This window comes from Erpetoichthys calabaricus, chromosome 7, assembly GCF_900747795.2.
Source record: "Erpetoichthys calabaricus chromosome 7, fErpCal1.3, whole genome shotgun sequence".
Taxonomy (NCBI): Eukaryota; Metazoa; Chordata; class Cladistia; order Polypteriformes; family Polypteridae; genus Erpetoichthys; species Erpetoichthys calabaricus.
This window is the reverse complement of record NC_041400.2, coordinates 23903023-24047201: the sequence shown is the minus strand read 5'-3', so window position 1 is coordinate 24047201 and position 144179 is coordinate 23903023. Positions and strand designations below refer to the sequence as shown.

At 40.7% G+C, this 144179-nt stretch overlaps 3 protein-coding genes across 8 annotated transcripts in view; 1 reads left to right on the top strand and 2 right to left on the bottom strand.

Moving 5' to 3' along the window:
• Window positions 1–4989, bottom strand: part of oaz1b (ornithine decarboxylase antizyme 1b) — a 42975-nt gene extending 37986 nt beyond the window's left edge. The window contains 1 exon segment of the mRNA XM_028804978.1: window positions 4732–4989. Within this exon segment, the coding sequence (XP_028660811.1) occupies window positions 4732–4853 (122 nt within the window). The 5' untranslated portion in view covers window positions 4854–4989.
• Window positions 4933–43973, top strand: mboat4 (membrane bound O-acyltransferase domain containing 4). 3 transcript variants are annotated; one of them, XM_051930202.1, is made up of 3 exons: window positions 4933–5031; window positions 40581–40805; window positions 42822–43973. In XM_051930202.1, the coding sequence occupies exons 2-3, from the start codon at window positions 40627–40629 to the stop codon at window positions 43777–43779; spliced, it is 1137 nt and encodes a 378-aa protein (XP_051786162.1). In that variant the 5' UTR covers window positions 4933–5031; window positions 40581–40626; the 3' UTR covers window positions 43780–43973. The 3 variants fall into 3 exon arrangements, with proteins under 3 accessions (XP_051786162.1, XP_028660353.2, XP_051786161.1); XM_028804520.2 differs by having other exon boundaries at window positions 4957–5042; XM_051930201.1 differs by lacking the exon at window positions 4933–5031 and having other exon boundaries at window positions 40388–40805.
• A 12088-nt stretch (window positions 43974–56061) lies between these two features.
• Window positions 56062–140138, bottom strand: LOC114654424 (inactive tyrosine-protein kinase PRAG1-like). 4 transcript variants are annotated; one of them, XM_028804980.2, is made up of 6 exons: window positions 139940–140138; window positions 111603–112008; window positions 106439–108120; window positions 72914–73071; window positions 66550–67289; window positions 56062–57770 (listed from the first exon to the last, which is right to left on the bottom strand). In XM_028804980.2, exons 2-6 carry the CDS (start codon window positions 111888–111890, stop codon window positions 56676–56678), a joined length of 3963 nt encoding a protein of 1320 aa, XP_028660813.2. In that variant the 5' UTR covers window positions 111891–112008; window positions 139940–140138; the 3' UTR covers window positions 56062–56675. The 4 variants fall into 4 exon arrangements, with proteins under 4 accessions (XP_028660813.2, XP_028660812.2, XP_028660814.2 ...); XM_028804979.2 differs by having other exon boundaries at window positions 111603–112005; XM_028804981.2 differs by lacking the exon at window positions 139940–140138 and adding an exon at window positions 139604–139875.
• Window positions 140139–144179: the final 4041 nt, after the last annotated feature.

Sequence of the window (144179 nt, the reverse complement as noted above, 5' to 3'; positions counted from 1 at the left end):
TCACTTGCAGTGATACGTAACAAAGTTCAGCAAGACTTTATGTGTTGTTGCTTAAACTTTTCAGAAGTCATCATACATTTCAATACATTTTATTATGGCTCTGTTCATCCCAGTCAGAATGGAATCATCTTGAGTCAAATGGAGGATAGAAATTGAACACTCCAAAGACTTTTACCTCCAGCTAAACAAACAAAAGTATTTTTTTTTAGTTAACCTCTTTCTTGACTCACTCCTGGTATACCTGCCTGTTTTTATTCATCCACTTTACATGTAAAAACAATATGCACAAATATATTGTTTAGAACACCTTAAGAATATTTCAGAGTTTCATGTTTTTATATTAGCTACAGGTGACTTTCTTCAAACTTTACTTTCAAGATCAAATTTCTTTTTAATCTGAAAAATGGATTTATTTTTATTGCTTTAAATTTATTATTTTTGTCCCACTTTTTACACATTGTGTCTAGTAGGGAACCACGTTCAGTGGTAGGAAATGTACAGTGGAAGGGCAGTTCTACTTAAAGTAACACCACAAACCGACAGTGACTGCAAAATAAACAACAGCAAAAAAACAATCACAACATAAGTAATAATGTTATATTTGGGTTGTGTTAAATCACTGGTCTACAAAAAATATTTTTTGTTTGCTTCTGTGAACTTCAGAGCAGCTGTTTATTAAGTTTTTTACACTGATTTCATATATGAAATCGGAATTAAGGTAGCACATCAGGTTTTTGAAATGCACATCATTGACGTTTTGACACTTTTGAATATCAATATAATATATCAACACAATATCTGAAGTTTGGACTATGTCCCACCAAAATTGTTTTGATGTGTTTATACTGAAAACAAACCAGAAGACAATACCAGAGACATGTTAAAGTATATTGATGTCAATTTACCTCAATATAAAAGTGAGGTCAGCATGCCCAAAAATGTTGGAAGCACTCGCTTTTGCGCTTGTACTGCACATCCGTCTCTCTTTGCAAGGACCAACAGTAGTCACCCATCATGCTCGGAGTGAATTTTTCCCAATATCAGTTTTCCATCACCTTTATATCTTGATGAAATCTTTCCCCGTGCTCATCTCTGACATCGCTTAGATTTGGTGGAAAAAAGTCGAGATGAGAGTGTAAAAAAATGCGTCTTCAGTGACATTCTGGCTCCCGTAAGCTAATACACTTTCAGCTTATTCTCCACAAGCTCAGTAAAATTCTCTGCTCTGTGCTTGTCAAGAAAATTCTGGAGAACCTGCACGAATGAGGGTGCTGATTCAGTTGGCTTCAGTTTCCTTTTGAACTCATCGTCAAGCAGCAGTTCACGGATTTCAGAGCCAACAAAAACACCTTCCTTAATTTTGGCTTCACTCTTCTCGAGACCAAACTTATTTCTTAAATGCTGAAATGCATCGTGTTTACTGTCCAGTCACCCTAGTTGTCCAAGACCTGGAACATCATAACTAAAAAATGGGACGTGATGGACAAAAACGTTTTTCAGATTTGGAGTCAGCAAGTGAAATTTGTTAAAGTACAAGTGTAAGAATCCCAGTAGCAAAATACTTGTTGACCAGTGAATCGCTCAGCATGCAGTATACATTTGACTCTACCAAGAGATCTCAAAAAAATATCAACAGGGCACATGTTGCTGTAACGGTCAGAATGCTCACTCTACCTTCTCTGTTAGCGGCGGTACTCTCTGTACCCTGGCTGAACTTTGGAGGTTGTGGACAGCCCTGATTAAAAAGCCTCAGGGTTAAGCAGGTCAGTGGTCGTGGCGCTCCAGTGTGTCTGGGATTGAGCAACTGAGTGCATTCTTATTGCAATTCTTATGTTTAACTCTTTAAGATAATATTGTTTTGGTACAATTGACCAATTCATGTCCAACTATGACCTTCACACACTAGAAATCTTTTGAAACAAAGAACTTTCTGGGCATTTCCCTTGGCAGAGTTAAGAAATTCGATCTGATATGACACAATCATGAAAGCAAACAGCAAGAATGTCTACTAAAAATAACAAGCAATGTTACATTAGAAGTAGAAATATATATTGTATATGAAAGAACAATGTTTCATAAGCAGTTTATTTATCAGAGTCAAAGCCTATTAAAAACACAGGCCAGAGTGACGATTTGATGAACAAAACATTAGAACAATGTAAACGAGAAGAGGCCATTCAGCCCAACAAAGCTCGCCAGTCTTAATTTTTCCAAACTTGAAAGTCCCTAAAGTCTTACTGTCTACCACACTACTTGGTAGCTTATTCCAAAAGTGGCATTCTGGTTGTATTCTTTATTAGATCTGAAAACTCGACTACAAAATTTCAGTTATATGCTCCAAACTGCAACACGGAATCTTATTTCAGCATATTGCAACCCACATTACTAATTCAAGTATTTTGTTTCTATTTTTTTTTTTTTTTTTTTCTAATTTATATCAGATTACATGTTGAAAGTGGCAAGATCACACAAAATTAACGTGAGCATGATACATTTCATAAAGTAAATAAACACCATAGTTTAAAATTACCATGAACTAGCTGTTATCACCACTTTTTCAAAAAGCTTTAACACATTGGTTGTCTGTTATACTATGGTTTCATTAAATAACAAATTAAAAGGACATTACAATGAAGTGCCCTTCTATACTGAAGAAAAGAAAGAAAGTTCATGCTATGGGCTTCATGTGTCATCTGATTTCGAGTACGTGCACCTGCACTCCTGTTCACATTGTCAAAAACAGGTCAACCCATACCATAAAGTGGATTGTCTCTAATTCCAACCAACCCTTTTCCAATCTTGATAGGCCTATTGCACACACAAACAGTGATACGCACGTGAGCATATCAGTTGACTGACCATGAAACCAGACTAGAAAGTTATGACTTGTCTGTTATAGTCTAGTCCAGTGCTTCTCAAACTATTTTCTTTCAAGGTCCTCTAAGCAAAAACAAAGATCCTCGTAGTCTTCTTTCCCACCCAATAAATTAAAGGAGAGCAAAAATAATAAACTGTTTGGGAGAAGCAATCAGCCTTGGGTCCTCTTATCTAAAAACATCTGAGCAGCTCCATAATAAAATCAATTTATTAATGAAAAGTATTTTCACAAAAATAAATAAACTGAAATAACTACTTCCATATAAAAATATGTGTGTGATGGGTTAGCCTGAATATATTTTACAAGATCAATATTTGCTTTACCCCCCTCCTAGTGTAAAACGAATCCTATCTGAATAGGGCTTTAAACACAGCGCTTCACTTTTGCACTTGAGACTAAGCTCGGCTTTTAGCAAACTGAAAAACTAAAGGGCACTTTCCTCCACAAAAAAAGTGAAGGAACCACAGGGAAGAAAAAGGAGGACACATCTAAGGCGGGGGATTAAAGGGTAGCTTGTTCTAGTCTTCTCGGAAGGTCCTCATATCCCTCAAGACTGTATCTTTTACCTCTGAATTTTCACATCAAACAACTTATTCGTGAAACACTGGTCCAGTTTATTAGACAGCTGTTTACGCTGCTAAATCCCCCTTTTTTTTTTTTTTTTTTTTTTTAAACAAAGCTGCACTATAGTCCAGCTTCACTGCCCATTTTCTAATGCACAGAATGAGTTTGTAGTGTCTGGTTTTCCAAGAAAGAAATGACTAGCTGGATTGCAGAGCTTTCTGAACAACGGTTTGTCATTTAAAAACATGATTTTGCTTTATTCACAAGGAAAAATGCAACTACTCAATTTTAACAAATCATAATATGGTAAATACCATATTTGTAGATATTAATTATAAAACGTAAGCTTGGTAACTTGTGTATTAGAAAACTTCAGATACGTAAAAATGTCAAAACAAACGAGCTTCATGGACTCAATCGTCTCCTCACGTTAATCAAATTTTTTATGTTCTAAAAGCTTTCTAACGAGTATATCCAAGCATCAGGCCCACCTACCTACAAGCTTCCGTAAGCCAATGTATTTCGTCAAGCCACGACTTTTTAAGGATTAGTTATTAACTGAAACAACCACCACTCTTATTGTACTTCATCAAATCCAAATTTATTTTTGTTTCGACGCCTTATCGATAGTTTTCGTGCGTATTACTAGCGTTTGTTTTGTTTGTTTTTTTTTATTTTTTCTCACAGGATACTCTGAATGATGACAAAAAGCCCAAAGGATCTCCGGCCCACTGCGGACTCCCTGGCAGTAAAGCTGATGTTTCTCAGATCAAACTGCCGCAAAGAGCGGAAGCCCGACCGCGGCTTGTGACGTCACCCGACCTGACGTCACAGAGGTGCAGGCCTCGACACAAAGCCGCGGCGAGCAGGGCCCTCAAATGTGAAGCGCTGCCTTCTGCAAGTACGACAGAAGAGCGGGCACAGCCTGGAGGTTTAACCGCTACCCACAAAAGCGCACACACTTAACGGGTCACCAGTAAAACACATTGCAATATTTATTATAAGAAACCCAGGTCAATATGAGCTTATTGTGGCCGTCTCATCCGGATGTTTTCTTAATATAAAGGAAGACTGCGACTGTGCATAATTTACACAAATAATAATAATAAGTAAAATTCCAATCAGTATTTCATTAAAGTATTATTGGTCTATAAATCAAACTAACACAATATGTATTACGATCAGAAAAAAAACTTTGGGTACAGTTAAACTTTAAAGGATATGTGTTATATTTATATATATATATATAGCTACGGTGAAAAAAAAATCCACCCGCCCCCACAACTTACTTGTCCAACATGTCATGGATACTACTACTTAAAGCAGCCATGGTGCACGGTTGTTGTTTTCCTTCTTTCTCTCGGGCAAAACAGTGACTATTCAGGATGCGCTGGAGGTTGGATTTTACCATCCGGCCTCGGTGCGGTGACAGCCAAGCGGGTTGACTCGGCAGAGCGACGATCGGCTTGGGAATGCAGCAGCAGTAACAACAGTTCAGAACGATACGTGGGTCTCAAAACACTGAGCTGTCGGAGGAGAAAAACAAGCAATTTAACCGCTTCAGAGCCTTACTGCCGCTAGGGGCGCAGGTGAGCATCAGGTAATGGAAAATTACTGTGCGTGAGAGGCCGCTTGATGACAGTTGAATATTTAAAGCGTATGCACTGTATATATAGAGATCCAATTAGGGATATTATAAAACCTTACAACCGTACGCGGCTGATCATTTATATACGTGAAGAAGAAAAAATAGAGCACAAGCACCGCCTTATTTCTTAATCCTAGGAACCTCTGGGAATAATATTCAGCGGCACCGAAACTGCATGATATGCATTCTCTTTTGACTGCAAGGTGCGAAATACGCCACCCCCCTAATTAAACCTGCGGACTCCTGAAAGCCTCCATAAGAAAATGTTTAAGGTTTTGCTGTTATAAATAACTCAGTGCCCACACCCTTAAAAATAAAGGCTCCGAAGTGGCTCTTTATTGCGATTCTTCAAGGGAACCATCCACATAAAGGATATAGAAAGGACCTTTATATATTTACTGTATATCTGTAACAGGTTCTGTAGTAAATAGCCATGAACAAATGATAACAGGTTTGTGACATATCAGTGTGTTCCTGATTTTAAAAGGACTCGTGCTGTATACAGTAACACAGGCTAAGTTCAGGTTTTCTTGATCTGTTACCATCTTGCATGCCAGCAGCTATATCACCTGCACTTCAGAACAGGTCAGCCACCTGAAACTAAGCATGTTTGGGTCCAGCCAGTACTTGGGCAGGAGACTGTGTAGGAAAAGCTTGGATTGCTGCTGGGGAAGATGTTGATGAGGCCACCAGGAGGTGCTTACCTGTGGTCTGTGTGAGGATCCCAATGCCACTGTGCTGCAAAAATCTTGTGCTGCCGCTCAGAGGTGACTTCGTAGTTACAAAAGATCCCTGGGCATGTTTCGAAAGAGTGGGGTGTTTCATGATGTCCTGGCTGTAGTCTAGCTCCCTAATTATCCCTTGCACCTAATTATATAACTATCCCTCTCTCTCTCACCCCTTCACCACCTAATACTAATACTGTGTGGTGAGCATATTGGGGCAAGGATGGCTGCTGTTACATCATCCAAGTAGATACTACATATTGGTGGTGGTTAAGTTGGCTCTACACTGTATATGTAAAGAATTTTGAGTAGGTTAGAAAAGTGCTATATAAATTTAATTAACTATAATTAATTGACCTACTGTACATCAAACATTTCTTTTTTGTCAACATATTATTAACTATTTCAATGGCCAAAGAACCAGTTTTATATGTAAAGAGACCTTCTCAGAATGAAATAGTTGTTTATCAAATCTACTAGGAACAACACAACATAATAAAGTACCATTTTTGAACCATTCTTTTTAAGAGTGTACTCCTGAGTTTGTGAGAAATGTGGTTGCTAACCTTCTTATTCAGGGCAGGGTCACGAGGCAGCTGGAGCCTATCCCAGAAAGCATCAGGAACAAGGCAGGAGCAACCATCCAATGGTAGTCTGTGCTTTTAACTGACTGACTAATAATAAATAATTCTTTGCATTTATATAGCGCTTTCTCACTACTCAAAGCACTTAGCAATTGTAGGTTAAGGGCCTTGTTCAAGGGCCCAACAGAGCAGAATCCCTTTTAGCATTTTACAGGATTCAAACTGGCAACCTTCTGATTGGCAGTGCAGATCCCTAGCCTCAGAGCCACCACTCCACCTAGAGTTGCACTGAGGCAAAGTTATGTTAATGAGGGTTCATTATCTGCACTAAAACAAAGATAAGGACACAAAATCATCTGTTTGTAAATTGTAGATTTAATTTTGAAGATTAAGCAAAATGAAATAGTCCCAAACAAAGACATTTGAATTGAATGTTCTGCTTCTGTGCAAGTGTGGTGCTCATAAGTGCTTTTGTTTAAACATAATGTACCCATGAAAAATGCAAATAGTCTATTTAAGATATTCATATCTAAATAATAACAATGTTTAGGTAATTATATAGTCCTCAGTGCCATAGTAATCTTTCAGTGTTCACCCAATGAGACTCTCCAGTTGCCATGGGGTATATTTTGCACACTTACTCCAAGCATTCCCCAATTAGAAGCTCATAATGGAGTAATAGACTGCATGTATAATGCTATTTATGTTGCAACAGTGTTTGATGTGTATTATACACCAAGTATAAAGGGTCTTTTTATCTTTACCATATTGGTCATTTGTGTGTCCTGTGGGAGTGTAGGCTGGGGACAGTGTCTAGCGGTTGACAAAGTGTGGCACATGCTAAGACCCTTATTACGGTGTATAAAATATCTGTCCATCCATACTTTCCACCATTCTCTAACCTGTTTAATACCTTTTGGGATTGCAGGAAGACACTTCCCATACTGACTGCCTTGAGGTAAGACAGGAATCGACCTTACATAGGGAGCCAGAATATTTTACTGGATACTCACACACACACACACACACACACACACACACACACACACACACACACACACACACACACACACACACAGTGACTCACCTTTGGCTCCATTGCAATGTAGGAGCCTTTCACCTGTTGTTCTAGTATGGGCTTCAGCTTACAATTATGCAATGCGATATTAAGTTAAAAACTGCAATAATAGGATATATATTTAAAAAATATTTCAGGATTCATTAAGGTTGATTATGTTTAAACATGAAACATTTACAGCCCAAATCATCAATAGAAATCAAGTTATAATCATCCTCCTCTCTGTCCATTTTCTCATCCTGCTTAATTCCTAACTAGGGGTTACAAGAAGGCAGAGACTATTTCAAGGTATTATAATTGATTATAAAAAATCATAAGTGTTTTATGACAAAGCGGTTACAAAAAAGGATTACTTATAATAAACATTTTACATTTATTAACATAAAACAGTTTTAAATATTCCCAGTAGGAACCTGGGAAGTTTAAATGATTACCTGAAGATTACTCACTGAGCCAATGGTGAGAATTGGACCTTCAGCTTTGTGTGCTTTACAGTGACCACCACTACAGCCACTGGTGCACACAGCTTAATATAACATTAAGATATTCTCAATATTAGCCATCACACACATGAAAGTAAAACATATTATACATTCAGTCTTGATCAGTGTATTCATTTTAATCCATCCATCCATCCATTTTCCAACCCGCTGAATCCGAACACAGGGTCACGGGGGTCTGCTGGAGCCAATCCCAGCCAACACAGGGCACAAGGCAGGAACCAATCCCGGGCAGGGTGCCAACCCACCGCAGGACACACACAAACACACCCACACACCAAGCACACACTAGGGCCAATTTAGAATCGCCAATCCACCTAACCTGCATGTCTTTGGACTGTGGGAGGAAACCGGAGCACCCGGAGGAAACCCACGCAGACACGGGGAGAACATGCAAACTCCACGCAGGGAGGACCCGGGAAGCGAACCCAGGTCCTCAGATCTCTCAACTGCGAGGCAGCAGTGCTACCCACTGCGCCACCGTGCCAAAAGAGATTCTGTATCACAGTGTCTGTAAATTATATTCATCATTAAGATGAATTCTTGGTTATGCCCATTTCTTGATGAGAACTGTTCTGTAATGCCAAACAAAAACTAGTGTTTTTTTTAAAAAGGACAACAAACTTATATTTTAAATCCAATGTTTAACTCAGTATAATTTGTTAATCTAGCTATTGATGACTGCAGTTTACTGTAACATCTGCAACTTTATAAAAAAGTCCAGGAATATGCAGTCACTGAAACTGAACAGATGGATATTTAATAGTACAAAAAAAATAAAGTCACTAGCCTGATGAGAGAGGAAGTCTCTTGTATTTCTCTAACAAAAAGAGGAAACATTTGTTTGCTTTCACTATGAATTACTGCTTAACAGAAAAGTATTGGGAAAATGAATAATAATCAGAGGAAACAAAGCAAAGTACATTCACACCTACTGTACCAAGGGAGCGGTGAATTTGGTGATTTCCCAGTTCTTTGCAAAGTCAGGGGCAGAACAGAAGAGGACGGAGGAAATGGGATGAGGAGGAATTATTACATAATTACCCCAATAGTACATCCGGCTCCCTGGAGGAAATTAGCATCTGGGAACCTGAGCAATAAAGACATTCAAGTTATTTTAAAAATAAGAAATCCCCTGATCCTATCGACAGGTTCCGGGGGGATAAGAGAAACGTCTGATGTAGAACAGAGAGATCATTGCATTACGTGCTCCCAAGACAACCATAAGATTACTGAATGCAAAGTCAATAGCTACTGGACTTTTCCCATGAGTAGGATAAGCCATCTCAGTGCAATGTTTCTAAAATTGTTTTGATTGAATATGTAATATAATTTATAAAGCAATATGACATTCATAAACACACTTAATCCAGTTAAGTTCTGAGGGCCAAAGACTATACGTGCCACTGAAACCAATTCTCCTCACACACATATCTGAATCGGGACAGTTTAGTTTGAGGACACCCGAGTACCTGAAGAATATCGTGCACAAGCACAGGAAGAACATGCGGACTCCACACAAACAGGGGGTTCAAGCCCAGGAAGATGGACCCATAAGGCAGTATTGCTAACAGTGGCACCACCATGTTGCTCTAATTTGTGAAATGCTAACTATCAAAGATATTCTATTAAAGAAGATTATCATTTTTTTATTAATTAAGTATAGGCTACAGTGAAAATTGATAGTTTTTTTTTTATTATTGCAGTCCTCAAATGAAGCCACAACCTCAGCAGTCTGTATTTATAAAGTAAACACAAATGCTATTCCTGTTTAAAATGGAATATCTTTCATCAGGCTCACATTTAAAAGCACACATTTTATACACACGCACATTCAGTATTTATAGGGAATTCTTCCTCTTCAAGGCAACAATCATCTCGATCAGCATTCAATGTTGACACAACAGACTATATAAATGTGGACATGCAGGTCATTACTGAAGACCCAGAGTCTATAGAAAAGGTGAAGCTCAATAGAAAGAGGTTTTAATAACGTGTTACTGGCTTGAATATCTTTGCAAATAATTTATTCAAAATGCACTTTGAGCTTCATCCACTACTGTTATATCAGTTAGCTGCTCTTCCATTCTCTTTGGTTTTTAATTGCATCTGTCAGTTTCAAATGGTCTCCCAGACTTTAAGGTATGTTTTTTGTATTTGTGTGTTGTTAATGCCTTTATAAATATTACCTTAAAATAGACATTTTTTTTATCTTTAACCAGAATGTCTAAAATTTAAGGGATAGGACCAAGATGGAGAAGTTAACCTCCAGAGAGAAGGACTTAAAAGGGTGAAAAAGCTGAAATATCAACAATAACAGAAGATGGAGTGCTAAATCTAGAAATAAACTGTAGAATGCAATCTGGTTAGAATAATTGGTATTAGGTATTAGGAGTCTTTGGTGGGTTGGCACCCTGCCCGGGATTGGTTCCTACCTTGTGCCCTGTGTTGGCTGGGATTGGCTCCAGCAGACCCCCGTGACCCTGTGTTCGGATTCAGCAGGTTGGAAAATGAATGGATGGAGGTATTAGGAGTGTTATATAACCTAAACATTAGTGCAAGAGAGAAGGGTAAAGTGCATAAAACAGTGTTCAGGACAGCATTGTTGTATGGATCAGAAACCTGGGCAGTTAAAAAGATGCATAAAAGGAAAATGGATGTTACAGAAATGAGAATGTTGAGGTGCATGTGTGGATTAACAAAGACTGATAAGATCGGAAACGAGTGAATCAGAGGTACAGTTAAAGGTGCAGAAATGTCTCAGAAAATACAAGAAAGAAGGTTAAAGTGGCATAGGCATATAGGGAGAAGAGAGGAAAACAAAGTGGGGAGGAGAATCATGGATATGACGAAAGGATGACCAAATCGAACGTGGTTGGACTGTGTGAACTGGGACCTCAGGGAGAAGGGGATATCAGGCAAGGAAGTGGGCAACAGATGAGAGTAGAGGAGGCTGCTGCACTGTAGTGACTCCAAATGAAAAGCTTTAGAAGAAGAAGAAAAATGTTTAAGAGATAAAACACATGTTTCTCCTTTCGAGTACAGTATATGAATTGTGTGAATATATTATTGTCATATAGTATCTTGTTATTTTAATATCTAATATTAAACAATAATGTGTATTTATGTATTTATATAAATATACAGTGTATGTGGGTTTTGCAGTGGCACACAGTCTGAGGACAATGGGATTGAGTCCTGGTGGGGCGGTCACAGTCTGTGTTCTCATTGTGGTAAAACATTTCTCTCAGAGTACTTGAGTTTCCAAAAAAATGTTCAGACTCCGTTAATTGGTGAGTCTCATTTAGCTTGGTGTGCTTGTGATTGTGCCCCATGACATACCACCAACCTAACCAGGGTCACCCTAAAGTTGGATTAAGCAGGATCACAGAAAGAAAGATGAATAAGATTGTCGTAACTCAATATATTCTTCCATTTATTATCATTTTATTTGTACATTTAACATAAACTTTTACTGTGGCTATTGTATATATACAGTAATGTGAATTCTATCTGGATAAGTGGATTTAGAAAATGGATGGATGGATGATATATAATGATGTTCTGTATTTATCCATTTTCTAACCCCACTTGTTCCATTCCAGTGTGTGTATAGACCAGTGCTTTAAACCTTAAAACATTTTTTACCTCCAAGTCCGCTGTCTTCTTTGTAAAACTTGTTTTTTTCCAACTGCTTTTTTGGATAGTGTTTTATGGAATTCAAAACTCTTTTTTCATAAATAGTTTTTTTTTATTTCTCCTGCACAGGTTAATCACTTAAGTTTTCATGTAATAATACGACTAAAAGTGGACATGTACCACCAGGTGCCATAGGGTGGGCAGGCATCACTCCACTCAGCTTAGAGCTGCTACTGTCCCATAGGCTCGTCACCTGCAGGGTATTTAATTTTTAACAATTCTTCTTCATTTACTACTAAAGCAAACTGCACAGTATAGTAGCTAATGGGATCTGTCAATGTCAGTTTTATGTAAATATTATTCTTTGCTCCATTTATTGTTATCTTCTGGTGAATTTGAAAGACAGAAAGTGGACATTCAGGAAACATCTGCTACTTAGATTTACCATGTTGATGTTTTGGAACCAGAATTATGTCTCTAAATATTAAATGAATGATTTTCTTTATCAGAAATATTTCAATCTGGAGAGTATATGAATACGTCATTATTTTCCAGTACAATAGCCTGGCTGACTGTACTGCAGATGAGCAGCTTTACTCTCTCACGATAGTTAGGTGCTGTGATTAGCTAAGGCACACCAGTTTAATGACTGCTGCCATTAAAAGCAAGATTATTGAATGTCACACTTTTTTTGCACTGCATATTGTTCATTGTTTTCTGCTGTTGAATGTTGTTTTGTGTTTCTACATACTAATAATATGGGTCGATTATGTGATTTTAATTTTCCTTTTTATCAGTTACTTGCAGATAAAGCATAAATAAGAATTTCAAAGTGTTGATTAAATATGGAAAATAAAGCCTGAGCCTGTGAAGCACACGTCACTAATGTGCTGTGCCTGGAAACACTCTGTGGCACTTTAGTGTAAAATGTGCAGACAACAGCACAGTGAAAATAGCCACGCTAGGAAACTAAAGTGATATACACTACAACAAGTGCAATTCTGAGGACAGACATGTACAGAACACACATTATCCCTTTAGTAAACGAAGTAACTAATATTACATTTGACAAACAAGAGGAGTCCATTCAGTCTGCCAGGCTTGTTTGTTTAGCCAATAGCTACACGGTCCCAATATCTCATCCAGAGATTTCCTAAAGGTTCTCAAGGTATCCGCTTCAACTGTCCATCCATTTATCAAACCTACTTTATCCTGAGTAGGGCCACGAGGAAGCTGGAGCCCATCCCAGCAAGCACGGGGCACAATCCACCTAGCCTGCATGTCCTTGTACTGTAGGAAGAAACTGGAGCTCCTGGAGGAAACCCACGTGGCCACAGAGAGAACATGCAAACTCCATACTGGGAGAACTTGTGATCCTGGTTTCCTTATTATATGGTAGCAGTGCTAACCCTGCAGCCACCATGATGCCCCTGCTTCAACTAGTGTAAGATTTCCAGAGGCAAATTCTCTTTTTGCTGATTAATTATTGTTGATTAATTATGAAGGAGATTCTTGATGGTCAAGTAAAGTATTAACAGTTGCCAGACTGTAATGTTCGCCTCTCACTTCATGTACTGAGGCTACTTACCATATACATGCTGTCTAATATGCCACAAATGGCTGGCCTGCAACACTTTTCAAATAAAGGGCTACTGTAGTGGGAACGTCATAAATTCATGGCAGTTTCTTACACTATAAAAGTGTTTATATATATGCTGATATATGTGCACTTTGGCATTCACATGACATTCCGTTGGTATTTAGAGGCCTAATTCCCTACATCATCACACCACCAACATCCTCAGCTGTTGATAGTGTATATGTCAGGGTGGATTCACAGATTAATACAGTTTACACCAAACTCTGACCTACCATCTACAGTACATGTTGCAACACAAATCGAGTTTCTCCAAAACAAGTGACATTTTTCCAATTTTCATTCATCCAATTTAGGTGATCAAATGTGCACTGTAGTCCCATCTTCCTGTTGCTAACTCACAGAGGTGGAATCCATCATTGTTTTCTGATGCTATAGCTGATCCATTTGAAGATGTGCCACACTGTACGTTCCAAGAGTTCCTTCTTCACAACGCTGTTGTAATCAGCTCTTACATGAGTATTTATGGCCCTTCTGTTAGCTTGACTCAGTCTGGCTGTTGTAAACTCATGTCTCTTATTGACAGTGTGTCTTTGCCAACAGGACTGCCACTCACTGGACGCTTTTGTTTCGCTTCATTCTATGTAAACTCTACAGACTGTAGTGCATGAAAATCTCAGGAGGGCAGCTGTTTCTAAGATGCTGGAATCACCACATCTGGCACCCACAATTATACCATGGCAAATATCACTGAGATCACACATCTGATATTTGGTTGAACAACAATTAAATCTCTTGAGCATGAGTTGCAGCCCATGATTGCCTGTTTGGAGAAACAGACTGTTTCTATTAACAAGCACGTGGACCTAATAAAGTGGCTAATAAGTGTGTGCATTCCATTTGGTGTTCCTGCTAAATCCAGTTCAAAGCTTATTAGATTCACAGCATTGATAATTCTCTAGAGAACAACACCCTCTCACGTGATACACTCTGGCTCACCCACACTTGCTCTCACAGGGCCAGTTTGAAGTCATCAATTAGCTTAATATGCATATTCTTGGGATATGGGAGGAATGACAAAGTAGGTACATTGGGAACATACCTCCACCATGAAACCCAAAAAAAGGAGAGCAAACTTACCTATACAAAAAGGCCAGTCCTGCCTCAAATCTGGTCTGATCCTACTGGATAGGCCTTGCTCCCGGGCAGCCTCGCCTCCTCCTCAAATGGCAGGTATTCCTGCCTGCACAGGCCCAGAATTGGGGCTCTGGGTTTTAAATAATAAGAGTCTAAAAATTCTCACAAAAATGAATTGGAAAACCTCTAATCCAAACAAAGCAAAGCAAGTTCTTCATAATGTAACTTTTGGACTGTGTGCAAGGAGCCATGAAAATAGTTGGGGCAACAGCCAGGCTACAGCTATTTAATGGTAGGCATGTTACCAAAAACAAAAACAACAAAAAAGGCAATTTGGTATGCCAGGCACAAGGATTAGGCATATTGAGCCACAAAGTAACACTACTTAGTGGAAGCTTAATCTCCATTGCCTGATGGTTGTAGAATGTGCCGTCCTCCTTCAGGGACCGTGAATTTTTATTGGGTCCTGACCGTAAGAGCATGCTTGATGCTGAAGGCATCGGCTAGGCTTGTTCCTTGGGCTGCCTCCCAGAACTACAGGTGAGAAGGAAGACAGTGTTAGCGGCAGCGTTCCAGGGTGGTACCACTTACCTTGATAGAGCCAGGAAGGTGATGCCCAGGCGCACATACATGACAACATTCATTCAAAAGAATTTAAAAAGTGTAACAAAGAAAATAAAAATAAGCAAAACTAGACATCAGCCAAAAACTACCTTAAAGCCAATGCAGGAGTCTAAATCCAGAGAATTGAAAAAACAAAGCTACGATATCCAGTACTGTTTTTATGTTGAAGTTGTTAAATACTGAAAAGCTTCAGCTTATGTGCTTAGTCTGTGAGAATTCGATATTAAATATATACTAGGGGGCTTCGCTCGCCAACCCCGTGTTTGGTTTTCCGGATACACACTTTGAAGATTTTTTTTTCTTTGAATTGTTGCTATTTTATTAGAACTTCTGTAAAAACAATATTTGTAATCTTGTGAGTCCCAATATGCTGAATCTTTTTAATGAGGTCAGGATAAGTTTCTCTGTTTGGAATTTCAGCACAGACAAAATGATCTACATCATCAGCAGTTAATATATTTTTTTTTACAAAGTAACAAAGTAAGTACAGTTCTGCATTGGACTCCTGTCTGTAAAGTTGTGCTATTTTCCTCTCACAGTTCCAAAAGTACATGGGCTTACCAAGGTGATACCCCAGCTTTTGTCTAGGTTTTTGTACAAGGGCTAGACAGAACGTTTTTGACTCCTGGGGTAAATGTAGCTTTTTAAATAAGCAGACAGATACATATATATACACTAACAAAGTAACCAATAAATGCATGTGCGGTAAACTCCGTTTTTGAAATTCTCAAGATTCTTTATTTGTCACATGCATAGTTATAAAGGACAACACGCAGTGAAATGCATCCTGATCCGCTTATCAAAAACTGTGCAAAGTTAGAAGAATATCAGTTAGATTAACAAGAAGTCATAGATTGAAAGATAACAGTATAGTAGAACATAATAAATAAGTAAAATTATGTGAATAAAGTAGAATTAAGTGTTAAGGTGCAATAGTGTAGTAATTATTGTGCAAAACCAAAGTTAGACTGGTGCATAGTTAAATGTTTGTTTGCGCTACTGCGAACTTTACTTTCTTTTTTTATATTTTCTAATTTTCCTACTTTCATATCCTTTAACTTTCTCCACATGTGTATAGCGCCGTTTTTTTTGTTTTTTGTTTTTTTTAGCCTTTCTAATTTCACTGGTTTCATAGTCTCTAACCTGCTCTGCATGTGTTTAGCGTCAACGTTTGTAAACGTCTTTATGAAGTTCTACTTTCTTTTATTCATTGTCTTTTAATTCTGAGCCGGATTGGACGTGCATTTTTTTCAATTCCACTTGTTCTGGGCTGATTATTACTTTCATTATTTTCTGAATTTGCACCTCGATTATTCTTTTTTGCTCTTTTTTTCTGTCCAACGCATGTGAGTCTCTTTTCTCCGCACCCGATTGGATGTGCTTTTTTTTCCATTCCACTTGTTCTGGGCTGATCATCACGTTCCTTATTTTCTAAATTTGCACCTAGATTATTGTTTTTCTTTTTAGCATTTTTTTCTCTCCATCGCTTTTGGGTCTCTGTTCTCCACGCTTTTCTTTCTTCTTTGTTTAATCGTCGACGTTTCATTTCTACCCTATTCATTTCATTTCTACTGTATTGCCCTTATACACTTTATATGCACTGAGAGCCCTGGAGCTGTGTGTGCTGCGTGACTGCCTTTACACTACTGATTTGTTTTTTTTGATATTGCTTGTAAGTAGGGTGTGTCTAGCAAGACTCTCGTTCTGTGTTCCCGTGAGACACACTGTGGCAGGTCTCTTTCGTCTCACGGGTCTTTAAATTATGTTCTGAGAAGATCACGTATCATAGACTATCAGGACAGGGGACAGGATTTCTTTTTATAATAAAGAGATATATATATATATTAGTGGGCGGCACGGTGGCGCAGTGGGTAGCGCTGCTGCCTCGCAGTTGGGAGATCTGGGGACCTGGGTTCGATTCCCGGGTCCTCCCTGCGTGGAGTTTGCATGTTCTCCCCGTGTCTGCGTGGGTTTCCTCCGGGCGCTCCGGTTTCCTCCCACAGTCCAAAGACATGCAGGTTAGGTGGATTGGTGATTCTAAATTGGCCCTAGTGTGTGCTTGGTGTGTGGGTGTGTTTGTGTGTGTCCTGCGGTGGGTTGGCACCCTGCCCAGGATTGTTTCCTGCCTTGTGCCCTGTGTTGGCTGGGATTGGCTCCAGCAGACCCCCGTGACCCTGTGTTCGGATTCAGCGGGTTGGAAAATGGATGGATGGATGGATATATATATTAAATATATTTTTCCTAGACAAATATCATTCCTTAAAATAGTTTTTTAATGTGGAGAACTATATGGGATGTATTATATTTGCCAAGGAAGCTGCGTTAAAAAGTTTTTTATTTTGACATTGTCCCATTGACTTGTACAACATGAGTTTGCTAGAGATGTTTCCTCGAATGTCATGAGTAGAACTGTCATTCATGTTGCAGTATAAAAATATCGACACCTTGAATGAAGCGATGTCCAACTTTGAGAGTGTTCTCCTGTATCAGTTCTGGTTTAGAAATCTGTGGATCTCACTACTTTGATTTGTTTCCTCCCTTTGGTTTTGGGCGCTGTTTGTTATCCTACAGTTTGTTGCTTACCCTTACTTCTTCTCGCCTTACTCCGCGTACCTTGTGGTGTAATAACTGCTACTTTCTATTTCCTGGTCATTTTCATTGAAAACCTGCACTCTGTTGTTCTAAGTCAGTATAACTACATTGAAACAATAACAATGAAAATCATAAAATTACCAAAATAAAATGCCAAAACAAAACCAAAGACAGAATTAATAGCAAAGTAATCAAAATTTTATATAGACAACAGCACAACTAAATAAACAAGAAATAAACTTGAGCCAAGGCAACAGCCATGGCTGTACCAAAACACAACTAAACAGTGACTCGGTTTGATGTTAGCCTCAGAAGCCTTGAGCTATGAGACACCACGGTGCAATAAATATTTTTTAGATGAATAAAATACTCTGTCTAGCTTGGTTTGAATTACTAAGCACTTGATGTTCTCACAGAAAATGAGTAGGAATAAAAGGTCTTCTGTACATTTCTTGCTTGTCTTCGCTACACATGAGGTTTATGTGTGCGTGCGCCTGCCAAGCTGGACTCGCAAGGAGCAGCCTCAACTCATCGGCCACTACTTTCATCACATCAGCGACTGTTTTCTGGGACAGCTGCTACTGTTCATCGTTGTCCCTTTGTACCTTTAAATTGCCTCCACTGCTTCACGTTTTGTAGTGGGGGAAGGGACTTGAGAGATTAGAGCCCCTTATATATTGTGTTAAGCCCCTGATCTTTTCATCGGTTTTGTGTATACTCTTGTGCCTAAATATCAGCAAATTCAAACTCCGCATTCTTTACAAGATATCTGAAATCCCTAGACCAACACAACCAAACACCCCTGCATTCCACAAAAGAATATTAAAACCCCCAGGGTTCCCCACCCCACTTTTTACAACATCTTATGTATGTCAACAGATTTTAAACCAGGCCCTTCTATATACATATAATAACTCACTGGACATGCTGGGCTAAGAAGTTATGCAAAATTTAAAACACATAGCTAGGAGGAACAAGCTGGCAACAAGAGGGCTTAGATGCTGATACATCAAATCCAAGAAAAGCTCCTGCTTTCTACAGGTCACACACTCACAAGGTATTACACAGTGGGGACTCAACCATGGTGCCGTATCAACAGCTTTATACCTATCACCCCAAATTAAAAATAACTAATTAAACTATTTACAACACATAAAATCAGTACCACATCTTCATTTCAGGGCTGATGTGCTTCCTGTAGTGATTGGATACTAAGTTTAATTGTAAAGAATGAGATTGTCTGGAGATTCCATTAGACAATGAGTGATAAAAAGCCAAGTCTAGATTGGCCAAAAATGCAGATGCAGGGAATTTTAAAAAAAGTCTGCACCATCCTTATGTTTGCAGAGCATATTAAGTCTTATTATAAAAATAGCCTTGATTTTGTTAACTACACAAAAAGCCAGATTATAAGAATCAAGCTAAAAAAAAGAAATCCTTGTACATATACTGTAATTATGTCAGGCTTGCCCTCCACAGCTTTCATAAGTGGCTGCTGTTCACTGCTCCAGAATAAAGATTGCACAAACTGCACTATTCTTTCTCTTAAGACTCTAATTATTACATTCATCCACCTAACATACCTAAATATATCAAAAGTAAAATATAGCAAGACCATATGAAATAAAAAGCAAGGCAAAGGTCTGATCCTTGATGCCACTGCCATGCTCAGATGCCCCTGTGTCTGACTGACTGCTTTATTACAAGTGCTTATATCAATCTACTATCTGCAACATAAGAGGGCATTGCAACCTTGTGGTGTCTCTCCACAATGGGAACAATGCCAAGGGTGCCACAGATATTAACACAGTGCATTTATGAAACTCCTAAGACAGAGAACGAGAGAGATTAGTATAATGAGAGGACAAATGGAAAGACTTATCAAAACCTAATGGGCCACTGAACCTATCTGCATCCAGAAGGGTGGCTCATCCGCGTGCCCACCTCCAAAGTACTCCCCTTTTCAGCTCCCTGTCTTTGATGTAATATGAAGCAGTTTTAAACTCCTCCTGAGGTACCTCCTGGGCATGTTACCCATCTTTCCTTTCCACCATAGATGTGTCTGTAGTGGCCCCTAATTGCCCTGCACCTGCAAACCCATAGGAGCTCTTAAATGATGGACTCACCAAGGCGACTTAGCCACTGCCTTTTTCTTTGCGGCCCATTGACAGCTCTCCATCACCTCTGGTTCTCTCTAGAGTACAAAGTCATGAACCTCCGGTATCTGCTGAGCTTCCTGCCCTCTAGTGACTCCTGCAAGGCCGCATTCTCCCTGTCTGTTCTTTTAGTGTCTCTGCCTGTTGCACTTCCTGGCCGTCATGAAAGAGTCTGCTGCTCCGTTACTCTTCTCACCCTGCCATGCAAAGTTGCTGTCTGTCAGTTAGCATTGTTTTTTCTTGTAGGGGATTATTTCAGGTCTTCCTTCTGCTCTGAGCTTTCATTGTGTTGCTTTTAGTCCCCTTAAGTTATACTTTACTGTAGTATGGAAAGTAGCGTCCGGTTTGGTGGACTCAGGATTGGGTCACTGCTTTTTGCAGATGATGTTGTCCTGTTTGCTTCATCAGGCCGTGATCTTCAGCTCTCTCTGGATCGGTTTGCAGCTGAGTGTGAAGCGGCTGGGATGGGAATCAGCACCTCCAAATCCGAGACCATGGTCCTCAGCCGGAAAAGGGTGGAGTGCCCTCTCAGGGTTGGGAGCGAGATCCTGCCCCAAGTGGAGGAGTTCAAGTATCTCGGGGTCTTGTTCACGAGTGAGGGAAGAATGCAGCGTGAGATCGACAGGCAGATCGGTGCGGCGTCCGCAGTAATGCGGGCTCTGCATCGGTCTGTCGTGGTGAAAAAGGAGCTGAGCCGCAAGGCAAAGCTCTCAATTTACCAGTCGATCTACGTTCCTACCCTCACCTATGGTCATGAGCTATGGGTAGTGACCGAAAGAACGAGATCGCGAATACAAGCGGCTGAAATGGGTTTCCTCTGCAGGGTGTCTGGGCTTTCCCTTAAAGATAGGGTGAGAAGCTCAATCATCCGGGAGGGGCTCAGAGTAGAGCCGCTGCTCCTCCGCATCGAGAGGAGTCAGATGAGGTGGCTCGGGCATCTGATCAGGATGCCTCCTGGATGCCTCCCTGGTGAGGTGTTCCGGGCACGTCTAACCGGGAGGAGGCCCCGGGGAAGACCCAGGACACGCTGGAGGGACTATGTCTCTCGGCTGGCCTGGGAACGCCTCGGGATTTTCCCGGAAGAGCTAGAAGAAGTGGCCGGGGAGAGGGAAGTCTGGGCATCTCTGCTCAAGCTGCTGCCCCCGCGACCCGACCTCGGATAAGCGGAAGAGGATGGATGGATGGATGGATGGAAAGTAGCGTAAAAACACTCTGGCACAGAAGCAAATTTTAAACTGGACAGAAGTTCCCATCAGTACCATTTGTGTCCTCTGGGCTTAATGCTCAATGAATGGTAAGCTCTGTCTTATCACTGGCTGGAGGGATTAAATTGAATTCTGTTTTCGAAAACTGATTGCTTGTTTGAATATATTAAATACAGAAATATAAGGTCACCATTTCTCTACAGCGATAATCATCCCATTCTTTTAATTCATGTGCATCTCTGTGAAAACAGATTGCTTGCTGAGTTCAAAAGTGCCATTTAGTGGATTTTTCTCTAAAAATAAATAAAAACTTTTTTTAATGTGTCATCTCTTGCTCATATTTATTGTTGAGAATGTTAGATGGCAGCCCTCTGGATTGCAGTGGCACCCACAGGGCATCATGGAACTTGGAGTTCTTGGACAGCCCTGTTGTGTGCTGTGGGTGCTGCCAGGGGGTACTGTAGAGATGGGGGGTGCCTACTTCTTGGGGCTTCTGCCTCACCTGGAAGTGCTTCTGCACCATGTGTACTGAGGACCGGAAGTAAATCCGGGTAGAAGTTGAAAGGAGCTGCCTGCCTCACATGGATGAGCCAGAGTCGGGTGGAAGGTGGACAAAGCTTGCATGGAGGAGTGGAGGAGGCAGAGAAAGAGAGAAGACAGAGTTGCTGGGTGCTTTACTGTGCTTATTGTATATACTTGTGGCTGCTGTGGCAAGAAATGCTTGTGAAGAGTTTCCCACAAGTGAAGACTCTTTGTGCTTTGAACTTTGTCTCTGTGCCAGCGTGTGTTAGGTGCTGGGGAGCTGGAGTGTCCCCTGGTGTCCACACCATTTTCACCCTTTTTCTTCTGGGTGTAAAATCTCTTCCAGTTATCCAAAACAGTGGAGAAGTTGAAAAACAAGAGCTTTTGTATTCATCCATCCATCCATCCATTTTCCAACCCGCTGAATCCGAACACAGGGTCACGGGGGTCTGCTGGAGCCAATCCCAGCCAACACAAGGCACAAGGCAGGAATCAATCCCGGGCAGGGTGCCAACCCACCGCAGGACACACACAAACACACCCACACACCAAGCACACACTAGGGCCAATTTAGAATCGCCAATCCACCTAACCAGCATGTCTTTGAATTGTGGGAGGAAACCGGAGCGCCCGGAGGAAACCCACGCAGACACGGGGAGAACATGCAAACTCCACGCAGGGAGGACCCGGGAAGTGAACCCGGGTCTCCAGGTCACCCAACTGCGAGGCAGCAGCGCTACCCACTGTGCCACCGTGCCGCCCCTTTTGTATTCATCTGCATTCAAATTCAAAACATAACAACCTTCCCTGATTTTTCATAGCTTTCTGACACAGCACATGGAAGAAAATGGATGAAAGCCACGAAAAGAGACAAAGGAACCAATTTTGTTATATTCTGCAGCACTATGTACAGTATATTTGTATTTGGCACTTCAAGTCTGATTAACAGATACAGTTTCCTTGTTACGTTAAGATCAGTGGTGTAGGTAGGGGTGGGGGGAGGGGGCAGTCGTTTTTGGGGGTTACATTATTGGCCAAAAGGCTCAGCACAATTCGTGTGTAAGCAGCAGGGTTTGGAAAAATATCACTCATGAATGAAAAAAGTAAAATTCTCTGATTTTTATCCACAAAAGCTTCAAAAATAATTTTCAGACTGTCCTTCTGTGACGGCATCAAACACAGCAGTTGAAATTTGTGAGCCAATAACAAAAATAAACATAAACATTACACCGATAATAATTTCTAAGAAGATAAGCAACTAATTTACAATTTATGATTTTGTTTCGTCATCAATCCACATGCGTTCTTGCTCTGCGCAGAAAACATCCCCACCTCTCACTTGTACACTACACTGGTTCTGGTTTTCTTCAGCGTAATTATATTAAACTAATAATTAGGACACCGCTTATCAGTGCATCTATACCATATTCTTGTCTAGTTGATGCTTATAAATAATTATATGTGAAAAATGATTGCTGTTTCTCTATATATGAATAAATCTATGCAAAAACTATCTTAATTTTCCATCATTTTAATTTTCTATTTAAATAGGTTAACATATTCAGATATGTTGGAGGGAGGCAAATTGAAGCAACGCCCGCCCCGAGTGGCACGAACTCGAGCTACGCCACTGCTGTGTTGAGACATTTCAGTTGGTATTCTGTAGACCTGGCAGTCAACGTTCGGTAGGGCGAATGCTCATCTCGTAGTTCATTTGTTGACAGTCTGCACCAATGAAAAACAGCACAGCTGAGCACGACTACGTAACGGCACCTGCGCTTTATCAGTATGCACAACTTAATGTAACTGCTGTGTGATTAAATTATTATTTATTTCTGATTAACAATATGACCTTTAAGTTTAAATCCACATTTTATGCAATATGTTTATGTATTTCATGGAAGAAACTTAATAACTCATAACAACAAACATGAAAAAACATTTAAAAACAGCAACAACAAAAACAATATGGAGACAAATGATCACTAAATAATACAGTTAATGTATAGGATTACAGCTAATTTACTTTATTTATTCCATATTAAAAATTACCAATAGCAGTCAAAACAGAGGGAACTAATGTAAAATATAAAAAACAGGTTCACTGAAATTGTTAGCATAATCAAAAGACCAATCCCCCCAGAGCGACTTTTTACTGATGCCATTGTGTTGTGTAGCACCAGAAAAGAGGAAAAGGAGAGGAAGTGAGAAGAGCTTTGGAAGACAGGACTAAAGAAAAACAGGAAGGAGAACATATGAGGTTTGATGATGATCAGGACTCAGAAGTTAGCTTGCAGTGAGAGCTACTGAGAAGAGGGGATAAGGTTAAATATTAGGATCCATGCTAGCTCAAGATGAAAAATTAAATGCAGAGATAACGCACAGAGTGCAATGTGGATGAAACAACTGGAAGAAGGTGTCAGGAGTATTGTGTGATTGAAGAACTAGGGTGGAGGTCAAAGATCAGGTTTTTAAGACAGTGGTAAGACCATCAATGATGTATTGAGCTGAGTTATGGGCAGTAAAGGGAGTGCAGGATCAGAAGTTAGATGTGGCAGAAATGAGAAGATGTGTGGAGTTACACAAAAGAACAGAATAAGAAATGAGACAATCAGAGGCACAGCAAAAGTAAGAGGGACATCTAAGAAAGTACACAAAAGTAGAATGAAGTGGTATGGACATGTGATGAGGAGAGACAAGGAATGTGTGGGCAAAAGAGTGAAGGGAATGGAAGTACAGGAGAAGAGAAAGTGAGGGAGGCCAAAGCAGAGGTGGGTGGATAAAGTTAAAGAAGATCTGAAGGAAGAGGGTCCTACTGGTGAGGAGGTGCAGGACTGAGCTGCATGGAGAAGTCTGATCAGTTACATCGACCCGACATACAAGTGGATGAAGAAGAAGAATAAGGCTGAAATTGTTGATCATACTGGCATAAAAGGAGTCACAAACCTATGTTGGTATTCCTCCATGAAGAATGTAAATCTTTTGTCCACGTTTGCTGCTTTCATTGTGAGGTAGTTTTTAACAATTCTTTTTATATCACTAATATCAATGTTTGGAGGTGATAGGAAAGAGACTGAATAAACGTGATAAGTAGGTCTACCCATCGATGTGTCACTTCCAAATTGTGTGAAAAATGTGAACTGGGAGGATTGAAAGAGAGTCACAATTTAACTTTGTGGTAGTACCAGTGCACTGTTGAGATGCCACCTTTCAGGGCTGTCCCTTTTTATGGTGTCCCGATTGGCCGGCTCTGGTGTGTCACGCTCGGGGCTGGGTGCCCTCATTGAGCGTCTTCTCAGACCTGATGTGGAAAGAGAACATCGTGTTAACAATAGCGCCCCCTCTCACCCTAGAGCAGTATTGCTTACCTCAGTCTAGCCTGGAAGATATTGTCCCCCGTCGCACATGTGTGACAGTGAGTGTCTTATCATAGATGTGTTTTATATAAACTCACCATGTGTAGCAGGGCTCAAGTATTAAATATGTTACAGACTGACATCACACTTCCACTCACAATGCAGATAAATCTGTCAGGTTAAAGACATTTGATGGACCAGAGGCCACAGAGACTGCTAGGTCACCACTGGTGAGGTGACGTATTGAAATATCAAAACTGGACTTTATTTAGAAGACTGATTGTAAAAGCGAGAGAGCCGAGAGCCTGCACTGAGTTCTGCCCCGCATGCTGTTAGCTGTGACTGTTGTTTGTCGAACTGTGCGCCCCCTTTGTCTTGTCATTTATTAACACACCTCTTAGTCACGTCCCACACTCACAGTGGTGTTATAAATGCCCATAAAGCTTGCGTAAAGCATGTAGGTCCCAATGTGAACATTTAAATTGAATGCACCCCCTTTATCTCTTGTTTCAGTCACGTTCAAAACGTATCGTTAAGGTATGTAAACCCCCTGGGTCTGGTTAGTCTGAAAATCTCTTGTCACGATCCGACCCTGGAAATCACTTGCCTTGTAAGTGTCTTATATCATTAAGCTTTATTGTTTAGTGGGTACTGTCTGCTACAGTATGTACTGTTTTGTAAATCAATACTTCTTATTTATTCTCTTTGGTTGTACACCTATAAATACTTGCATGTTACCTTTGTGTATACTTCAGTTTACAATGAGGTGCGTCCAGTAAAATCCTTGAAGAAGGCTCACCCTTGTCGCTTTATGTGGATGTGCCAAGTTGTATAAGCTCTGTGCGACCGCGCTGCACAACGGGCAGAAGACGCCATGTTATATGCATGTTGCAGTGGGATTCAGGAGGCTTGCTTGCTGATCAGAGCCGGGGAAGTCCACCGTTAATGAAGCTGGGTAATTATTCAGGCCCTCTCCGTGTGAGCACAACGTTAAAAGGAGCGCAGTGAGACCCTGATCTGATGTAAAGCAAAATACGCCGGCAGTTTAACTTTTCTGTTACAATGTGGGTCATAAAATCAATTTTTATTTTTGTAGTGACTTTCACAGTAAGCAGTTCAGAACAACAACAGGTCAGGGCACTGGGGAAAAATAAGGCAGACTAAGACAAAATGGGAAAACATGAACTTCATTATGCAATCGGGTTAATCTTTCCTTTTCATTGCACCTTTCACCTCGAGGTCTGTCACAAAAGCATTTCAAAGTATCACCCAGAGAGCACATCAAGAATTGCAAAGATTGAAAATGAAAACTGTCGGACATCACCGTGGCACAGTGGTTAGCACTGCAGCCAGGGTGCGAATGCCAAGTGTTGGCACCATCTGTGTGCAGTCTGCATGTTCTGCCCGGGTCCCTGTGAGTTTTCCTGTAACACAGATGGGTGTGTTGGGTAAGTTGGTGATCCTTAACTGGTCCTATTAGATTTGTGCTCAAGGGGGCCCTACCATAGACTCATCACCCCAGTTTTGATTCCTGAAGTTGCTGGGACTCCCTATGACCCTAAAGTGAATTAGACTGTTATGTGGAATTGTTTCATTCATTCATTTTTCTCATAGTAGCGCTGCTGCCTCAAAGTTAGGAGACCTTGTGGTGTTATGGGTCCACAGCTCCTTTAGCAAAGGCCAGTTTGTTTAAAATAAATAATCACTGCGCTCGCGGCTTAGCGAGGGGGCGTGTTGGCTGTAGTGAGCTGCAGGGCGATCTGCGGTGTGGGCATTTCTCACCTAAGTGCACAGGTGAGAGACCACCCACATCCGTGATTGTGCCTGTGGCTAATGGGCTGCAGCTGCCATGTCCCTCGGCATAAAGGGAAGCGCGAGCCGGTTAGGAGAGGAAGGAACGGAACGGGAACGGGAATGGGAATGGGAACGGGAATGGAGGTGGAGTGAGAGTGAGAGTGTGTGCGCGCGCCGGTGCGAGCAAGCGAGAGAGTGAGTGTGTGTGAGAGAGAGTGTGCGTGTGTGCGTGCGTGCGTGCGCATGCTCGCATGGGAGAAAGCAGGCAGCTGGGAAGAGAGCCCACGAGGGGAGTGTTTGGTCGACACTCAGTGGGGTTGAGAAAGTGGTCGCTCCAGCTGAGCGATTTAGGAGCTGGAGTGACCAGTGGAGGAATCGACTTGGCCGTTGATAGGAGCGGGAGTCGAGGAGGCTTTGGACTGGTTTAGCCTCAGCGTGAGCACCTTGGCCGCTGGGGAATTGACCAAAGTCTCGGTCCGGTTGGGAGCCCGACGTAGCCAAGTATCGGAGGGCTACCAGACCTGAGTGAAAGGCAGCTGTTCCTGCAGGTGGGCGACTCTCCTGTCGAGTAGCCCAGACGGGAGTAGCAGGGGAGCCGCCAGGGTAATAAAGGACGCCAGGCTTAGTGTTTTTAAAGGATTGTGTCCTGTGACATTTTACGGCGTTGTTTTTAGAGGATTTTTCTATTTATTGGTTTTTAACTTCCACATTTCTTTTTATGGATTATTTATTGACTTTTGATTTATTTATTGGAACTTTGAATGCACTGCACTTGATTTGGACACAGTTTTGATTGTTTTAATAAAAGCACTGTTTGCACATTTATACATCATCCCCTTGCTCAAATGTTATTGCCTCACTGTCTAGCTCATCTCAGTAACATTATCGACGGTGTAGGGTTCAAGGGCTCCCTAACAGAAGATGGGAGCATGGAGCCGAGCCCGCATCGTCACAGACCTGGGTTCTCTTCCCGGGTCCTCCCTGCGTGGAGTTTGCATGTCCTTCCCGTGTCTGCGTGGGTTTCCTCCCACAGTCCAAAGACATGCAGGTTAGGTGCATTGGCGATTCTAAATTGTCCCTACTGTGTGCTTGGTGTGTGTGTGCCCTGCGGTTGCCTGGCGCCCTGCCCGGGGTTTGTTTCCTGCCTTGCGCCCTGTGTTGACTGGGATTGGCTCCAGCAGACCCCCATGACCCTGTAGTTAGGATATAGCGGGTTGGATAATGGATGGATGGATTTTTCTCATACAGGGTCATGGTGGTCAGAGTTTGGCCATATTGGACTCAAGACAGGAGCAGGGTGGCAGTCAGTTGCAGGGCATATTCATGTACACACGCACACTAATTCATACAGCACTGGACTCGTCTGTAGCGGCCGTTTGAACGAATCTGCACAACTTTGGCATGCGAGAGGAATCTGGGGCTTCTGAACAGAAGCCACAGGCACAAGGAGAGCATGGAAACTCAACCCAGACAGTGACGGGGCAGAAATTGAGAAGAGGACTCTGGAGCTTTTGAGAAGGATCAGCACAAATCGTAGTGTGGACTGACAGACTTAGTACAGTTCAGTCATGCGTTGTGTAAAATTCTCTGTAAATAGAGAAGAGGCTTGAGCCATCATTACAAATGAAATTCCTTCATGGATGTCCTTTATTTACACCAGCAGGTGGAGTCCCATATGCTCTTGTTAATGCAACATAGCAGATTGGAGAAATCTAACAGAATAGCTTCCTGTATCCGTTAGGTTCATTAACAAAAAAATGACTACAAAGTATTTTAATTACACCAGACAACATACAGCTAGAAAGTCCTTGTCATGTCTCGGCCAGGGTTCTTCCTCTGGTTGGGGTTCAAATTCGTGTTTTATGTCTCATTTGTTCATTTTTGATACCCTTTGCTGTGGCACTTCAGATGTGGTCAGGCGCATCTTATTTGCTTTAATTATCCTTAAGTTGTGCTTTAAACTTGATTGGAGTCCAGATGTGGCAAACTGAATTGACTGGACATTGTGCAGAAAGGCACCCACCTGTGTATGTGAGGTCCCACAATTCACACTCCATGTCAGGATAAAAACCAAGCCATAAAGTCCTAGGAACTTTCTGTAGACCTCTCTGATCAAATTGTGGAGAGGCATGGATCAGGGCAAGGGGATACAACCATTTCTAAATCTTTTTGAGTGTTCCCAAGAGGCACAGTGGCATCAATAATTGTGAAATAGAAGATGTTTGGAACCACCAGGACTCTTCTTAGAGTTAGCCATCTGACTAAACTGAAGGGCCATGGTCAGAACCCAATGGTCATTCTATCAGAGCTTGAGAAGTCCCCTGCTGAGTCAGAAGAACCCGTCAAAAAGAAAAGCATCTCGGCAGCATTCCATCAATCAGGTGTTTATGGCAGAGTGGTGAGACGGGAGCACCTGTTGAATACAGTAAATGGCCTATAAAGGAATCCGAGAGCATGAGGAAAAACATCCTCTGGTCCAAGGAGACCAAAGTTAAACTGCCTAATGCCATCCCTACGGTAAAGCATGGTGGTGGAGTCACGCTATGGGATGCTGGGACAGAGAGACTGGTCAGAATTGAAGGAACGATGAATGCCACCAAATACAGAGAATTCCTTAAATAAAACCTGCTCCAGAGTGCATACAACCTCAGACTGGGGTGACTGGTTCATCTTCTAGTATGACAATGACCCAAAGAATACAGCCAAGATAACACTGGAGTGGCTTTGGGACAAGTGGCTGACTGCCCTTGAGTGGCCAGCCAAAGCCCAGACTTACACATCTGTGGAGAGACCTGACGATGGCAGATCACAAACACTCCCATCGATTCTAATGGACCTTGAGAGGACCTGCCAGGACAAATGGGGTAAGCTGCCCAAATCCTGGCGTGCAAAGCTTGTGAAGGCTTACCTGAGGAGACCTGAAGCTGTATTTGCTGCTAAAGGGGCTTCTGTGAAGTATCGATTTAAGGGTCTGGATACTTATAAGAAATTTCAGTTTTTGATTTTGAACAAATTTGCAAACCTTTTTGAAAACAAGTTTTCACTTTGTTATTATGGGTTATTGAGTGTAGATTGATGGGCAAAAATGGCAAATGCATCCATGAAAAATTAAATCTACAGCACATTAAATTGTGTAGAAAGTAAACACTTTCTGAATCCATTGTAGGTCTATAATTCTTGAGCTTCTCTTAAAGCTGAACTTTCCCCTTGGGTCAAATCAGCTACTACTATCTGTCCATCATCTATATATCTAAAAGTCAATGTGTGTGTGTGTGTGTGTGTGTGTGTGTGTGTGTGTGTGAATGTTCTAGCATCACTTCCGAATGGCTGGAGCAATTTTCATGAAACTTGGTACTCATGTTTCTCATTGATCAACTAAAAATACTGTAGGGGGAAATCAACCCTAAGCCACCCCCTTCTGGGTAGGGTGGGGGGTGATCTTGCGATCTTGTATGCATGTTATGATCCAGTTGACACTCGGAACGCCCACCAGAGGGCGACTGCCAGCATTTCTTTATGTCTGAGCCCCACTGCGCCCCTGTTGCTCTTGAAACTAAATAGAGTTGGCCAGTTCTGAGCGTCAAGTGGATGATAACATACATACAAGACCGCAAGACAAGCACATTATTGAGGCTTCATTGTTTATTAATTTATTTTTATTTTTAAAGTTGTGTTTTTTGTTAAATTTTATTATGTTTTTCTCAAACAATTAAAAAACAAAACTTTGTTTGCCTCCTGGGCAATACTGGGTGTTTCAGTTAGTATTATTATGAGAATGGGAGATTAGTTAAAAGAGCCCTCTCAGCACAAGCCCTCCTATTTACTTTCCTCTGACAGAGCGCCCCCTACAGGACAACAGCAAGATGTGCTTCATTGGCCTCAGAATTGCAAGTGTGGCTCACAGTCCATGACCTGCAATGGCGCCACCCGCTGGCAGAGTGCTTGTTCAGTTCATTTCAGTTTATTTCCGTGTGATGCTGTTCACTGAGTGCAGACTCAGAGTGCTGTAATAAGTTTAGAGGTAAAGTTTACAAAATAAATAATGTTTGGGCATAAAATTGCAGAATTGGTTAAACAGGCACTAAAACTATTTAGAGTACAGGTAACCCTAACTGGATCCTTACAAGACATGTCTGTTAATGTTATTTTGGAGATATGGCCAGATGACAAGCAACATCTCTGGAGAAAATAAAGTTCCAGGGGGTCCACAGTCAGTTACAAAGCAGAGCGACAGCCAGAGTTAAACCCAGTCAGAGTCCTGGAGACCCCGGCCAAGTGGCTGCCCACTCCCTTCTGGGCATTCTACCACAATACAGATGTGGGTGCTGTTCAGTTTAATAAAACAACAAACTCTTTTCATCCTGGGATTCCGTGCCTCCCAAATATTGCTGGTGTCTTTGTCACAGGTGGGCAGTACAGCAGCGGCGCCAAGTGTCACAGCAGGGGTCAGAGAAGAGCAGAGGAGGGTTGGTAACGGTTTATAAATTTTGTGTTACTGATGTTTTTGTACAAATGGCTAACAAATGGAGATGCAGTATGCGCAGATACTCAGCAGTTCTAGTCAGGGTGTGCTGACTAAAGTCTTGAGTCTTCATCCTGAAGACCGAAGGGGCATCGCATACACAAGCAGGCAGATCATTACGCTGTTTTGAGCTCCATAACTAAAAGCTCATCTTCCCAGTGTTATTTTATTATTCCTTGGAATCTTTAATCGCCCATCTTCTTCAGATCTGAATGTGTGCTCTCATTTGTATCTATTGTATGTAATAAAACCCTACTGTCTGCGTGTGTGTGCTTTGTTTATCACTCTGAGCGATCTGATTGGTCAGTTTGGCTTTGGTGATGCGTTCAACACAGGAGGTGCTGGGAAAGAGAGGTTGAGACACATGAGGAGAAGTAAAGATGTAGGAGGAACGCTGAAAGTCACCTGCAGAGACGGGAAGTGTTAGCAAGAATCACAGTGGGTAACGGGGACCCTTCTACTGTTGGTGGTAGTTTAAAACTGGACAGAAGGTGAGCAAGGCACCCCAAAATGAAAGAGTCTGAGAAGCAGGCTACATGGGAAATGTGCCCGAGAGACCGTGGAGCGTGGGGCAAGAGATGGTCACACGCATAAGGATACCGAGGAAAGGCATATGAGGAATGCTGAAGGAACACACCGAGAAAGAGATATCCTTCCATTATCTAATCTGGTTTATCCCGAGCAGGGTTGTGGAGGTGCTGGAGCCTATCCCAGCAAGCAGAGGGCACAAGGCAGGAATAACACCTTCACAGGGCACTAGTCCATCACAGAGAGAACGCACACACACATCACCAGAAAATTTAGGACCACTCGTCCACCTCACCGGCATATCTTTGGACTGTGGGAAGAAACCGGAACACCCGGAGGAAACTCACACAAACATCTGAAGAGTGTGTAAACTCCACTCAGGATGGACCTGCAACACAAATCCTGACCTCCTTACTACGAGACATCAGTGGTGCCACCCACAAGAGATATCAAATGTTTTCACATTTACTCTATTCTCTGACCTTGACATGCACCTTCTTGTTTCGGTCGCCAGTCCATCACAGCGCACATTCACAGAGTCGCTCAGAGTCTTTGGCATGTTGTTGTTGGTAAGGTGGAGTACGCAGAGCAGATCCTACATGGACATGGGTGACAACGTGCAAACACCACAGAGGCCGTCGGCAGGCGAGTCTTGTGTGCCCCCCACTGTGCCACTCACTCTCGCACTGCAGCTCCCACGTTCTTTCTTTTTCCTTCCTTCTGTTTTTCTTTTACTGTTCAAAGTGCCAGTGGTGGGCAGCCGGAGATTCACAGCCCAGCTGCACATCCGGAAGCAACACTGCGCAGTTTGCCAAGAGTCCCTCTTGCCTGTCCCAGTGCCCCACTTTGCCAGCAGGAATAAAAATCAAGAAGCAGCTGTTTGTGAAATCCATCAAACGGAAGGCCTGACTGGGCTTGTAGAGCTCGACACTTGAAGCCCACCGGGGTTTCTAATGTCAGTCAGACGGCTGCTCCCCCAGCCTCTAAAACGACTGACCCCAGGAATGTGCAGATGTCAGCTCTTGTCTCCCACGCTCTCGTCTACGGTCACCGTCCGCACTTTCAAAGCCATGCCAAATGTGGCAGTGCGGCCTCCCCGATGGACCATCTTCTGTGCTGCAGAGCTCAGGGATACGTGAGGCCTCCACGGGCCCACTGCAGAAACGCCAGCGGGGGGCCTGCAGTGAATGACACATTTGGTGGGACGGGCACTTCAACCCATGTGCAGCAGTGCCAGGCAGATGAGAAGCGTCTCCGAGGCGCCTTTCCTCCTGCCGTACTCCTTCAGACACCCCCAACAAGCCCTGAACAAGCTGTGAGGGGTCTGTGGAAAAGGAAACGCTCCCCTGTTGGCATTATGTCTGAATGAGAAGAAAACGTAATAACAAAAACGTGAATGAGACTGGCACAGGGGTCATTGGTGGCCTCACAGCTCCAGGGCTCAGAATTCACATCCAGACCTGCCACTGCCCGTGTGGCCTCTGCTTCCAGTTTTTCTGTCACATCCTAAAGATGTGCTGCGGTGGTTCACAGGCAGAAGCCTTCATTGTTACAGTAAATGCCATTCTCAGGCTGGATTTATTGTGTCATGGGAAAGCAACCCCAAGTTTCACAGGATCTGTCAGAATCAAAGCTCAGAACGACCCCGATATCGAGCTTCTACAAACTTTGCATACCTGGATTTGGCCGCTTTATCCCATTCTTCCTGGCAGATCCTCTCCATCTCCATTAGATTGGAATGGGAAGCTTCTGCCATCTTCAGATGTTTCCAGAGATGTTCTATGGGGTTTAAGTCGGGGCTTTGGCTGCACCACTCAGGTCACTCCAGTGTCGTCCCGGCTGGATGCTTTGGGTCGTTTGTTGTGCTGAGAGGTGAACCGTCGCCCCACTCCGAGCTCACGTCTCCTTTTCTCCAAAATAACATTAACAGACATGTCTTGTAAGGATCCATTTACGGTTACCTGTACTCTAAACAGTTTTAGTGCCCGTTTAACCAAATCTGCAATTTTATGTGTGTACATTATTTATTTTGTAGAACTTGTCATTTGTACTTTACCTCTAAAGTTGTGCAGCGTCACACAGGAATAAACTGAAATGAACTGAACAAGCACTCTGCCAGCGGGTGGCGCCATTGCAGGTCATGGACTGTGAGCCACACTTGCAATTCTGAGGCCAATGAAGCACATCTTGCTGTTGTCCTGTAGGGGGCGCTCTGTCAGAGGAAAGTAAATAGGAGGGCTTGTGCTGAGAGGGCTCTCTTAACTAATCTCCCATTCTCATAACAAAGTGATGGACGGACGGTAGAAGCTGATTTGACCCAAGGGGAAAGTTCAGCTTTTCGAGAAGCTCAAGAATTATAGACATACAGTAGATTCAGAAAGTGTTTACTGTCTACATACTTTAATAAGCTGTACATTTAATTTTACAGGAATGCATCTGCCATTTTTGCCCATCAATCTACACTCAGTAACCCATAATAACAAATGAAAACATATTTTTAGAAAGATTTTTTCAAAATCGAAAACTGAAATCTCTTATAAGTATCCAGACCCTTAATTCGGTACTTTGTAGAAGCCCCTTTGACAGCAAATACAGCTTCAGGTCTCTCTCAGGGAAGCCTCCACAAGCTTTGCACGCCTGGATTTGGGCAGCTTACCCCATTACCCCAGGGTCTGTAAACTGCCATCTCCAGGTCTCTCCACAGATGTTCTCCGGGCTTTGGCTGTGCCACTCAAGTCACTCCAGTGTCGTCCCTGCTGGATGCTTTGGGTCATTTGTCGCCCCACTCTAAGCTCACGTGTATTCTGAAGCAGGTTTTCTTCATGGACCCCTCGGTATTTAGCTGCATTCATCCTTCTCTCAACTCTGAAAAGCCTGCATGTCGCTGAGAAGCACCCCCATAGGGTCGTGTGTCACCACCATGCTTCACTGTATGGACATCATTAGGCCGGTGATGAGCCGTGCTTGGTCTTCAGCAGACATGGTGCTTGGAGTTCTGCCCAGAGAGTTTATTTTTGTCTCATCAGGCCAGGGAATCTTCTTCCGAGTGCTTTAAATTCCGTCCTATGCCTTTCACTCAAGAGTGACTGCCATCTATTTGCTTTTCCATAAACAGCTGAACGATGGAGCGCTGCTGAGATGGTCTTCCTTCCGGTAGGTTCTACTATCTCAGCAGAGGAGTTCTGAAGCTCTGTTAGAGCAACCGTTGGGTTCTCGGTCACCTCCCTGACTAAGGCCCTCCTTTCCTGGTTATTCAGCTCATCTGGACGTCCAACTCTAGTCCTGCTGGTTCCAAACTTCTTTTGTTTCACAATGTTGGAGGCCATTGTGCTCCTGGGGATGCCCAAACCTTCAGAGATGGTTTTATGGCAGCCTTGTCCTGATCGACATCTCACCACAACACGATCACAGAGGTCTACAGGGAGCTGCTTGGGCTTCATGGCTTGGTTTTTGTCCTGACATGCAGTGTGAATGGAGGGACCTTCAATACGCAGGAGTGTGCCTTCCTAAATGCTGTCCAGTTATTTCAGTTGGCCACAGGTGGACTCCTGTCAAGTTCTAGAAACATCTCAAGGAGAATTAAAGCAAACAGGAGGCACCTGAGCACAATCTGGAGGGCCACAGCAAAGGGTCCGACTACTTCTAGGAAGGAGAGACCTCAGTTTTTAGCTTTGAATAAACCTTTCAGGAGGTGAGACTTCACTTTGTCGTTATGGGCTGTTCAGTGTAGATTGATGGGCAAAAATGGTAAATGTGTCCATTTAAAGTGAAACGTGCAACACAACAAAGTCTGCGGGAAGTGAAGGGGTCCGAGTGCTCTGAATGTAAACAGTCCTGCATCTGTCGCCGTGAGACTGACGGCCGGCGTGTGTTATATGAGGCACATCCAGATCGGCTGTAAAAATCATTAAACTCAGAATTGTCTTTACTTGTAAATAACATCAAATGTAAAAATGAGGGTCAGTTGCTTTGATTAGGGCCATGTAGCAGCAGTACTCACTGCAAAAGGCGCTATATAACAATAAAGCTGTGAAAGTTGTATTGGATGAATATTAATTAAGCAAAAATAAAATAAAATCCTTGTGTCCTGCCAGGCTTTAGTGCCCACCTTGTGCCCGGTGCCAGGATAGGCCTTGGTAAACAGAGCCAGGCAGTGAATGGAAGTCATGTGCTTTTCTTGTGGGGGGCTTTTCAAGCCCCTTGTCCTAGCACTGACTGTGAAAGGCGCTATATAAAACAAGATTAGCTATGGTGGGCTGCTAAAGGTTGATTGGCAAGTGTGAGTGAGTGTGACTGTGCCCTGCAAAAGACTGGCACCCAGTCCAAGATTGGACCCTACCCTGCTGCCTGACTTGGATAAGTGGGTTTCATGGTGATCTGAATATCAGAGTATAATGAAATAAAAGAAGAAGGTGGGGGCAGTTACTGTAAATTACAGTGTAAACTCAGTTTCTTTAAATACTTTTGTGCAATGCTGTTCATTATGAAAGGCACTATATAGGCACAGATTTAAGTGTCTATAACTTAAAATCCGTCCAAAGAGACTGCATTGAGTTGCCCCCTTCCCAGTCCTGGACCCCGTGTCCTCTGGTGCTCGTGTTTAAAGGTTTACAATCCAGATGGACTGAGTACAAGTGAACGAAGCATTGACCCCCCGATTACTTCCTGCCTCAGCCCAGTGTCACTAGGGTATATTCCGGCACCCTGTGAGCCCTTTATGGCTTCTCTTTGTACAGGAAATTGTGACCCCACTTGAGATTAAAGGCACGGTGCGGAGTGCTGTGCGCCTGTTTGGCCAGCAGGTGTCACCAGTGAGTTTGTCGCGGCTTGAAGAGCCTCCTCTGGCCGCCGCTCGCGTCTGAAAAAGACAACGACAGGAGAGTCGTGACGTAACAGCAGGTGGCAGAAAAACACCAAGAAACACCAGGAGGGAGCAGAGGGAAGGACTTACCTGTGCGGAGGACACACTCGCGTTTGGGGGCTCAGCGGTTAGTGCGACCACCTCACAGCTCCAGAGCCCTGAATGAGAACCTCCGGGTATTCATCGTGTCTCTGGGGATTTTCCATCCATTATTACTAATAAACATAGGATAAAAAGAGGAAAAAATGAAACGCAATCTTCATGTTTGCACTGAAATTTGAAGGCACACTGCGGACATGAAACATAAACTACGGAGGAAAAAGCGAAAAACCAAACCGTGAAATTAGAGAAAAACAACAGAAAGGTGTGAATACAAACAACAGGCGCCGCGGGGGGCTTCAGTACCTTCTAACAGTCGTGTCGTGTCGCGCACATCGAGCGTATTAGCAAATAATAATAATACATTTTATTTATATAGCGCCTTTCCCATGCTCATAAAGAAACAGCAGGTGTCTGTAACATTGGACACAGAGGTTTCCTGAATAGCACATTAAAACAGACAGATACAAGACATACGGTACAAAGTCATTAAATAGGATAAAAGACAATAAACCAGAGTAAAATACTAAATTCAATACTAAAAGAAAGCCTAGCAAATCACATCATTTATGATATAACACACACACACACACACTAATCATTCTGAGTATCTGGACAGAGAGGAAGACTGAAAGAGGAGGCAGAATGTCAGGTGAAGTTAAAAGCCTTTCTGAACAGATGAGTTTTCAGTTGGAGTCGCTGATCTCATTAATTTAGGGAGGTCATTCCAAAGTCTGGGCGCTATACAGCTGAAGGCCCCGTCACCCACAGAGTGCAGGTCAGTGTGGGGCACAACAAGATGGCCAGAATCAGAGGACCTTAGTGGGCAAACAGGACCAGAGTGATGGAGAAGGTCACCTATGTAGTCTGCTGAGAGGCCATTTAAAACTTTGGATGTTAATAATAGAAATTTATATTCAATTCTGTAAGACACAGGGAGCCTCGAAGCAGGATGGGTGTGATGTAGATAGATAGATAGATAGATAGATAGATAGATAGATAGATAGATAGATAGATAGATAGATAGATAGATACTTTATTAATCCCAGGGGGAAATTCACATACTCCAGCAGCAAAAAAATATTAAATTAAAGAGTAATAAAAAATGCAGGTAAAAAACAGACAATAACTTGAATAATGCTCAACGTTTACCCCCTCTGGTGGAATTGAAGAGTCGCATAGTTTGGGGGAGGAATGATCTTCTCAGTCTTTCAGTGGAGCAGGACAGTGACAGCAGTCTGTCGCTGAAACTGCTCCTCTGTCTGGAGATGACACTGTTTAATGGATGTAGTGGATTCTCCATAATTGATAGGAGCCTGCTGAGTGCCCGTTGCTCTGCTACGGATGTCAGACCGTCCAGCTCCATGCCAACAATAGAGCCTGCCTTCCTCACCAGTTTGTCCAGGCGTGAGGCATCCTTCTTCTTAATGCTGCCTCCCCAGCACACCACTGCGTAGAAGAGGGCACTCGCCACAACCGTCTGATAGAACATCTGCAGCATCTTACTGCAGATGTTGAAGGATGCCAGTCTTCTAAGGAAGTACAGGCGGCTCTGTCCTTTCTTGCACAGAGAATCAGTATTGGCAGTCCAGTCCAATTTATCGTCCATCTGCACTCCCAGGTATTTATAGGTCTGCACCCTCTGTACACAGTCACCTCTGATGATCACGGGGTCCATGAGAGGCCTGGGTCTCCTAAAATCCACCACCAGTTCCTTGGTTTTGCTGGTGTTCAGTTGTAGGTGGTTTGAGTCGCACCATTTAACAAAGTCCTTGATTAGGTCCCTGTACTCCTCCTCCTGCCCACTCCTGATGCAGCCCACGATATCAGTGTCGTCAGCAAACTTTTGCACGTGGCAGGACTCCGAGTTGTATTGGAAGTCCGATGTATATAGGCTGAATAGGACCGGAGAAAGTACAGTCCCCTGCGGCGCTCCTGTGTTGCTGACCACAATGTCAGATCTGCAATTCCCGAGACGCACATACTGAGGTCTGTTTGTAAGATAGTCCACGATCCATGCCACTAGGTATGAATCTACTCCCATCTCTGTCAGCTTGTCCCTAAGGAGCAGAGGTTGGATGGTGCTGAAGGCGCTAGAGAAGTCTAGAAACATAATTCTTACAGCGCCACTACCTTTTTCCAAGTGGGAAAGGGATCGATGTAGCATATAGATGATGGCATCTTCCGCTCCCACCTTCTCCTGGTATGCGAACTGCAGAGGGTCGAGGGCATGTTGGACCTGTGGCCTCAGGTGATGAAGCAGCAGCCGCTCCATGGTCTTCATCACATGTGATGTTAGAGCGACAGGCCGGAAGTCATTCAGCTCACCAGGACGTGATACCTTTGGGACTGGGGTGATGCAAGATGTTTTCCAAAGCCTCGGGACTTTCCCCTGTTCCAGGCTCAGGTTGAAGATGCGCTGTAGAGAACCCCCTAGCTCTGATGCACAGACCTTCAGCAGTCGTGGCGATACTCCATTTGGACCTGTGCTCACTCTTGGGGGTCCGTGTAAGGACTCTGTGAACCAACTGCAGCTGTGATATAAAATTTGATTCGCACGTGCAGCGGCCGTCCAACATGTTACAGTTGCTTTCTTACAGTGCCTATCGAAACTATTCACCCCCTTGGAAGTTTTCACATTTTAACATTGAATCAAAGTGAATTAAATTTGGCTTCTCTGATCAAATGAAAAAGACTTTTTAATGTCAAAATGGAAGCAGATCTCTGCAAAGTGGTCTAAATGAACTACAAATCTAAAATGCAAAATCATTGATCACGTAAGTATTCACCGCCTTTAATACGACGCCCCTAAATCATCAGTGGTGTTAGAAGCCACAGAATCGGGTCGATGGAGGTCATCTGTCGGGGGGTTTCAGTTAATTGTTGTAAGAATGCACCTGAATGTGGAAGGCCCAGGCCTATCCGGTGACCTGAGATGAAGACTGGACTCCTTCAGTGCTGTGTCTCTCCGGAAAATCCTTGAGTACCGCTGGTTTCACTTTGTGTTGCTCATGGAGTCCCGAATGAGGCACATTACCTGCATTGAGAGGGAGTGTCAGTTATGGCACTACGGCGCGTTTCCCCCGAGGGTGATCCGGCTCACAGGACCCTCATTGTTGAGGACCCGAGTGGCTGGACCAGGCCATGGGGTTGCCCACATAACACCTGGCAGCAACAGATTGAAGGTCATTTCCGGAGGGTGGCACTGGACCGCGTGTCTGCCCTGGGGGTTACTGTCCGGGACCCCGAGCTGTTTCATCATGTGGTGGGTGTGACAACGTGTTGTACCAGTGCATGCTCCCCACCCTGACCTGACCTGACTGTGATTTTGCTCTTCTCCACACATCTCCATGGCTTTCCCCTCACAGTCCAATTACAAGCACGTGAGGTGAATTAGGGACGGCGGGTTGGCCCGTGTGTGTGTTTGGTGTGTTTGCCCTGCATTGGACTGGCATCCTGTTCAGGTTTGTTCCTGCCTTGTGCCTGATGCTAGCTGGGGTAGCCCACTCAACCCCGAGTGACCCTGGACTGGATCAAGCAGGTTAGAAATGGCCTGACATTCATCAGTTTGACTCTGAGATTCAGATTTGTTTTTCTTTTTGCATGATTTGGATATTTTTTACATGATATTTTGTGTCTCAGTTGTTGTCCTGAACGCCCAGTCATGAGCTACAAGATGCCAAGGGTATGAAATGAGCAGAGTCTGAAGGCACAGGGCATCACACGGGGGTCTCATTCCACCAAGGACCCACAGGATGTATTACATTTTGGTGGGAGAGGAGAGGAGTTTCTACTGGAGGTTGGACTGGCAGGTAAGGGGAACTTAACGCCACCTAAAGCTCAGATGATGAAGTGATGTTGTAAATTCCAGCGTGAAGACCGGGACAGAAGGACGCTTGGGCTGTAATGTCTCCTTTTCAAGCCCTAGGCCTCGATCTGCCAGCTCCTCATGAAACTCTCTGTCTTTGCAGGCACCTCACACTGCTGCTGGGTGGGCTGCTGCTGGCGGTGGTCACCATGGGCCCCTACTGCCCCCTGATTCTCCTCCCAGCGCTGTCCTTTGTGCTGATGCTGAAGCTGGTCAGCCCGCCATGCCTTCACACCTGGGTATTCCTTGTCCAGATGAGTTGGCAGACAGCCTGGCATCTGTTTCTTCAGTATAAAGAATACAAGCTTCGAGAAGCTCCAGATGCCAGGTAACGGATTCTCTGCTTTAACAAAAATGTACTGTTTTTTTTTTTTTATATTTGGATGACCCCCTTTCTCCAAGGCGACTTACAAGTCCAGGATTTGTCACGGCCGTTCACATCCCGTCTTTACAGTTGGAGCCCAGAAGGTCACATGACTGACTTAAGGCCACACAATCAAAGGTGGCAGCCAAACCGGCAAATGTCTTGGTGACTACAGCACCCTGCCTCTTACACGATCAGGGGGCACACACACACACACACACATCCTCTGAAGGCCCGAGGAGAAGTGAGGAGTCCCCCATTGATATTTTTCAATTAAAAGGGGCAGCAAGTGAGTAGCCGAGCCTTCCTAAACACGCCAAGTGCCTGGCGGTGAACATGGAGGCACCGCAACTCCCACCTGTGTGGACCAAATCAGCCGCTCAGCCTCCATGTTGTGGCTGAAGGGGTGTGAGCAGTGGTGAGGGTCTTTCAAAGCATGGCTACCATTATGGTACAGCTGGAGTCAGGGTCTTCGATCAAGTTTAGCTTTTGTTATTATTTAGTTTTTTACACATTATGTTATTAATTTTACTTTTCCTTTTGTGTTGTTGTTGTATTGTTTGTGTTATGGCTGTTGTTGATGTTGCATGGTTTAATTATGTTGTTATTGTGTGTCTTGTTAAGTTTTTAGCATTATTGCTTGTTATCTGCCCTGCCTCCTGTATGTCGAGCCTAAGGGCCACATAATTAGGCAGCTGGCCCAATGATGAGGAGCGTTCAGCGGCTTCTGGGTTGGTTGTGGTTAGTTCTCCATTTTTCTTGTATAAATTTGGATTTTCTGGTTTTGTCGCCTCTTATTCTGCCTAAGCATGAAGGAATGGAGATTTTAGTTCAATTTTAGAGGGACTGGAAGGTAATTTAAAAGTATTTGAGATTCGAGGCTAATTCAAATACCACAAAATCCTTTGTGTCTTTCGTCAAAACACAAATCGCAGCCCGGAATGGTCAGCGTAGTAACTATGGCAGAGGAACAAAATAAAGTGAACTCGCTACGAAGCGCACACTACATGAAGCAGAGATCCTCCAGAGTGACCGATGTAACACGTCACTCTGCCCAAGCTAACTACCACAAAGACGAGAAAGACATGAATATTAACATCTTGAAATACAAATCGGAATAATATTTACCAAGCCTGATATAAAGGAACAAAAAACCTACAGAAATTAAAGAGCAAAAACTAATTAAAGATTCCGAGTACAGCAGCTGGCTTTCTGTCCAGCGATTTCCCTCCGGTTTGTTTGCCTGTTTTTGCCGTTCTTCCTGTCCTACCCTTGGCGTTTTTTTTTGGCTACTAAATTATTTCATCCTGAACTACTTTCTTTGGGTTTTGTGGACGTGAAGTTTCACGGTTTTCCTCTCCTTCATCCTTTGTGACCTCCTAATTATTTTTAAACATTCATCAGCCTCGGCCTCATTTCTGCGCCCACCGTTTGAGTAGTGGTTAGGTGGCCCAGGGTGAGGCCAAATCAAGAGCCCAGACCTAAATTAAGGGCAGGACTGGCCTTTTGTGTTGGCTTTCAGAGGCCTACTCTCCTTTTAGTGCTTTGTGTGGGAGGAATTCACAACCCCAGCTGCCTGATGGTGGCTTCAAAGGACACACTGAGGTTTCCATTTTGTATTTAGCAGTACATCACTGAAGTATTGGCAATGCACATCACTCTCGATGATTGAGTGTTAGGACAGCGAGCCAAAGATGTGACCTCACTGAGACATCCTGGGGTGACGTCCGATGGCCTTTTCCACCTCCACTGATATGACGAGTTGAACAAAGGCGCCCGTCCCTGCACTATACGCGCAGACGTCACAGGGCACAAGTTGTTGTGGGGTCATATAGGGGCTCAGCCCTATTAAGTGCCTGGTGTTTCTGTAGACTTGTGAATTATTAGCATCTCATTTGCATGTACAGTATGTCCTTGTGATGGTGTTGGTGTTTGATGGCCCCGTTTTAAAGGCTGACCAAGTGATTTGTGACTTTTCAGGCTGCTCATTGCGATGTCTTCGCTGATGCTTCTCACACAGCGTGTGACGTCCGTCTCGATGGATGTTCAGGATGGCCAGGTGACACTCAGGGGTTTAGCAGAAAGCGGCTCCCACCTACAGAAAGCCCGCTCCTTGTTGCCATTCCTCAGCTACACCCTCTACTTTCCCGCCCTCCTCGGTGGACCCCTGTGCTCCTTCAGGACCTTCAAGTCATCGGTGGAGATGAGCGGACAGAGACACCCCATTGCCTTGTGGCACGTGTGTCGAAAATGCTTTTTGTTTCTGTCACTAGAGTGCCTAAAGGCACTGCTTGGCATCAGGATAGGCTACGACTTCTTCGACATCACACACCACGGCGGACTGCAAGGCGTCGTCTCCATTTGGGGCCTTTCACTGCTCTATAAGATGAGCTACTATTCTCACTGGGTCCTCAGTGAGGCCATCAATATTGCAGCTGGCTTGGGTTTTGGAGGCTGTAGTGCCAATGGCAGTCCACTTTGGAATGACCTCTGGGATGCTGACATTTGGACTTTGGAGACGACCAATATGGTATCTCAGTTTGCACGTTCATGGAACAAGACCACAGCAGACTGGCTCAGAAGGCTGGTGTTTCAGAAGATCAACAGGTACAGGCTACTGGCCACCTTTGGCTTTTCAGCATGGTGGCATGGGCTTCACCTTGGCCAGATTGTTGGGTTCCTGTGCTGGGCCGCCACAGTGGAGGCAGACTACCGCATTCACGCATTTCTACGCCCTTACGTCCGGGGTGGCGCCGTACGATGGCTCTACCAAATGATCACATGGGCCCAGACGCAACTGGTGGTGGCCTTTGTCATCATGACTGTTGAGCTGAGGAAGCCCTCTGCTGTTCGGCTAGTCTGGGGCTCCCCCATCTCGCTCTTTCCACTTCTCTACTGCCTCCTGCTTTTTGTCCTACCCAAGAAAAAACAAAACTAATCCGAGTCGCGGCGACCAAAGGGGGAGAATCGGAAGGGAAGGACGGCCATGGAATTCGAACAGCGCCACACATGAAAGCCTCATCTTTGATTTAAACGTGTCCCCCTTATTATGACAGCAGTGATGGATACATGTAGGTAAAAATTAGTTTATCAATTGATCAAATAACTTAATTAAATCATTCATTAGTCACATTTATTGAATTATTGACTGATTTATTCCCTCATGCATTCATTCATTTTTCATTTATTTGCTGATGAACGAAACCTTCCATCTTCAAAATGTTTTTCTGCCAATTTTTGGGCAAAGCCCACCCAACCTTCTGTCCTTCGCAGGCCTGTTCAAGAAAGGAACAGTGGCGCCATCTGCTGGGCGAGAAGTGCATTGCTAAAGCTACTCTTATGAGGAAGAGGAAGAAGAAGAACAACTGTGCTATCTGCTGGGCGAGAAGTGTGGGAAAGCGTGCATGTACCGAAAAGAACTCCAGCGGCGATCCAAACACAGGAGGCGCTTCACGACGATGAACACCGAGAGGGGAGTCTGAAGATGGAGCCGTAGAGTGGCTGGCTAATATTATGGCTCATCGGTAAGCCTCACGTAACTCCATGACACAGAATGCATGAAGGACAACCACAGACAAACGAGGAGATCGTCAGACACTCACGACTTCGGCCCATGCGCTACACTTACATCAGTGTTTGATCGAAGACCTCTTCTTATGGACGTTAGATCAATGAGGCGGCATCGGTATTTTTATTTTTTATACTGAAAACAAACGAATGTGTGGCCAAAATAGAAACGTTCAGCTTGCTCTATCTGAAGCACCTTTATTTGAACACTGAAGGTCTGCATGTGCCCTAATACAATACACCACCACCCTCTCAAACCCACTTAGTCCCGGTCAGTGTCATGGGGCCAAATCCTTTCCAAGTGCTGGACGAGACACCAAGACCATCACAGAGCCCACTGACACTCGCAGACAGGGTCACACGCAAGTCTTCAGTGATGTGACACCAAAACCAGAAGACACCACAGGCTAGATCTGGGAGGCCGTATCCTCTCCACAGAACAGGCTCCTAAAACAAAATGACAAACATAAGAAAAAGCACATGGGGGATTTGGATTGGGGGCGTGCAAACATCTCTGGTGCAGACACAAAAAGAAAACTCACTCTGTAAAGCCAGTTTAGTTTCTTATGCTGGCCCCAGGTGACCCTGCCTGGCACACCCCAGTTCCAGAAAAAAAACCAAAGTGACAGAAGCCCAAGAGAACAAGTGGCAAGACTCTTCTGACTGTAAGACCAGGATGAAGAGTAAGAAGATGGTAGGTGCCCTGCAAGACTAACCCGATGGATACTGAAGACTCAGAAGTGCAGTTTCCGCAGAGGCCACTAGATGCCACTGTTAACCAGCAGATCGGGAGCTGGGCAAGACCCCTGGTGACTCTCACTCCAGTTTGTGGTGTGCTGTAACTCTACAAGTATCTGGGTGGACTGTTAGGTTAGTAATTACTAGAGAAGAACACAGGAGTGTCCGACTTGTGATAGTGAAAGTCAGCAATGTGAAAGGCTGAGGACCCCAGGGACCGACCTGGCAGAACTCCAGAGCAGCGTGTCACCAATCCCTGCCATACACGCACAGTCACTTTGGGGTGTCAGGTGAGCGCACACTCAGCTGCACTCCTGAAACCTACAGACTCCTGGACCATCTGTCAAAAATTCAAAGGGCCAACTTCTGTAAAGTGTTAACAGCAGCACTACCATGAGGCGCAGTCCTAGAAACACGAGAACGCTTTTCAGCAAAAGACGATGAGGGCTCTGCCAGGATAAATGAAATAACAGATGGGGCCAAACCTTTGAGGAGAACGTGTTCAAAGTGTGCAGATTCACAACAAGCTCAAGTCTCCAGCCAATACAACACTGGAGTGACGTCAGAACAAGGTGCTCAGTGACTACGAGTGACTTGACCAAGAGCCAGAATTGAATTCCAATGGAATCCGGTGCAACGTGATGTTCTCCTTCTGGCTTGGCCGAGTTTTTACAAAATTTGCCCGCACCAAAACCTGGTGATTACCTACCTTAAGCCGGTCTTACATTAGGCAGCCTTTAGTCATGGGGCCTGTCGGACTTACCGACAGCAGTTGCCGATCTCACCCACCATGTCACATTTTCTGAATGTGCCTCGACCTTCTACCACAGTCATGCTCTCCCCTTTTTGTGACAGCCCATAGCGTGCTGCCCGATGGAGCTGGCGCTATAAGAAGGCTTAATGGGTATGGAGAGCCATAATCTTGACCCTTCGCTTTTTGTTTTCCCCATTCTGTGGTGGTACATAAAACACGACACATCAGACCGACGAGCTTCTCTTCTATTCGTGAGGTCCAAGATACCTGCAGTCCTCATTCCTTATGTCTTGTACTGCAGTGTTGCTGGGTGCATCACACTAGATGACTGTCTGACCTTCATGGGAGCCCACCACCGACTGCCTCGGACTCACTAGGATTATGTAAATGAGGGCTGGAAAAGTCACGTCATGTGACAAGGCCTTAAGAGACAACTGTGAGACGCCTGCACACTCAAACTCTCATCCATTCTGCCTCATTAACTGGGGAAAAAGCTCAAGGCTTTGACTCTGGATGCCCCACAATCTCCTGAACCATGGACTACCTGACCAACAGGGACTGTGTATCAGAAATGGTGGTGTACAGTACTGGAGTACCTCAGGGAGCTGTCCTGTCACCCTTCCTGTATTCACCCTCAACCCAAGACTTCTAGCACAATACCAGCGCTAGCCATCCAAAACATTTCAGCTGACTCCTCCATCATAAACTGCATTAATAACGGAGACAAGTCAGAGTAGATGAAGGCTGTACTTGTCTCGTAGTGTCGGGACAACAACCTGCAACTCAACATCAGCAAGACGGAAGAGCTGGTGGTGGACATCCGGTGTACCAAGAAGCCTCTGACACCATTCAGGGAGAGGACGTGGAAGTGGTGCAGAGCTACAAGTACCTGGGGGTTCACATGAACAACAAGCTGGACTGCTCTGACAACACTGTGGTGCTGGACAAGAAGGCCCAGAGCAGACTGGACTGGCGGAGGAGACTCGGGTGTTTTAATGTGTGCAGCAAGTTGCTGGAAATGTTCTACCAGTCCATAGTAGCCACTGTGGTGTTCATCACTGCAGCAACTTGAGCTGAAAAGAAGCACAAAACCTGAACAAACGTATCAGGACAGTCTGCTCCATTATAAAACAAACCCTGGACATACTGGAAGCTGTGCTGGTAAAGAGGAAGATGACAAAATTAGGTGCCATCATGAAAAATCCTCTCCAGAAGGCACTCTCTCTTTCTGAGCACTTTTAGCCACAGGCTCACTCCACCACGGTGGGCTAAGAAGTGCTTCTGGGGTTTTTTTCTACCCACTGCTATCAGGCAATTCGACGCTTCCTCCTGATGTACTCAAAGTTTACTTTGAAATATCTGCACAATATACACATATTTATCTTTATTTGTTTATTTATCTGTCTATTGATGGATTGTATTGGCTGTGCTGTAAAGTCTCTATCTTCTTCTTCTTCTGGCTGCTCCCGTTAGGGGTTGCCACAGCGGATCATCTTCTTCCATATCTTCCTGTCCTCTCCATCTTGTTCTGTTACACCCATCACCAGCATGTCCTCTCTCATCACATCCATAAACCTTCTCTTAGGTCTTCCAATTTTCCTCTTGCCTGGCAGCTGTATCTTTAGCATCCTTCTCCCAATATACTCAGCATCTCTCCTCTGCATATGTCCAAACCAACGCAATCTCGCCTCTCTGACTTTGTCTCCCAAAGGTCCAACCTGAGCTGACCCTCTAATGTCCTCATTTCTAATCCTGTCCATCCTCGTCACACCCAATGCAAATCTTAGCATCTTTAACTCTGTCACCTCCAGCTCTGTCTCCTGCTTTCTGGTCAGTGCCACCGTTTCCAACCCATATAACATAGCTGGTCTCACTACCATCTTGTAGACCTTCCCTTTCACTCTTGCTGATACCCGTCGGTCACAAATCACTCCTGACACTCTTCTCCACCCATTCCACCCTGTCTGCACTCTCTTCTTCACCTCTCTTTCTTCCACAATCCCCATTACTCTGTTCTGTTGATCCCAAGTTCCTGTTTTTTAAATATTTTTGTTGCTGTATTCATCTAAATTTCCACTCTGGATTAATAAAGTTTAACTAATGGATGAAGGAGGAGATGATGACACACATGAACGTCCCATCGTGTTGTAAAACTTTTCAAACCTGACTTCTGATCCGGCTGTTATCTCGGTTTAATTCATCGTATTAACAATACAAGCAGTGGCTTTGGCCTTCGCTGTCGTGTGCTCGTGAATGGCCTGGCCCTGCTGGCTGAACCAAAGTCCACTCCAGACAATCCACATCAAGAAATCATAAATGGGGGCAGTGATGACCTAAAAAGAAGGTGGAAATGCAGCCAACGGGGTGACAAATCGGGGTTGAGAGGAGACATGAGAGGTGAAGTTGACAGGAATTGTTGAACGTTGTGAGTTTTTCTCACTTTTCTTAGTTCAAGCACACATGAACACCGTCCCAAGTTTTATAGCTAATAAGCCGGCACACATTTTCGAGTTTTTATCGCCGGCTGAAATCACACAGGAGAACACTTGGAAGACAAACAGGATGGAGTAATCAAACGGAGGGACAGCAATTCAGAAAGAATTTACAGGAGATAAGAAAGACAAAGCAGATTACACAACCTGCTGCTGTCTAATCCAGCGGCCGATAAACGAGAGGAAGGCGGCCGCCAGTCGCAGCTCAGTGGGCACACCTGAAGCGGAGGGGCCCTGTGGCACCAGTGTGGAGCCTATCTAATGCCACGTGTTCATGTGCTGGGGGCTCCTTCCCAACTTGGGTGTGGTTGGGGGCTTTTTTCTTTTCCAAGTGTAGTGAAGAGCTGCAGTTCACGTGGAAACACATCGTGCGCCCATCACGTTCTTTAAACACGGCCTGCCCTCAGATGTCTGCACATGCCGAAGTTGGGGCCGTGCGTGGAGATCGATTTCCCCTTTGGTGCAGTCAGCCTGCAAATGACAGAAGAGGGCAGGGTGACATCACAGCTTGGCACCCTCATCTAAGAGAATCCTGACCGGGCGCTTCCTCTGGTGCTGACGTCAAATGTCTATGAGGCATGGCCAGATGTTACTGCCTTAAAGGCCCATCGGCACGATCAACTCGAACAACTGCTAAAAGCTTCTATTTCTTTCAGTGGCTTTAAATTATTTGTGTTTACTCAAAAGAAGACGTCCACATTTACTCCTTGACTCCATAGCTCCTCAAAGGCAGATGCTACTGGACGCCATACCTGGAGGGTACAATCGCTCAGACTTGAGCTCATGGATTCTGCCCACCTGGGCACATTTGGATCGCGGCAAGGAAGTTAAAAAAGCATTGGACACGGACGAGGAGCTCATGGGCTTGTGGCTCCCACCGTCACTAAACTCTCTTCACCTCCAAAGACTCCTGAATGACGGTCACTCAAAGGGTTACCCCACCCGCCAAATATGTCATTCACCCCACTACAGGTTGTTGTGATTGGTGAGACAAATGTCTAATTATGTTTACATGGAGCATTTGGATAGAATTGGAGCTTGGGGGGGTACCAGCGCTGGACCACAGCAAACAACATCAAAACGGCCCTGAAAAAGTCTGACCACGTGAAGCCATCCAGTCACGTGCTCACAACACAAATTTATCACGAAAATACACTTAAATAAACCAGTTATAGAAAGCACTGACATGAACGAGAACGGAGTGTGCTCAAACGGCAAAGAGCACTTGAACTGAAGACCACCTCACCGCCTCATCTTCACTGGCTAGCACTGCACCTCCCGTGATATCCGCACAATGAGAGACGAATACAAATAAAGATTAAAAGCGAGTCAAACTTTACCTGGGGCGCAGTGGTAGCGCTGCTGGGTTTGCTTCCCGGGTCCTCCCTGAATGGAGTTGGCATGTTCTCCCCGTGTCAGCGTGGGTTTCCTCCCACAGACCAAAGACATGCAGGTTAGGTGCATTGGCGATCCTAAATTGTCCCTAGTGTGTGCCCTGCGGTGGGCTGGCTGGGATTGGCTCCAGCAGACCCCCGTGACCCTGTGTTAGGATATAGCGGCTTGGACAATGACTGACTGACGTTAGCTGGAGGAGTCGTGCCTCGGACTTGTGGGTACCCGAGACGCCTCAACAACCCACAGACCGTTGTCAACTAATCCTGAGGTGGCCCAGTGCTGGCTCACCGCTGTGAATGTAAATGCGACGATGGGAGACGGGACTTCAATTCAAATCCTCGCTGCTCACGTCATGATGTGTTCTCTGAAGGGGGAGTCAATTTAACAAAATGTTAGGACAAATCACGCGTGTTTGGGATGTTGTGAGCATACGACTGGATGACTTGACACGTGGATTGTGCGACATGAGTAACATCAGGTTCTTTCTCCCCACCTTGGATGATTTGATATTGTCTACTGTTGTTCAGCGTTGCTCACCACGCACACCCATCATGTCAGAAACGTTGTGTTCTGCAAGAAATCATAAATAGTTTTCTTAGCCACCTATACAAAGCACATGGTTTGTAACATATTCAAATTAAGATATGTTTAGGGATAGGGAGGGAACTACAGGACAGACAACAACAGGAATTGAAAGGCACTAAATAATACTTGTGGGACTATATGATAAGAGAAATGAAAGGCAATATATAATAGACAGGATCTGAAAGGCACCATATAATAAGAGAGCTGAACAAATAAATATAAAAGACACAGTAAGAAGTGTTATAGACGGACAGGCAGGGTCTGGGAGGGGGGCATTGGTGTCCTGCTGGCATTAGGAAGAGACAACAAAAATGAACAGAGACTTACCAGGTGTGCCTGAGCTTTTTGAAGGTTTTGGCTGCAGTGAAGATGTGGTCCACCAGGTGGCAGCACAGTCCTGCACCAGCACCCCACTTGACAAGTTCCATGAGCCCCGTTCATCCCAAATGTGTCCCTTAGGAGTGGCTTCTAACGATAACCCAGGGTTCTGAAGAGCTGGGAGGTGACAAAGGTAAAACGTGTGCAGCCGGGCACGCGTGAGGGGATTATTAAGAGTGCGCCATCTTGAGGTGCAACCATAGTCTGGTGGTTGGAGGCCTGACAATTTACTGCTAAGTGGATGCCCTGAGACATTTCACATTCATAATGGTTTTGATGTCATAAAACAAAGAACAGGTTAAGTGAATTCAGCTCTGGTCCCACGCACTTAAATCTGTTCTAGTTCAGGATAGCGTACAGCTTGGCACCCATAATATACCACGGCAGCAGCTTGGTGCCCTGCATGTGGTACTGTCCCACTGTGCTTACAGTTTTCTCGCTCACACCCTCACGTCCTTTGTCTCTGTTGCTGTCTTGTCCGGCTCTGGTTTTAGGTGCAAGAGTTACAGCTTTAATTTGAAGGATAGAAGTGCGTGTGCCTGACAGCCGAGGACATGCTTCAGCAGCGCTGAAAGGGAGGGACAGGTGGCAGTGGCAGTCATAGGAAAGACGGCTCATTAGAGGGAAGGATGTGACACATTAGAATGTGCAGGGGGCAAAGATGACACATCCTGTGTGACAAAAGCAATGCAAGCGTCAAAGAAAGGCCGGCAACCCCGACCCTCCTTTAAAAAGGGATCACTGCAGCGATGTGTCACTTTTGGACACTTTCCCCAGTCACACAACCAGTGGGACGGCTCCTGCTCAGTCATTTTCAACCTCCAACTGCTCTGCACTGTGGTGGCCAACAGTAATTAGTTAGTCCTTTTTTATTTTGTGAAGTGTCTTGATGTCAGGTCTTTTGTGTAGTGCAAAAAAAAAAGGCCGGACAGTTGACACACAAGAGAAAGGAAAAGAAATCTTTACAGTCGTACCTAACAGCGTTTGGGAGGACAAAAGAAGGAACGGCTCAAACTTGGCCACACGGCCTACTGGCAGGGGCAGTAACGAGGTCTGGACCTACTCGTGAAAACCTCCACAAGGGGCATCCTGGGAATAACCGTGGGGTGGATAACCATAAGGATGGGGTTTTGGGATGCCTGTGGGCCACAGAGTGACAGGCCTGATTTGACTGGTGAGGTTAAAGCGCTGGGCTTTAAAGGAACACTCCACTCCACTCCACCTCATCAAGTTTGTAGTGATGGACAAGAAAAAGGTTTAATCTGACATTCTCGTGCAGAATGGAGACAAAATTTCTGACAAAATAGAATTCTGTAGTGACCAACGTTGGACAACAGCAAACATTGTCAAAAATCACGAAAGCAAATCTTCTGTTACTTGTGTCTCATGTCAAGTCACTCAGTCATAAGCTCACAATGTCCGACGCACACGGATTTTTAATAAAATACTGTTAAATAAACCACTCGTGTATGAAAACTGAACTCACTCAGATGTGAATGAGCATTTGAACGCCTCCCGTCACAAACACACACAATGTTACTAAAATACAAGTAGAAGACGCGGACCGCCGGTCCTCCAAAAAAGGGAATGGAGAACAATTGGATGGACACAAGGCCTTAAAATGGGTAGGAGTGAGGTGGTCTTCTTTGGAATAAATGACTGAATCCGTTTGTGGTGATGTTTGACCGTTGTTTGTACTGAACTTGGCAGTGATACCATTTGACGTTAGAATGTTGTCAGTCTTATGTAAACTCGTGTCAGAAGAACACATTTATCTTGTTAAACTTGTCTGCTCTTCTGTCTGTGGTTTTTGTTTTTCCATCTTTTTGAAGTTGTGTAATAAACACTCAGGCGTAAGGATCGATAGCATCAAAGAAATCTCGCAGTTTTCAAAATCAATGGGGAGAGATGTCTTTACATTCAGGCCTCGAAGTCTTTGTCTAAGCATCTATAATGTAAAGACTGGTGCAGGCTGGACGTTGGCCTTTGCAGGGCTGTAGCCCACCAATACCGGGTGTCCATAAAGTCAGTGTGCAGTTTAAAACAGTATATGTGATAGAAAGAATTCGTAAAAAGGATTAGAAAGCTTGATGTATCTAGTTGTTTTTTTTTTGTCTTTAGAAGTTTTATTTTTGCCGTATTTGGGGAACTGGAAATCCACGAGTCTGTTGAACATGAAAGAGATTCTCCCAAAGTTATTGTGTGGTGTGCTTTGGGAAAAGTCATAGGAACATTCTTTTTGAAGGGCGTGTTGTTAATGGTGATAGCTTTTTAGAAATGCTGCAAAATGACTTTAATCCTTAACTTGAACAATTAGGACTGATAGAGAATACAGAGTTTCAACAAGATGGGGCTCCTTGTCACTTTGCTTTGCATGTTAGACTGTTTCTACATGAGAATTTCCCTAACAGATGGATTGGAAGAGATGGACCATTTTTTTCTCGGCCTCCACATTTGTCAGATTTGACTCCTTTTGATTTCTTTTTATGGGGACTTGTGAAAACGAAATGTTTATTCAACCAAACCTCGATCTTTAGAAGACTTGCAAGCCACGATAACTGATGTGATTGCTGGTATTACTGAAAATCAGTTTGAAAATGTTTTCCGAGAACTGCAGAATCGTATTACCCTTTGTATTAGTAATGATGGTGGACATGTTGAAAATTAACAAGAACAAGAAAAAACGTGTTTCTTCTTTCTAATCCTTTTTGCAGATCCTTTCTATCACATATACTTACAAAGTTACAACTATTTTAAATTACACACCGACTGTATGGACACCCTGTATAATGATAATCTTGATTACGAGTTATGAACTCACAGGCACTGTGACCTGGAGGGATTGTCAACAGAGGCTCTCATGGATGCAAAAGATAAGGCGCTGTAGATACGGCGTGTGTGTTGTAAATAACGGCGTCTTGAACTTTTGTGGAAGTTATAAAGTCTTTCAGTAGTTAAGAAGTGCTCAGCAAATGTACAAAGTACTGCGTGTTTAAGTCGCACAGGTGTGCACAGCCACACGGCCATGAGAAGGAACTGAAGCCACTTCACAGAATTAGATGCCGATCAAGACCAAGACGAAGGGCCAGCGGTGTGCGAGTGTTTGCACGACAGACAGACGACCCTTAGCATTTCATATACAGTGCTGCCTTGGATTGCGAGCATAATTCGTTCCGGAAACGTGCTTGTAATCCAAAGCACTCGTATATCAAAGCGAATTTCCCCATAAGAAATAATGGAAACTCAGATGATTCGTTCCACACCCCAAAACTATTCATATAAAAATGATTAATACAAAATATAAAGTAAAAACACCTAAAACAAATTAACCTGCACTTTATCTTTGAAAGGAATCGTGACTGGCGTGAGTGAGATGAGAGAGAGGAGGGTTATTGTGCAGGACGACATTCACTCTAACTAACGGAACCATGGCTATCTGTTGGCTCACTGGAATCTTCCTCTTCTTTTGCGACTTTAACAAGGAGCCTATCCAATGACAGTGTCACTACACTTGGACACAAAATTAAAAAAATGCTTTACGCACTGTAAGGTTTCTAAATACTTTTGCGACTCCACCCAACGGGACGACACACAGAAGAGCGTCCCGAAGCAACCACAGACTTCCAGTGCTATAGCAGTTTGCCGTAAAAGCGAATCCGAAAAGATTGCGGTCAAGCTATAAGGGCCTGCCGTTGATGGGTGATGCAAGGAACATTATAAATGCGCAGGGCACAGTATTACTTGGCCACTAACCTGGGCATGACCCTGCCTGCCTGCTGTCTGTGTATAGGAGAGCGGCAGGTGCCGCTACAATAAATAACCGTGCTGTTCCTGTTTCAAGCTGAATAAAGCTGGTGTCGCTAAAGTACTGAGACTCAGCTTCATGTTTTGGGGAGCAAGACAGGGACTCACACGTCACAGCACACACACGTGGTCACAATGCTATAGTAAACAGTATACGCTCGTACGGATGTTGACTATATGAGTGAGGTACACCAACTGAGACCGAGAGTGGGAGATGATTACCCACAATACCGCAGTGAGAGATAGAAGAACCATCAGCTCAGTTGTGATCACGTGACATGTATATGTACTACTCGTATTGCAAGACCTCGCTCATTTATCAAGTTAAAATTTCTTAAAAATTTTAGCTTGTCTTGCAAAACACTCGCAATCCAAGGTTCCACTGTATGCTGTACAGTAAACAGAATTGTTAAATATGTCATTTCAAGAAACCTTTCTAGTGAACTAAAACGAAATGCACTCAGATGCTAACATTGTGCTTCATGTTGTACTGACAGTACAAAGATAACTGAGAGGAGACACGAACATCTAAAGAAAGTGTACGTGTAAACACGAGCAGGAAGAGTATCTGCCTCAGACTTGTGCAAATCCGAGATGCTTTAAGAAGCAGAGTGCCATTAAATAATCCTGAGCTGCTCCAGTTGTGGCTCGACGCCATGAATATAACTGGGTCTACGGTTCAAACGTTCATTTACATCTGAGTGTGATACACTTTTGTTCATGAGCGTGTTTTCCAGAAGTGTATTTAAAAAAACATTTTACTAAAAATATGTGTGTTTGGAAAGCTGTAAAGATGCATCTGGACGACTTGTCGTGTGGATTAGTTTCATGTATTGTGACATTTTTTTCATAGACGTTTTGATATCATTTGCTGTTGTCTGGCTGTGGTTACCATAGACTTCTGTTCTGTCAGAAATGTGTTAGTTGCATTCTGCTTAAAAACATGAACTTTTTTTTGGCAGAAATAGGGTAATTAAGACATAGAAGAAATGTTTTTGGGTGGACTATTCGTTTAAGGCCTGAGACTGGCGGCTTAATCTTAAGCATTGGCTCAATTGTGCCATCTTGCACTTGACTTAGGAAACGACTGAATTCAGAAGTGTCATTAAAGAATCAGGCTCGATGTTTCAGTCGCTACGGTGTGACACACAAAAACAAGCTGCAGCTGAACACTGCGGCTCATATGGCACCAAGCAAACGCTTCATCCTCGTCACAACCAGATTATTAAAATATCTCACTTGTGGTGTTGTTTTTAAAAAGTCACATTGAGATGGTGTTTAGCACAATAGCTGATCAGAAGAAATGCTGAGACAGAACAAAAGCAGAGGTCACTCAGATTTTGCAGGCATTTCCTTTTTTGCCCCCCCCCCCCCACTCCCCCACTCCCCCAAATTAAAGAGGAAGCTGGGATATCCTGGTCTTCCACGGAATGCAGTGGAGGGCCGGTATCCTGGATGGGATATCACATCCTATGATCACGTGCAATGACACAAGAGTGACACGGAAAGTTATTTACATTTTATTGGTGGTCCAAAATGAAATCTGCACAACTTAAATTAATATTTAACACGTACTAATAAAGAAAATATACAAAACACAATACCCGCTCCTCCCCACCATGACTGAAGGTCTAAACAGCGCCATTCATTTTCCCTGTTCCAAGATACTGGGATGTACATCCTAAACCCCACTGTTGCACTGGTGAACTCCCAGCAGCAGTACTTCTTGAGAAGGGAAACCAAAGGGGACGCATCGCTGTGTGCTGTTCAAGGCCTATTTACAAGTACACAAGCTTAATATTGCAATCGGTTAGATTATCGTCCCTTATACAAAGGGACAGGACCCAGTTATGAAAAAAGATCATTTTAGTTTTATTTTTGGCATAACACAGAAAGAGAAAAAATCATTAATAAAGTAAGTCATAATTTAAGGACGCAGCAGTACTTGCCAAACGTCCACACCTGTGTATTAGAACAGTGATCTGTAGGCACATGTATGTATTAAGAACTTTAAGAACAAAGTTACAACTAAATAAAAAAAAAAAGTTATTTACCAAGAGACAAGCATCAAGATTCCAGCTCCTGTTGTTTATGCCCCTGCAAGTTGGGCCCACAAAGTATCTACTCTGAGAAATGCAGCAGTTCAGCAGTGCGGCAAAGAGACGCTGGGTTAGCAACAGCAAAGTATTGGCAGCACAGCCAATCTTCAAGTTCGACGCTCTGCTCGGGCTCCAGAGACTTTTCAGCAAACTTCATCATGAGGAGTGCCCGCTTGACGTCCAGCCAGTTGTGAAGTCCTTCAGCTAGGACGTGATCGTTGTGCCGCTGCTCCCACTGCTGCTCCAGAAGATCTTTACGGGGCCCCCACAGCAAACTCTGGAGGATCCTCTTGGCCTCCTGGATGTGGATGCGTTTGATAGGGTCAGGTTCTAAGAGTAGATGAGCCAGCTGCTGAAGTCCTGCTGAATATATGGAGGCATCAGGAATTTCTGGAAGGTCCTTGCAGGAATATTCCTGCTCTTTTAGTTTAGGGCTGACCTCAAAAGGATTTGGCTGGTGTAAAAGCTCATAGATCAAAATACCTGCCTGAAACTCATCAAATTTCTTGTACTGGGAAGCAGAGACTATTTCAGGGGCCAATCGGGCTTGATCCTTTTTATACTTGGGGTCCAAAGTAGTACTGGCGGTCCTCTGCTTGGCTTTGGCAAAGTTGCTGATTACCAGCCTGGGCAGCTGTCTCTGAGCTTTGCTCTCAGAAGAAGAACGTTTACTATGATGAACAAGCAACAGGTTCTCGAGGCAGAGATCCCGGTGGATAACACCATGCTCTTTCAAGTACTCAAGGCCATTGCAAAGCTGCAGCAAAAGGAAGCACACCCACCGTTCATACCACTCGGGCTGATCCCTGTGGTAGGTTGCCCACTCCTTAACAAAGTCTGCGGTGGTCTGATATGGCACCTCCCGAGTTATAACTACTACACGCTCACTATCCGTCTGATTTGAAGTGCCCAAGTCCCTGCTTCTAGGGGCCTCCTGCTCATGTTGAGAGTTGCAGATCAATCCAGCAGCCTCACCAGGAGGCAGCATACTCAATGGGACACAGGCAATGAAGTGCCCACAGTCCTGCTGCACGTTAAAGTGAGGAGGTAGATTCTGTTGCACCTCCAGACCGTAGAAATGACTTTGCTTGGACTCTGGATTGCGATTCTTGCAAATCTGAAAAAGTGAATTACATAAAAGAGTTAAAGACATCTTGGACCTGAAGGAAGCACATAAAACTGAACTTTTAAATTTCTCAAAAGCAAATGTTCGACTGCTTAGGCAAATTAGTGGTGTGCCTCAAGGAAGAGACACCGACTAGAATCACTGGATGAATGAACCACACAATAAACCTCTGAATTCTGTCACATCATTGGCATTCTCAAGTTGTTCTGCTTTGGATTTGGACATGCCATGCGAGTTCGACTTGTGTAACTGGATGTCCTCGGGCAACAAGATCAACAACTGTACTCATCAAGTTTGACATAACCTCCGACTAGAAGTCGTGTAATATGACATTAAGAAGCTGTCAGACAGCTGACGTTTTATCTGAATATATTTATATTGAAATTATGGCTCACATACTGAATAACAAATATACACAGTTACACGTATTGAATTGCATACAATTACAGTTTATTAGTTTGACAGCAGATGCGCACTCATGATTTTTATTTTTCCTAAATGGTGATTCATTTACGGCCAAGTTTCTCCTTCGATCAGTCCTTCCAGCTTTAATATGGTACAAACTCCTATGTGTGTCAAAATATGAGATTTTGCTATACACTGAAGTTTTGTTACCAATCAAAAAAACTGAAAATAAGAAAATACATCTAAACCAGCACAGGTACAGGTCCAAAGAACAAGTATAACATATGTACTCTGTCATAAAGCTGGTAGTATTAGAGAAAAAAAATCTACTTTACATTCCATTTTGCGTGCAAATAATCATGCATAAAATAAATGATTTTTTCTTTATTATTGTTGTCATTCTACCAAACAGGGTCTACAAGAACACAGCTATCAAAAGAGCAGAACGGCAGAAGATTTTGTCTGAGCCCCGAGCTGAATGTGACTAAAAATCCATGGAATGACTTGAACAGTGCAGGGCAGCAACAGTCCGAGGACACAAGTCAATATAAAGTGTGCTGCAATGGCACACGCCAGCCGAAGCGGAATCAAGAAAAGGATTAACGAGAAAGGTGTGTCACACCTCGCCATGTCACTCTTTTTAGCTGGAATTGAAAATTCTTAACGTTTTTGACTCGTTTGTCATTTAACATTACAAGTTATAATATGCAAATAGGGCAATAAAATAATGTGTCTTGAATTCAGGCAGTTAGGCCAAAAATGTTTAAATAATAACATTTTGAAAGGGTGTGTATTGTAGCATTGCATTTATTACATGCCAACATGGATACTAGCTTGTGGCACTCATATTGCTATAGAAATGCACACAGTTAATTCTGATTTCATAAATTAAAATTAGTTTGAAACATAAATAGACTGTGAACCAACTGGGGCTTTTTCTGGAACCTGCTTCAGGTCTTTTAATAAGTGTTGTTGCTGAAATGTGTAGTCTAAAATAATTAGCAGCCAGACATGTTTCTAGTCCAGTCGGTGCTAATTCTGTTCCCAAACTAGTCAGTGTTAAATCCCATTTTGCCATGACTCTGCAGAATTGCTTTCTTTAATGGTGCATCCAAAAAAACAAATGTTCCAGACTGGAGATACTGTATCTTACAAAAACACGCTTAGCTAATCGACACACCAAAGCTCATAAAAATCAAAGCCCTGGGAAGGAAACAGAGATTTGCAGGAATGACGCAGAAAAAAGGAACTTTTCAAAGCAAGTTTGTGTCGAATTTTTTTTTTTGACTGTAAGTCTTATGATAACTAGAAAATGTGAATATATATCTTATTTGATGTTTTAATTTACTGGCAAATTTAATTAATGTATTGATTAACTGATTAACTCCCCAGTGTTTTGGCACTATAACCCTAAACTCCTTAGCAAATTTTCAGCCATTTAAAAAAAACATTTTGATTTATAAATGTAAAATTTGATTATATACAGTATTGATAATATGATGATAAGCCACAATGTTATAACAACAGGTTGATGCTATAGAACAAGCTGTATCACTTACAGTCTGACAGTTTTAATCATTTTTCTACCATTCATTACATAGACCAAATGCTAAAAGTGCACCTTTGGAAGAAAGAAAGAAAGGACGAAAGAAAGAAAGAAAGAAAGAAAGAAAGAAAGAAAGAAAGAAAGAAAGAAAGAAAGAAGCAGTACAACTAGCATAAATAGTGTGACTAGACGGCGGTATATTATGAGGCTAGTCTACTAACATAGTAAAGGCCGGTATGACGGCCGGCTGGGTTATGACAGCAGAAAGGTATAGAGGCCTTTTGGGAATTTGCCTGTATAGTGATGGACTGCAAGATTTCCAGCATAGTGTAGTATAACAGTAGCATAGCACAGCTTCTATGCGTATGCTGTTACTCAGTCCAGCAGGGACTTGGCACCGTAGATACAGTAGGTGTGACCCTATACTGGGCTTTGGGTACATACCGCTATGTGTGGTTGTCCCGAACACTGGCTTTCTGGTTTCAAAGGGTTAATGTGATTGACTGGGGAAAGGGCAAAACAAAGCGAATCAAGACCACAATAGGGCTTTTTGTATAAAATGTAATGAGAGCTCTTAATAGCACATCTATAGTCTCTAAAGTCCCTAAATGCAATAAAAAGGACACAGAACCTATTAACACTCGCACACACACACATACAAAATAAAGCTTAAAAGTGAAGTATCCCTCTATATAAATCATTGACATTTTTCTTCTAAACTTCGATAACAGCATCTGTATGACAGAAAAATTTCAAAACTACAAGAAATCAAATGTTATGCTCTATAAACGATAAGACATTTTTCTTACAACATTCTTGAAGGGAACCAACTCTTGGCCAAGGAAGGAAGGAAAATATATTAAGATATTTAGGCTACACCTTTAATTTTGTTGAGGGTTATTTTAGCAGCGTTGGGAACATGGCAGGAACTAACCCTGAGAGGAGGCATTGGTCATTCAATCATAGCACTTACTCTGGCCAATGTAGAATTGATAGTAAACCTAACTTGTGTGTGTTTTATGAAGTGGGAAGACAAAAAAAAACATAATAAACCAGAGATAAACCTACATAGAAATGAGGAAAGTGTACAAACTCCAGGCAAACAGCAACTGGGCCAGGACACAAATCAGAAAAATCCAATCTTCTATAGCTGTAAGGCACTCGAGTTAACATCAACACTACCAGGTCTCTTTAATGATGATCACGGACTCAATAATGTAGCACACGTTTACTCCGCTATATACACTTCTACATGTGTTTGAAGCCTGCATTTTAAATTTTACACAAGATTACAGGCTGAATTTTTAACTTTGCTTGTATTTCATTTCTTCACTTTTCAGGGATCATCAACATTGAGTTATACCTCAGTTAATCTCTTAACACAAATGTTTCATCATTCATGTAATTGTGTAAGAGCTCTGGCAGATATGGTCACGTCTGATTATGTACATGTGCTAGACAAGGCAGTAACAAATGAAACATCCTCATAAGCAATTGACATGGTGTCACATTGTACATTGATAATGCAGTACAGTAATCCCTCACTATATCGTGCTTCGCCTTTCGCGGCTTCACTCCATCGCGGATTTTATATGTAAGCATATTTAAATATATATCGCGGATTTTTCACTGCTTCGCGGGTTTCTGCGGACAATGGGTCTTTTAATTTCTGGTACATGCTTCCTCAGTTGGTTTGCCCAGTTGATTTCATACAAGGGACGCTATTGGCAGATGGCTGAGAAGCTACCCAACTTACTTTTCTCTTTCTCTTGCGCTGACTTTCTCTGATCCTGACGTAGGGGGATTGAGCAGGGGGGCTGTTCGCACACCTAGACGATACGGACGCTTGTCTAAAAATGCTGAAAGATTATCTTCACGTTGCTATCTTTTGTAGCTGCTTCCTGAAACGACATGCTGCACGGTGCTTCTCATACTTAAAAGCTCGAAGGGCACGTATTGATTTTTGATTGAAAAACAAACTCTGTCTCTCTCTCTCTCTCTTTGTCTGCTCCTGACAGAGGGGGTGTGAGCTGCCACCTTCAACAGCTTTGTGCCGCGGTGCTTCGCATACTTAAAAGCCAAACAGCCCTATTGATTTGTTTGCTTCTCTATCTCAGTGACAGTCACTGCTCCTGACACGCACTCCTTTGAAGAGGAAGATATGTTTGCATTCTTTTAATTGTGAGACGGAACTGTCATCTCTGTCTTGTCATGGAGCACAGTTTAAACTTTTGAAAAAGAGACAAATGTTTGTTTGCAGTGTTTGAATAACGTTCCTGTCTCTCTACAACCTCCTGTGTTTCTGCGCAAATCTGTGACCCAAGCATGACAATATAAAAATAACCATATAAACATATGGTTTCTACTTTGCGGATTTTCTTATTTCGCGGGTGGCTCTGGAACGCAACCTCCGCGATGGAGGAGGGATTACTGTATATTAGTGAAATGTCAATGAAGATGGCTACAAACCTCCAATAAGTGTTTTTGTAGCTCTAACGGCAGCATGCTGTGGGCCGTCATAACAGCAGAGAATGTGTTAACTGGGAAAAGTGTTTGGCAAATTGTGCCTCATGTGTCACTTGCCTGAATGTTATTTGAAAAACTCTTTCATGGTTATGGTAACAACTTTATCACTGTAAAACAAACAAACAAACAAACAAAAACAATATAATGTATGTGTTGATGAGTATCTTGGATAAATCGTTAATTAAGATGTTGTACTAATCTCAGCCTTTTCTCTTTATTGAAACAATCATCTTTTGAAATTATACATTTCTGACAATAATCTGTGTGCTGCTCAAAGATAAGCTGTATGCCAGACAGAATTAAATTGATCACAGCTTTAGGTCGTCAGTGATGGACATGTGTTTTAACATTCAAGTTACTTTTGTGTTTCATCACATTTCTTTACAAAGCCTCACAATGAACAGACTGCTTGGCCACTGATACCTTCAGTTGTATATAATTTGACATGTACTGATTAAGAGAGTGATCAGGCAGGCATATGGCAACACAGATAAAAGTGTCAGTTAAATGAAATAAAACTGTACAACTGGCACAACGCAACAGCAGTTTTGAGAGAAAATGAAATTAAGAGATGGCACGGAGAAGTCAGAATTCACACAGCGCTCATAATCAGGAAGACAATAATTAAATAACAGAGCTCAGGATGTGAAGCCAAAATAGTGGTCAGAGAACTGAGCAGTAAAAAAAGGGCACACATAACAAGAGCCAAGAAATACAAGATGTATATCACATACAGAGGACAGGGGAAAAAACAAAACAAAACCAGTACTGTAAATTCAAAAACAAAATGAAATGACAGAAGGGCTTTTCCTTTACAAGTCCAAATCTTGGATGATTTCGTACACATGGCATTTGCCTTTTAAAATGTCATGTGAGTGACACCTCGGGATACCGCCTTTCCAATCACATTGAACAAAAAATAGAAACAAGGCAAAAGATGGATATAACCACTACATTCCTTGGCCTTGGAAACACCAAAAAACAGCACTAAAATAATTTTTAGACTCCTCGAACTAGTCTGAAAAAAATTCAACTTAAAAGCCATATCATTACAATGACATTCTCCAACCAGCTTAATCTAATTCAAGATCACACAACTTTATCCTGGCAGCTCTGGATGCAATAATGAAAATGCCAGTCGACCTAACCAGCATGTCTTTGAGATGATGGAGGAGAACCCACAGAGAAACAGGGACAAAGAATATGAACCCCCCCCCCCAAGAAAAAGACAGGGCACCGGATTTCAACATAGGGTTATAGACCTGCAAGGAAGCAGTGTTATCTACTGTTAACAACAAAATTAATACTGTACATATAAAACTTATTTTATATATTTTCAACTTTTCACTTCATGTCAGTGTTGCTAAATGCAAATGTGTGTTCTTGTCATTGCAGAAATTACATTTGGATCTTACCAAGCACACATTTAACAGGGCAACTGTTCCATCAAGATAAAAATGTATACTAGTTAAACAATTACTACTATGTCTACTAACATGTCATAAGCAAATATCAATTTATGTGACTTTTAGTTATGGAGCATATCAGACTTGCCGACTGCAGTTGTTGAACTCATTGCAAGACCATGTCAATTTAAATGAATGAAAATCGATGGCCATGTCTAATTTACTGACTGTGTTATGACCTTCCAGCACAGTTGTGATCACCCTGTTGCTGTGCAAAGGGTTAACAACTATGGCGAGATCAGCCATGGTATAAAAAACATGAGACACAAGTTTCTCTTCTGTCTGAGAGGTCCACAACACCTCTCAAAAAACACATTAGGAAACAATGTGTGTGTGAATTAGGAACACGTGTTTCTAATTCGTCATTGCTGCATTATATGGCTTGTACTTCCAGATGAGCATTCATTGGTTGTCCACTCTCATGCACACAAGGCCCACCCCTATAACTAAATACAAAATAGATTTTGTCAGAGTGAGTTGTTCACTACATAGTTGGAGTAAGTCACTGGGCATGTCACATTATGTGATTGACTTCATGAGAGTATGCCATCAACTAGTCCGACTCACTAAGATTATGTGAACGAAGGCTATGAATGAAAATCACCTGGAACAGTCACATAAAGTGAGAAGGCCTTTATCTGCTTCAGTGCCACGCAATATACACAACAGGACATACAGAAATCTCTATGACAGTTGAGATTTTGATGCCACATAGAATAGTTCTGTCCCTCCTCATGACTACTTCATGTTCAGAAAGGCACTACAGTAGTTGGATTTGACATTCAAGAATTATGTCAGGACCTTTTCCTTTACTGACTGGATATACCTTGCCTAAAGTGGGCACACACACCAGACACCCTATAAAGAACCTGCAACAATGTAGTTTGAGACTGCAAAGATTAAAGACCACAGATCTGCTACAGAAATCTTGCCTCAGAAGTGGCGGCTTAAGCCGGAGTTACATTAATTTCTAGTCATAGGGGATGTCAAAATTGACAACTGCAGTTGTTGATCTTGTTGCCTGAGGACATAAGATTCTATGACTAGGACTCACTGGGAATAATAGATTTGATGACTCTGTGATCACTTCCTAGCACAAGTTTTCACATTTACAAAATATTTTGAGCTCACCCCTTTTTCTAACAGCCAATGATATGCTGTCTGATAGAGCCGGTGTCGTATGAATGCTTTACAGGTACAACACATTTATCTGAAATTTCTGCCCCTTTAATCTCTTTTATATTTTGCCATAGCTTGTAAAACTTGTGGCATCAACCACATGAGTCTTTCTTCTGTTTGTGAGTTCCAAAACATCCAAGTTTGAGATTCCTCGAACCTTCACTATATGCATTGTACTTCTGGCTGAATGCTTATCGTTTCTCTTATGAACAGACACAAACTCGCCCCTGCAGTTTACAGCAAAATCAAATCACAGACTGGCTGAACTGAGTGGCTGGAGATATCAGCCACCATGTACACCAGTTATGTGCACGCGCTGCGTCTGCTCCCAACTTTCTAAGATTACGCAGATGAAGTCTACAACGGAAAAACCCTAAAAACCGTGTAGTGTGACAGGGCTGTAAGAAGTTGGCATTAGCACCCTCTGTGGAAATAAAAGCAGGAGAAGCCAGAATAAGACTGGATAAGCAGCTCGAGCCATGTGGGCAGAGTACTACAGGGTGTCCTTATGAAATTTTTCATATAAAAGTCTATTCAAAGCCTCAGAAAATAACATACTCATGGTGTTTGTGAGTTTGCTGACTATGCCTGGTGTTTACAATGTACTGTATGTATGTGTTTGTGAATCTTCAGTTACAAAAATCAGGTGTATGTGTCATTTCTTCTAAGGGTTAATATACAGTACAGCAAGCAACATCTTACAAAAGTTGTGAATCTGGGACGAACAAACTACCCAGTTCTTCTTTATGATAAACATATTATATGTTTGGTCCTTGAAAACATTTAAGATTTTACTGTAGAACACCCAAATGAATTGAAGTGTGAATACCAAGCAGCCTTAAAAATGAATTATTCATCTTTTAAAATGAATATAAATAGCCAGAAGGGGTGTTAAAAAGAAACTGCAGTTCCATCCAACATTTCTGACAGGTATGTACTTTATCTCCCTACTTGGATTATGGGTTATAAAGTAAGTGAATAAAATGTGTAGTGCATTCTTCACTTCTTAGAAAACAAGAGTTAAAAATGACTGTCAAAAGGTAAATGTGCTCTGAATGACAAGCGTTAAAATAGATGACATTTTGCTATGCCTAGCGTGCATCACATTAAGCATTCATTAACCAGGAATTAGAGGCCAGAATGGAAACAGATTCTAATTAAAACCTGTATCAAAGGAGTTGTAAGTTTTAACAACATATTTTATTCCTCAGACAAAATATACAGCAACATAAACACAGACAAAAACTAGAAGCGCTGAGTCAGGGTGTAACCTGAACATGGAATCCCAGGTGAGGGATTGAAGTCACAAGAAGATAAGCGTGTGTTCTTCGACCTGCCCTTGCAGCCTCAGAGTGAACTTATCTGTAGATCTCGACATTTCACAAGGCAGATGAGTCCAGACAGGCAGCAGGAGACTCCACACTCCTGACAGAGAACCCTAACACTTATACAGAATTACACCTGAGCTTTCAGCTGCAGAGCTGAATGCCTGATTTGGCACAAATTGGGAGAGGTGCTGCACATATAGGAAAAATATACCACAGATAAACACATGTGCCCTCATGTCACTTTGAACAGTTAGTTACTCACTCTCTAAGAAAGGTATGGATACTCCAAAGCTTTAGTAAATGCCAGCAACAAAACCTACCTTGACAGCATAGTCATTCTTGGGATCCTTGGCACAGCTGGCAGAGTAATAAACAGAGTCACCTGCAATGCAGCAGGGTTTGTTACACGTCAACTTAAACAGCGACCAACTGCTTTCATCAAAGCGAAGGGGATTCTTCTGGCCACGGGTAAAGCGTTCTTCACATTTGAGAGCCAGACGTCGCAGAGATTCTGCATACAAGCTGCCCAGCTTCGCGTAAACTCCTTCCCTGCTATCTATATTACTTAGGAGGGTGTGGAGTTGTAAGTGGGAACCACTGCTTGGGGTGCTCAGTTGAGGTGAAGAGGAGAATGAGCCACCGCTTTTGGCCCCCAGACCCAGCCTAGCCTTTCTTCTTCCAGTCACTTCATCCATGGTCTGAGAGCGCAGTGGATGAGTAGCAGTGGGGTGGCACCTTTCAAGGGACTCGTTTGAGGAGAATATGTTCCGCTGATCCACTGGACTGGAAGGGGTGCTTAGCTGCAGTTTTTCCGTAGTACACATGTTGCTTTCTGAGCTGCTCAAGTTCAAATGGGGACTACTTCTATTATGGATAACCCTTCGGTCTCTGGCACCGTCTGGAGCTGATATTGTTCTGTTTATCATCTTCTTCTCAGGGAGAGGTGGTGGCAGTAAGGATTGAGTATAATCTGCAACTGAGGCATCATACTGAGATGCCAGTGGGGAGGCACCCTTTATGAAGAGAGGTGGACTTGGTGAACGTGTGTGTTCCTGGTGTCCTATAAATGAAAAACAAAGAAAAAACCTTTGAACATGCATTTTCTTTGAAATGAGAACAAAACCAGTTTGGCCCTCAGCTCCCTTCTCTTTGAAAATATCCTGAATGTGTGCAAGTGATAAGAACAGCTAATGTGAGGCTCACTGCTTCCAGAAAAATCCTTCAAACCCGGCTCCTGACAGGCCTTCTGACCATTTGAATTGTTTTGGTGGTGCAGTCTTTTACAAAACAAAGCAAAGAAGCACAAAAATTATATGTAATACATTTACAAACTTCATGTAGTAATAGTTAGGATAGTCCTCAAATGGCTATTTAAAATTATCAGCATGTTGAGACCAATATGATGCTAACAGTGAACTTTAAGAACATTATCTTCATTCGGCAATACTGAAGCTTAGTTGAATGGGCACAAGCTGTGCACAAGTCCTGGATTACTGGGGGAAATCATTTTGTGCAGCAGACTGACTGAACCTGTTTAATCCAAAGGTGCTTTAAACCACAAACCAGTTAGGTCTTGTGTGTGTGTGTGTGTGTATGTGTATATGTACACACACACATATACATACATACACACACACAGCATTTCTGAATTTTTAAGCAAGTCTCCCCATATTGGGGCCTGCTATTTACAGTTCAAGACTGGATGGAATTACAGAGAAGTTGCTCTGGACAGCTAATGGTGATTCTGGCCTACTTTGGTAGCTCATTTGAAGGCTTCACGCAATTTTTTTTAGCTCACCTGGGACTCCACAATCACAACAAGACCATTCCCCCATCTTAATTTGTGAAGCTGATTTCTAGAGGATCAATGGCTTTTACTTGGAACAATTCATTTCGGCTGTCATCAAAAAGACTTACAAATGCCTTTATATCTTAACATGTATGTGGATAGTCCAGATGTCCCCATCAACACTCGCTACTTTCTACAGGAGCACAGTGGAGTTCATTCTCATTGACTACATTATATCTTGGTATAGTACCGATTTAGCTCAGGGCCACAAAGTGCTGTAGAGGGTGGTGAAGGTGGAACAGAATATTACTAGCACACAGGTCCCCGTTGTTCAGGACATGCAGCGTTTTATAAAGGCAACTGGTATTATTAAAGACTTCAGTTGTCCTCCACTGGTATTTTTCTTCCTCTTTAATTCTAGCAGTACAGGACCATTTGTGCTTGCACTGCTACATTTAGGGACAGGTCATAAGTCTACTCAGCAATCATTCATACTCACAACTGCTATGAATTCTTGTATATTTTGCCTGATGTATTTCATTTATCACTGGTAAGAAATTCATTGTACTGTGCGCACACGACAATACATTTGAACTTGAACATATCTCAGATGGGGGAAGTTGGAGTTTTGAATGTGAAAATAATATATATACAGTGGTCAAAGGTGACCACAGATGGGTTTTTTGACAGAAAAGAAGCCATGGATAAGATGAAAAATATTGTCTAATCATTGTGAAAAATTCAGCAAAACAATATTTAAATGTGTCAAGAGAAATACTTTTGTACTTCAGTGATTTTTTTGCACTCCTGGGTAAAGAATGTTTAATTGAAAACAAAAAAAAAAAGAAAAAGAAAAACGGCAACATGGAAAAAAACATGCCCGTAAGACAGAACACCCAAATGACTGTGTCGAAACTGGGTCTGGAAAATAACATCACAAACCTGTTTTGAGAATAATAAACAGCCCCTTGAGCTGCATTCTGACTAAGGTGACTAGAGGTTGTATATTTTGTTCCACTGTTACCTATGTTTGAAACTGCATTCCATTCAAGTTTCTTATATGCTGATTTAGTTGAGGGACAAGGTGTGTCTCTTTGGCATTTCGCTTTCCACAGTGAACAACAGATGAAGTAGGCATTTTGCCAATTTCTCACCAACAAGTCTTTGCCTCATCATTTTTGCACTCATATTTTGAACCTTGCCAAAACACTATCAACAGCCAAGTAAAACTATTTGATTTCAAAAAGGAATTCAAAAGAGTAAATAGTGTTGTGCAGGTAAACAATAACACTTTCTGCTGTTAGATATTAAACATTACAGCATTCAATTTATTTAACAAATGAAAGGAGACCAATCAGTCCATCCAAGTTGTTTGGTTTGCTTTTAGCTAAGATGTCTCAAAATGCTGACTACCTCAAAGTTTTTAAGAAGTATACAAAAACTCTTTTCATGTGGAGATCCAATCAATAATGGTTCTTGTAACTAAGGAAATATTAAGTAGTTTTGGGTTCTGTTTGATATAAAGTTCTTCACTTCTGATGATCACTTTTATAACATTGTCCTTTAACACTTGATCCTAAACAGTCAGCAAAAATGAAGTTTACTTGATTATGTAGACCTCTTTTGTAAGCAATAAAAGCATCTACTTAGCAGATAAATGTCCCAATATCTTATCCTTACATTCTTAAAAACTGTCAAGAGAAAAACATATAAAAGGAGGATAATGAAGAATCAAAGTTGAAAAATGCATTTACTGAATACAACAGAGGAAAAAAATGGAACTTTATAAGGCAAACTCAAGCTTGTTTTTAAAAAGCCTAACAAAAGGCCTTTCAATTATCAGTCTGAGTTTACCAAGACTGTTCAGTTGGAACTGGATTGGCAAATTTGCTGGCTACATTTGTTTTCTCCTGCCTATGGGAATACCCATGTGAGGAGTGGCAACAAAATAAAGTTGACAGAGCACGCTACGGGTGACGTTTGATCATAAGTAGTTTTACATTTAGAAGGATTTGTGATGTAAATAGTGTTATCCATCCATCCATTTTCCAACCCGCTGAATCTGAACACAGGGTCACGGGGGTCTGCTGGAGCCAATCCCAGCCAACACAGGGCACAAGGCAGGGAACCAATCCTGGGCAGGGTGCCAACCCACCGCAGGACACACACAAACACACCAAGCACACACTAGGGCCAATTTAGAATCACCAATCCACCTAACCTGCATGTCTTCGGACTGTGGGAGGAAACCGGAGCGCCCGGAGGAAACCCACGCAGACACGGGGAGAACATGCAAACTCCACACAGGGAGGACCCGGGAAGCGAACCCAGGTCTTAAATAGTGTTATGCTTCTTTTTTATTCATTCAGCAGCAGGCACTTTACCCACAGGCTGACTTTTTTACCAAACAAAAGCCACAGTGAAAAACTGTCATTGGTGCCAACAGGGCACTAAAAGTGTTGAAAAACATTTAATGTTAATTACATTCTATTTGGATTTACTGACTTGGTTGATGCCTTTATCTAAGGCAAAATACAACATCTGAGAAGGATTTGGTTACCTTTCCTTTGTATTTCCAATTGGAGCACAGGAAGGTGAAGTGACTGCTCATGGCTACACAGTGTCAGTAGTGGGACCTGAACCCACAACCTCAGACTTTGAAGTCCAAAGCCTTAACCATTAAGCCACACTGCCTAAACTACAGACATCGAAGCAGATTCTAACTTTGACTATTTTTTATAACCAATTGGATAACTGTGAAAGCGCTACATAAATGTAATGAATTATTATTATTATTATTATTATATTAAAGAGAGTGACATGCTTAACTTTTGCTAAACTTTTTTCAAAATTTTACTATTCATGTAAAAATGATGTCAAAATAGACAGCATTTCCCCACTGTTATAGCTAGCTCTATCATGGGACTTACAATGATTCAGATTATATATTAATTAAAACAAAGTAATGAAAACTTCCATTCATTACAGACAACTGGGATGTCTACACTCTCACTTCCTTGCTGCTTGCTTAACTGTCCTGCACTTTTTGCTGCTCCAAGAAACACCAAAGCTCATTAACTACCAGGAAAGGGATGTCGAGGGGTTAAAGTTTATGTTACAGATGAAATTCAATTGTATTTCTCTGCCCAACAGACAGTTTTACAATACAAAGCATCCTTTGATTTAATTATTAAGAAATATTTTCTAAAACAATCCACTGGATCATTAAGACAGCAGGGTGACACCAAGGCAAGTCAGCATGGTGCATCTGCCATCAGGAAATAAATAGCAGTCATGTTATGCAGCTGTTGCTTGTACTCTGCTCTCTAATGCTTCACCATTTTTAGTCCTGTTAGTGTAGTGTTTTGAGCAGAAACCATACAATCTTCACTCCCTCCTTTCATAAAAGCTAACCTAAACATATACAGTACACACAAATGAGGACTGAAAATGGCTGGATCTCACAATAGCATGTGTAAGTGTATACAGTGATCCCTCGCTATATCGCGCTTTGCCTTTCGTGGCTTCACTCCATCGCGGATTTTATATGTAAGCATATTTAAATATATATCGCGGATTTTTTGCTGGTTTGCGGATTTCTGCGGACAATGGGTCTTTTAATTTCTGGTACATGCTTCCTCAGTTGGTTTGCCCAGTTGATTTCATACAAGGGACGCTATTGGCAGATGGCTGAGAAGCTAGATTGCTTACTTTTCTCTATCTCTCTCTTGCGCAGACTTTCTCTGATACTGACGTATGGGGATTGAGCAGGGGGGATGTTCGCACACCTAGACGATACGGACGCTCGTCTAAAAATGCTGAAAGATTATCTTCACGTTGCTATCTTTTGTGCAGCTGCTTCCTGAAACGACATGCTGCACAGTGCTTCGCATACTTAAAAGCTCGAAGGGCACGTATTGATTTTTGACTGAAAAACAAACTCTGTCTCACTCTGTCTCTCTCTCTCTTCCTGCTCCTGACAGAGGGGGTGTGAGCTGCCGCCTTCAACAGCTTTGTGCCGCGGTGCTTCGCATACTTAAAAGCCAAACAGCCCTATTGATTTGTTTGCTAGAGATTGTTTTCTCTATCTATGTGACATTCTGTGCTCCTGACACGCACTCCTTTGAAGAGGAAGATATGTTTGCATTCTTTTAATTGTGAGACAGAACTGTCATCTCTGTCTTGTCATGGAGCACAGTTTAAACTTTTGAAAAAGAGACAAATGTTTGTTTGCAGTGTTTGAATAACGTTCCTGTCTCTCTACAACCTCCTGTGTTTCTGCGCAAATCTGTGACCCAAGCATGACAATCTAAAAATAACCATATTAACATATGGTTTCTACTTCGCGGATTTTCTTATTTCGCAGGTGGCTCTGGAACGCAACCCCCGCGATGGAGGAGGGATTACTGTATAAGTTGATTTCAAAGGAGATGGTTGTGAAATTTAGTAAAACGGTTTCCTGAGTGTTATGCAGCATGGTAGTTAAGGGATCTTTCTCGATAGCCTCATTAAATATATAATTCCTTTTTTAGTTTAACATGCCAGCAGCTAACAATGAATAGCAAAGTGATATATATGAACAGAGCTGAAACTTGCATTCCCTCTTTATATGAGGAGCAGTGGCAGAGAGGAAACCACAGAGTTTTCTGAGGAAAGGCACAGTACTGGAGTGTGGGAATTGTTCACTCAAATGTTTCAGAATAAGGTCTACTGAAATAAGCATTCAATACTCATGCATAGGAATTCACTTCACCTTACATACTTCCATATTAGCTAGGAAATCTCACAAAGCTAAATTCATGGGTTGGCCAAGGTAGGAAACAAAGGCACCCAGTGTTTACACAGCATGGGCTTAAACACACTGCACTCTTCAAGGACTTCTTCCATAACATTACCTGCATCAGCATATGTCCTGGAGTCCGAGTGAAGGCTGTCAGTGGAGGTTGCTGGGATGCCACAGTGCAGACCTTTCAGAGAGTGTGTCAGGCTTTCAACAGAACCATGACTGGCTTTCTCCAAGTCAGAGTTGCTTTGGCTCATTTTGTTCGATGTCCTAAGTAGTAAAAGAAACACAACATGTTAGGAACTTAAAGCTGTGTTCAGTGAGGTTAATTAACCCTTTTGTGAATAATTAGCCAGTTCTGTATTGTAGCTCAAATTTCTTGTGCATCAAAGTGAACTCTTTTTTTTTTTTTTTTTTTTTTTAACAGTAATGCCAGTGCTTCATTCATCTAGGTCAGTAGTTCTCAAAGTGCTTTAGACATAGGACCACTTTGTCAAAGTCAAAGATATAGAGGACCACCTATGTCCAACCACCACTTTATTAATGTAAATTCTGTGTCTGTCTATGTACTCAGGTGAAAAATACAGGTGAAAAGAAGAAAAGTTGGCACTCAGGCTCAAGTAGTGAGCTTGTAAGACTGAACAGGGCTGTTTATTGGGAAGATCTTCCTTAGTTTAAGAGCCTCTTTTACTCGGCTACTGCTGCCATGCATTTGGAAGGTGCAAAAAAAAAAAAAAATCCAGCCTACACAGAAATCTGTCAAACTTGCACAGCTCCTAGGTCTCTTTCTATGCTGCAAGCTAATTCTTGTGCTTCTACTCAATGAGTGACCATTCAGGTTTCTTTTTGTTGGTTTTTCCACACGACTCTGCCTCTCGCCTTGTGTCTTCTCTGAGGTCTGGGTGGCATACATTGTCTGTATTTGAATCTCATGCCTACTAGGTGTTCAATCCTTCTAACCTAGAAGGAAAGTCTGCATTACAACAATAGCATTCACACATGGCTGGGTTTATGTTCAAAGCCCAATATGATCCATAATAAACCCTTGAAGAAAGTGCTTCGGCACTGCCCAGAGCTCAATGACTTAAGCAGCTAGGCAGGAGATCATATTGTTGAACAGTCTTTGTGACTTATTTGAGGAATTTAAGAGACAGGAAAGGTGATGGGAAAACAAAGAACAGTTGTTTTGTTTAAGCTTGCCTTTTATTATTCTAGCTTTGTATTTTTATGTTTGCCACCATTGCAAGAGTAACTTACTAAAATATCTGTGTGTACTCAACATGCACATGTGTTATCCTCAACAGCTGTGTACAGTCTCCCGTTATCTGATCTCCTTGTGCCTGAATGATTCTAAGTGCCATGGTGTCGAGAGCCTTGTCTTGGTAAGGTTACTCTTAGTAAACTGATCTAAATTGCAGGGACCAGAAAAAAGCAATCAAAAAATCATGATCATACTGACAAACCTACAGGGTGCCACTGTGTGCGTTCACTGCAAAGCACACGGTGGAGGTCAGATGTAAGGCCTGTCAAAAGACAAGCATGTTCAGAGGGTGGGGGATAGGGGTTGTGTGCCATGAAGACTAGGCCTTGGCAATGAAAACTGGTTCTAGGGAATACGATTAGGTATTTTATTGGTAGGGAAGAAGTAAGAGGATGCTTGAGAGTTTGAAATTCTGATGACACACTGTATAGTGAGACTCATCTGTGTATGGTGTTTGATGTGGAACCTGACTTTTTAACTCAGGTGATCTCCCACACCATGGAATTACTCAATCAGACACGATCCACACAGAGAAGCTGTCAAGTTAAAGGAGGAGACCTTTCATGCTCCTTTTAAGATGATGACAGCTGAGACAGAGGCCAAAGCAAAGTTCACTTGTGGAAGAAGCTTTGGTAAGGATAAGAAGAAAGACATTTAAGCTTTTAGAAAAACATTTTAATGTCTTATGACATGGAGGTGTGACATTACTCAATCTATTCCAAGCAAGATTGATGGAACACTAACTTTGACTTGAGGTATAGTATTTTGAAGAGGTGGATGTCTTGGTTGATACTATTTTATTTTTTTACTTCATTTCCTGTGGTTTTTCTGGTCGATATTGCAACCCTTTCTGATGTTTGTAACCTCAAGGAATTCATTTCTGTTGTTAATTAATTCCTTTCTGTTATCATTTAAACGTTGAAAATTATTTTTGTTGTTACATGACACCCTTTTATTTTGGCTTTTTAGCGTGACAGCTTCTATGAAAATCTTTCCCATGATCTATTGGAGATGTAAACAGTTTATGTCATTGACCCAACAGTATTTAGAGGCATCGAGTCTTGAACTGACTCACCTGATATCAGATTGAATAACTTTTCCTTGTGGATTCTTTATTAGTGATTTTCCGGCTTTTTAATGCTTTGCTTTGTTTTTTAAAACTTTGCAATTAGGGTTTGGCAAAAGATTGTTTTTGTCTTTTTAGTATGAACTTCAAATTATTTGTTCCATGTCTCCTTCTCCTGGTCCTTTCTTTAAACATTTCCTCTGTCTCCTTATACAGTGGAAGGAGCAGTCTGAAGAACTCCTGAAGCTGGTACTACGCCACTCCACAGGGAGATAATGCTGACAGGTGCCTGGTGCTGCTCTTATTTTGGTGCTCACTGTTTTATCACTGGCTGTGATGGGAAACACTTCTGAGCACACTGCCACTTTAATCAGTTCATATGATGTTTCATGAATTATAATTGATACATATTATTGTACTTGATAAGTGAATTTCAATTGTTTGATTGAGCTTCATTATAGTATTTCATTTTAAAATAAAAAAGGAATTTCAGACACATGCTACAGTTACTGTTTCAAAAAATTGTGGATAAAATAGTAATTTGCATATACTTGGATATAATTGTGAGTTTTATTGTGAATTTTTTTCACTGTTTCAGTAATACTTTGTTTTCTAATTTAACAGCTGTCTTTATCCAAGGCAACTTACAGTATTCATAATAGAAATGGATACATTTCTTTTTTGGTTTTCCAGTTGGAGAACAGGCAGGTGAAGTGACTTACTCAAACAATGTCGGTAACAGGGTTTGAAGTCCAAAACCTTAACCACAATACCACACTGCATAGCACTATAGTACTGATACTTAACTAAGAAAACAAGGTTTTTAGAAGTTTTTAAAGAACACGGAAGGAAACGATTCCCTGACCAGGAAGCAAAGTCTAAAGTAACCTATTGTCTTAGCAGTAGGCAGTCTACAGTGGTATATGTTAAATAAGAAGTCAGTATGCTTTTACTATCAGGAGCTGATAAGGAAGCCTCCTTGTAAGAGCAGTCTTACCAAATACAGTACAAAAGAAATACATTCAAATAATTACAAATAAGTGAAGACTCAGGCAACAGCAGATTACAGTTCTTTCTATTTGCATTTCAAAGCTGGGTTTGTTAAAGGAACATAAACGAGTTATTTCATTTTTAGACAGGAATCAATGAATGCAGTATCTTTAGAGCCTTTTATCTTTATAAGTTAAAAAAACAAACTGCAATATTATGCATATTTTGGGAGTTTTTTCCCTCCTGCTTTATTTCTCAAAGACTAAAAAAATGAAAATATTAAAGGAAATTTTAAATTTGGAAACCAAAACAACCAAAAATTATTGGCTTCATTTCAAAACAGATACAGTATGGCTTTGTGTTTAATATCATTTCATGTGGAGTGAAAAAAAAAACATCTATTAATTTCAAAATAGCAACCAGCAATGACACTAGAAGATGAAACAGCAAAGGCTCCGCGTTGTTTCTCGAACTCTCTTGCACCCAAGGCCTGTGAATTCTTTGGGAATTTACATACCATACCACCTGTTCATTTTTATATACGGTAACTTTTTTATTTACCGGCACAGACATTTGAACAGACATTTTTCTTCAGGCTGTCTGCTGACTGTCCCCTCCTCTGGATGATACTTCTCACTTTCAAGCTGTTCCCAACCTAATGACGTTTAGGGGCTTATTGAAGACACAGTTCTATCAAGGAACCTTGGTACTACATAGACTTTTGCCACTCTGCAAACCCACTGATATCTACAGCTGTGCTGATCCTTTGTTTACATTTACATTTATTTATTTGTCTGATGCCTTTATCCAAAACAGCTTACAACATTTGATTGGTTGCATTTGTATCTCCAGTTGGAGCACAGGCAGGTGAAGTGACTTACTCAGGGTCACACAGTTTCAGTGGCAGGATTTGAACTTTCAGCCTCAGGGTTTGAAGTCCAAAGCCTTAACCACTACACCACAGTGCCTTCATCAAGCCAGTTTGGTTTTGTTCAACTTCCAGCGTTTCATTTTGTCTTGGGACTAATGCTAATACTGCACTTCTTGTGCTTTACTTTTATTATCTATTGCTTGTTAACTTTGTATCCATCTGTATTATGGACTGCTTTTATAGCTCCTTCCACACAGTAGGTCAACTGTCATGGCACACAACCCCCACCCACCCTCTGAACATGTAAGAAGTACAATTCAAAGTAAGAGGATAAAGTACTACAAGATCAGTAAGTACATGGTAAAATACAAGTAAAAAAACGTAGAATAGCACATGAATATGACACAATAGGATATAAACTCATAAGATTGCTGTATAGAATAATCAAATTGGAGGGTATTAAACCGTCAATAAAATAATAAATAATATTTTCCAGTTGGATTTGTGTTTTAATAGAGAGGAAATTTCACATACAGATTCAAGGGAAAATTGCCAAGAATTATACAATGACTCTTTAGAATAGTAACAAATCTGGCATTAGAAGATCTTAGGTGCCTGGCAGGTCAATATCAGGTTTAAAAAAAAAAAAAAGAAATGACAGGTAATCTAGGATGCTGGATTTAACAGTTTTGAAGTTATTACAGTATTGGTGGAAAGCAGAGGGTTATATATGCATTGAATTTGAGCCAACTAAGACATTTTGAGCCTATCAATGCCTTGTGCAGAATAAGTCAGCTCCAGCAACTGAAAAGAGCGATGAAGACTCAAATATATCTGCAATGGAGAAACACTGAAATCACAAGCATGCTAAAATGTGAAGAAATTTTTCAAGCTGTCTTGGCTGCTGATTCAAATGAATGTTTTATTTTAGAAGACTAAATTATTCACAAGCCATCATCTACCATGTTCTCTTCAAAACCTGTAATCAGCTGTAAAATAACAACATACAGTTCATGTAAATACACTCTGGGCTTTTAACTAGCAAAACTTTATTTCTAATCATTAAAGTAAAGGTAATTTGATATTGTTGGTCACAGAGATTTGTTGTAAGGTGTCCATGTTGTAAGCCCTGCAGCTGCAGTCCACTTTTTATTTGTGGTGTGCATCTGAAGGGTAGTTGACGTTTGCACTACTTATAATATTTTAACTTCATGCTGTTACTAATTTTTATAGACACAATTCCATAATAAGGTGTATTCTAGTCTCGATTAATGACTTATGCCACAAGTGATGAATGTGAACTCACCCACAAAATGTTCTGGTCTCCTTGAAGTGTGAGGCATTTCACTTTTTTCTCTTTGGAAGTGCATGGGGGAAAAACACCATAAGAACTATGTCATGGTTAAACACCTCTGCAATGTTTTGACCGTATGGATAGGAAGTATAAAAAGGATATAAAGGAGATGGTTAACTTTTAAATCTCATCAATGACTTCCTGGCAAGTTACTTGACCATGCAGTGCTCAGACTCTGACAATTCTGCAGGTCAAATGCAGAATTAGTTTCTCTGATTAGTACACATTAAGAAGACTATTAATGGACTAAATTGTCTCGGTGCTCACAAAAAGGGGTACCAGTGGAATGAAATGGTGCCACAACTATGGCTGCTCTCCACCATACAACCAACATATGGCTGGAATAGGCTTCAATGCACATGGCCCCTCAATAGATTAGCAGGCTTAATAGTGGATGGAAATATGAGAAAGGGTGTGTGAAGATGACAATGCATTTCATCTACGTTAAACCATACATTTAAAAACTACAGAAGAAGAGAGTGAAAAAAACAGTTGATATTTTCGTCCCAAGCATGTTGCTTCTCACAAATTATTCTGTTACCCTTGAAAACGCAGACAGTGAGTTCAATATATGCAGTAGAGATAAAGAAGATAATCTTGGAAAAATAAACTGTTACAGTCTCAACAAAATACAGATAAAGGGACCTTGTTTTCACTTTGAATATCTTACTACATTATTTTTTTAACTACAAAACCCAATTTTGCTTAATGGGAAAACATAGCAAGTAAAATAAGGGCTGTAGTAAGCCAATCATTTCAGAAATCAAAATGTCCTGGAAAAAGTAGGGTAAATGTGGACAATCAAAAATAAAGTAGACAGGGGCACTTGTGAGCAGAAGTTACAGATCCAATCTCAGGAAGTACTTTTATGTTTCAGACAGGGTTTATTCCTTAATTCGGGCATATTTTCTGTTTAATTATTGTGTTTGAATTATTGTATTTCAAGTTTTTATGTAATCTCTGTTAGTATACAAATAACATGTAAACAGCAGACCTATGTCTTTGTATGTTTTGTGGGTGGAACCCCAGGAGGCAGTGCCACTCTGATATCACTGCTGCTGCGTCCTGCTGCTGCCTTTATGTGGAAGTTAGAAGGAGAAACATGGCAGTGAATCACTGACAGCTGATTGATGGAGTGCCATGAGTATTGCCTTCTTTGGGATATGTTCTGGCGCTTAATTTTTTCATTCTATTACTAGATTTAAATGTTGTTTTTTGTATGGTTAGCCTTGGTTTGCCTTTTTTGGCTAACCTCTTTTTTGCCCATTTTTTTTGTAATTCTTTTGCTTTTTGTAAATAAATTCTCAATTTATTAAGACACTTTGATATGGGTTGTCTCAATGAGCCAGAAGTTTACAGCTACCTTCTCTCTCATGAGGTATTTCTAACATATTGTTAAATATTAAAAGCCTTTTTGAACTTTAAAAGCCAGCTTCCCATTTTGGGCCTGGGCAAGCTGAAGCCTACAGGTAGTAGTTGGGGGCTAGCACCCTGTGGGTAAGGCCATTTCTGAGCAGGTCACTGAAGATCTGGGCCAACTTGTAAAACTTTTTGGAGGCCTTACATGCATTTCTTACCATGTTTGTGTCTCCTTAACAAAACAGTGTGGTCCCAATCATTTAGCTATTCAAATTAAATACTTGATTAATCAGACCTCTCCGTAGATTACAGGTAGATGCCTTTTCAGCAAATTTCAGTCATAGCCTTCATTTACATAGTTTTAGAATGTCTGAGGCAGTTGGTTGCATGCTCCACTGAAGACTCGTCATCTAGTATGGCATACCCAAAGACACTAACTAGTGCGTGACTTGCCCAGACAAAATCAAACAGGTTTCATCTTAGGGATGGGCTCTGTGCATCAGAACTGGTAACCAATGAATGATTATATGGAAGCACAATGCATATAATGCAGCGACAAGGAATATGGAGCACAGGGGCTTTGGAATTCACAAACAGAAGAGAAGTTCTTCTGTGTGATGTCCATGACATGTTATATACCATAACAGAATGGAAAAAAGAAAAAGAACAGAGATGGTGTCTGAACTTTCTGCATCTGTTAACTCTTTGTACAGCCCTGGCCTCTGTCAGGCAGCACACTATCGGTTGTCAGAAAAAGGTGTGAGCACAACTATGCTGGAAAGTTGCCATGTAATCGTATAATTTCACATATCCATCAATTTTCAGTGGTATAAACTGATATAGTCTAGTGACAAGATCAACAACAGCAGTTAGTACGTCTTACAAACCCTACAGTAGAAGTCATGTAAAGTGACAATGGTATTAAATAAGCTGCAGTAATTTAATTCCTGAACTGCACAGACATTGATACCCACTAGGACACCACTGTTAGCAATTGCCTGTATTGTAAAGGACAAAGAAAAATAAACAAAACCAGTAATACTAGAAAATGAATTTATCAAAAGACAATAAAACTAATTACTATTTTATGTTGGCAAGTGAAAGGACATGAAATGAATCTTAGATAAGCAAGAAAAAATTTAGAATATTTTACAACTGAAAGGAAATTAGAATGGAGTCGTTTAAATAAGTAAGGCTTGGTTATACACTACTTAGCAATGCTTCTAAACAGGTCCAGAAGATTTAATTTTTAATCCCAGCTATTATCTTTGTGTTCTTTGTACTACCTGTAGTTACTGTCAGCATGGGTCATCTGCAGGTGTACCAGTTATTCCTCTCAAACTTCAAAAATGTCCAGTAAACCTTGAGTCACATCTCAAAATTGGCTCAGTTTGAGCAAGTGTGTCTTGCAGTGCATTGCCACCCTGCCTAGAACTGTGTCCCTGCCTTGTACCCAATGCCATGTGGATAGGCTCCAGATTCCAGGGACTCTGATTGGATTCAACAACTTAGGAAATGACTGGACAGTAAAATAAGTGGCCACTGCGACCCTTCAAGGACAGAAACGGTGCCCTCCAATTAAAAATAATCCTGAGTTATAATTTAAGAAACAGGACTGCAAGCATGTTGATGGGCAGGAAACAAAGAATAAAAAAAGCATAGTGTATGTCACATCGAGTGAGGTCAAAAGAAAATCATCTTCCTCCGAGATCTGTGCCAAGATGTTACTCCTTTTAATTTATACAGATTCAAATATAACAAGTAAATTTGTGAACTTTAAAGAATGCACTCAAATTTGAGATATATTAGACAATGTGACAACAATAAACACACCCTGAATATTTAGATGCAAGATGAATGCTGGTAAAACAAAAATAACTACAACTTTCCCCCTTTCTTAAGACTCAAACTCTGAAAAGAACTTAGGATTTATAACAGGAAAACCCCATTTTTCAGGATAATGTTGAAAAGCAATTAAAAAGTAACAAAATGTTATGTGATATAGTAAAAATTATAAAAGGAACACCTACTGCAAATATTACTGACTTGATTCGCACAGTTGCTCTTGGTGTAACCTGAACTCAAGAGAACAAAGACTGAACAAGACTGATGAGGGCCCTTGTTGTCTCTGATTTCTACTCATAGCTCCTTCTTTTGCATCTCACAAGCGTTGGACGATTAACTGGACTAAAATCTGGGCAATAGTGAAGCCACTGCATTAAGAGAAATTTACTGTCATGTCCCTGGAACCATGTATGGATTTTTCTCACTTTGTGGCAAACAGAATAATACTATTAAACCATCCCATAGGTAGACTGGCACATGGTTGTCATGAAGCCATGCAAGTGATGTTGAAAGTGATCAGATATCTTATGACAGGTGTGTTTATAAAAAAAAACGCTTACAGCGTCACCCTAGCAAGTATCATTAGCACCACAGTAAAATACAAATCTGGACTCATCAAGGTCCTATCATTAAAGTGAATCAGCTGGAAACTGAATACTTTGGACAAGAGAAAGTTTTCTCAGATCTCTACTGCAAGTGTTACAACCTAGTCCACTTCAGCTTCACTTTGCTAGGTTGTTGGTTACCAAACTGCATTCAAGACAAGATGTGCATTTTAAAGTGTCATTTCCTGTACCACTATTGTATGCAGTAGATACTTAAATGACTGTAGCCATTCTGTTGGCCTTTGCCAGACAATTTCATTAACTGATTTTCTCCACAGCATCCCTGATGGTTATGAGTTTTTGGTGACAGACCAATTTTTTTATATTATGTACAAGTTAGCTAAAATCTTCTATCTAATACAACACCAAAAAGACACAGCACAAGGTAGAGGATGTGTAGACAAGAACAACCAAGACCACCCTAAGACCGACATGCATGGCATGCTTTAGGAAATGAACCACTTCACTTCTGGAAAAACAGAAGAGAAGACACCACATGGTTTTATGTGTTTTATAATTCTCTAAGGCACTGATAAAATAAATCCTCTGAATTCTTCTACTAAAATACTGAAAGTGGCCACTCAAAAACACCCCTGGTAATTAAGGCAAGCAATCCCACACACAAACAGTTGTAGGGTTACTTAACCTCCTACTAAAGCCAATGTCACATTACGTGACTTTGAGTTGTAGGGTATGTCAGACTTGCTGACTACTGTTGCTGATCTCGTCACCAGACCATGTCAATTTATATATGACTGAAAATTGCTGGGCATGTCAAATTTAGCAACTGCAAAATGACTTTCTTGTACAGTCGTGCTTGCCCCTTTTCCCGAGTCAATAGGGTGATGCCTGACAGACCCAGTGCTGTGTGAATTCTTTCCAGGTCTATAAGTTCAGCCACAATCTCAGCCTTCTTTTTTACCATTTCATCGTGGTACAGAGAACACGAGACATCAGACAGACTAACTAACTTCTCTTCTGTTTGTGAGGTCCAAAACACCTGTGTTCCTTCTTCTTCATCACTGCACTATATGTATTGTACTTCTAGATGAGCATTCACTGGTTGCCAGCTCTCATGCATACAGTAACCACCTGTATGACTAAAAACAAAATCAAGACTGTTACAGACTAGTTGGATTAAGTCACTGGGTATGTCACACTAATTGACTGAAATTGAAAGGCGTGTGCCCCCGACTGCCACACACTTGCTAAGATTATGTAAATAAAGGCTTCAACTGAAAATTGAAGGAAAAGTTGTGCATGGATGCAGATTATTTGATTGTTCAGTGCCCTTTATTCACACAACAATGTGGCAAGCCAATCAACTGTTATTTAACCAGCTATAAAGTTACAGTGTCACTGGTAAAAAGCACGTGTTTCTTTCCATAAGAAATAATTAGAAAGAGAAAAAATCTACATTTATTTTATTTGGAAAAATGATTATGCTCTACTTAGGAAGGTACTTAACTACTTTAAAGATTAAATAAACAACCTCTACAGTCATTACACTGTTAATCATGAATGAAAACTTTCAACTTCAAACAAAGAATAATCAGTTTCTACTTGTGCACAAAATATTTAGCTTTTGCTTTTTAACTTTTCTGCAATAAACAGTCTATTGACTGTCATAACAAACTAATGTTTTCATTATGTTTATTTTTACAAATACTTATTGCTACATAAATTCAAGAAAGGTTTAGTTTGTAAAGATTATCCAGTCTTTCCTAGGATTTACCTCCTCCACAAAGAAATGCCTTTTAAATTTCCCAGATATGGAGCCAGTTGTACACATAAGTTAATGCTTAACTTGCTAATATGACCGAGTGTGTGTGGTGAGTGGGGTTCTAATACTTACCTAGATTAAACAATCACTAACTACTAAATACTAATAATTGTCTACTTACTGCTGAAGACTGCAGTCTCAAAGGTGGTATTATGATGATACTCTTTGCCGTGCCCCTCCATCCTCCACATATGCTCATGCTGCAGACTGGCTCTGTGGCTGGTACTTATCAAAAGATTTTTGACAAAAACTTCATATTATCATCAGCGACCTCGCTCATGCTGGCCTCATCCTACTGCATATCTTTATCTGCTTATTCTTGAAAACTGAAGATACAAATTGGCAGCCTGACGTCTCAAAATGTTCTTATTTCCTTTGAATGACAGCACCCAAGAAAAGCTTCTAGATGTAGTAAAGATGGAAAAACTAAAAATACGGCGGCTGGGAGATCGATGCAAGAGGAACGGGAATCTGAAAGGGGGAAGGGGGAGCTTGCAAGCTTATTTTTAACAGCAACAAACTCTAGACCAGTTCCCTTTTCTTTAGTTCCTGTTTTAACTTTCAGTTGCACAACACGTGTCCACGGCATTTTTTCCCCTTTTTTAAAAAAAGCCATGTAAAAACAAACAATTTGTCAGGAAAACATGGAGAGCTTACAGCATTGCTTGGGGGTATTTTCAAATTTTAAAACCTACAGTTAACTGTCACAGCTGTTTAATGTCATTTGAATTCAAGGTATCTTTTGAATGGAGGGGCAGTGGGAAGGTGGAATTTCCAGTTTCACCAGATGTACATCACCGTGAATGAACAAAAAGAATGAACACCAATTTTCAGTAAATTAACTGCTAAGTCATCAAGAAACAAATGGGAGTTATTTTCAAAAGGAAAGCTTTGGAGATCATTAAGGTTAAACATAATGAAGGAGGTCTCTTCTTCCTGGTATGTATAGCCCATTTAAAACTACAAAAAGAAGACTGTAAGATACATCTCCCCTCTCATCTCATTTTTTGAAACTGCTTTTCCTGGTAAGTGTCACAGTGGCAGCAGGTCAAACAGGTCAGCCCAAACTTCTCTGTCCCTAGCTGCAGCATTAACTGGTGAAATCCCAGGTGTGACCTGGATCTGTCGTAGGGTCTCTACCCAGTGAGATGTGCCCAGAGCAGCTGCAGGGTTAGCCGTTAGGGGAAGCATCCTACCCACATGCCCTAAGCGCCTCAGCTAGCTCCTCTCAGTCCGAAGGAGCAGCAGCTCTACTCTGAGGCTCTCTCAAATCATGGAGCTTCTTACCTTACCATAGGGGGTCAGGCCTAGCAGTTCTGATGCCTTTTTTCCGCCACTTGTAACTGCGATCTCATTCTTTTGCACATGATCGACAGCTCATAATCATAGGCGAGACTTTTGCTTTTATTTATTAAGCTAATGTTTTTATCCAAAGTGACTTGCTAATCATGGCAGAACTGGTTTGAAATGCCTACACATGGGGCTCTGGCAGGTGAAGTGACTAGCAAAGGCTCAGAGTGTAAGCCATTTGTGTAAAATTGTAAGAACTTTGTTTGCGGTTCATACCTTTAACTACTGTACTGAACTAACTTAAAGATTAAAAGGGAATAGAAAGTGGATTAGATTTGCTCTCCAACAATTATGTGTGATGAGGAAATGACTTCACATGCATTTTACTTAAGTAATAAATTTGTTTTTATAGATTATGCTTTGTTACCTATGGAGGTAAAAAAAAAAAATTAGCTACCTGAAATCGCATCTTTAATATTTGATCCAGAGAAAAGGCAGTAAGAATCCAGGTCATTCTGTTGCAGCATCACTTGATTCATCACAACCAACCAAGTAAAATATTCAGCCAACTTTTAAAAAAATATATTTACAAGTATGGGTGGCACGGTGGCGCAGTGGGTAGCGCTGCTGCCTCGCAGTTGGGAGATCTGGGGACCTGGGTTCGATTCCCGGGTCCTCCCTGCGTGGAGTTTGCATGTTCTCCCCGTGTCTGCGTGGGTTTCCTCCGGGCGCTCTGGTTTCCTCCTACATTCCAAAGACATGCAGGTTAGATGGATTGGCGATTCTAAATTGGCCCTAGTGTGTGTGTGGGTGTGTTTGTGTGTGTCCTGTGGTGGGTTGGCACCCTGCCAGGGATTGGTTCCTGCCTTGTGCCCTGTGTTGGCTGGGATTGGCTCCAGCAGACCCCCGTGACCCTGTGTTCAGATTCAGCAGGTTGGAAAATGGATGGATGGATGGATGGATCTACAAGTATTTATTGATATTCAAGTGATACACTTGACTTTTAACACTGCACATTTTTATGGAATGATATGCTCACTTCCATATATATTTTTCAATGGATTTTGTCCATATTATAAAGTAAATTTACATAAGTCTAACTCTCTTAACGCTTTCTTCTGTGAGCCTGATAAAACTGGGCTCCTAGCATCAAAAGAACAAATATATTATAAAGCTGTGTAAATTCAAGATACGATGTGACTTGTGTTCTCAAACAGAAGGGAAAATTACATGAGACAGATATGTCAGTAGAACTATGTTACGTACAGTATACACATGCAGTAAGTGAAATGGTTTCCCTACAATTTGGTAAAGGAAAAGGATAAGATGGCATTGAAAATTAGACAACAAAGAGTATTGTAAATGCCTTTTAAAGTACAATTTTATTTAAAAACTGGCTTGTAGTAAACTGAATATTTTTGCCAGAAACAATGATCACTGGGTGGCACGGTGGCGCAGCTGCCTCGCAGTTAGGAGTCCCGGGTTCGCTTCCCGGGTCCTCCCTGTGTGGAGTTTGCATGTTCTCCCCGTGTCTGCGTGGGTTTCCTCCGTGTGCTCTGGTTTCCTCCCACGGTCCAAAGACATGCAGGTTAGGTGGATTGGCGATCCTAAATTGTCCCTAGTGTGTGCTTGGTGTTTGTGTGTGTCCTGCGGTGGGTTGGCACCCTGCCCGGGATTGGTTCCTGTCTTGTGCCCTGTGTTGGCTGGGATTGGCTCCAGCAGACCCCCGTGACCCTGTGTTCGGATTCAGCGGGTTGGAAAATGGATGGATGGATGGACAATGATCACCAAATTATGATATCCTGACTGTCCTGTTTTCCCTATGGAAAGTTGCTCAACTGTTTAATCCAATGAGCTGCAGGGAGAAACCACTTACCTGTTCTTATATACTTGTACGACAAAACACTGGGATCACTTGAGATGTCTTTCTGCTGATAGGAAATGGCTAAAACCAAATCTTGAGAAGTGTCATTATTTGTATTTTTGAATGACAGTGTTGATATACAGTACACTTTTTATTAACAGGCATGTTTACGTTGTAATGGGTACAATAGATCAACTAGAGTCCTGACTGAGATAAACGGTGCTTCCTTACTAGGCTGGGAAGACATGAATGGACAGAGTGGACAAATGTACACCCTGCCTGGATAGATGCTACTCCCTTTCCCAGTCAGATGGATAATATAGTGAAAGAATAAGGTGTGACTGCCTCCCAGGCTGTGTGTTATCCCACTACACTGGGTGACAACATCCCTCTGGCAAAGCTTTCATCTGGGCACCCGCAAGACTGCATGGGAGTTGCAGGTCTGAAGGACAACATTGGAGGGGTTCTCGGTGGCCGCTAGAGAGTGCTGTTGAAAGGAGGTTCTGCCCAACTCGAAAGCGCTTCCCATTATACTGCTGACGGACTGAAAATAGTCCTGGGTCTAGGTTAAAAAGAGCCCTTCACCTGACCTGGCTGAGCTGGAGTTGGAAGGACATAGACAAAGCTTGCCTGGGAGAAATGGAGGATGAATTATGATTGTGCTGACTTGGAAAGAGAAGCCTCCATAAAGTAGATTTCTTTAAAAAAAAAAAAAAAAAAAAGTCATTTGAACCTAAGGCTTAGTCTGTACAGTTGTGTTTGGAGTATGAGGCTCTGCTACGCCCTTACAGGCCACAACATGAAAAAGACAATTAAAAGCTTTATAGTAAAGAAAACAGATCACTGAATGACAACAGAAATACTCATCCATCCATCCATTTTCCAACCCGCTGAATCCGAATACAGGGTCACGGGGGTCTGCTGGAGCCAATCCCAGCCAACACAGGGCACAAGGCAAGAAACAATCCCGGGCAGGGTGCCAACCCACCGCAGGACACACACAAACACACCCACACACCAAGCACACACTAGGGCCAATTTAGAATCGCCAATCCACCTAACCTGCATGTCTTTGGACTGTGGGAGGAAACCGGAGCCCCCGGAGGAAACCCACGCAGACACGGGGAGAACATGCAAACTCCACGCAGGAGGACCCGGGAATCGAACCCAGGTCCCCAGATCTCCCAACTGCGAGGCAGCAGCGCTACCCACTGCGCCACCGTTCCACCCATATATATATATATATATATATATATATATATATATATATATATATATATATATATATATATATTATATATATAAAAGAAGGTCCCTGTGATTTTTGAATGTGGTACTGAAAAGACCAAAGCTGTCCAACAGCTGAAGAAGCCTTTCTGATCCATGTGTTGAATGGTAATAATGACAATCACTGTTTATGCATATTCAACTGTGGGCAGTATGGAAGTAGTTGGGGTCTCTGCATTTTACTGGCTATTATTCCTTTCTGTTCTGTTAGTAAAAGAAAACAAAGATTGTATATATACACATGTGTAAAGCAAGTGACTGAAGTCATGAAGTCACGTGCTGCTCTGTTTTACAAGAGGGACTGAAACCAGATGGAGCACTTCAATTTTAGAACTAGTGACCTGGGGCAAGTCATATGGCCAAACCATCAATTACACTAATTGGGACAAAAGAATATCCCAACAATATTAATAATTAATTTTCATCTTACATGGTGAACTTTCATTGTACACAAAACACTTAAGCTTCAACAATTAATAACAGTATAAAAGTTGACACACAAAAGCTAGTCTAACTGTAGGAGAATCACAAATCTCACTGATATTACAAAAATTTCTTTTGTTTCAACTATGGCCATGTCTGCACTACTACATTTTCATTAATAAACTGTGGGGTTAACAATAGGGTTGCCAGACGTTCCATATATACGGGACATGTCCCATATTTGATAATTTTGTCCCCTGTCCTGTACTGACCTTTCAGGGACACCCAAATGTCCCGTATTCAGTTCATTTTCAAATTTCGTAATAAAAATATATTTTTTACTACCTTCCTACAGTACTTAGTTGTAACTTTATAAGTAATTACATTTTTTTTCCTCAGATTTTCTTGATGAAAATAATCCAAATGCAATGAGGAAACTCGTGTTTGCTGCCTGTTTGCATCTTGTTCAGTTGCTATGTTTGGCTGAGGACAGCGACACTCTTACCGTTTTGCTCTCCACCCGAGATGCTGTGCAGTTCTGTATCAGCATTACAACATACGGGGTCAACAAAGGGTTTTCCTCATAACCCATTAAAATCCTTGCTTTATGTTTTTTAACTTATGTCTCTACTTTATATAATATATTGGTCTGGGTGTGTAGGGGGCATGTATACATTTATATATACAGTATATAGTAATATAGAGAGAGATTTTAAGAGTGTCCTGTATTTCTAATTTTCTAATTTGGAAACCCTAGTTTTCAATGAAAATGATCTTTGCCCACACTAGTGTTTTCACATTGTTTATGATCTCTGTCAACATTAACATGACTAAAAGTGCATATGACATAGACATTCACCTAAACTGGGCACATTGATGGAAAAATTCTTTAAGAGATAGTAACACTGCCAGCCACAGTATTTACTGTAATCTGAAAAATGTTGGGACCAGGAGATTATATGCATTTTGCTTGTGCATGCAGCATTCAAACTATACAAAATGCAATTTAGATACATAGAGATAAACAACACAGCAAGTGTCATGGAAAGCAACTCCTCTATGTCAGCTATGTTGGAATATGTTTTACTTCCATGAAGGGAGCCCAATCAGGGAATGAGACATTGTAATCTGCATGATCCAATCCGGGAAAAGCCACATAATAAGCAAGAACAAATCAGAGCACAATTAGAGACTGTATTTTTAAAAGTTTACATTTTCATCTATCCACATTACAATGCTGTGCTGGCATTTTCAAGAGTATACAGCTCTAGAGAGCATTTTCAAAAGTCTGGGGTTAATAACATCTGGATAAAAGCAAAAATGGAGATTAATGTTTGCATTTTTAAATGAAAACATAGTAGTGTGGATGTAGCCTATAACTACTTGCTAAACCTGTAATGAACTATATTAATTATCACCAACAAAAATCTCAGCACTGCACCTGATGCATGCATTATTCTCCCTGGGTTCTTCCATCATGAATTTATGATTTTGAAGTTATGTAAACAAAAGCATTTGTTAAGTTAACGTCTATGAAAACAGGGTTTCGGGTTCTCTGAAGTACTTGCAATAAAAAATCCTTCTCTTGTGACCAAATCTCACTGAAGAGTTTCTACTCTACACCTCTCTGCCCAAGTCATTTTTGAAGCAACTTCAGTTCCAACATTTAAATTAAAGTGAAAGATTCACCATTTCCTGTTTTGAATTCAAAATCCTACTCCAAAATAATGCATTGTGATGTTCAACTAGGCTGATTATTTACATTCCCGCCTGCACAGTAATTATCAGATTTATGTTATATTGTTATTTACCACTTGTACACAAAATGCTCCTTTAATTTGGAAATACAGCCTGGTTTGTTTTGTAAAGCATACTGACATGTCCACAGCATAATTCAGAACACAAATTTACCTTATTTATTTTTAAATTTTAATCGTACACTTTACACTACTTAGGACCTTTGCTTCATTATGTTATGCAGTATAAACATATGGCTTTCGGCATTAAGGCCTGTTAGTTAAGTTCTATGAAAAAAGTGTCGCTGATCTCCACATGAGCTGGTCTGACTGTCCAAAGCAGTGCTGCTTTATTAGAAACTTGAAAGTCAAACGAACGTTTCCTTTCCTCTGTTAACTAGTTCAGGCTAACTCAAGTGCACTTCCCGCCAACATTAGAAACCACATGGTTTTAATTTTATATAAAACTAGCAAAATACCCGCGCTTCGCAGCGGAGAAGTAGTGTGTTAAAGAGGTTATGAAAAAAAAAAGGAAACATTTTAAAAATAACGTAACATGATTGTCAATGTAATTGTGTTGTCATTGTTATAACTGTTGCTGTCTTTTAACAGAGCGTGGGAGAAGCATGGATTTTAAACACGCGTTGAGTTCATCTGCTGGTCTCCCTCGTGGAATAACTGGTAATGTTTGACTAAAATGTACAGCGAGTAAAACGACATTACCTCCTTTTTTTTTTTTTACGATCTCTGAGATCTTGCTTTTTTCGGTTCAAGGCTTCATAAGCTCTTTTATGTTGTACGGTGTACTTATCCCACACCATCATCTTTGAATGTTGCAAGACTTTCGCCTTGTATGTAGATCGGGGTAATTACATTCATTGCATTCCTAGTCTGAATCACAATGTGATTGTATGGGTGGTTACCTGGCACTGTAGGGTTGCCACCCGTCCTTTAAAATACGGAATCGTGCCGCGTTTGAGAATGAAATTGCGCGTCCTGTTTTCAATCAATACTGGACGGGATTTATCCCGTATTTTTTTTATCATTTTTTTTTTAAAGCAGCGTCTCATGCAAATCATCCCACACGCATTTTATGAAGATGCCTCCTTTCCTAGTTTTGATTGGGTAATACTTGATGTCATCGTTAGTTTGATTGGTGTTTTTAACTGTCCAGTGAGGAGGGCGTGTCTTTTAAGTACAGTCTGCAAAGTGTTGCCACTGAGATGTGGCGTCAGCGCCATAGTTGAAGCCCCTAACGTTGCGGTCAGCAAGTCGGCTAACATCCGCCATGTGCCGTCTTTCAGTTGCGAGAAGCAGATCATAGAATGGTTGAAACTGTTGCCCCTAACGTTGCGCCACGGCGTGTGGTTCGTTTATACCTCGTGTCTTCTCATTAAACTTTTATCTCGCGAATATGTTATTGCAATCCGCAGCGGGAGCGTTTCTATAAAGTTAATTTAAACTTACGTTTTACACTGTGCTTTGTTTCCCTTATGAACATGCTTGTATGCTTAACTCGCTCCGTTCTCAATTGTTTAATAAATTTTTTGGTCTTCGCTGTTTGCGGCTGTTCCTCCATTTCCCCCTACCTTCGTTGTTTTATCTCGCGAATATGTTATTGCAATCCTTAACGGGAGCGTTTCAATAAACTGATTGAAAATAGTTTTGCATTTACCTTTTTAGTAAAAGGCGAGCTTTTAAGCCTGAGAAATCACCGCGTAAATGCACACGTTTAATTGGACATGTGTTAATATGTATGGTTACACAGTATTAAAAGACAGTGAACAACGTCAGTTACCTTTGTTCCCCGCGTTTGATAAAAGGTGAGCTTTTAGCCTGAGAAATCACCCCGTAAATGCACACGTTTAATTGGACATGTGTTAATATGTATGCTTACACAGTATTAAAAGACAGTCAAAAATTAACGTCATTTACCTTCGTTCCGCGTGTGACTCGTGCTGTAAATCTCTTCCTTGTTTTTAGTTCACGTGATTACGTAGGAGGCGTGATGACGCGATACGTGACTCCGCCTCCTCCATTACAGTGTATGGACAAAAAATATGTTCCAGTTATGACCATTACGCTTTGAATTTCGAAATGAAACCTGCCTAACTTTTGTAAGTAAGCTGTAAGGAATGAGCCTGCCAAATTTCAGCCTTCCACCTACACGGGAAGTTGGAGAATTAGTGATGAGTCAGTCAGTGAGTGAGTGAGTCAGTCAGTCAGTGAGGACTTTGCCTTTTATTATTATAGATTACTGTTCAGACCATATGTGTGAAACTTTACAGGGTTAAAGAAGAAAAAAGAAACCTGCATGCCTCAATTCTACATATAGCTAGAAGTCCGAGTTTAATGCAGCATCCTTGTCCACCTACACGTGACTAAGACAACATGTACTGCAGCGCACTGGGCACCAAAAGCCGTTTACTCAGATTAATGCAACTTTTGTCTAATGTTAAAACAGCTGTGTTCAGATATACTCATTGAGATATGATTTGGAATAGGTCCTGTAGGTCAAAAGAAACAGACTTCATATTGAAGATGATAATAGACTACAGTACATAAATAAAGGCTTTCTGAAATATGACAAAAGGAGTTGCTTGCAGCGCTTCTATAAAGATGCACACATTCAAATGTTTCAAAAATAGTATCATTTTGCCAGTCAGAAACCTTGCCAAAGTTAAACATAAGTTAAACATAAATGAAAAACACACACATCTAGCCAACTATTATCAAAACTGCTTAATCCAAATGGTGGCTATTGGGACTCCATGTATCTCAGACTGCATTCACGCAAACACTGAGACAAGTCCAGTGTAGAATCACCAGTTACCCTAACCTACATGTCTCCTTTAGACTTGAGTGGGAGATGTATGGACTGCACAAGGGGGCAGCAGCTTTGATGGGTGTTGGAATCAGGAGATGTCATTAAGTCAAACATTTCAAGCCAAGTGCCAGGATCAAATAGTCTAATAGTTAAGAGAACAGTGCCAAGGACTTGGTTGAAGAATCACAATCAGGAAACAGTGCAGGAAAGTTTGGTAACCAAAAAATAAAAAGGAACATATAACCAGAGGCAAAATCGTAAGTTGTAGATCCACGTCAAGAAACAGAACAAATAATACTCATAACCAGGAATTCAAAAACAAAGAAGAATGAGCACAAATGTCTTTAGGGAGAATCTAGTCTTAGAGTATCAGGAAAGTGCATGATGCAGACCATTATACCTTTGACCTGGTGATGTCACACGCTTCACACTTCCAGTTGACCTTGTTTTGTAACGCCATTGCAACCATCCAGAAATACTCCGCAAAACAGTGACATGGAATTGATATGGAATTGTAGGACCCTGGTGTAGGTGATGCTACAGGGAATTTGAGGAAATTGTCCATGTTGGTTGGCTTTTCTAATGAAGTGTAGGGTGTATAACAGGTTGTCAAATCATTTTAATTCCTTAGTATGCAGAAGCAAAATGTTCCTTTGACTGGATGTAGACCTAAAACCTGCAATCAGCAGCCCCGTACAACATTTATCGTTATCTCATTTATTTATTTTTAATTTAAGCTGACAAAATATTTCGACTTTCCAGTAACCCATGGGTTGAGAAACACACTTTTAGATGACAATGAGAATTTATAAAAACAAAAGCTTCATCATGGCTTGAGGAAATTTGAAAACTCTCAGAAAACACACACAGAGCATCTCTTATATATATTTCTCTTCTGGTTCGTCCCGCCCACACGCAGCCGACACGGCATTTCTCGATTCCTATTCGTCGTCTTCCATGTCATGCACTATACTGGCCTGCTGAGCATAATACATCCAACGAGTACTCGAGGTGCTGCCACAACGGTAAAGTAGCTTTACCACCTTTGTGGAAGCCACCTGTGTCTTTACAACAGCTTCTTACACAGCAAACATCAGAAGCTAAAAATTATCGTGAACACATTTGAGAATACAACTCTTCTCTAGCGTTTGCTTCCATGGGTGCATAGATAACTCAACCTCCTGGCCACGGACCATACTGTTTTAAAATACATGGGCAAATTTATCACCAAATCTCTCCACTATACGCTAGCACTTCTACCTCTCAGGATATGGACAGTTGTATGTTTTTGACACAGCGCAAGCTACTGATACAATGCCCCGACATCGCAGTGATTTTCATCGGAGAAGATGGTAAAACGCCTGCCAAAAGGGACATTTGCATCTATCCCATACGCAACTCCTGTAAACAGATTTCCACGCTTAATATGAATTACAATCCTGTGGTTTGCCCACTTTTATTCCCTTACGGAGACATTGGCTGGCACAAAGATTTACAACATGTTCCCGATAAAAGAACCACCAAGCGAATAAGACTTACTCAATGCCAATTTTACGCATACAGATTAGCAATGAGGAATACATTTAGTATTTTGCACTCCAGCGGCAAACTATTCCAACAGTAAGTCGTAGATGCGTATGTTAAAACAGAGGACGCGCGTCTCAACTATCTCAGATTACAACAACAAGATCTGCACGTGGAACAATACAATGTTTGAATACAGACGCACTGCAAGCAAATGCTGAAAATAACAACATTCGTGTAGGCAAAATGATCATATTACCATCCACATTTCCAGGAAGTCCAAGATACATGCAACAAAACTATCAGGATGCCATAGTATGTAAATTCGGAAAGCCTGATTTATTTATCACTTTCACATGTAATCCTATTTGGCTGGAAATTCTACATGCACACTGCTTCTTTCAAGAAGTATTTATTTCTACTTGATTTCTGAATTCCTTTCTCACTGTTTTCCGTTCCTATTCTTACACTGCCGTATGCTACAATGGGCGTTGGCTAGTTTAAACTACTATAAGCGGACAGTGACCAGGCCAGGATCTAAACCCAGGGATTTGGACAGCGAGACAGCAAAATTAACCAGTGTACCAGTGCGATCATCTGAAATTCAAAAATACAAAGCAGGTCAAATGAAGCACAACATCCTAGAGAAGATCAATTAACCATAGAAGGTTACACTTCAGCAAAAAGCCATTTGAGTGGTCACAATCTGCCACTTCGCACTACTGCACAAGGCTCTAAAAACCATTCTTGTCTACAAGAAGGTGTTGTCCTTAAGACAACCACACCCTCCAAGATGTGCATGAGTGAACTCAACAGTACTTTCATTGAACTTGGTTCAAAATGCCAGTAAACTCACCTTTGTTTTCTACTTTTTGCTCTCTGAATGTGGGGCAAGTCATCATTAATAGGTATTCTGAGTCCATAAACACAAACAGAGAAATATCTCTGATCACTCTTAAAAATTTGCTCCTCTGGACCAACAAAAATTCTGCCAATATTAATGTATGTTGAAGATCTATCCCAAAATAAGGGGAAAAACAAACAAATAACAAAAACACCAGCAAACCACCTGATCATTACTTGCATAGACTGAACATAGACCTCCCTCCATGGATTGATGGAAAATAATATTAGGAAAACATCACAGCTAATCATTTCAGGAAGCGAAAAGATAACTGAAACACTAAATGAAGAGTGCATGATTGCCTTTTATTTACAGTATGTTTTATGCCAATTTTGCATCTCGCACCTGTTTGATTTCTCTTGCTAACTTAGAAGGATTGTGAGGCTTGTGAGGCTTCACCGTGATCATGCCACTCCCGCCTGTACCCAGTGTTAGGGGGTGCAATTTATCATTGGTGCTCACTTGAAGCCAGTGTGTTATACAGCCAGGTCTGGACTGCTGACCAAGTAATACTTTACCAACATGATGTACAAGTAACGGGTAGCCATCATTCATTTCAACAAAAACATTTTTCACTGAAGATTTGAGTTATTCCATGATGTGGAAAACTGGTTTAAAAATCCAAAGCAACTGTTTTGCTTTTAATATTAAAGCAATTTGTCAAGGCCAATATACAGAAAAAAAATTTGAAATACACTTTAAATAAAATAGGTGCAAAGGATTGTGTTAATGTTTAATAGCAGTAAACCAACTGTGTTCTTTGATGCTGTTCAGTACTGATTTTTAGAGGGATGGTGGAAGTATACAATGTGGAATAAACATTTTTTGGAGTCAAAAGATATTACACATTTAACTTTTCATGCAGAAACCTACTACTAAAAGTTTTAAAATATATAAAGGCAGTCACTACAACACAAGACATTAAGATGCAGGTGGACTGACTTCACACAGGAACTTCTGTTTTCACAGCCAAAGCAGCACTAGGAAATATCTGATAACAGGTCAAGTAACAGGATGTATTCAACCTTAAAGCAAATTACTGAATCATCACTTATCATCCTGAAAATGAAAATATCTCATTTGCTTCATCATTGATTAATGTGATTGCCAGCCCACAATAAACAAGTACAATTATAATTGAACTGAAAACGTTTCTACTAAGATTTGCCTTTAGTGTTTCATGATACCACCAAAAGTTGCATCAGAGCACTTTTAAACATTTACATTTTATGTAAGAACAATAACCTACTATGTATTACATACACCTTAATACACAATATCAAATAAACATATAATGCATATTTAGATTTACACCTTGGAAAATTATATCCATGCTCCACCTTAAATACTACTGCTAATAATAATACTACATGTTATTTAGGTGCACCTTTCTATACACTCAAATTTGACTCAGGAGTCCTTGCATTACGGTAAATTTCCATAATGTGCTCTGAACACTCTGATCAACAACATAGCAGCATTTAAAACGCATGCTTAGTCAGACAACATCTGAATGGCAAACATTCCATTCCAGGATTCCCACAGTAACTATTACGACTCAGTCTTCTGTGTAATGAAAGCAGCAATCCTCGTAGATGAAGGCCTGTCAATGAATGACACTGTCTACAAAGGTGGTGATTAAAAATTCAGGTCTCATACTGCAAGGAGTACCGGTACATAAGCACAGAGAGAGTTTATGGAATTTTGTTATATACATCAATGGTACAGATTTCTCAAAATACCCACAACAAAACTTGGTAATTGGTGCCCATTCACTACTTTTGTATTATTTAGATTGTTTACTGATTAGTAATTGGCTTGCCCAACCCATTCAATTATTTACAGCTTTGCAGAGTTAGAGACTATCTACACAGCACAAGGTACAATGCATGAAACAATCAAAGATGGGAGACTATTTTACATCTAGTAAATCCAGGAACACATCTATACCAACCTATACTGGACCAGTACAGAGCCATGGCTTCAAGTAAACTAGTATACATGTCTTTGGAATGAGGGAGGAAAGATCTCATTCCAAAGATAACTTGAGAAAAGCCAGCAATGGCACAGGGTGAGCACAGATACTCCACACAGCTAGCAATCTGGTGAGAAATCAAACCCAGTGTAACAGAGCTATGGAACTAACCTTAACCATAACCATTGTGCTATTTCAGAACCCCATTAAAATATAAAAATAAATAATAATAAGTGATATTACAGAACTCACTAGTAACTATAGCAGGACTTAACAATAAAATATAAAAAAAAAAACGACAACAACAACATTAAATAACAAAAAAAATCCAATAAAAAAACCCAGAAAATACATGAATATATTCTGAAGCCAATCTATGAAACTTGGCACATTAGTCCACCCAGCTCAGACATCTACCTGACAAGAGAGTGCCATCTGAAGTGGTTAGTCATACAGAATGAAAAAGCAAATACAATAAAACAAAGGTTCAGCCTGACTTGTCTTTCTAAATATGAGTCACTATACTAATCTTTTTGTAGGTTATAACATCACCTAATAACAGAAGGCAAATTTCCTTTACATCGAAATCAAAATATTTAAAATCAAACACCAGACCTTAAAGAGAACCATCCATCTATTATCCAACCCGCTATATCCTAACTAGAGGGACGGAGGGTCTGCTGGATCCAATCCCAGCCAACACAGGGCGCAAGGCAGGAAACAAACCCCGGGCAGGGCGCCAGCCCACCGCAGACCTTAAAGAGATGATAGATGAAAATACCACAAAGTGCTGCAGAAGGGTGAACAGTCATGTTAAAGACCTTGGCCATCATGCATGGTCTCTTTCTCTGGCAAAAGAAACAGGAGTATTACTACAGTAGACTCGGGGGCAGTTTTATCCATTCCTCTTTAGGTTACAAAGCAGCCAATCTTACTGACAAATGCATGGCTGTGTGTTTTTTTTTTTGTATATATACACACAAGAAACAGCTTTTCTTTTGTGAGCTACAGAAGGAAGTTGCTTTACACCCTTAAAAATCAATTTTACTGTTTGTCCAAGTAACATTCTTCCTTCTGCAGTTCACAAACATGCACAGTGAATTACTGCTCACTCAATAAATGAGGAACAACAAAACAGCAAGAGCAGTACATTGCATCTGGAATTATATCTCAGGCGCATTGCTGCATAATGTCTGGGGCTTAATATGTGGCATGAATTCGGGGCAGCAACCCATTAACATATCTGTCCACAAATATGACAGTACCAATACAGTCAGGGAAACTTTATGTTACTTCTGGAGTGTATATTATAAAGAGCATAAATAAAATAAAGCCTGAGAGAGAAAATGCAAGTCAGAGATCAGTCTTCATATACTGTAATACTGTACTAATTACTATCAAGCAATGATTCCAAGAAAGGCAAGATTAGGGAATGCAAAATTTCACTTCAGCAGCTACGGTAGGAAAGTCAAAGTGAGCTGGAAGATAAGAGTCATAAGAGTATAATATTTTAACAACGGGTGTATCTTGCCTCACATTTGTGGTACTTTGCATTCTGGTGTTACGTTTTGGGTCATCAGCTACTTCAAAATTTATGACTATATTTTTAAATAAATTATATTTTGGGGCATAGTAAATGAAGAAAAAAAATGAATGGGTAGAATTTCTGGTTGAGATTTAAATCAACTAAGCAATCTCATTGACTAGCTGACTGTTTAATATATGCCATCCTTTACAAGCCTTATAAAACTGCTTAAAAAATTAGAGCATCCCAATTACAGAATAGTTGTTATTATGGATGGGTGCTTGCAAAATCTAATAGTGGTTTGCTAGAATTTGTACTTTAATATTCTCTGACGTATGATGGCTGCACCTACATCCACACCCTACTGAACTGAACAGCTGCCTTTACAGGCAATTTTTGAGCATTTTAATGCTGGAAGGAGCTTACGTCCGCTGTCAGGTATGTACACTCACAAATGAATGAGGAGCATCACATAACATTACCAGGGCTGTACTGCCATTTCTGAGTTAACTGACAAAAGTACTTCAGTCTGCAGCCAAGAAAGGCAGGCACATTTTTTCCATATGTAACAGAAAACATGGGTCCATATATACAACTTGCAATGGTAATCCAAGTTTATCTGTGTCTCTAATGTATGAACACACACTGTTACAAAAAAAAAAAACTGCTTGCAGTTTCACTGAATAACTGTTTGACGTAACTACTTCACAGTTGTGAGCTTGTTTACCCCATTTTATCTTACTACAAAAGACAATGATAACAAGTGTAGTATTTCATTAATACAGCACATTTCCTTGAGAGGTCAATTACAAATCATAGTCTAGAGCAATCAAGAACAACAACAGGCAGGGTGGTCTGGTGACTAAGGCTGGGAAACGAGGCGTATAGTTCAGTTCCCATTAATACCTCACTATGTGAACCCTGACTGAGTCACTTGGTTTTTTGTGCAGATTTTCTACAAACACAGAATGCTGTAAAACTACACTACACGTGTGAAATATATATGCTACTTGTGATAAAAATGTCACTTAAATAAATGAAAATCTATAAAATCACATACTGAAACTCAGTCTCTTTGATACTATTTTTGACATTTACTTTACCAGCTAATGCAAAAAAAGTAATTTATTGTTCATGTTTACTTAAAGCTGCTTGGCATGCTATTTGAGGTGCAAGGACCTTTAAAAATAAAGATGATTTTGGCAGATGTGGAAGTTCTTGAATTGATTAATTACTTTTCACCCTCCACAGACACCAAATGCTTGTAAATGTGTTACAAAGCAGTCACACAATCTGTGAAACAGAATATGTAGTAAAATACTCAACATTAAATGAAACTACACAGTGTGCAGCAGAGGAGACAACTGTGATAAAGCAAATGGCAGAAATGTCTTGAAATGGTTTCCCAGCTGACAGTTTAATGCACTTGTAACAAGATGCACAATGTTAATCAGAAGATAACAAATATGAAATTAAACATTTTAGTGCCTGCTGTTTGACAGTAGACAAAGTAAGGAGAAGCTATATAGAACAGCATGAGACAATGTCGGTCATACTTTATGCCATGGGAAACTTTATAGAGCTAATGTACTATAAACAGCAAATCAACATTAAGGTCTATTCATTTTTTTACATTTAAGATGTCTCACTGCAGTGGGTTGGCGCCCTGCCTGGGACTGGTTCCTGCCTTGTGCCCTGTGTTGGCTGGGATTTGGCTCCAGCAGACCCCCGTGACCCTGTGTTCAGATTCAGCGGGTTGGAAAATGGATGGATGGAAGATGTCTCACTTAAAGGTTTTCCAATGTTGTTATTTGTACTAGTGTGTATATATAAACACAGGGAACTCCACTTTCTGTATTACATCTTTCCTGAAGAAGGCTTGCATATTGTAATCTTTTTTAGTTAGCCAATAAATGGTGTCATTTTACTTGACTTTTCACTATGTGTAAAATGTAATAAAACCTTTGCATTAGATTGCTCATCTGATCTCTAATACACTGCTAATACTGTTATGCTGTAAAAGGCTTTGCTTTAATGATATGATATGAACATTGAGTTTAAGTAGACTTTCCCCAAAATGCATTTTTGTTAGTATCATATTAACCATTTTTTTCTACCCACCCACTCATGCTATCTCCACTTGCAGGCTATTGCAAATTTCTCACCTGAAAGAAAAAACAATACACATCTAACAAGATGGGAAATTAAGAGTAATCATTTTTAAAAACAACATCTATGAAAATGTGATCAGCAGGGCAATTTTATAATTATCACTGACAACTAAGAATATCCAAAAAAGAAACAAGGATACATACAGTTTCCTTGCAAAATTTGAGGTACTTACAACAAGCAATTCCACATGTCCATGACAAATGCTGGAAGTCTTGGTTTGCTATAAATGCCATGTACAGTAAATGCAAGGTAGTCCATAAAATGCCCTATGACCAGCTTATAATATCAGTGGTCAACATCCAGCTGCAATGCCATTCTTTGTCTTTAAAATTAAAAGATCATCCTAGCCCATTAACACTTGGTCTGTCTTTCCCACTGCTCCAGTTTGCATGCTGAGCGCAGCACAGAGAAAATGAAGAAGACTTTGCTGTACATTTGTTCTTTTTTTTTTTTGACAAAGGTTTTTCAGTATCTCCCTGTCATCTGCGACTAAGTAGAGCACGGACCAAAACAGAAACAGACCAGCAATGCACTAAAATAGAGCGGATGAGACTTGGGGTTTCCTTTAAAAAGGCCTAAAGCAAACTCCTTTGCTAATGAGATAATAATGCCACTATCACAATCCACATTACTAAAGTGGCGTAAAGCCTTGAAAGATCTACCCAGAATTAACATATCCTGTTTTTTCACTTTGTGCCTGGCATTATATACTGTAGCTGCCTTGGCTTTGTATGATGTGTTTGCATTTTAAGATCTGTCACTTAATTTAGCCTTCTTTAACTGATGCAGTGTTCTATCTATGGATATCACTAGGAATTGTAACATGTACAGAGCTCTATATTGATGTGACATTTGTATGGTTTAAACTATTATCAGGGTTTGTACACTTCAGTACATTTTAAATTCCAGGACTTTTTAATGACTTTTTCAGTAACAACCAGCACAAGAATCCAAGACTACTTTACACTCTGGTTCTGAACATTGTCACACACGCGTGTTTTGGGGACAACTAAAGGGCCTGAATCGATGTAATTCGATTAATATAAATTAACTTAAAAAGCATCTGTCTGCATATTTAATGTAATATATTATTACATTATGAGTATTAACCTGAAAAAAGATGGGTAACCATAGTAGTTCTCATTGATTAGTTAGTCACAGAGTACAAAAATGTTTGGACTGTCGGCCACTGTGAGAAAAGCCTAGTTTTCAGAGTGTAGAATTATTGCCAGCTTAGGAGTTGTACTGAATTTGAGCACACTACCAAGTAGGGAAAGTGATGTGTCTACCACAATTGTGTAACTGTGATCTTTGGTCTGCTCCTATTAGTTAAACTATATATCTATGTTCAATGCGATTGTATGGAATTATTTATTTTTTCTTTGTTACTTATTCAGTATTATTCTTACCTAATCTTATTTTCTTGTAACATTCTCTTTGACATCTTGCACAGCACTTTGAGCTCCATTCTTTGTACGACAACATTCTATATAAATAAATATTGTTGTTGCTTTTGTGAAGTACCTGTCACCAGCACAGTACCTCTTAAGAATCACTTGACATCACATGGCACATGAGAAGATAGAAGCAGTAGTGGCTTTCAATAATACAGGCTTGCATTGTTTTGTTTTTAAATCAATAGCAAATTAGAATTATTTTAAATGATGTAAAGGGTGTAGTGAGAAACAGACTGAAATCTATTCACAGAACAGGTCACAGAGTCCTTCACACCCATGGTCATTGAAGATCAGGATGTGAATACTTAACTGAGTCTCCTGTAAGGGAAAAAGAAAATCTCCAAAATTCACCACAGTGATTTTAGAATTTCTCCAGAGTAGACCATAGAAATACAAGGGTGCTATGTCTGAGAAACAAGAAGTCATGCTCAGTGTTTCACTGGCTAGCTAAGACTTGTCCCAGCCTCTACATTCCCATCATTGACAATGCATATTTTATATATCTCTGCTTTCAACCAACCAAAATATAATAATTTAAAAAAATAAAAGAAAATTAAGTATAAGGCAGGGCGGCATGGTGGCACAGTGGGTAGCGCTGCTGCCTCGCAGTTGGGAGATCTGGGGACCTGGGTTCGCTTCCCGGGTTCTCCCCGTGTCTGCGTGGGTTTCCTCCGGGCGCTCCGGTTTCCTCCCACAGTCCAAAGACATGCAGGTTAGGTGGATTGGCGATTCTAAATTGGCCCTAGTGTGTACTTGGTGTGTGGGTGTGTTTGTGTGTGTCCTGCGGTGGGTTGGCACCCTGCCCAAGCTTGGTTCCTGCCTTGTGCCCTGTGTTGGCTGGGATTGGCTCCGGCAGACCCCCGTGACCCTGTGTTCGGATTCAGCGGGTTGGAAAATGGATGGATGGATGGAAGTATAAGGCATGAACATTTGATCCAATATGTTTGTATAAAACCCTGTACAGTATCTTTCCATCCCTCCATGTGAGAATATCCAGTACATCATTGTTCCATCTACATACAATTTTGTACAGAACTTGGCCTTTACTACACTTGGCTATTTAAATAAAACTACAGCCATAAAAAAATAGTCAAACATGTTTAAACATGCACTAATACATCTTAAAAGTGGTTCATACTATAAATCCCAGGAAGCACCTATACAAGTCTCTCTGGATCTATATTTGTAAGACAACCAGCACCATATGTAAAATGACACCTTCCAAATGACCGCCATGGTGTCGCTGTAAATATTAAAAGTCACCCCCTAATCTGCTCCTATATGCAATTCTGAGACAAAGATCACTTTTCCTTCGGCATCAACATAACCCAAATTCGTTTCTTTTTTTAATTGCTTAACCAGTTAAGCTTGGCGAGGTTCCTCACATTCCCCTTGTTGCTCGACAGAGCAGAGCTTGGCAGGACTAAAACTATTTTGTTTGGTTGCTATGGGCTCTTATCTGTGCTCTGCCACACAAGCTCATTATAAGGACCCAGAAGTAGCTGCCCACAAAATACAAAAAAAAAACTTGCTGTACTACTGGGCAATCAAATAGTTCTCCTTGATTTAATTGTGGATTTTCACGACTATGCATACACCTGATATCAGGATAGGGACACTTTATTATCTAGCCTTAGTCCCCCAAAATAGGACAGAAGTTCCATTGAAATAAAAGAGTTCTGTAGGGACTGTTTAATTTTTGGTTACAGGGGTAGCTGAGCTTCATGAACAGTTTAAATTTGACCCAAGCCAAATTATGAAAGCGCTTGCTGTTCACCCATTCTTTTCTGAACATGGTTAGTACTGAATTATAACAGCAGCAGCCATTCTTGAATGGTATGCAAGTCCATCACAGCTAGCAATTTGTAATTTCATGTGCTAAAGCTGGATTTCAATGAAGCCTTTCATGACCCTGCAGGAAAAGCCTGGTTTAATTATGCACTTTCAATGTATTTTTCAGAAAAAGTCTAGGGATTTTTCAAAATCTCAATATACTGATAAATCCAATTTTTGTTCTTCCCATAAATTTAATTTTCTATCTAACATTCAGAAGTAAAAAGAGTATGACGTAATGTGGTGAAGAATACGCTGCCAGTTCTTTTCAAAACAAACTAGTACACTGGGGACGAATAGAAAGCCAACATATTTAAAATAAAACTACATGTAGGCACATTTTTAAACACACAATACCAACTGCCAATAATGAGTGGAAAAAAACAGCAAGATAAAATTGATTGCCATGTGTAAGTGGCGTTTGATCAGAGAAATCTCAAATGGGTACTATCCTTTCAACATCTTGCAACCAATGCGGAGTCATGGAAGGTGAACGTGTTACCCTGTTGACAGCATATGACTGGCCATACAACACCATCTCGAACCTGACTTTGTATACAAAGTATTAACAACCACAATCTAGCCCACTTAAACAATGAAAGCTAGTGTTTTGTCACTGCATTAAAAATGTACTGCTTGTCTGATCTGAAGTTAATCTCAAGAGTTTCTGTCTTCTTCCTTTAAATGAAGGAACAAAACCAATTTTTCTCTTTCTGTCTCCTTGGGTACAATATACCATTTTAGCTGTTTTCCAATAGTTTGTTCTAATTGTGACACCTTACAAGATTCATGCTGTTTTGGTGACACCACTTCACGGTGAATTACAGACATGACACACTGCTGCATCAGGTCATGCCTGTAGATTTTAATGACAAAAATGAATATAGTCTTAATTTAGAGCAAAGCACTCATCAGCCAAGTAAACATGCACACACATACACACAAAATTTCACTTTCATATTATATAATACATTAGTCAGTGTTCTCCATCTCACAAGCTTCAGGAAGATAAATATAAAACACTGGTACCCTGAAACTCCCAAGAGTTCACATACTATTTTTGCACATATACTTATTATCATTTACTTTTCTTACATTTACAGAGTATTTGCCTGAGGTTTTAAACATGCTGAAAAACATCACTCTGGCAAAATATAATCAGGGATTTGACAATTCCATCAGAACTACTGCAAATAAAAAAACCGAATATGTTAAGACAATTTTCTCACAAGACCACTAAAATCTGAGAGCAGGAAAATGTACACAGTGAGTAAACTGCACACTGCATAGATAAAATAAAAGGCTTTCAGGAAGAAATGAATCGTGACTGTCATCAGTATTACCCTAAAAGGTGGGGCAGAGAATAATTGGGAATAGCTTCCTGTGTTATGTTTGGCTCAGACAGAGCTGCATTTCAAACCCTTTCAGGCCCTGTACCCCCCACAGTGATTTTAACCACAGTTTCCCACCTCGCTGACAAGCAAACTTCTAAAGTGCTTCATCTTCCCTGTGCTGCCTAATATTATTTTTAAACATAGAGAGCCAGTACCAATACAAATCCCACTGCACCCAGTTTCATATTGTGATAAAAACCTTCAACTGAAACACTGCCATGTAAAGTCTGCATTATCAAATAAAAAAGTAAAAAGTATACAAACATGCATAAATGAAAGCAAACAGTGATACCTGTGATGTTTCTTTGGCGGTGGAGGTGGTGGAGCTAGTTCATTCAATGTGCTGGTGTGCTCTGAGTTGCTTGAAGGGCGACTTTCTGATGTGCACTGTGTGTTCCTGCTACATCTGTCCTGATCGGGAGCTCTGCCTGCATGGTGGTGACCGGCACCATTGTAAGCAAGTCCATGGTTATTATATTCACTGCTGCACATGACAGCATTCTCCAGTCTTGCCTCTTGTGCTCTCTGCCCAGACACTGAACTGCAGGAGATGCTGGGTGCCTTTGACTGTTGCGTTGTCTCTTCATTAACAACTGCCGCCTCCTCCTCCTCCACTATTTTATACTCCCGGTTCCAGGCAGAGTGTTGGTATTTGTGTCTCCTTTCTGAAGCAGAAATAGAACTGCCACTGTTGCCTATGTTTCCAGAAGATTTGCTCTGTAATTGAATGGAAGAGAAACTTGTGGGGTGCTCAGTGTAGCGCAAAGTTTCAGTGTTCTCTTTCCCACTTTCACAGAGAGAGGGACTCAATTTTGGTGACACAGCCAGACTAGGGTGAGCACTGGATTTAGGATGCAACATGGTGGAGCCACTCTTAGCCACAGGCCACAAATCAGGGACCTGCTGCGTGCTGTTGCCGTGAGGCCACTGGAAAGGGGTCAGTGGGCTGCCAGCTTCTTGAACTGGGCTTGGGCTAATGTGCTGCCATTGGATGCTCACAGCTGAATCTGGGCTACTTAGACAAAACGTACGGTTCTCTTCTTCTGTATGGGCTGCCATCACAGTTATTTTAGCCCACGAGCTGGCTAAATCAACAGCTTCTTTTTCATTGCTGCAAGAACCCTCAATGCTTTCAGATTGTTCAGGTGTTTTATGAAAAGTATTCCGTACCTGAGGCTGGCCTGAGTTAGTCTTAGACTCACTGAGCAGCTTCTTTATCCTTTTGGTACTCTCGGCGTAAATGGGTTCGCTTTGTGCCTGCACCAATGAGCATTCCAAAGATTTGCTGGGAAGCACCTTGCAATGGTCTAATTCCTGAGTGTTATCTAAGCACTCACTGATACTTTGGAGGGAGAATGAATCTATCTGGCTGGCAGCTTCTGGCAGCGAAGACAAACCTTTGCTCTTAGCACACTGCAGGGCTGCTGAGGTATCATTTGCTCCCTTCTCCTGGGCAAGAACAGTGTGAGACAAATCAGAATTTTCACTGATCCCACCAGCTGGCACAACAATATTAACTGCTATCTCAAATGGAGCATGCTGTTCATTCACATTAGATAGGCACCAAGTCCCTTCCCCTCTGCTGTCACAGGTCTCTGTGGAAAAAGTCCTTCCACCACCACCTTCAAAAGAACCTGTGGTCTTCCTGTCACTGTTCAAACAGCTGTTTCTTGGGGATTTCACAAGCTGCTCTTTGTAACTTTTGCTTAGTTGAGGTTCATTTTCTCTGTACACAAAAGGCACCCGCCCATCTTCCTGGCTTATGAAAATGTTACTGATAAAGGCAGAGTTTCCGTGGGAATTTAATTTGTGTTCCAACGAAGGTAAAGCTCCAGCAGGCAAAAATTTAGAATACCCATTGAGAGTACTTGTGGTGTTTGGTGAAATGTCTCTCAGGCCGTTGTTGCTGTTACTATCTATGAATACCTTGGTAGGCATCTTTGTAGATTTCTCTGTTGGACTCTTCTGATTTCCCTGCAACAAAGAAGATGGTACCATAAGTTTTGAATTAAAAAAAATAACTTTGGTTAATTGCATTGGGGTGGAATACTGTATAACATTTCTGTGTTCTTTCCACAACTGCATTTAAACATCCATTTACTCATTTTCTAAACCAGATTCATTCAGTACAAGTATGCAGAGTGGCAGAGCAATCATGGCAACTTTGGATACAAAGCAGGAACAATCCAAAAATGTAAAGGCAATCAGTGGGCAGAGTCATGTACACAACACTAATTTGAGCATTGTCATTCAACCTGACTGCATTTTGCATTTTGACAGGAAACTGCAAACCCACAAGGGAAACCCACATTAATGAAGGCAACATGCAAATGACACACAGAAGGCACTGTAGTCAGGAAATTAATCTGATTCTGGAGCTCTGTTCCACCCACAACTAGAAAGGCCTGCCAAAATCATTGCCCCCCCCCCCAAAAAAAAAGAATAAATACATTAAATAAAAAATAACTAAAGGACTAGAAAAAACTAAAGTTGTGGCGATGAGTAGAATTATGATTTGAGGTTGAAGGGAAATCCAGACTGAACTTATTTACAGCCAGCGCATCAGAACCTCCTACAAAAATCAGCGCCAAGTCAGCAAATAATTTAACATATTGTGGCGTCAGATGTTGCTGATGGCTACAAGTTTCATTTATTTGGTAAGTGCCAGTTTGACGCATATATATGTTGTCCTTTCTCATTTCCTCAATAACTGCAAATGTTTCACACTGTGTTTTGTTTTTCAATCAAAACCTACTATTAGATAAAGGGCAAATGAGTTAACAAATAAGTTTTTTTTAATTCTTTTTTAAAACAATGTTATTAATTGAATGAATAAAAGTTAGCCAGTGTCTTCTGGCATCGTGTAAAAAAATAATAGCCATCTTACACTGAACTTGTTTCCTCACCTTTAGCTACAATGACTGCAAGTATCTTTCACATCATTGTGGATGAAGTTTAGCAAATTCTCCCTTCCAAGACTGCTTTAATTCAGACCGTGTTTTCAAGCATGGACTGCTAGTTTCAGTTCCTGCTAGAGCATGTCTATTGCGTTAAGGTCTTGCTTTTGACTAAGCTGGTCTCTTGCTTTTGAGTTTTGGATTAATGTCTATGTATAACCAAACCACACATCAGCTTCAGGTCACAGATGAATGACTGAACATTCTACTTAAGATTTCGGATTCAGGGCTTTTTCAAGTACTTCAGCAAGTATCTCAACAATGTCACAAATACCACCACCACCAAGTTTAACTGCTAGTATGATGCGCTTACTGTGCAATGTTGTGTTTGCTTTGCACTGGACATAATGGAACCCCTATTGTCCAAAATGTTCTAATTTCAACAAATAAGAGACAAGTGATCCAAGTTCTTCTTTGCTACTAGTGGTTTCCACACTATGCCCTTTTCTGTCCAATGTCTTTATGACTGCTGTGACATGAACACTGACCTTTTTTTTAGATAGATAGATAGATAGATAGATAGATAGATAGATAGATAGATAGATAGATAGATAGATAGATAGATAGATAGATAGATACTTCTCAAGCAATGGAAGCCTGCAGTACTTCAGATTATTTTTCATGGTTTTTTTGGTAGTTTCCTGAAAGATATTATACTGCAACCTTTAAATTATTTGGGCAGACTTACCATTACAAGTAAGATTAACTTTCCACTTAGAAAAAAGGCTATGTAGCCCTCTCCACACTGATAGATATCAGCATTGTTTTATACCTGTAGGAGTTTTCCTTCTATCATGGTAAAATGTGTTATGAGTCTTTGTGCTGGGAACTTGGCTCTGATGTTAGGGTCAAAATAAATTAGGTTTATATTGAGTAGGGCTAGCTGGTAGTCATGTCTCTTTGTGTTCAATCAGCCAACTTTTTATCCATTTAATTGGATTGATTTAACTAACATGCAATTACTCATTCATACCTTGCCAAATCTCAAGCATTGAAGGAAAACAATGTACAAAAATAAAAAGCGATAAAAGGTTCAGAAAGGTGCATGATGTAGCAGATGAAATAGGAATTTAAGGTGAAAAGGCACAAACAAAAGTTCAGGTGAATGTTCAGATATTTACTAAGTGAGAGGGAGAGTGTGCATTTATGAGAATACTGTTGCAAAGATTAATTATGTGGTGAGAAGACATCAGCTGAGGTGGTTTAGGAGCCAAAAATATAGAATAAGGAAAAAAATATATGAAAACCATTGGAGGAAAAGGACACAGAAAAGATTTCACCTCTAAAGATCTCAAAGGCAGTGAAAACCAGAGGATGGAAAGGAAAAAATAAATCAGAGGAAGTGGAGGAAGAAAAAGCTAAACAAAACCAAATATGATACAGTCTGATACTGGAATATTTTTCATTGTGGTATTTTATTAATGAAAACACCTGACTTTTTGTAATTGAAGGTTATGATTTTTTAAATCCATTTAACAAAACCAAACAGGGGGAGCGCAAAAGCCTCACAGATCCAATATACAGAGTATAATCCCATGCATGGTTGTTGTCTATGTGACTTTACTACTGTTTTCATCTCAAACGCCTAAAGATGTGCTTCTCAAGTTGATTTTAAACTGGTCTTATATGACAGAAGAAGAGTTTATTTCCTTGTGGCCAATGCTGCTGAGATAAACTTCAGCCGTGGTACATGAACCTGAGTTAGATGAAGTGGATTGATTCATAACGAAATGCAATGCTTCTAAAATTCCTTGGATGTTGCACTGAACACTTTCTTGTCTTACAGGGGAACAGAAATAGCCTGTGAATAGTTTTCATACATTTTTAAGTAACATCACTACATATAATCCAATACTTAGTGCTTCACCCATAATAAAGCTGGGCATTTGAGATCATTTTAGTTTTCATAACGTTAGAATTTTGAATGAATGAAAGACCTTTAAATGAAACGTGCAGGAATTGACACATGAAAAACACCACATAAAGGCAAAGTCACAAATTACTGCACTGAGAAAAAAAAAGACAACATATCAGTGTATGCATTATTTGCCATAACTGAGGATTCTTGTCTTACTGTGGAGACCACTGAGGCACGTGAATCCCTTGTCCATAATTAGAAAATATGTGAATGGTAATGATCGATGCTTTTCATATTAAGAGTATTTGTTCATATGAATATTATTATTTGATTTTACTTGTATAAGTGGAAATAATAAATCTTAGAAGCAAACTGTAAAACCGTATCACAAAACACAAAAATAAATCACAAAATCAGTTACCTGGGTAACATAATAATATCATAACCTCATGTAAACCTAACTGAAGGCCTTTAATACTGTATGTTGCTCTGGATTTTGTACTGACTGGATTGGTCATATTATAATTTTAGTCATAACAAAAATATAAAAATTAGGGTTTTCAGCAATTGCATTTTCCCTCCCAAAGGAGTGCCATCCATCTTTAGAGTATCATATCAAGTTGTACATTAAAGACTTTTACCTGTTGCACTCCAGAGTTCATGTTCATATCAGACCAGATCTCCACTACATCACTATTCATCATTGTGGGCTTGACTGCAATAGTAGGCTTTGAATAAGAAGGGCTGACTACATAGTCTTCTTCGGCTGATTCAGTTTTACTCCAAAGGGCACTGGTGCTTGTTGGAGAGACAGCTTTAGCAAGTGTTTCAAAATTTCTCTGCAGCCTGTGGGAACTTCTAGGATAAAAGCAGTTCTTGCAAGAGTCAGGCTTCCACATATGTTCCGCAAAGTCACTGCAGACAGACATCTTCAAGCTCTCAGAAACTATTGTAAAACAAGCCAGTTTACATAGCACAGCAAATGGTACGTCATGATGTGTGGCTCAGTGAAGAGCTTCCCAGGATGAGGAATGTCTGAACTGGCTGCTGTACAGAGAAGGGAGAACAGAGAAAAAAAAACAAAAGATATGCTCAAGTAATCTTGTATCATTAAAATCCTTTATTTCCAATAGATAAAATAAAAAAATTACTTTAATATCCTGCAAAGGCCAGCGTACTCAAGAATGTTAGAAAATAAGATTGAGAGGATAATTCCCCCACAATATCATTAATGTTATCAACAAGACTGGAAAATAGAGTACTTTTTCTATAAACATGCACATACACACAGAACTAGACAATGGGTTCCAGTACTGGCAAAAAGGAATACAGAATACAAATCCACTCATTTCTTTATTACCTGGAGTGTTGTTTACCAATTAATTTTATAGCCTTGTCTGCCAGCAGCCATACCACCTGCACTTCAGAACAAATAATCTGCCTGAAGCTAAGCATGTCTGAGCCTGGCTAGTACTTAAATGGGAGACCATCTAGGAAAAAGCTTGGGTTGGTGTTGGTGAAGCCATCGGGGGGCGTTTACACCATGGGTCTCTGTGTGGATCCCAATACCACAGTGCAGTGACAGGGACACTATTCTATATATTAAAAAAAAAAAAGGTGCCATCCTTTAGGTTAGATGCAAAACTGGGGTCCTTTCAAAAAGAGTAGGGTGTCCCCTGATAAACTGGCAAAATTGCCCATAATGACCTTGTCCATTTTGGCCCCTATTCATCCCTGCTCTAACTGGCTATCTTTCTCACCCCTTCACCACCCAATGGCTAATGTGTGGGGAGCGTCCTGGTGCAAAAATGGCTGCCATCACATCATCCAGGTGGATGCTGCACATTTGTTTTGGTTGAAGTGGCTCCCCACTGTCTAGGTAAAGTTCTTTGAGAGTTTGGAATTGTGCTATATAAATGCAAGTACCTATCTTGTTTAATTCAGGTTAAATATTAGGACCTCAAATATGACTGTGAATGATGGAAGCAGATGTTCAAAGCTGTGCATTGTTGCAAACTTAAATACCATAGCTAGTCACTGATTCCTTCATTTACCACTCTTTCAAAGTCAGAGATGCCTGTGTAGCGATACAGTTTTTAAAGTGGAACTGGACATCACAAACCTGCTTCTTCTTCACATCCAGGAACTAGCTAATCATCAAGAAGACCTGTAAGGCCAGCTACCCCCTGCTTATCAAATCATCTCTGTGGTTCATTTAAGTAGAAAAACAATCACATTCTACAGACTGCTCTCTTACAACCAGATATTGCAGATCCACAAACTCATCTGTACTGATGGCGCCACCAGTGTTGTACCAGAGCTTTTATAAGACCAAACTCTACACATCACTTTATTAGACTTGAAATTTTCCCCACCTGGGAAAACTCAACCTCCGTGCACTCTGTCTGTTCTTTTGCATTGTTATTAACATCTCAATAAAGTCTGATAAGAAGCAAAGTTTCTTTCATATAATATGCCCTGTAAAGTCTTATTTTTCCATACCTTGATGAATTCTTTACAGTGATTCAATCTAATCAGCACATAAAACATGGGACAGGTGAAGAAGAAATTATTCAAAAACTATAGCTCAGGGAATGATGAATTGTCAACGAACATATGGGGGTTGTTAAGACTCTGGCTGGCAACACAAACTGCTATAAATCATTGCTTAGTCATACAGTGCAGGTGCTGAATGGTGTACTGCCAAAACCTAATAAACTACTTCTCCTCCAGGGATGCAATGGTCTGTAGAAGGGTGTGGAGTGGAGTATAGATGGTGTCCCTGAATGTCCAAAGCAAGGTCTGTAAGAGATCTCAGGAAAGATATTGCTTTCTAAGAAAAGGTGTAGAAATGACACAGACCTTAAAAGGCAGTGTGATGCCAGTTGTAAAATGGTTAAAGGCAGGCACAGTTGTGTCACAGACATAACTATGTAGACTTGGTTCCCCCAGAAAAGTGACAAAGGATTATTCTTGGTAAATGTGACCAACACCATGGTACCTGATGTGTAGTATATGAAGATTAGGAAAAGGGTATGTCATCTACAGTACATGTACAAATCTGGCGGTCATGATCAGCAAAAAATGAACAGGAATCAATACAGGATGACCCAATAACACTCCGTGTGGTCACTCAGTCCTTATAGCAATCCAGACCAGTGTTAGATCAGTACTAAAACTTTGACTTTGGAATCGATACCAGCTTTCAGACCTCGGTACCAAAATAGTTTCTAAGGAAATAACGTTCAACTCCAAAACACCCGTCTCTTACTCCAGTCTCCCTGAAGTGCTGCACAATTTCAGGTCTCCTTGGTGTTCCGCGCCATAGGCCTCACTACATACTGATTCTCTCTTGGCAGCCTTGAAGTACCAATTGTGTCAAAGCAATGAGAGTTTGACCCATGAAACCTTTGGCTTTGTTTCTGGAAGTCTAAAAAAATGGCATTTGTACATATCTACAGTAGCTACTATTAACAAAAAACAAAACAAAACAACTAATCTAAAATAAAGCAAAAATGTAAAGATGAAGCCAACTTCTGAGCAATAAAATCTTGTCACAATTATAAGAATCTTCATGAAAACCCACACCACTGGTGAGCCAGCAGGCTTACACGAGTCATCTAATTAATTGAGTAGATGAGCTAAAAGCTTAAATTCAGCAAATTGGTATGAAGGAAATCTTGTAGCCACTGTGGGCCTCTGAGACCTGGGGTTTAAACTCATCTTAAAATGTTAGACAGGGCCTGATGGGAAAAACATCAGTTCTATTCTAGAAAGAAATCTTTGGTTTAATTCAAATAAGATGAAAGAAAGCAATACCATTTTTGGAGCTTGTATTCTTTTACCATATTTAATAGATTGTTTTTGTTGTTTCCTATAATATGGCTAGTGATGTTTTTGACAGTACAATGCACAATATTAAGACAAGTCTGTAATTTGAATAAACTCTTCAAACAGACTTATTCAGAATGCTTTATAAAATCAGTTTTGAGTGTAGATTTCTTTATTTTAGGAACCCTCAAGGTGAATGACTAACTTGTAACAAGAAATTCTGTCACTATTGGATTAAGCTGCTGCCTGCTAATTTTAAAGATGTGTTATTTACTCCTGCTCACCCAACTGTCACTTGCATTCCCATTCATATACTTTCTTGCTGACTTTCTTAATTAATAACCAAGCTTTTCCTCTCTGAGATTAGCAGCTAAAGTTCAAGTTTTTAGGATGAATGCTTTAGTAAAATCAAATCAGTCAGGAAGTTTCATAGGAATGAGTTTTTCAATCTGGGCTGATCAAATATAGATATGGTTAAACAAACAATGAGACAGATAAAGAATGCATAATATCAGAAAATACATAAGGACCTTACTGCTATCTCAAATGCATTTTCAGATCTCATGAAATGGCTTCCTGTGAAAAATCCTATGAATGGCGATTTCCTGTTTTTATACCTAAAGGTGATTTTTTGTCTTAGGTGCACAGGAAGTTTCAATAAAGTTTGAAAATGCATTCTAGAGAACTTAAATATTTTTAAATACAGGATTTAAAATTTATTGTAATATAAAGAAAACTAAACATAGAAGGGTGTATGAGTCCAAGGCTGGTGGACTGAAGTGAAAACGACCACGAAAGTTCTGTAACTTAATTCAAATAAACATTACAATTACATATTTCATAAGTATACTCCAATTCGGGTTATTCTTAAAATTCCTAAAAATGGATTCAAAAAGAAAAAAAAGAAAAACAACCTGTTGTGTAATGTTGGCCATCTGTGACCAGAATATAACATGTGGACTTCAAAACATTAAACATTCAATGATTTTGAGAGAGAGAGAGAGAGAGAGAGAGAGAGAGAGAGAGAGAGAGAGAGAGAGAGAGAGAGAGAGAGAGAGAGAGAGAGAGAGAGAGAGAAAATCAGATTAGAAGAAAGGCTGATAGATTATATTGTATGACACTGCCCTTTTGGAATGCACAAAGCTTGACGACATTGTTAAAATGCATTATCAAAGTAAGACAACACAAATCAAATGAGCAAGAATCGTGTACCTTGTTCTCAGGTAACACTGTACAAAAAAGTTTTTGCTTCTTGAACACTGTTGGGTGTTTCTTATAGATTTATGGGTGCTGATCACGAATATTACATCAAAATTTACCCATCAAGTACTGTTTCAGTTTTGTCATGATTTTTTCTTATATTTGTATCCAAACATTTTCGCTACCATAAGTGACTTATCAACAACGGTTTATGCAGCCTGGGCATGTCCAGGCATGGAATCAGGCCAGGCTGGAAGCTGTTCTATAGAAGTTGACATCCTGGGCAGGTCTGAACGAGCTTGACGTTGTCTCAGCATGCTATAAAGGTGGTTTGCATACACCGAATCTGCTCATTTGGTTAATATAGATAGTCAGTGTGTATGTAAAGTGTCAGTATAGTAAAGTATAGTATCTGTAGCAATACAACAGTAAGTAAGCTTGAAGCTATACACGTTTTGGTGTCGGGCGATATGTCTTGTCAATATCGTAACAGCTGCGATACATCTGCTATATCTGTGGCGAATATACACTTGTGCCTCAGAGACGTTAGATCTTGTGAAGAAAGCTTATCATCTGTATTTCGGCTGCAAAATTGGTGATCAAGACAAGGAATGGGCGCCTCACATTTGCTGTGCGACATGTGCTGTCAGTCTGACAGCCTGGCTCAGAGGCACTCGAAAGACGATGCCGTTTGCTGTTCCGATGATATGGCGAGAACAGAAAGATCATGTGATGGACTGTTACTTATGTTTGACTAATGTGTCTGATTTCTCTGCCAAAAACAAAGAAGTCAATTGAATATCCTAATCTGCCTTCAGCAATGAGACCTGTGCCACATGACGACAGTTTTCCAATTCCGAAACCACCAGAGGATTGGACCTTAGACGAACCAGATGAAGAAACTGCAATGCAGGATACTGACAGTGACATTGACCCGGATTTTGAACCGTGCTCATCAAGTGATCCACATCTGATAACACAGTCCGAATTGAACGATTTGGTCAGAGATTTGGGTCTGTCAAAAGCAAAAGCCAAGCTGCTGGGTTTGAGACTGCAGGAATGGTGTTTGCTGTCACCAGATACGAAGATTTCTGTGTTTTGAGACCAACATCATGATATAACCAAATTTTTTGCACAAGTTGACAGTCTCCATTTCTGTAGTGGCATTGAAGGATTGTTCTCGGCCTTGGGTTGTGATCACAACCTGGAAGAGTGGCGTCTCTTCATTGATTTGTCAATGTTAAGCCTGAAAGCTGTTCTGCTACACAATGGCAATGTTTATCCTTCTGTACTTGTTGGCTATGCAGCACACATGGAATAAACGTATGAGAATATGGAACTATTGCTGAAGCACGTCCAGTATAGCAGGTACAACTGGAATATCTGTGGAGATCTTAAAGTCATTGCTCTGTTACTATGAGTGCAGCACGGCTATACAAAGTACTGTTGTTTCATCTGTGAATGGGACAGCCGTGCCAAAGAGTCACACTATTCTCGACAGAACTGGATGCTCCATAAAAAGTTAGTTCCAGGAAAGAAAAATGTGGCACATGAATCGCTTGTTGCAAAGAGGGCATTTTTGTTGGCCCCCAGATCAGACATGTTATGAGTGACAAGCGGTTTGAAGATCTGTTAGTTGGGCCGGAAAAAATTACCAGGAAAGCCTTCAAAGATGTTGTTGACAATTTTCTGGGCAATTACAGAGCCCCAAACTACATTCAGCTGGTAGACAAACTTCTCAAAGCATACAAGACAATGAAGTGCAACATGTCACTAAAGATTCATTTCCTCCACTCACACTTGGACTTCCTCCCTGCAAATCTCAGTGCTGTCAGTGATGAACACGGTGAAAGGTTTCACCAGGACATTGCTACGATGGAGAAAAGATACCAGGGCAACTGGAATCCATCAATGCTTGCTGACTACTGTTGGACACTGCAACGTGATGCACCAGACATTGAATACTAAAGAAAATCAGGAGCAAAACACTTTTAATTCTGTTGAATTTAATAGCTTATGCTAAACATAAACGTGACAAAATACGTTACTGTCAGTAAGCATATAAATGTCTATTTCTCAGAGCTCCTACATGATGCAGTAAAACCAAAACTATTCACAATCAGCAAAAACTTTTCAGGAAGCAAGACTGTAAAAAAATTGTTGTTCAGTGTGATGATCCAGCTCACAAATAAATGAATGAGAATGACATGACTTGTTCTACTCGTTCTCAAGTTATAATTCAGTTTGAACGCAAAAGAATCTGCGACTGACACATGCCAGGTGTGGTTAATGAGCTGTAAAACAATTGCATTAAAATAAAGTTAAAAGCAAATAACTGTTATAAGGTTTAATTTTGAGTGACCGATTTATTTCATATATAAAGGGGCCTAAACTTATTAATGTAATATGTTTATATATTCTCTTTAATGCAAGCCAAATAACAAAAGAAACAATTAAACAAACGATATAAATATATAATGCAAAGTTGACTGGCTGGCTTACTGACTCATCTACGAAAACACTATTTCCCATTCAGTTAAAAGCTAAAATTTGGCAGGATGATACGTCCAGGGCAGTAGGTATCTGCTAAGCATTTCAGGATATCAATATTTAGTGGTAAACTCCCCCTAACAGAAAAACTAAACACCCCAAAATCTCAAAACTACATTGACTGATTTGATTGAAACTTAGTGATATTATAGGAAACAATTAAAATTAGCCAACCCATGTTTTGTATTTGTTGATATTTATTAATATTATGCTAATGTACACACTCTGAGCGGATAGCATGCTTTATGCAGATGAAGGACAGAGCAGAAGTGATTGATAATCGAAACAGCACTACTAATCAACAGGGTGGATGGACGACTTAAGAAAAAATGGAAACAGAGAAATAATCAAATTTGTAGTGTACCATCAGGTGTGAAATGGAAGGAGAAAATTCAGTGAAGTTCAAGTAAGAAGCAAAGACCAATGGTTAGCAAGCAAGCTATAAACTTTGTGTGCCAGTGCCCGGTGCTGTGGCTGTGAGCGCCAGGGTGTTGCTTTGTTAGAAGCAAAAAGGGAGGGAGAGAGAAGTAGAGGTGTAAATAGTGCCCCTGAATTCAAGTCAAGTTGTGTTCAACACAGTGGCATCAAGGAGCTTAAGCGCTCAATCTATTGTGCCCAGCGCCTGATCTTTTTCTGGATGATATATATGATCAATAGTGGTAAGCCCAAAAAGACCATTTCTCCCTTGATTGTATATACATGTAAGACTGGGTACAACAATCACAGAGGGAGCTACAGTATGACCCTAATACTGACAGATTATAGAAATGTCCCTGGACAGACAGCATCAGTTTAAACTTATGAATCCCCATGAGCTACTCTACTATAATATGCATTTGTATCTATAGACTTTAAATGGGGACCACATAACTGACAAAAGGACACAAAAAGAAAAATTGTGAATGACGCTTATGAATGAAAATTGTAAACATCTAATAATCATAACCATACTAAAATGTAACATTATTTCTAATGATTACCCATTTCAATTCAAAAGAATACTTTCCTGTAAAATAGTTTTCTGCAATGACAATCAACAAAAACCAAATTACTAAGAAAAGCAGGAATCGATCTAATGCAGGAATGTTTTACTCATGGACAATTATGCATAGCGTGTTCAGGAGTAAGCAGCTACAGTCACCTAATAACGTTATTACTTATTATTTGACTTTCAACATTTGAGATAAAACTGGTTACATTTCCAATTTTAGCAAAGGCAGGTGAAGTGACTTGCTCATTGTCACACAGTGCCAGTAGCAGGGTTTGAATCCAGAATCTCAGTGTGTGAATTCCTAGGTACAAAACCTAAAACAGTACACCACACTGCTCGCCAATATTAGCCCTTGGTTAAAAAAAAATTATTTACAAATTTTGTGTAAAGAAATATACTTAGTTAGTAACATAGCACTTCTAATACAACCAATTAACTGAGAGCCATTTTCTTAAAAAAATGAACACAGGTAGCTCTAATTTAAATGTGTTTTTACTATGTTGTACTTGTATAATGAATAAGACAATCACCAGTAATGACTCAGTTTGATCTCAAAAGAATCAAGAGAGATAAAAAGGACAATCATGAATCACACAGGCAGTACTTGCACAAGCATTTTAAACATCTACCTTTAAAACATAATACACTGATGACACCATGTGTGTACTATAGCTCTTCTGTTGAGCTCTGCTGAATTGATTTATTCATGTTTGTGAATCGATTCATATCATTCACTGAAAATAGTTTTTCAAAATGAGTGACCTGTTCACAAGTCACCTATCACTGCTCTGTGCAGTAAGATCCATTGGTGGAGGAAGTCTGGAAACATCAGGAATTGCCACAAGTAATCTAATAAACCTACTGCCTACCCAAAATCACTGGCATTCCTTCAATTGTCTTGGTCCCTTGCCTTTTCATAAAATTTAATTTCTCCAGAGTGCAAAAGGCCCTACAAGAGGGCGCACTGATCTGGTTCCCAGCACTCTGGGGGCAAACCTGACCCCTGAAGATGGCCAGTGTCAAATACAAAAATTGTAGCTCCAACACAAATTTTCAGTTACTTTGTAGATCTAAAACGAAAATGGAAAACTGTAATAGTTAATATTTATGTGATTTTATACCTAATGTAGTGTGTTCCCTGCATTCAAGTGTATAAAAATGTACAAAATACTCAATTCTAACTAATATATATGTTACTGGAACATTCTGATAAGACAGTGTCAATGCTGAAAGGTACTATATTTTATTCAGTGTCACAGTATTTCTTATATTTATTGTGACCTGTAGTGTGTTTTTCAGAGGCTCAAACCTCAGACATAACTACACAGACACCAGTCCTGGTTCAGAAGACTTTACCTTGTTCTCTTCTACAATAAACACAACTTTCTCTTTTTCTGTCCTGGCATGTTTTGTTTACCTACTCCCAATTCCAACTCCCAGAGTGAGGCGCGACAGCTCCTTTTATGCTGAACCTGGAACTATTTCCAGAACACTGCATCCAGGATGCACTTCTGGCTAAGTTCTTTCCCAGCAATGCCCCCCTTCAAAAGTACACTTCTCATGCAGGGTGTCCAAACTGGAGCTATTGCAGAGGAGCAATGCTGCCTATCATACTGGGGGATGAACTGTTCTTGGTAGACAAGCTATCCCTGATATCTTCTCCCTGAGTGGAAAACGAGGACAGGAACCATCCCCGCTTGGCATATGCATGCGTTTACACCATTTTTCCTTAGGGCCCTCCTGGTAAGGAGCCTCTCTCCATCCCAGTCCATCCATTACTTCTATAACAATTTATATATATTTTATTCGCTCATTAATTAACTAAACTCAGCAGGGGATAACAGGGAGTCAAAACCCACCCAAAACTGAGAGCTTGACAGAAACAGATTTTTTTATCCATCCATTTTCCAACCCACTATATCCTAACACAGGGTCACAAGGATCTGCTGGATCCAATCCCAGCCAACACAGGGTGCAAGGCAGGAACAAATCCTGGGCAGGGCCCCAGCCTACCGCAAGGGGCACACACACACACACCAAGCACACACTAGGGACAATTTAGGATCGCCAATGCACCTAACCTGCAAGTCTTTGCGCCACCGTGCCGCCCTATGTTTTTTATATTCCAAGATATATTTCAAATTTTTTTTTAAAATACAGTTATAGAATACAATTAACTATAATTTATGGGTGTGATCAGAAAGAGCTGCCCCAAAGTTCTCCATTTCAAAAAAGTTCTCCATATTTCAAAATCTTTTAACATTACTTCCAATTCTTGCATTTAAAGGTATTTCACATTCATTTACAACACCTTAATGACAGAAAGGCAAAACCAGTGCTAAAACAGAAGTTAATTTAAAATGCATTTGAGAAGCCTTAACAACAAGATCTGTGAACTTTTTCAAATGTGCTTGCCAGACATATTGGAGCGACAGAAAGTGGACCCAATGTTTCACTGTAACATTCACTAGACTGAGCTCCTGACTTAAGTTTGTTTTAACTGAAGACTAAGGGGGCTTTGCCCCCTGCTCACTTCGCTAGCCAACCCTCGAGTAAGCGCTATGCGCCAGCCACTTCACATCTCTGCTGCTCGCGTATGTGGATTTCACTTTCACCAAACAACAAATCTTATTTTTCGCAGATACGCCTCTTCATTGGGAAGAAACACTACTTTTCCCTAATGGCAACATGAATTAAACAAGTCTCCGACTTAAAGTTTAAATCCAAACAATATCTACAAACTTCAATCATATCCCCTATGTCCATATATTCAATCTCTTTTCGCCGTTACTTCACCAAGTAATAATCTCAGTTTGTTAACAGTAATGCAATCTTTACTATGTTTTTAAGACTTTCGAATTTTAGTACTGTCATAATCTCTAACCTGCTCTGCATGTGTATTGTGCCAACATTTTTGAACCTCTTTACAACGTTCTACTTTGTCTTCTACTCTTTGTCTTTTACATGTATTTCCGACCCTGCTTAGAGCTGAGAGAGCAGGAACTGTGTCTTACAATAGCATTCACATGAATGAGAAGTGAGTGGACCGTGGGCGTGGTTGTAAATTTTTGAGAGGAGGGCGGGACTTGTCAAAATCACTTGGCAAAAAATCTCATCTCGCAGGACCTGAAATTATCTCAGAGAAAGTCTCGTCCCAAGATTTGCTTTTATAATAGAGAGACATGTGGTGAAGCCTGCTGCCAGAAATCTGCACAGTGTTCATTCAACTTGCATACTCTGTTCAATTGCTATATGGCCTCTTTGCTGTAATAGCCACATGAATGTGAGCAGCCTTGCTTATTTATGTCAATAAAATAAATTTAGTGGCTATTAATCAGTACAGTTTCCCCTTACCATTCCTAGTTACCGTGACCATTACACTCCTTCATTACAACATATTTGTTAAATGCATTCAAATTCAGCCATCACTGCTAAAAATGAAATAGTAGCAAGTTTGACTACTACAGTTGTCTTCTCTTGCTGATTAAGGTAAATAACCTACTGTCTTCAACATTTTCTGACCAGTGTATAAATGATTTTATTGCTGCTGGAATTTTGTATTGCTCTTTGTGGATCTTTTTGTGTACAGCTAGCCAGCTTTGATAAATGATCATTTTAAACATACCATATAGCTCTATGAGGCACGTGTGGGTTGAGTGCTGAATTTGACTGAGTTTTGTTCTATAAATAAAATTAACAACAAAAAAATAATGTTTTTATGAGGGGGACATCAATGCTTGTATGTGGAAAAGATTTAACATACTATGGGAACCAATTCGGTGTTAACCACTTAGCTGAATGAGCATCAACATATATAAATGTTTACCGGAATAGTGTTACAAAACATGAAAACAAAATTCTTACAGCAAAGACAAGCTAAATGCCTTTGTGCTTTCGATTTCATCTTCACAGTACAGATGCGCTCAACACACCTTTACATTAATTCTCGATCAATGTCATTCACTCCATTCTCTTAACACATTGCTGAAAATTACATTGATGTAAAATATTTTGAAATGTGTAATTTTCAGTCACCAACACGCAGTTAGTCACTTTTAATTGGCACTAGCTGGGCAGCTAAAACTTGATGCAGCAAAATGATGAAGGGTAATCACTGCCTGTTGTATCAAATCCAGGAAGCATGTCCTCCCTAACATATTTGGTTTTTGCCAAACAGTAGAGTATACTTTCACTATGCACTATTTTGATCATACAATGAATTTTGGATTTAGCTTCAAAAAATAATTTGTAAACATTCCTGCTAATATCACTCCTTTTTTTCAACCATCAGGACTCTAGAGCATAAAGAGTGTTGGTCTTCTAAATTGGTGTATGCTTTAAGAATAAACTAAACTGAACTGAATGCCTGATGGCGATGGACCATAGCAATATTTTGAAAGACATACTTCACATAACGGTTTTGAAGACTGTGTTTCACTAAAGGCAGTACAGTCCAGTGGTTAAATTAGGGATCTTTAAAATTTGTCATTTGTTCTCCAGCTCTGACTCACCAGTACCACACATCCATTATATGGAAACAACTGTACTGGGTACTACTGGTGAAAACAATAGGGAAGTGTAAGCTACTAACTAAAGGGATAATACAAAATGAGGGCAGTTCAGTTCTTAATACTGAGTCACTACGAGTTTCCTGAAGTGAGTCACTTCACCTTTTGGTACTCTAAAACAGATTTGAGATCAAATATACCAAGCGTTTATGGCAGAAAAATCACCCTGTAAAGTACTGTGGTCTTCACTCTGTTGCAGTGCTTATAAAAAGTATTCACTCCTTTGGATGTTTTCATGTTTTATTGTTATGGAACAGTGAATAATGGTGGTTTTAATTCTGCTTTTTTCAAACTGATTAACAGAATAAGATTCTTTAATGTCAAAGTGCAAACAGATCTCTGTGGTCTGAATTAATTGCAAATATAAAACACAAAATATTGATTGCATTCACTCCGTTCAAGTCAGTATTTAGCACTTTTAGCATATTTCCAGCCTCAGTTTTATGGGCTCAGGTCCCATGCAGCTTTGCATATCTGGACACTGCACATTTTTTCCATTCTTTTTTCTAAAACTATAAATTCTCAACAAGATTAAGATCTGGACTCTGACACGGCCTCTCCAGGACATTAACTCTGCATTTTTAAGCCATTCCAAACACATAGTGTTGGTTTTGTCTTGCCTGAAAATAAAATATTCACCCAAGGCACATCAGGTTTTTCCCTAGGACTTTCCTGCATTCTTTTTACCCACACAAGCCTTCCAGGACCAGCTGCAGAGAATCTCCACAGTATGATGCTGCACCACCATGTTGCATGGTGGGGATGGCGTGTTTTTGATAAAGTGCAGCATTGGTTTATAGCAAATGTGGCATTTAGACGGAGGGCCAAAAAGCTCAATTTTAATGTCATCAGACCAGAGAACTTACTTTCAGGTGACTTCAGACTTTCCCATGTGACTTCTGGCAAACTCTAGCTGGGATGTCACAAACATTTTTTTTAAACAATGGTTTTGTCTTTGCCACTCTCCCATAAAGCTGAAACTGGTGATGCACTCAGGAAGCAGTTATAGTCTGCACAGTCGCTGTAATCTCAGTCACAGTAGCTTGGAACTAATTCAGAATTCTCTGAAGTCTCTTGGTGGCCTCCCTCACTGGTCTTCTTGAACGATCACTCAGTTTTTGTGGACAGCCTGCTCTAGGTAGGTTTTCAGCTGTACCATACTTGTTCCATTTTTTAATGATTAATTTGACTGGATATTCCGTGACCCGGGTATTTTCTTGACTTCATCCTCTGATTTGTGCTTCACTTACCTTTACACCGAGTTGTCTGGAGTGTACTTTTATCTTCATTGTGTAGGTTAGACCACCATACTGACTTATTACATGTTGGACCTTCCACATAGTGGCATATTTTACTACAATCAATTGAAATCCCTTGACTATAGACAGGTGGTCTTCATTTAACTAGTGATGTGCCTTCTAAAACCTATTAGCTGCATCAAACATAATTTATTTGTATTAAAGAGGGTGAATACTTAAGCATTATTCTCACTCTCTGATCTCACCCTGGATATCTATAGATGTACTAACCTAATCAAACATCAACCAGCTGCAGCACTGTCTGAGTTCTAACTTTCCATGTAGTCTAAAGACGGAACTGTAGACATCTTGTGCACTGCCATAAATTCAGATTCTTTATTGCTTGTTAGTAATTCACTGTTCAATAACTCAAACTATAGGAATAACGAACAATTTCTGTAAATCATCTTGGACAAAGACATCTGTGAAATAAAGAAAAACAACAGCAGAATAGTCTCATTCTAGGATGTTTTGGGTAAATAAACACAGTTTTACATGCTTTTTGCACATGGTTAACAAATGTCAACAAGTTCAGATTTACCATTTTCATTGTAATGCTAAATGGCTACTTTACTTAAACTCTACAAATTTAAATACATTATGTGTGACTGGGGTAGCTGAGCATGTAGTATAAAAAAGAACATTTGCATGTTGTTTTGTGAAGTTGGTTTTTACCTGTAACTGGGAAATATACTGGAAAATATTTTAAACACTGACAAATACACTTTACTTATAAGAAACAAAATGCAATGATAAAATCTTCAAATGTTACTTTTTGCTTCAGATCCTTTCATTGTATTAAGATATGTTGCTTTTATCAGTCTCCTACCTGAATCGTTTTGAATGCACAATACAATTCACAAGTTATATCCACTGCCCCTCGTAGGTTGACTGATAGACCAACATGCCCACAAACAAGTAACTGCATACTGCGATGATATGTAACATAATATTTTCAATCTGTTTAATCGAATTCATGTTTGTGAGGGGCCACAGCCAACCCTGGCAACTTGGAACACCATGAAGGAGACAGCCCCAGATTGGGGCTAATTCACTGCAGGATCCACCAATTTACATTCACACTTCTTTTTCAGGGCGGCACGGTGGCGCAGTGGAAGCACTGCTGCCTTGCATTAAGGAGACCTGGGTTTGCTTCCCAGGTCCTCCCTGCGTGGAGTTTGCATGTTCTCCCCATGTCTGCGTGGTTTTCCTCCAGGTGCTCCGGTTTCCTCCCACGGTCCAAAGACATGCAGGTTAGGTGCATTGGTGAGCCTAAATTGTCCCTAGTGAGTGCTTGGTGTGTGGCCTGCGGTGGACTGGTGCCCTGCCCAGGATTTGTTCCTACCTTGCGTCCTGTGTTGGCTGGGATTGGCTGCAGCAGACCCCCGTGACCCTATGTTAGGATATAGCGTGTTGGACAATGACTGACTGACTGACTTCTTTCTCAAACAGTCATAAGGACAACATGTAAATTCAACATGAACAGCATCCAGGCACATGGTTCAAACTCGGGACTCTGGCTCTGCAATGTGCCCTCACTACCCACTCTCCCATCAGTCATATGAGCTGGAAAAAAATGTACAATCTACTTGAATTCCCAAGAACATGCATCTGTGCAGGAGAGCTCTAGAATAGTTATTATCTTAAAATGCACTATATAAATAAGGCAACAGATAAATAACAGGCATTTGCGTTTCTTTGAATAGTTTGAATTGGCTTAGACAAAGCCAGTGGGAAGTACGTCTTGGTGTTTAAACAGAAGCTATGTGTTTACATGCTATTGATTGCCGTTTGTGTGTAATCTGTACACAAAAGGCAAGTACAGGCCCAAAGCCAAGACTTAAGCAAAAGCAAACAACAGGTTTTATCCTATCTGCTGTCAGCCGCTCTCATACCTACAGTAGTATAATTAAGTTATTGCAAATCTCAGATAAGCACACTCTAGTCTACACTGCATTCTTATGTTCCAACAGCAATTTGATGCAGGCTGTAACCTGTGTAATATTTACAAAAAAAAAAAAAAAAAAAGAAGCTCCTTTTTTACATCAAAAAAATGCTACAGCCAGCAATTTGCTTTCAACAAACATTCAAACCATATACAGCAAATACTTACACATTTCATAAGTGAAGCAGTGGAATTTTCAAACAAATACAAAAGGAATGCAATACCCATTAACCGATTCACTGCCTGCACATAAAGCCAACTTTGGTAAATAATTTAACAAAGAAAAAAACCCCATGAAGTTCTAGTGGCATATACTGTATACTGTAGCACTTTCACAGTAACCATCTGTTCAGAACCTTCACCCACCTATCATAGATTGTTCCAGGATTCTCATTTCTATCAGGCATTGCTTTATAGTACCTTTCACTGCAAGCATTGTTTCAAAGAACTTTATGTGAACTTCACGCTAAAACACGTGTACTGTTTTCTTATTGTTTAAATGTAGATAAAACCTGTGCCTTTGAACCGTCACATACAACCAACCAATAATTATTACAGATAAGCAGAATGATGTTTGACACAATCACATCATGCACACTCCTGGGAAGCATGGACCAGTAACAAAGTTGCTGGCCTGTAAAGCTCAAGGTTGTCAGCTCATTATCCACTACTAGATGACTTTATGTGTTGGTTTAAGTAAGCCACTTCACCTGCTCACAGCTGCATTACAGTAACACTAAAGTTGGAAATTTGTTAATGGTGGGTTGCCCTGCAGTTCATGTTTAGGACTTGAACCTTAAAGCTCAAGAGCACGGAGTTCAAATTCTAACCCACTCACTGTATGTGTGAGTATGCTGCTTTCCCCAAAGATCTTAGGTTATCTGGTAAACCTAAACTGACCCTGTGTTAGTTAGTGTTTTCTTCGTGCACTGAAACCATAATAAGGCTCACTTTTAGTTTTTGGAACACTAGAACAATTGTGACAAGAACAAGACATTCAGCCCAACAAGCTTGCCTATCCTATTCACCTAGACTGTCCTAAATAACATCAAGTCAAGATCTGAAGGTCCCTAGTGCCGCACTTTCCACCATACTACTTGGTAGTTTATTCCACGTGTCTATGTTTCTTTGCTTGACGAAAAGCCACCTAACATTTGTGTGATATCCCCCCTTAACAAGTTTCCAGCTGTGTCCTTGTTACAAAATTTACTTTAAAGTAACACTTGGGATCCACTGTACTAATTCCTTCAATCATAGTCACCTCCTAGTCTGTGTTTGCTTAAACTGAAAAAATTCAACTCCTTCAGTCGCTCCTCATAGTTCAGACCTTTTAGTCCTGGAATCAGCTTAGTCGCTCATATCCGGACTTTCTCTAGCGCTGCTATGTCTCTTTTGCAATATGATGATCAAAACTGAACACAGTACAATACAATTTATTTTTGTATAGCCCGAAATCACACAGGAAGTGCCGCAATGGGCTTTACTCCTGATGAGGCCTCACTAGTGCATTATATAACTGAAGCATAATCTCTGTTGACTTGTACTCAATACATATTGGTTTAAGCTTCCACATAAACCAGAACTGAAAAAAGCTAGTTTGAAAATGCATATGGGGACTTGCAACTTGTGAGTCACTCTGGAATAAAAACATTAGTTAAATACATTAAAAAACATTCATTTATTAAAAGGCTAATCTCTGATGCCACTCACAACAAGGATTAGGGACAAAAAGAAAAAAAAAGCAAATAAATATGACTTGCTTATTTGGATGTCCTTGTCTTCTTACCGAATTTAATACCTTCACAAACTGAAGGTATTTACATATAGGTTCCATAATGGCTGTTCTAACATAAAGATGTACATACAGTATCCTAATTAATTATTAAGGATTTTAGATTAAGGTATGATCATTTAACAGCATACTCTGTCAAAAAGAAGAGGCTACCAGGTCTGTACTCAACAGGATGATAAATCTTCAGGGGTTTATTGAAGGAGACTGGTTCACATCAAGTACCCTAAGTTCTTGTCTATAAGCCGCGGCTTATCTAAGGAAAAAAGTTGTGAAAATGAAAAAATAGAATATCGGCTTATACATAAATCCGGCTTATACAGTAATCCCTCCTCCATTGCGGGGGTTGCGTTCCAGAGCCACCCGCGAAATAAGAAAATCCGCGATGTAGAAACCATATGTTTATATGGTTATTTTTATATTGTCATGCTTGGGTCACAGATTTGCGCAGAAACACAGGAGGTTGTAGAGAGATAGGAACGTTATTCAAGCACTACAAACAAACATTTGTCTCTTTTTCAAAAGTTTAAACTGTGCTCCATGACAAGACAGAGATGCCAGTTCTGTCTCACAATTAAAAGAATGCAAACATATCTTCCTCTTCAAAGGAGTGCGTGTCAGGAGCACAGAATGTCACATAGATAGAGAAAACAATCTCTAGCAAACAAATCAATGGTGCTGTTTGGCTTTTAGGTATGCGAAGCACCGCGGCACAAAGCTGTTGAAGGCGGCAGGAGCAGGAAGAGAGAGAGAGAGAGACAGAGTTTGTTTTTCAGTCAAAAATCAATACGTGCCCTTCGAGCTTTTAAGTATGCGAAGCACCGTGCAGCATGTCGTTTCAGGAATCAGCTTTACAAAAGATAGCAACGTGAAGATAATCTTTCAGCATTTTTAGACGAGCGTCCGTATCGTCTAGGTGTGCGAACAGCCCCCCTGCTCAATCCCCATACGTCAGGATCACAGATAGTCAGCGCAAGAGAGAGAGAAAAGTAAGCAATCTAGCTTCTCAGCCATCTGCCAATAGCGTCCCTTGTATGAAATCAACTGGGCAAACCAACTGAGGAAGCATGTACCAGAAATTAAAAGACCCATTGTCCGCAGAAATCTGCAAACCAGCAAAAAATCTGCGATATATATTTAAATATGCTTACATATAAAATCACAATTTAAATGACCGCTACGCGTCATTTAATGCGCGTGTTGACTCGGCGACGCCCAGAGCAGAAAGAACGCGCTCCGGCCGCTCCAACCGCGCCATGCGGGGAGTGAGAGAGACGCCAATATCTCACACTCTCTCCCCCCTTAAAGAAATGAAATGGGTGCGAGTGAGACCACTGACCTCCCTCCCTTCTATTAGTTATAGGTTATAGTACGTTCGGCTTATCCATGAGTCCGGCTTATCTATGATAAGATTTTATTTTAAAAATTCGTATGATTTTTGGTCTCCGGCTTATACATGAGTCCGGCTTATAGACAAGAACTTAGGGTACATAAGGTGGCCTTGGCACTTCCAAACCAAAGCCTCAACGTGTCTAAATATAATAATAAGAATATTAATGCACCTACAGACAACCAAGTGCAGCTCCGGACGCAAGGACATGACCTACTCTGAGTGACTCGAGAGAATTAAACCTGTTTAGCCTTGAGCAAAGATTGCATTGTGACCTAATCCAGGTCTTCAAAATTCCCAAAGGCATTGATAAAACAGATTCGGCAGTATTCCTTCAACTAAATGGTGAATCACATACACGAGAACAGCAGTGGAAATAAAGAAGAAATGCATTTAGGACTGAAACCAGGAAGCACTTCTTTACACAAAGAGTTGTGGGAATCTGCAGCAAACTACTGAGATATGAAGTTGAAGCAGAAAGATTGACAACCTTTAAGAAATATGTGAAAGAGAAACTGGGAAAGCTTAGCTATAAGCTAAACAAATGAGCCTGAACGACAGAATGGTCTTCTCTCATTTGTCAAATTTCCTATGCTGTTATGTACATATTTACATGAATCGGCTCACACGCAAGCCATGGACTAGACTTTTCCAATCTTCATCACAGGCAGCCCCACTTAATCAAAAATAGAATTTCAGAGTATGGTAAGATGTTATTTGGAGAGATGTGCTCAACTAATTATTGAGAGAAAAGAAAGGGTGACTTGAGGAATGTAATTGGTACTGCAAGTACTTCGGCCAATGAAATAGACCCAGCAACTTGCATTTCTGTTTATTATCTACCTAATTAATTAACTGTGGATGGTACTAAGGACTTTTCATTCCTTTTATTTATATTTCCGAAAGTTAATTATAGACTGATGCCAGCCTCATGGACATCTTAATTTTTTTTCTTTTTCCGTTTTGATTCCAGTTTTTGCACCAACTGAGACACGTATGACTGCTGATTTTCATTTCATCCAATTGGAAGTTGAGTTGTACTGTTAAGATGAACACAACATACACTGAATTGTTTTATTTCCTTGTTTCCGCTAGCTTGGCTTCAGAATTACTCTAAATCCTGGGAGTCAATTCCCGCTTTTATGTTCTCAGTCCCCCTAAAGAACAAGGCAAATAACTGGCTAACCTAAAGAAGTTGTTGACTACATTTAACTGCTGTACAGATAAATAAATGAATGAATTAATGAATAAATTAATGTATAATATATTTAAAACCAAGATTCCATAACAACTGGTACCAATGCTGAGACAACAGAGCCTACATGCTGCACTAATATGATTGCTTTAAAAAAAAAAAACTACAATCAAACTTTTAACTAAATTAATGGAATGGCACTCTATTCCTGTCTTGTACCAAATGCTGCCTGAGCCTTAGCTGCATGAAACAGGTTTGATTAGGGGATCCTTACCCTGTGGTCTGTGTGCGGATCCCAATGTTCCAAATGCAGTGATGGGCACACTGTGCTGTAAAAATTGGTGCCACCCTTCAATTGACATGTTAAACCAAGGTCCTGACTCTCTGTGGTCATAAAAGATCCCTGACTATTTTTCAAAAAGAGTAGTAGGGCATTTCTCCGTGTCTTGGCTAAACTGGCCACAGTTTGGTCATTCTGGACCCCTAATCATTCTCTGTTCTTTATTGTGTGAGGAGCATATTTGCGCATTAATGGCTGCCAATGCATCATCCAGGTGAATACTACAATTTAGGGGTGGCTGAAGTGGTTCCCACTGTCTATGTAAAGCACTTTGAGTAAGTTTAAAACGTGCTATATAAATGCAATTATTATTATTATGGATGCATAGATGGAGGAGTGGAAAATTAACCAGTCATTGAATAACAAAAATGTCATCCTAAATTGGCTTTCCTATTATGGCTCAAACCAGCTTGGTTCTTGATTTAGTTACCTTAACTTTTTTTTTTTTTTTTATAAAGATTCCAGGAACCTGATCCAACCTGAGAACACCTTTAACAAGCATAAAGTGACGTCATTGTCACTTGCTGTTTTCAGTTTGTCCTGTCAACGGGGCAAATAAACTATAATTAATGTAATGCAACTATGAGTGGACTGCTCTGAATACACTTTTTAAACTGTTGTTTTGTTTGTCTGAATCAGGTTTGTTTAGTGTAATCTGCACTTTTGTGTGCAAAATGCATTCAAAAGGACACTACACTTAGTGCTTCAATAAAAAAATTGAATTCAAGAAGAAATATACAGGCAAATATGAATGAGGATTTATGAAATGGTCATTAGTTGCTACTTAGGGTACAGAAACTACCTCCTTTATTGTTTTTGCTTGTAATACCTCATTTTTTGTCAGCAAAATTTCAAAACATATAATCACACTGATACCAGAACTTGCAGCTTGTATTGACTTCACACAGTGTGAGTCTGGGAACTGAAGACCCAAGTCAGTTTCGTGAATTCTCAGTGCTGCTGAATGGGTACATTAGTCTTCCTTGCAGGGCACACTAACTCACACCTCTATTAAATGTCAATACCATATCCATACAAATTCTTAAGCAGTGATTAGACCTACATTTATTTTAGAAAAGAAAAAAAAAACAATTAAAATTGAACAAAAATGTGTTTCATATAAAAGTCCAGGCATAAGGTAAGGCAACATAAACACAGGGTTGGATTTTTTCCCCTTGTATTTGCATTCCCTCACCTACGATTTGTAAATTGCCTTGGTGTAAAGCATTTTTAAATAACAAATGCATGCAATTGCATTTCAGGCTTGAATTCCATGTTCAGGTACTGTAGGATGTACAGTATATTCCTACAAAGCGCTTTTTCTTAATACTTTTTTAATCCATCCATGTTCTAAAGTCACTTTATCCAAGATGGGTGCAGGGATCCATAATGTGTCTTTGTCAACATGACAAGAATTAACCCTGGACCCGACAGAAGATCCATACATTACAGGGTACACATTCACTATTTTACTTTAAATTCTATCAGTATACTGTATATGCCGCTTCCTACAGTGCTCTAAATGCATGCTCAAGATTATTTTTGCACTTAAATTATTTTGCACTGCAATGCGTGTTAAAATGTATTGTTAACTTTGTAGAGCGGGTGTGACAGTGAACTTTATGAAAGTTAGTCAGTCAGTCATTTTCCAATCCGCTATATCCTAACACAGGGTCACGGGGGTCTGCTGAAGCCAATCACAGCCAGCACAGGGCACAAGGCAGGAGCAAACCCCGGGCAGGGCGCCAGCCCACCACATGGTACACACACACACACCAAGCACAATTTAGGATCGCTAATGCACCTAACCTGCATGTCTTTGGACTGTGGGAGGAAACTGGAGCATCCCTGAGGAAACCCACGCAGACACGGGGAGGACACGCAAACTCCACGCAGGGAGGACCTGGGAAGCGAACCCAGGTCTCCTTACTGTGAGGCAGCAGCGCTACCACTGCGCCACCATGCCGCCTACTTTATGAAAGGCACTATATAAATACAGTAATTGCAATTATGAACTAGTACTTTTCTTCAAAACAAAAAGTCTAACATTAGATTTTCCCCCACAGTATTTCAATAAGATAACATCAAATTTTCAAAACTGCTTCACTCATGTTTGTTTAACAGAGGGTGGCATGAGTGGGGTGACAGAGCTTCCAACAATACCAGATGCAAGGCAAGAACCAGGCCTGGAAAGTGTACCAATTAATTTCCTGGCCCACTTGCACCTGTATGGACCCAATTCAAAATTGCCAAATTGCCTAAGTTGCACGTTTTTAGGAACAGGGAAGGAAAACAAGAGTACATGGAGGAAGCGCCACAGACACATAAATAATGACAGCATATGCCAAAGATGGACAGACTACATCAGCAAGCTCTCTATCCAAAAGGCACCAGCACCAAGTACCGCACACTATTTATTTAGAACACAAAAAACAAAAAAAATCCCAATCAAATATCCAGGAATCCAAACAAGAAAGATACATTGTCAGTATAATCAGTGTATACATAACTGCCAAAAAATGGTGTCTACAGACTTCAGACAGACAAAATGACTTCATCTTTGTGTATGCTGGGTGAAAAATGGTACTAAAAAAACAAACACAATTTCAAACAAAGCAAGATGTTGCCAGGTCATGTACCCATTATGTTGGCAGGTTGGTGCTTTGTTGTGCCTGAAAACAAAGCACTATGACACTTTCACAAAGCAAGAAACAATTTCTCCCTGGAAAGCTTACAGATTTGTATTCTGCGGTCTGTAGCTGTGGAATTCTTTAGCATTGTGTTTCTGTATAAACTTGAGGATCCTACTGCATTCCTGATTGCAGGCAGGGCACATTTTTTAGTGAGAGAAACTTTAACATCTTGTGTCTACTATTCAACCTTATCTTACCACGGGAAAAAACACATACAAAACAACCTTCATTTTCTATTCTTTCACTAATCTTGTCCCAAACGAATAACACGTCAAGAAAGATGCTTTAAAGAGGCTGAACGTTTTGAAGGAAAAACAGCCAAGGCAAACACAAATATACACGTAAAGTCTAAACGTTTAATCAATGCTGATAAGATTTCTTTTTAGAGCTGCTGCCTTATTGATTTCATCATTGAAAAGTGCACCCCCCCCCCCCCCCAAATGCTCCCAAATGAGGAAATACCACTCAACAGCAGTTTGTAATGTGCTTCAGTAAAGTATTATTCAGTCAGTCATCGTCCAACCCGCTATATCCTAACACTGGGTCACGGGGGTCTGCTGGAGCCAATCCCAGCCAGCACAGGGCACAAGGCAGGAACAAATCCCCGGGCAGGTTGCCAGCCCACCGCAGCAGTAAAGTATTATCTCCATTCAAAACCATGGATATCATTTGGTTTATTTCAATGCTAACTAAAATGTGCCTTGCTGCACATGTGCATACCACCATCTTTTTTGCAGGACTCCTAAACTAGCTGTTTTGACCAAATATACAAAGGCACACAAACATTTCAAAGCCCCACTCAATTGTATGCATACTGCTGGCTAGTCCTTGGCCTGGATGCCTTCTTAAAATGCTTGGCTCAGGTGCTCAGCAAACAGTACCTGAAAGTCAAACACAATACAGTGCCCTCGCCCTCTTGCAGCTCTTGGGCTGCTAACAGCCTCAATATAGATAAGTCCCTTTTTTCTTTTTAATTATAAAAGCGTACTTTACCTACTCTATAAAATATTAATTAGGCCTTCAGAGCCTGATCGCAGTGCTGGCCATCCATAATAGCAGAAAGTGATTAAAGTGGAATGCTGGCACCATAAAGCCACAACAGGGAGTCTCAGCGGGAGACTGTAAAATTATGAATGAAAAAAAGCAAGGAGAACATTTCCGCCTCTCTGTTTCACAAACATGATTTTTTTAAAAATAATATGCTGAGGAAGTGACATAAGTCAAGAACTTCCAGAATGTTTGACTAGCAAATATACAATGTCACACATTTAGATCAGCAGTACAAGGTTTCTCTTTAATTTTGTCAATGCTTTTACTATCACAACTATAGGCAATAACAGAAGGAACAAAGTCCACATCGGATGTAACCACCTCCCTGCTTGCTTTGTTACCAGTTCTAATTAACGTCACCATTTAAATTCAAATTACGGAAGGAGTAAAAGATTGGCAAGTTTTCATAAGCATTGATACAGATTTACTAGAGAATGTTGTCAAAGTGTTTTCCCGTGGATATTAAAGTAGCTTCTTACTGGCCTACTCTGACGTTAACATGGTAAGTTAAGTCAAGCATATTATCAATATGGACAGCTGCAAAGGGGCAAAACACAACAAAAGTGGTATTGAATGATTTAAAAATAACAAGGAGCGTGTGCATTTACCAGAAAAACAGCACCGCTGTCACTTTAAAAAACAGCTGTTATGTCAAACGGCAAGAACAGGCATACTACTCTAAAATGTAACCGGGACCTTTGAAAACTGCCTGTCCTTATGTTTGGTTGCTTGTTCTTAGGCTTATTTTAAAAGTTAAAAATATACATTTTTCATTTATTATCTATGCACTTGCTTTGTGATAGTGCTATTTGTGACGAAAGCTATTTAAAGTAAACAAGAGTGGCTGCACAACTCCCCCAAATGGTTACTTCACACACTACTATGGTTTCATTTAAAACCAGCATGTTCAAACAAAAGTGATCTCCTTCCACACTAGTGTTTTCACATCACTTATAAAAGTATCTCTGTCCACACTAAAACAACCAAATATGACTTAACTGTTCTCCTACACTGGGCATGCACGCATTGGCAGAAAAATCCTTGAAGGGATGGTAACATTGTTGGCCATGGGATTTAAGGCAGAACTGTAGTGACAAGAACATTCTTTTTACACTTGTATGTAGCAATCAAACTTTACAAAATGCAACTTAGATGCATACAAGTAAGCAGCACAACAAGCCTCACGGAAAGCAACTGTTATTTTTCCACTATGTTGGAATATGGTTTTCTTCCGTGAAGGGTGACCAACCAGGAAGTGAGATGATGTAACGAGGAGGATCCAATCAAGTAAGAGCTACATAATAAGCACAAACCAATCAGAGTGCGATTAGCGTCTGTGTTTTCAACTACTGTATTCACACTGCAACACCGAGCCAGCATTCTCAGAAATGCATGCAAGTCTTACTGGTTACTATCTGTTCACAGCTAAAAGATAAATAGAAGGATCTCTAGAAAGATTGCTATCCCTTCCCAAAAACATTGTGCTGAATATACTTGATCAACACCAAATGCAATTTCTGAAAGTCACTGCATATACTTGTGAATTGTGGAGCCAAATTGTGAATTTCCCATTGGGATTAATAAAGTATCTATCTATCTATACCATGGCTGTAAATTTCTGTATAAATAGAATACTTAAATTCTTTCTTTCTAGCAATCACCAGATGACTCAGAGGACAATGTACAATAAATACAAACAGTGAAATAAAACGTTAGCAAAGGTATATGTTCAAAAGAATTAAAAATCATAAAGTCATTTTTGGAGTCCTTTTATTCTGATCTTTTTGCCTTTATAATTAATTATTTCTACTTATTTTGATTACTACTATTTTGTAACAAGGCCCACAGAATGAGAGAGTACTTTTTGTTTTAGCACTGATATGTAGTACATGTATTTATAAACATGCAGAGATGTAAACAAACCTGCATGCATACATACATATACACACACACACAAACATATATATATATATATATATATATATATATATATATATATATATGCACTCACACACAAGTACACAGACCTTTGAATATATAAGCACACTTCACAGCCACGTTACATGCAGTTGCACATATGTAAACATACATATACATTTACAAATACAGTCAAAACTGATGGTGTGATGAATGCAGCATGTTACCAGAAAATTTTGGGAGGAAAATCTGCATTCTTCAGCCCATAAGCTGCGTGTGGGGCACACTTGGACTTTCCAACAAGACAATGACTTGAAACATAAGGCCAAGTCAAACTTCAGTGGCTTTAGCGGGAAAAATCGAAGGATTTAGAGTATCCATCACAGTCTCCTGACCTCAACATCACACATCCACTTTGGGAAGATCTCAAACATGTAGTTAATGCAAGACAACCAAAGAATTCACAGGACCTGGAGGCTTTTCACAAAGAAGAATGGGCAGCTTTATCACCTGAGAAAATAAAGGATCTCATTCACAACTATCACAAAACACTGTAAACCATCATTGAGGCAATGCACCAAGAACTAAAAACTCAACAAACTTTTGAACAGAACCATCTTATTTCCTTTATTGCTATGGTTTGTTTAATGATTCTGATATTCTGTAATGCCTAAAAGTTTAATCTGAATCCCATTAAAAGCAAACTAAATTAGTTTTTGTCAGGTCACTCGTGTTTTCCTACAAACTGGTACACATCTTACAAATGCTGCCTGGCTTATGTAAACGGTGCCTGCATTACACACATAAAACACATTCAAACGTGGAAATCCTCAGAACACGTTTATAGTAACATACATGCCTTTAGTAGCTTGCATGCATTGGTTTATTCATACAAACTTTACACAAAAAAGCACAATATTTTATTGAGACTTAGACGAATACATTATAAACTATAAAAAATACAAGTATAGACATACGAATATTACTTCCATATGCATACACAATTATATACATACGAGCTTGTCTTTGCAAATACACACAAAACGTATATTTTAAGGTATAAATTACATCTTGCCTGAAGAAGGGGCCTGAGTTGCCTCGAAAGCTTGCATATTGTAATCTTTCTAGTTAGCCAATAAAAGGTGTCATTTTGCTTGGATTTTCTCTACATTCATAATGGCTAACACGGTACAGCACCCTAGTACTAAAGGTATAAATTATACATTTAAAATGAACATGCATAAATATTATTTATGTTAGCACGTATACAGGCACACACTACAGTTAGCATATACTGTACGTGCTTGAAGTACGCGGACAGAAGTTGAAAACTTCGGCAGTAGTTGTGTCCTCACTCTCTCTCACACACACACACACACACACTCGACCAATCTACGCGTCAGCGTTCTATGTGTTTACTACGTGACAAACTCATTCAAAGAAAGCAACTGAACACGCCATTCCATAAAAAAGCGTTGCGCCCGGTACAATAGCAGCACCCGCACCAACAGTTAACTCACGGAACATTTATTTATGTGTTGTGCTCTTCTTAAGGCACGGTTTCCGAGCGGCTGCCTGATCTCAACCATTACATCTCGTAGCATGTCCAAAAGTAAACGGACATGTTTTTGGGTTATAAAACGTTGCGCCAACAAATAAACAGGTAAAATGCCATAAGCCTCACCGTCGCTTTTACCACTTGGATCTCACTGCTGCGGTACTTGATTTTCTGAACTCAAACCCCCAACTTCAGTGTCACAAAAAAATCCCAGTGTCGAGTGCATTAAGTACAAAATTAAAGCGATCTCGAGGCCATCAGAAAACTGGCTTGCATTGGCGTGAACTCCTCCCGTAAGAGTCCTCTTTGTCATTCGCGTCTCCTCACCTTGCCCACTTTTATTCACACAAATAATTTCCTGAGGTAGGCATGCCCCGGCAAATTAAGAAGACGCTGCAGTCACCAGCCGCCTCAGCGCCGCGAGTGTGTGAAGCCTCTTTCCGAGCAGTAAAGGTAGCATGGAGCTGTTTCGCACATGCTCTGCTTTCATGTTTCACTGACACAGCTCAGCACCTCGGATGCTTTTTCTGCTTCTGCCCCGACAGCAAGGAAGGGGACTGCCGCAGTCCTCCCCCTTTCCTCCTAGCCGCCGCCGTCCTTCACCTCTTCCTCCTCCTCCTTTTTTTAAACACCGGTAAGATGAAGTACGGCTTACTAACTGACCTGAAGTTGGGCACATCCGCAGTGTACAGCATATCCAATAACGTGTTGGTGGAACTCCTCCGAAAAGTTTCCTGGAAGCGGGCTGCAGCGCGCACGATGGTGCTGCTCTGCCTGCTTCGCGTCACATTGCGCAGCACTGAAAGCCTCGATAACACTGGCAGGCAGCACCTCTGCGATCTACAAGGAGAGACACTCCTTCAGTGGCCGCGCAGCGTTCACGTGCACAAAGCCGACAGCTCACAGTGTGCCCGCGCCGAGCTGGAAGAGGCGCATATTTCGCTTCGCACTCAAGCAACTCATACATACCGGAACGACAGCTGCCACACACAGTAAACTATCAGACAGTAAATAAAGGGTCTTCAAAGGATAAGGAATAACATTTAAAGGTGCCATTGAAAAGAATGCCGGATAACCCACCTATTCGTGACTTAATTAAATTGGTAGAAACGGATAATAACCGACGTTGCAATTACAAGACGTTATTTGTTTAATTTCATTCATTCACAAGATTCTGCCAGTGAACACTTTTCATAAATATCTCAAATGAGGGAAGTACAGTGGGTCATAGCCTCATTGCCCATGGGCACCAAGTTTAATTCAGGTCTGTAGTGCCCTTGTGTAGGGGCTTCCCAAGCAATTGTTCCCCAAAATGTTATACCATCTGATCAGGACCCCCCACTAATGCTGCAAAGTAGATCATAATCTTGGATACTTGGCTATTGCCAATAGTAGTCACACAGCGGTAAGAGTTTGGCTAATAGCAGACCTAATAATGAAAGGTAATGCTTAACAACTGCACACTGCTGACACATATGTGATCAAACGTTGTGTGACATCGCAAGGTCTGGGGTTCTCAGCCTTTTTTCTTGACATGCACCATCCATTAATTTCATGTTTCTTAATTACCAGCATTTGCTCTGTCTTAAATTGTTAAGTACTGAACTGTTACTAGACACAAACCACTAAAGGTGTTGTTTCTTCAATCCTCCACCCCGATATTGTACTTTGGGATTTTAATAAGTGATTACTGATATTTTTGTGTGGTTGTGTTTTTTGTTTATTTTCTTACATAAGGAAAATCATTTTTTGATTATTTTTATGTATGAATAGTGGTTTGACATGGAATAATAGATAGAAAGCCTAAAATTGGGCGGCACGGTGGCACAGTGGTAATGCTGCTGCCTCGCAGTTAGGAGACCCGGGTTCGCTTCCTGGGTCCTCCCTGTGTGGAGTGTGCATGTTCTCCCCGTGTCTGTGTGGGTTTCCTCCGGGCACTAAATTGGCGTTTGTGTGTGTCCTGCGGTGGGTTGGCACCCTGCCCAGGATTGGTTCGTGCCCTGGGATTGGCTTCAGCACACCCCTGTGACCCTGTGTTTGGATTCAGCGGGTTGGATAATGGATGGATGAAGCCTAAAATTTCCTTAATTCTCATTTACAAAAACTATACAATTAAGCCAATGTCACATTACATGGCTTCTAGTTGTGGGGTATGTTATATTTGCTAAACACAGTCACCGATCTCATTACTGGGCCATGTCAGTTTAAACAACTATCACATTTAACGACTGAGTGCTGACCTTTCAGCACAGTACTGCTCGCCCATTTTTGTGACAGCCAATAATGTGCTGCCTGACAGGGCAAGAGCTGTACAAAGGGTTAACAGGTAACACGAGTTAACTTTAAGGCGTGAAACACAAGACATCAGAAAGATGATCCTTTTTTCTGTTTGTGAGGTTCAAAACGTGTTTTTCTTATTCCTTGTCTCTACATTCTATGTGTTTTACTTCAAAACGAGCATTCATTGGTTGTCAGCTCCCATACACACAGAGCCCACCCTTATAACTAAAGATAAAATCAAATCTGTTTACTTTTATCAGAGTGACTTGCAGACTAGATGGTGTGAATTTTTGGGTATTTCACATTTGGCAATTGCCTTCACGCGAGCGTGCCGCTGACTGTGCTCAAGTCCCTAAGATTATGTAAATGAAGACTGCGACTGAAAACTGCTTAAAAGTCATGTAATGTGGCATAGCCTTTACTTGTGAATTCAGATCAAAAGTACAACTGTATTCACAAGTTACCTAGTACTTCAGGCAGAGATGATCACTCCATTTGGTGACATATGCAGCCGCCTACACTCTTAAAAATAATGGATCTTTAATGGTACCTTATTGGGTGTGTGGTTCCTCCTTGCTTAAGCAAAGCACCATTTCATTCTGAGGATGGGTTTGTTAGATAAAAAAATTAGTTCTTTAGACTTTGAAAAGGTTACTAACATAAAAATCTTTAATGTATAGTACAGTAACAGCAGGATACTAACAGATTAAGAAAACCTAAACCTAGTCTGTGTTATTATATGCAGCAAAAAATTAGGAACTCATTGATATTTCACAAGTCTGTTATCATTTATTCATGGTTATTTAGGAGCCTTTTACAGGTTTACAGGTGGAGTGGTGGCTCTGAGGCTAAGGATTTGTGCTGGTATCCGGAAGGTTGCTGGTTCAAATCCCTGTCACTGCCAAAAAAAGAGATGCTACTCTGCTAGGCCCTTAACCTGTAATTGCTCCAGGGGCGCTTGTACAATGGCTGACCCTGTGCTCTGACCCCAAGGGGTATGCGAAAACTAACAAATTTCTAATACAAGAAATTGTATAAGGCAAAATAAAGAACAAATAAATAAATAAAAGTTCTTTCAGGAACCTTCATGTGGATATTTTTTTGGAAACCAAAAAACGTTTCTCCTAAGGCATCATTCTGGAGAACCTCTCTGGCACATTTTTTTAAGAGTGTAGGGTGCCATTTCTGAAAGTTAAGGGGCACATGTTCTGCACACTGAGGGGGTGCCATTTATGTAACTCATGTAGCGTGCGCTCTGTAATCCCAAAGGGCCGCGCTTGGATAATGTGGGGGAAGTCTAGGGTCACAAAAAGAGCACAATAACTCCAAGTCAATGTGCAGGCTGAGTCTGCATCTTGGATACACTGTTCTGCTTGTAACTTCAGTCTATTCCTGTGTTTATTTTTAAGGAAGATGAAGGTTCCTGAACACTGACAACTCTATCCAAAACAAAAGTTTTTCACTAATAGTAATAATTTTTATTTATATACTGAAGCACCTTTCCAATGCACACTGTTGATTAATATTAGTAAACATAATAATAATGTTAAATATTTATTTTATTATTAATAATTGTCATTGTTCATCATTGTATATTCTTCTGCATTAGTCTGACACTTTTTATAACTTGTTTTTACCAAAACTAAAAATTTTGTAACGTTGACAGGTTGGAAATGAGAGAGAGGCACACAATTGTTGGGGAAATGTCTGGTTGAGGAGTGGAGGCGATAAGAACGACAGCACTCACCTGTTAAGATGCTCGTTTTCACAGAAATTCCTCAGTTTTGATGTGTGGGAAGTCTCAATTCTGGCTGGATTGACTAAAAGAGGTGTACAGTGAGAAGGTGGGGTTAGACATCATGTGTAGAGAGACACCTTGATTTGGAGTGGGCAGGGGGCATGATATGTGGGATGGGAGTGAAGTCTCATAGCAGGAGCACTGGGTGACAGAGTGGGGTGGTGGAACTGAAGTGGAGCCAAGCCCTGAGACATGGGTTCAGCTGCTGTTTTTTTAAGGACCATATTTTTCCAGCTTTGTTTTTTATGTGTGTGAATCCCCCATATATCATCTGAGTGCTGCTTGTGAACCTGCAGCTCTTGTTCAGATAACTACATTAATATAGGAATACCTTAAAGCAACAACTGAAGAACATTTTCAGTTATACCTATTAAAAAACTGCAGGAGATAATCTAAAGACAATCTTTAAAGATTTGATTTCATCAACCTCGGCAGGGCTGCTGCGGACCCAAAAGTGCAACATGGTTGGCCTCCAATTTGAAAAACCCTGCTCTAGTGTGCTAAGTTAGTGATGAGTGAACCCTGCTCAATTTGCTTCATGCCAAGTTTGACAAAATCACAGACAGGTTTGGGAATTTTGGAAGAATGTACGGAAGTCAATGGGAAAGGAGAAACTGATCTAGTTTTGAGTGAACAATAATGGTCCAGGGATCTTTTAAGAGTGTCTGAGGGCTAGAAAAACATCTGCCAGCTATGCTGGACCGATTATTGTGGCCAAAAATGTGACCTGAGCTGTGAGATAGCAATGCTAACCACTGTGATAAGGTCGCTGGCGAACCAAGCAAAAAACACTTAGGTGAAGGCGAATTTTGCCAATCAACACAA

Bases quoted from the DNA above. Each gene is read 5' to 3' on its own strand.
- mboat4 (XM_051930201.1), top strand. From the start codon at position 40,516: ATGTCTCCTTTTCAAGCCCTAGGCCTCGATCTGCCAGCTCCTCATGAA. The intron at 40,806-42,821 runs GTAACGGATTCT...GTGACTTTTCAG, and splicing joins CGAGAAGCTCCAGATGCCAG to GCTGCTCATTGCGATGTCTT.
- LOC114654424 (XM_028804980.2), bottom strand. From the start codon at position 111,890: ATGTCTGTCTGCAGTGACTTTGCGGAACATATGTGGAAGCCTGACTCT. The intron at 73,072-106,438 runs GTATCACTGTTT...TTTACTACTTAG, and splicing joins CCGCCAAAGAAACATCACAG to GACATCGAACAAAATGAGCC. The intron at 57,771-66,549 runs GTAGGTTTTGTT...TCACTTTTTCAG, and splicing joins AGAATGACTATGCTGTCAAG to ATTTGCAAGAATCGCAATCC.